This window comes from Rattus norvegicus, chromosome 8 (genome assembly GCF_036323735.1).
Source record: "Rattus norvegicus strain BN/NHsdMcwi chromosome 8, GRCr8, whole genome shotgun sequence".
Classification (NCBI taxonomy): Eukaryota; Metazoa; Chordata; class Mammalia; order Rodentia; family Muridae; genus Rattus; species Rattus norvegicus.
Window position 1 is genome coordinate 99,576,398 of NC_086026.1, and position 143,034 is coordinate 99,719,431.

The following is a 143,034-nucleotide window of genomic DNA, read 5'->3' on the forward strand; positions in this document are numbered from 1 at the left end:
GTCTCTCTCTCTCTGTATGTATGTATGTATGTATGTATGTATGTATGTATGTATGTATGTGTATGTGTGTGTGTGTGTGTGTGTGTATGTATGTATGTATGTATGTGTGTGTATGCATTTTTTTTCTTTTTTTCGGAGCTGGGGACTGAACTCAGGGCCTTGCGCTTGCTAATCAAGCGCTCTACCACTGAGCTAAATCCCCAACCCTGTGTGTATGTATTTTGAGACAGAGTTCCATGTAGCCCAGTCTGGTCTCAACCTTGTTATGTATCTAAGGGTGGCTTTGAACTCCTGATCTTATTATTTCTCTCTCTGAGTGCTGGATTATAGGCCTGTGCCACTGTATAGGTTACTTCCCTACTGCACTGATGAGGGTTCATTTTGGGTTTTGGTTCCTGAAGGGTAAGAGTCTATTACCATCATGGCAGTAAAACATGGCAGCAAGCAAGTACCAGGCCTCTTCAACTGTAAGCAGGAAACAGACAGTGAACTTGAAAGGGTGTGAAACTTCAAAGCCTGTCCAGCGACACCCTTCCTCCATCAAGGTCTTACTTCTTTAAGCCCTCCCACCAGAGTCACAAACCAGGGGCCACAGATCCAAATGCCCAGACTGTGAGGGACATCTTATTGAACTATCTCACCCATGATGGTCAGCTAATCATACCTGGGGCTTGAACATAACCACAACTTAAGTTGTCCATGCATTACATCATAACATGGAGTTCATGTGAGAAAAATATAGATCTATCATAAGGTCTTCCTGATGGCTCCTGCTGAACCCTGTATGGACTCTTCTATATACATCGAATAATCACTGTCTTTCATTTTTGATCCCCACCCCACAGCCCAGATCTCTGATTTACTGTTCTAATCTGCACTTGTGGCTCTCTTAGCTCACTCAACAGCCATAATTCTTGAATTTGCCTTGAGTATTACTATTCTGGAAATTCCTTTTTTCCTTCCTTCCTTCCTTCCTTCCTTCCTTCCTTCCTTCCTTCCTCCCTCCCTCCCTTCCTTCCTTCCTTCCTTCCTTCCTTCCTTCCTTCCTTCCTTCCTTCCTTTTCTTTCTCTCTTTTCTTTGTTTCAAGACAAGATTTCTCTGTGTAGCCCCGGTTATCCTAGAACTAGCTCAGGCTGGCCTCGAACTCACAGAAATGTGAAGGCCTTTGACTCTGGAGTACTGGGTGTTCACCTCACTGAATTGTCCTCTCCTTAGTTCCTTGGTTTTTCACTTTTCTGTCTTATTTCTTCATTTTGGTAGAGTTTGTCATCCCTTAGCTTTCTGAGAATGGATGTAAGAAAAAAAATACTTTGAGTTTTTCCATGCCTTAAAATCTCCTCATGCTATATTCTCACATTTGACCGAGAACCTCGAGCTGGAAAACCACTTCTCCCTGAATTTTGAAGGCTTCGTTGCTGTTGCTGTTGTTGTTGTTGCTGTTGTTGTTGCTGTTGTTGTTGACTTTGCATCTGTAAAACGTATGGAGAGAATTTTAGGGTCTTCTAGTCATATTTTTTGTCTTTCTCTGAAAACAATTTTCTCTAATAGTGAAAAAAAAAATCCATGAGCTTCCCTCTACAAATTTTACTGTTTATTTCGTCTTTGATATACTCTTCCCTTCCACAGACCATAAAAGCAACTCCATTTTAAATGCTGGAAAGAGTAATTTCATAAGTAGTTTCATGCTATGTTTGTTCACTTAAGCCTCACTGCAGGCAGTACAAATGAGTATTTGTTGGATAAACGATGGAGTGAAATGACTTAGTGATTAAAAGAAAGGAAAAGAAAAATGGCCTACGCAACTCATTTCTCCAATCCCTTCTTATGAGGAAGGACCATGGCTTTTAAATGTCAAAATGAACACTTTCATTATAAAAGTTAGTACAGTCCATGAAACAGTTGTTTCTGGGCTCTTTCGACTCATTCTTTATCCTTAACATTCAACAGTACAACAGAGAAGCATAAAAATGCCTCCAAATTATTTCCAGACATGAGCCCATGGAGCTTCGTCCACTGTTGAAACAATGGCATGGAAATGAAGAAATTAGCTTAAGAAGAAAAATAGAGCCAAGGCAAGAACTATACTAGTAGGAGCAGACGAAGTCTCAAAGGCGGTTGGTTATGGCTGTACTGGCGTAAGGCTCTGCTGCTGTCAGGGTGTGTGGCTTCCCATCTGAGGTCTAGTTGTTCTCTCAGATAACAGTTTACAGAGATCCTACCCAGTGGTGCACCAGATACAGATGAGAGTTTGAGGGCAAAAGGCAAGGACAATATGTGACTTCAGGTAATAACGCAGTGGCCATTACTATAGATCCTCTTGAAAACCAGCGTGGCTCTTGACTATTGGCACTTATACAATGTACCAGGACATCAAGGGGTCGCTAGTGAAGAGGAAGTGATCCACCTCCCACACACCTTACTGTCTGAAAGTGAAAGGCTTTAAAGGGTGAACCTTCAAGAAGCAGATCTCTAAGTTGCAAGTCAGTAGTGGAAACCGGAAGACTCTTCAAGACTATCAAAGATGGGGCATGAGACAAATCACCCACTCTCCAAGCCTCTAAGGAGGAGATAATATTTACTTTTTGTTGAGAGGAATATTACCCAGAAAATGTCCGTGTGTACACACACGCACATGCACACATCTCCTCCTCCTCCTCTTCTTTTTCCTCCTCCTCCTCTTTTTCCTCCTCCTCCTCCTCTTCTTTTTCCTCCTTCTCCTCCTCTTCTTTTTCCTCCTCCTCCTCCTCTTCTTTTTCCTCCTCCTCCTCCTCTTTCTGGTCTTTCAAGACAGGGTTTCTCTGTGTAGCCTTGACTGCCCTTGAACTCACTCTGTAGACCAGGCTGGCCTCCAATTTAAGAGATCCTTCTGCCTCTACCTCTGCCTCTTGATTTCTGGGATCAAAGGCACCACTACCACCCAGTGGCCACCCATCATTCTTGAGGCTTAAACAGCAACTGAAAAGACAGAAGCCAGTCTAGGGAACATTTCTTTTCTCATTCAACTGATGGCTTCAACATCTCAGTGTGGATAGGAAGACAAGGCTGTTTCTATGGCATTATCCTTCACAGTATGGGATTGCACCCTTAGCCTTGTAAGGCTGTAGCCATTTACAGAGTGGGAATAGATTGAGAATTCCTGTGCCTCTAGGGCTTCCAAAACAATGGCCAGTTAGGCCCACAGAGACAGCTCACATCCTGTTCCTGGCTAAGTCATCTCAAGCGATTTCAAGGTCATCTCTTACTCAGCCTCTTTCCTGTCCTGTAGGGGCCTTTTTTTTTGGACATTTTTTGTTCAGCAATTGGAACTGAATGAGCATTTCCAATTTCTTTGCAATTTTCTGGGGTGGAAGAGATTCAACAAAAACAATATCTTTAATTTATCAATACCGGTCTATCAATGTTAGAAATGCATAGAACCAGGACTGGAGAAATAATCCAGCAGTTAAGAATATTGGGGGCTCTTTGATTCCCAGCATCCTCATAGTGGCTCAAATCAATCCTTAACTCCAATCCTGGGGAATCAAATGTCCTTCCTATTCTGGCTTTGACAGACACTGTGAATGTGTTTCAGAGACACGCACGCAGGTAAAGAACTATCCATATATATGCGTGTGTGTGTTTAATATATGTGTTTAATATGTATTTAATACATATGTTTAATATATAATAAAAATAAATTTGATAAAAGGACAAAGAATGCTTATGATCTATCTGACCATGATGAAATATGTCTGTAACCCTAATATTCAGGAAGTGGAGGTACAGGGGTTTGAGATCATCAAGCTAGCCTGATGTCTCAGTGTTTCCATTGTTGTGAAGACACATCACAAACATGGAAACTCTTCTAAAAGATACCATTTAATTGGGGCTGGCTTACAGTTTCAGAGGCTTGAGTCTATTATCTTCCTGATGGGAAACATGGCAGCATGCAGGCCAACATGGTGCTCAGGGTTCTACCTCCGATCCACAGGCAGCGGAAGGAGACTGTCTTCCACATCGGGCAGAGCTTGAGCATGTATGAGACCTCAAAGCCCACCTTCACAGTGACACAGTTCCTCCAACAAGGCCACACCTCCTAATAATGCCACTCCTGATGGATCAACCATTCAAACACTTGAGTCTATCTATGATGGCCATTCCTATTCAAACCATCATGCTTGGGTTACACGCAATTCCGTCTCAAAACACTAAACAAAAACACACATCCTCTTACCAGCAATTCTCGACCAAGCTTTTCATCTACACATGAACTCATGTGAAGTGCACAGTCACAGCAGGAGATGGAAAACAACCCAAGGAGTCTCCTTAGGAGGTAGGAGTGAGGGCGGACACCCATAATGGAATGCCAATCATGCAACGTCTATCTGCATATTGAAAATATCTAATTGAAAATATAGTTAGCATGAGACCAAGAGAGCAATTCAGAAACCAAGAGGGAGACACCAGATTGAATCAGTCAGCTTGGTGAGAAGTTTAATCCAGAACAGCTGACTTGAACTAGATACTCAGAGATCAGAAAGAACTAGGAAGGAGTGAGCTTATTCAGACAAAAGTCTCAGAGGCAGAAAACACTCTAAGCCTAGATTAGATTGTACCTAGGCCAGAGGATTCCAGGACTAGGCCTAGGTTAGCAGACAGAGGCAGTAACCCTGGGAGACAACAATTACTTCAGGTGAATAAAAGTTACTTTTGTTTCTGTCACCAAACTTGGCGCATGAAACCATGACCCTAAAAGTCCTGTGTTCTATTGACTCTTTCTTATGTATGGGGAGAGGGGTTGAAAAGAAAAAGGGGGGGAATATAGTAATATTAAAGGAATAATAGAAAAGGGGGTAGATTATTGAATTGAATCTACTCTTAAACCAAAAAAGTTTTATAGCCAATAATGAACATTGGTATAGATCTTGTATATTGATACATATTAAGTTATATTTGGTTACAGTGGTATAGAGCTTTGTATATTGATACAAATTTAATATTATATTTTGCTACAACATACTATAGTCTTGTAATTATGCAATTCATTTGAAAATGTAATGTTAAGTTCTAGTTCTTGATAGCTGATATAACTATTATGATTATTATGAAATGCAAATTATCATCAGACTATCAAACTCGTGGTCATGTTAGATACTAGTTTAGTTAATTACAAAAATATGTTTCCTAGATTGAGCAGAGAGTAAATAGCTAGAAACAAACAATTCAGACATATTATAGATAGATGGTCTTTAAAAACATTAAAGATCTACGGAATATGATATTTAAAATATTTTATTAAGGGGGCTGGAGAGATGGCTCAGTGGTTAAGAGTACTGACTGCTCTTCCAGAGGTCCTGAGTTCAATTCCCAGCAACCACATGGTGGCTCACAACCATCTGTAATGAGATCTGATGCCCTCTTCTGGTATATCTGAAGACAGCTATAGTGTACTTAAATATAATAAATATATAAATCTTTTTAAAAAAAACATTTTGTTAAATTAAAGCCTTTTTTGGCAAGGAGACAGGTCTGCTCCTGGCAACACCTCCATTCCATTTCAATGATGAGAATCTAAGAACCTCCATATAGAGTTTGCTTCATATATAGCTGTGCAAGAAAATGCCCTTACCTCAACTGCATACAAAATGCTGTCCAAACTGGACACAGGAAAGTCGGCTGCTGACTTTTGCAAGGACAAGGTAGGCAACTGCTTCCTAATTCCTACTTCACAGAAAGGTCTGTCAGATATTCTGGGCCAGAAGGTTGAAGATCATGCTCCAGTGTTGTTCAGGCAGCTAACTGTCTCTGTCCTTTCTGTAGCTTTGGAAACCACTTGCCTGCACTTCCCGCATACTCGGGGAATATTTATTCCTTCTTAGGTCTTTGATGGGGTTGAAGACTAGATAGTTGTAGTCTCACAATTAAGCTTAAGTTTGGGATTTAAAAAGATGTTTTTAGATCTAATAAGATGTTTTTAGGTTTGTAATACAAGTTGTTGGGTATATCAGTTATTAACCTATATATTAATAAGTTATTAACCTATATATTAATATATATTAACCTATATATTAATAACTATATTTTAATTAGTAATACAAGTTGTTAGTTATATAGTTATATATGTATCAGCTATATATAGGTATATAGTAATATCCAAGTTATATATAGAAAATTATTTAGGCACAGAACTCAAAACTCAACAAGACAGGATAGATATTACAGTACTTTACTAAAAACTTACCAAACAGACTGGACATTGTAAATTTAATTCCTACTTAATAGTTTTCACAATTGTTTTATATTTGTTATATGTCATTTTTTATTGTAAGAGAAAGAATCTTTTTATTTAGATAAAAATGGGGAAGTGTTTGGGGTTTGTCTGGTGCTATTTATACAAATGCTAAATTCTGAACCCCCAAATCTGGTTGTCCCCAGGCAAGCAAATTCTCATTTACACCGGCCTTTGTTATGTAAACCTCGCTCCCAGTTTAAAACTATTGGTTGAAAAAAAAAACTATTGGTTGAATAAAAGTGGCTACATTCAGTTTCTGGGGAGAATAGAAGTAGGCAGGGCCTCCAGTTACTGGGCTGGTGTTGAAGGTAGGGACCATGGGGAGAGAGGGTCCTGGAGATGCCTTGATAAAACAGCTCCAGTAGAGAAAGCCATAAAATGCAAGTATCTCTGGAAGGAAGGCAGATTATCTTAGAGGATTAAGATAGAGTAATACTGCTCAGTTGTTGTGCCTTTAAAGCGTGTTAAATAAATGTAGTGGTTCAGTCTCAATTGTCTGATAGCTAGCAGGTTAAGAGGAAAATTGTAACACAATTCTTCCTTTTTTTTTGGAGCTGGGGACCAAACCCAGGGCCTTGTGCTTGCTAGGCAAGCGCTCTACCACTGAGCTAAATCCCCAACCCTGTAACACAATTCTTAAAAAGCCACTAACACCACTGTTTTCGGTGTAGTTCCCAAAGAGGTTTACAATGAGGGTACTTAGCAAGATGTGGACAGAATATAAACTAAGACCTGGGACACGATGGAAACAGGACAGAGATGTTGATAGCTGTGGATTTGAAAATATAAACTTGGGGGCTGGGGATAAAAAAAAAAAAAAAAAAAAAATATAAACTTTAGGAACTGGATAAATGATTTAGGGGTTAAGAGCCCTGGCTGAGGTCACAGATTCAGTTCCCAGCAACCACATGGTGGCTCATAATCATCTGTAACTCCAGTTCCAGGGGATCTGACTCTCTTCTGGCCTTTCTGCGCACCAGGCACCAGCACACACATACATGCAGACAAAACATCCAGACAAATAAATAATAAATAAAAAGAAAATACAAATGTCAATGTGGCATTTCCCTCAAACCTCTAATCTATTGTTTGGCTTTGGAGACTGGCTAAAGAAATAAGGGAAACAGGTTATGTTGGCCTGGAAAGGCTATGCTGGGTGTGAGGTTCATGAAGACCAATAAAAGCCAGCCTTAGTCGTTCACAGTGGTGGGACTGGCAGACCCATTCCAGGCAATGGCTGGTTAGTGTAATTAGTGCCATGGTATGGTGTTCTGGAACCCTGAAAAGGGATTACAAAGGCTTCCTGAAAGAAGTAACATAAAGGTTAGGCCTGAGAGTTCGACAAGCATTTGCCCATCTTTTTCTCTTTCATGCAATTGTTACTACCTGGTCATTGTGGATATGTAATCATGACAGCATTCTGTGACTAGCACACAGAAAATAGATCTCTGTTTTCTTGCAGTTTATTTTCTTCAGTGTGCTTCTCAGTGGCTGGTTCCATTTCTACGTTTTCCTACGTGCTCGTTGGGTGACCTCCTTCAGAGTCTGGATTCATTGATTTTTTTTTTTTAAACAGATGTATCCCTTGGTCCTACAGTGAAGCCTACCACTTGTGGAGTGAACAGCTTGCTAAGAAGAGAACATGTCCAATATGCAGTGGCCAATCAGTGTAAAGGTTTCTGGCTTTGAGATTTGTATGAGGGTAGATGAGGGGCTGAGCAGAAGGACAACTGATAGGAACAACCCTCTGGAGAAGGTTGAGAAGAGGGCAGAGCCAGTAGGAGTTACAAGGGACAGTTATCCTCAGAAGGGTGCATCAGTGTCTACTAGGAATAGACTGTTTTATACTCATGGAAACCATGGCAGAAGAGGATATTGGGACTGAATCCTTTGGGGAAGAGGGAGAGAGAGGGCCCCAGAGTCCTGATGAAATCATTTTCCAGCAGTGCAAAATGTTTGCTCTACATATTCAGAGGAAGAGAAAGCAGTTAGGTGCCAGTTTTTGGCACCTTTGCACTGGGAGATGTTCGGGAAGATGGGGTAGTCTTAGTTGTTCCTGCCACTGTCAGAGATGTCAGAGGTGGAGGGAGAGAGAGGATGGAACCAGAAGAAGCCAAGGACAGAGAGAGAAGAAAGATGACAAGGGACTAGAGAAACCAAAACGAAAGGTGCAGAAGGTGAGTGGACAGCAGTCACAGCCTCGGGTGGTTCCAAGACGTAAAGGAACTAAGACGGAGTCACTGAGGATGCCTGTGAAGAGAGCAGATGGGCATGCATTATACAAGTCTCCCCAGAGGTAAGGGAGCCGGACAGCAGAGAGGTAGAAGAAGTGAGCTCCTAGGTATGAGAGAGACTATGAGACTGACAAGGAGCTGTATGGGTCCCCGTGTACCTTGGTGGGGGACACAAAGAATGGCCAAGGGGAGAAATTGGGCTGTGCGAGTACATCACTCTCAGGGTATAACCAGGCTTAGTGAAGGTGGGGTGTGTGTATGTGTGTGTTGTGTGTGTGTGTGGTGTGTGTGTGTGGTGTGTTGTGTGTGTGTTGTGTGTGTGGTGTGTGTATGTGGTGTGTGTGTGTATGTGTGTGGTGTGTGTGTATGGTGTGTGTGTGGTGTGTGTTGTGTGTGTGTTGTGTGTGTGTGTGGTGTGTGGTGTGTGTGTGTGATGTGTGTGTGTGTGGTGTGTGGTGTGTGGTGTGTGTGTGTGATGTGTGTGTGTGTGGTGTGTGGTGTGTGGTGTGTGGTGTGTGGCATGTGTGTGGTGTGTATGTGTATGTGTGTGGTGTGTGGCGTGTGTGTGGTGTGTGGTGTGTGTGTGTGGTGTGTGGTATGTGGTGTGTGTGTGTGGTGTGTGTGTGTGGTGTGTGTGTGTGTGGTGTGTGGTGTGGTGTGTGTGTGTGGTGTGTGGTGTGGTGTGTGGTGTGGTGTGTGTGTGTGTGTGTGTGTGTGGTGTGTGTGTGGTGTGTGTGTGTGGTGTGTTGTGTGTGTGTGTGGTGTGTGGTGTGTGTGTGTGGTGTGTGGCGTGTGTGTGGTGTGTGTGTGGTGTGTGGTGTGTGTGTGTGTGGTGTGTGGTATGTGGTGTGTGTGTGTGGTGTGTGTGTATGGTGTGTGTGTGGGTTGTGTGTGTGTGTGGGTGGTGTGTGTGCGTGGGGGGGACTGAGGGGTGTGTGTGGTGTGTGTGTGTGTGCATGGTGTGGTGTGTGTGTGGGGGTTGTGTGTGTGTGTGTGTGGTGTGTGGTGTGTGTGTGTGGGGTGTGTGTGTGTGTGTGTGTGTGTGTGTGGTGTGTTCTCCTGAGTCTGCTCCTGGAAGTATAGGCTAAAGGGGAGTAGAAGCCAGACACAGGTTAGGGCCACCAAGGACAGAAGGGTTTTGGGAATATGAGGCAAGGTTGGCCGGCCACCAGGCTGCCAGTGTCCCTTCTCGACTCAGCAGAGTCTCCAGGCTGTTGGCAGAACTCTGTACTGATTCCAGGGGAAACAGATGCAGAAAGCATCTGGAGACAAGGAATCAGAGAACTCTATCTCCAGGAAGAAACCGCTGCCCAGTCTAGAAGGGCCTAGGCCTCTTTCCTGGGTTGACTTTGGACACAAATCTAGAAGCCCCCCAAGGAGATCCTGCCTCCTCTCTGTGCCATCTCGGTCTCTTGCGGGTTTCCAGGTTTCCTTCTCTGAAGGGCAGGCATTCTTTGCCTGGGACCCCGAAACATCTGAAACACAGATTGGTGACAAGAAACTGCAGAACTCCAGATCTTTTGGGGGGACCTCAGAGGGTACAGATGGCCTGGGCCTGCTCCACCGCCAGGGGACGTCTGTAGCCCTGCAGGCGGTCCAGAGCCTGAGTTGTAGGGTGGGGACCGTGCTCCGTAAGGGGTGGCCCGCCCGCGGGGCTCTGAGGCCTGGCGGGGGCGGGGCGAGGCCGGTGGGGGCGGGGGCAGGAGCCCGCCGGGCGGGGCGGGGGTGGGCGCCCTGTTCCCCCTCCCGCCCTCCCTCCCTCCTTCCTTTTCTTTCTTTCTTTCTTTCTTTTTTTTTTTCCCCCCTAGGCTTCTCGCTCTCTTTCTTTGCCTGGGCAGCTGGCTGAGGGGGCGGGCCTTGCAGTCTTTGTTGCCGGAGGAGCGAGTGCAGCTGCCCGGCGGCTAGAGTCAGGACCTGGACCTTGGGAAGAGTTTAAAACCAGCCATGTCCTGAGTCGGACCCAGGCCCGGCTAGGGCGCAAAGGCGCAGACTAAGGCGTGCACAAGGGGTCGTCCTGCGGCCACCCCATTCTGGCCATGCACCGTGGTCTGAATCTCCTCCTGATCCTGTGCGCTCTGGCGCCCCACGTCCTCGGACCTGCATCAGGTGGGTAGATGAGCCTCTGGGACCCTTCTGACCCTGCCATCCTTTCGGCAATCCCAGCCGCTTCTCTGGGCACCCCGCGCCGGGACCGGTTTACCCTGGGATTAGGGATCAGCCGGGGTCGGATTGGCAGCTGAGAAAAGCTGCACTCACCGGGAGCCATCCTTCAGTTGTCCACTCAGCTGGCGTCCGGGACTTGCCCTTGGAGTGAGCTTGTGCTCTTTGGGCTTCGGCTTCCCCACCGCGCGTGCTGTGCTGAGTGCATCTCTCCCGGGACAGCGTTCCTCCGAGTGGGCTGAACGATTTGCGAGAGACACGGCTTCTCACACTCTCCTTTTGGTGACTCTCCTGGAAAGCAAACTAGCCAGGACACTGTTGGGGACCGCGCCAGGTCGCAGGTCTACCAGGGTCCGCCGCCGTTCCTCTCTGCTTGCCCGGCGCGGGGGTCCGGGTCCCCATCGTCTTTGCATTTCCTGCCTCCCCCTCCCCCAAGTGTTCAAGGGAGGGGAGTGGGTAGCCGGAGCTTCTTCCTCCGCCCTGGGTTAACTCTCCCAGCCCCGCCCGGCCGGCCCGGCCTCCGACGAGCCTCTGGCCAGCGTCCAGGCTCTTGTTTGGCCGCGACCTGGGTTGCAGCGCGCTTCTGGCGAGCCTGGAGCAGCGGGTTTGGGACTGTGAGAGTCAGGGATGTGGGAGACCCCAGAGCCTGTGTTTAGGAAGCTCCAGGCTAAATGGGGGCTGGTCAAGTGTCAGCAGGTGAGGAATTCAAGGGTATGACAGGGATGAAGGGACTGGAGAGATAGATGAACTCTTGAGTTGGACCAATATGGATGGGGCAAGGGGGACCTCAAGGAAGATCTGCCCTAGGCCGGATTAGACCATTTGCCTTCCTGGTGAAGATACTGTAGCTATGGGTCTGATGTCAGGAACATTTAAACCACTGAGGGGTGTGGTGGAGGAGAGCAGCATTTTGGGATTCACCTAACAGTAGCATAGAAGAAGGTTGGGTATGTGCGTATGTGAGTAGCTGCTAGGAGCCAGCCTTACTCTTATTTCTCATCATGTGTTACCGGGACCGCAAGGCAGCCGGCATGTATAAAAAGTTCTTCTATGGGTATAGAGACCGGTTAAAAAACTAGTGCGAACTGTCAGAGAGGGCAGTGGAAAGAGAGAGAAGAAACAGCCCCGGGGCCTGGGTCCTTGGAAGGTGTGTGTGGTCGGGAGAGGCCCACCTTTTAGGATTTTATGAGGTCCGAAATACTGAAGATCAGTTGCTTATTACTGGGTAGTAACTGTCATGTAGGGGCCATTGTCTTTATTACCCTGTTAGACAGACACCATAGGATTACTGGTCTTCAATGAGCCCCGCTATTTGGATTTGTTGCCAGGGTGCCAGCAGGCCAGCCACCCTCCCGTCACTAACCTAGGCACCAGGGTGGAGTGTGTGTCTTTGGAATCCCTCCAGATATGTAGTGTGAGGTCCTCCTGTTTCTGGTCTCAGGATTTCTGACTCTGAGGCTGTGGACCTCTTTGTCTTTTTTTTTTTTTTTCTAAGTGTGGACTCTTGCCACTAAATAGAAGATCAAGGAGCATGTTCTAGGCTCAGGTTTTAGGGACATTCATATTAATTTTTTTCTCAAGGTCTCTGGGGTTGCCCAGTGGGTTATGACTGCCCCCTCCCTTCACACCCGTTATATTTTCTTCTGCAAGCCCTGTGTGTATGTACTTCTGCAGGTCATTTGAAGGGCTGGATGGTAATTTAGGCTCTTGATAGTGAGGTGAGGGTTGGTACAATGTTGGCATTTCTCTGGCAAGAAGCTCTGGGGTGAGATTTGTCACCTAGGAGTGATATGCAGAGTCTTTATCACAGGAGTGCTTTATCACAGGAGTGTGTGTCGTGGGGCAGGAGCTCAGTCACTTCAAGGCAGACCTGAGCTGGCAGAACACTTTGCCATGAGCCCCTGGCGCCCTACTGGGTGGTGCCAGCTGCTATGCCATGGGAATTTCAGCCCCTGTGAATGTATTTGAACCTGCAATTATCCTTTACGACCACTAGGTGCTGATGGTTTCAGCCACCCAAGTCTCTCCCAGGGTCTTCTGGTAGGTGACTGAGAATTACTCATCTTTTAATTCATTGTGCTTATCTTTTGACGTGGTTTCAGGCTAAGGAGGTGACTCAGTTCACATGGCACATGCCGAGCAAGTCTGAGGACCCGTGGTTTACAGTGAGCTGTCTCTGATGAAGAGATCTTCATCCCAGTACAGTCTAAGCAAGGGGCATCTCCTTCCTTTGCGTGGACTTTCTCTATGTTGCACCAGGGTGAGAGGCTGTGGATGCCTTGCGCCAACCTCTCTATTTAATGAGGGTAGGGCAGTGTCTTTTGCATTTTCCTGGACTTTGGAACACCGAATGCTCCCAGTTAGGATCCAGGGCATACACCAGGTGCCGTGAACCCAGCATTTCATAACAGAAATGAGCAAACAAGGCTGGTGGAAAGACAGATTTGTTTAGAATAAAGGGGTCTTGGCCTGTTTATTGCTCTTTCCACTTTGGTTAGAGATGAAGTTTCTGACTGAATGAAAGAAAATACGTGCGTGGAACTGAACAGGCAACCTGTCTCCACTCAGCCTCAGTGCTGGCCACAATAGTAAGTACTGAGGACAGAGACAGATGGGGAACACAGGTTTTGAAGGAGGACTCACTGCTTTTCTCCAGCTATTTTTTAAAAAAAGATTTCTTTATTATATATGAGCATACTGTAGCTGTCTTCAGACACACCAGAAGAGGGAATCGGATCCCATTACAGATGGTTGTAAGCCACCATGTGGTTGCTGGGATTTGAACTCAGGACCTCTGGGAGAGCAGTCAGTGCTCTTAACCACTGAGCCATCTTTCCAGCCCTCTCCAGCCACTTTTGACAGGTAGGAGTTTAGATCGGATGTGTGTAGATAACAAGACTTCAAAGAAGACTTGGAATTGATTTTTTTTTTTGGTAAAGGTCATATAATTGTTTTAAAAAATTATTTTATTTACTTTATGTATATGAGCACACTGTCGCTGTCTTCAGACACACCAGAAGAAGGCATTGGATTCCATTACGGATGGTTGTGAACCACCATGTGGTTGCTGGGAATTAAACTCAGGACCTCTGGAAGAGCAGTCAGTGCTCTTAACCGATAAGCCATCTCTCCAGCCCAGATCATATAATTTTTAAACATTAGAAGCTGGCTAATTTTTTCAACATATTTGCCAAAAAGTAGAACAGGTCTCCAGGTCATGGGGTAGTAGTCTCAATCACTCTTCTCAGGATGCCAGGACAGCAAGCATGCTAGCCTCTGAAAGGACCTAGCTAGAACCCCTGGGAAGGTATGATCACCCAGCAATACGTCTTGGGACCCTAGAACCCCAAACCTACAGAATAGCAGCCTTTGGCCAAGGTCTTATGTGCCTGGAGCTTTTCAAAGCTCTGACTGAGGTCAGTCAGTCAAGTTCACTCCCAGTGGGAGATTTCTATCCTTACTCACAGTCCAGTTCGTTCCCTGAGGTTTTTGCTTTAAAAAAAAAAAAGGAAGCTTCCTCATCCTCTTTTGTGGAGATGCTGATTCAGTGAGTCTGGGATGGGGCCTGGGAATTTGTTTTTAAGAAATTCTTGTCCAGGAAGTCTGGGAACTCTTTGCACTTCCCCCACCCCGTGAAGTTCATTGATTGGAAAGACTTGCTCAGAGCCACACGGCATTTCTTCCCAGCTCACTCGTCCTGTGACTCTGAGGGAGGTCAGGGCAGCCGTGGGCAGAGGGCCATGTCTTGAGTAGGAGTGCGCCATTGGCATGTGAGAGGCACCCTGTGTGAGTTTTGGCAGCAGGTGAAGGGAAGGTTTGGTTCTGTAACGTGGCCATAGTTGAGCCTCTGAGTAGGCTCAGCCTCCCAGCTTGGCAGGTGGTAGCCAAGAGTTCAGGATATGTCTGCAGGACACTTGGACCAGAACATTTCTCTGGCCCTGAGGGGTCAGACATCTGGCTGACAACCTCAGTGAATCAGAGCAGCGAGTTTCCTAGCTGTTCCCCGGAGTCTACAAACTTTGGAGAGGGAAAGGGCTAGGGGACAATGGAAGAGCAGGGGCTCCCAGCACCACTGTAGGTAGGTGTGCAGAAAAATTAACTGTTTTTGAGGGTCTTAAATAACTCAGTCTGAACTCACACGCTGTATGCAGCTAAGGATAACCTTAGATCTCTGGTTCTCATTTCTCCCGTCCCAAATGCTGGGATTACAGGTGCGTGCCATCAGTTTTGCAACTGTGGTTACACACTCAGGCTCATATACTCGTGTTATGCTACCCATCACTCCACCATCCGAGCCACATCTCTGAGATCCCTTCTGAATCTAGCTATGGACTTCTAGGAAACATGTCTCATCAAATTTCTTCATCTTGATGATGAGAAAGGACAGACGTGTGAGAGTATAGACGGATATTACTGAAGAGAAGCCGTCTGGGAAACAGGGTCGAGTCGTCATTCTCTCACTCTCAGAGTGTGGCGCTAGCTTACTCTACCTCTCATTTGCTCTCTTACCTGGAAGGCAGTCTGATAATACCGTATTCTTGGTGCCCTAACCTAGAGTCCAGCCCGAGGGAACCACAAATCCCAGGAAGTGATGAACCTGGATTGGAAAATATTACACCTACAACTTTTACAACCTCAAAAGACATGTAGCATTTTTCTTTAATTATGCATAAGACTGACACACTAAATTTATGAAATATGAATACTTAATTATGAACATTCTCAATGAATCCTAATATTAACACATACATGTGGAAGTCAGAAGACAACATTGGTATCATCTTTATGAAAGACATTCACCTCCACTGAGACAGTGGCTATCATTGACCTGGAGCTAGCCAATTTAGCTAGACTGGCTGGCCATGGAGTCCCTGGATGCCCAGCCTCCATCTCCCTAGTGCTGGGATCACCTAGTGTGTATCACCTGGCCTGGATGTTTATGTGGTTCTGGGGATCGAACTTACACTTGAAGGCAAGCACTTTACTGACTGACCTATCTTTCCCAGCTCTGCAAGTACATTTTTTCTTAACCTAAAAGATTTATTGGGGCTGGAGAGATGATTCAGTGGTTAAGAACACTGACTGCTCTTCCAGAGGTCCTGAGTTCAATTCCTAGCAATCATATGGTGGCTCACAACCATCTCTAATGGGATCTGATGCCCTCTTCTGGTGTGTCTGAACACAGAGGCAGGGTACCCACATACATTAAATAAATAAATAAATAAATGAATACATCTTTAAAAAATTTATTTTATGTTGTGTATGCTAAGTGTATGCATGTGTACCACATGTGTACAAAGGACAGAGGAGGGCAGAAGAGAATATGAAGTCCCCTGAAACTGAAGGTACAGTTGTTTGTGACCTGCCATGGGTGTGCTAGAAGCTGGACCCAGGTCCGCTGCAAGAGAAGCATGTGTCTTAACTGCCATCCCTTCTCTCCAGCCCAAATTTTCTTGTCCCACTGATGCAGAAACTTTGAAGTAAGCTTTACTGCTCATCACGACTTCAAAATAACCATCGTTGCTCATGTCGTCCTTAGACCTTGCTTAGTGACTCAGTGACCACACAATTCTGCACTCCACCTTCAAGGTTATATTAAGAACTATAATTCCGTATGGTGGACCTCTTTTTGATCTTCCTTGTGTCTAAGGCATTTGCAAATGCTTCTCTTAGAAGGGATGAGTGGGAAACAAACCAAGAGACAAATAGACAATGTGAAGAATGTTTTTCCTTTCTGGACAGTTCTAAACCTTAAGGGCTTAAGCTGAGGTCTTCAGACTTTCTCCAGCTCATGAGCTCTTTCTTCACAAGGACTCTTTGAAAGGAAGAAGTCATGAGCCAGCTAGAAAGGCAGCAGAGGGCCCCCTCTGGATGGTCCTCCTCCCTAACCCAGGAGGGCAACAGATATGTGCATATCCCACAGGCATCTGCAGACACACCCCACCAGGCTAACAATCCCAACCATGTCTGCAGAGTCTAGTGGGCCAGGCACCACTGTGTGTAGAGTGGCTTAGTATGCTCAGTCCTCAGAGAAGCCCCTGAAATGTAAGTTCTACTGTTATTCCATCCTACATATTCATTCAACAGACATTTCCTGAAAAACAGCTGTGTTCCAAACACTTGTAGCACTTAAATTCTTCAACAAACAACATGAAGATCTTTGCCTTTCTAGAAATGACATTGTGAGGAGAGAGGGAGCTAAGGGACACATGACAAAAGACGTTAAGTGACAGGGTGTGTCATTGCTGTAGGGGAGAAACAAAACAGGGAAGGGGGATAGAGAAAGCCGGTGAGTCAAAATATTAAAATAAAACAGCCAGGAGAGGCTTCACAGAGATGTGTTTGAGCAAGGGCTTTGAGGAGGTTACGCATGAACCATGGGAGAAACAGGCACAAGGCAAGAAGTTACATGGAATTTGTTGGCTGTAATTCACTGAGTATTCCTAGCTTAAATCAACTGGTACTCATAGTCATCAGCAAACAGGTATCCCCCTGCCCCACCTCTCTCTGTGCGTTTACTGGGTAGTGTATATGCCTGGGCATTTCCATGTACTCATGCACGTGGAGGTCACAGGTAGACGTTGTCTTTCCTCAATTACTCTCACTTTAACTTCTGAGGAAGAGTTTTTCACTGATCGTGAAACTTGTTGATTCTGGCTAATGACCTTCAGAGACCTGCCTGTCTTCCTACTCCCTTCCTCAGAGTTGGGGTTCCAGGTAGGTACTACTGCACCTAGCTTTTTCTGGGGATCCAAACTCTTCACACTCTTGTGCAGTGGTCTTCTTACCAAGTGAGCCTTCTCTCCAGCCCTCAGTAAACAGGTTATTTCATTATTGTTTTTCTGAAGTGTGTGTGTGTGTGTGTGTGTGTGTGTGTGTGTGTGTGTGATGTGTGTACGTTGTAGAAGTCAGGGAGGACAACTTTGGGCATCCTCTTCAGGACTTCTTGTCCACCTCCTTTGAGAGAGGGTCTTACCGATTTGGTGAGAATGGCTGGTTTGTCAGGAGGCCTATGGATTTTCCTGTCTGCCTGCCCCAGTTCTGGGATTACGGATACATGCCAATACACCTGGTTTTTAAACCTTGGTTGTGGGGATTGAGCTCGGGTCCTTGTGCTAGAGTTGTAAGCACTTCACCCACTGAACCATCCATCCTAGTCCCCTAGTCTCATCTTAGTTACTAATATTAACTCTCGCTGGCACATCATCCATCACACAATTCTATATAAATGTTACAGAATGTGATAAAGAGGCAGCCAGCTTCAAAGCAGGACCAAGTAAGTTTCATGAACGGTGAGCCACAGAGCTGTTGGGGCTCAGAATTAGCAAATGCAGGTCCAGGTGGCAGCAGTTTTGAGTGTCAGTTTGTTTTTTTCTTTTTTTCGGAGCTGGGGACCAAACCCAGGGCCTTGCGCTTGCTAGGCAAGCGCTCTACCACTGAGCTAAATCCCCAACCCCTTGAGTGTCAGTTTTAAGCGGGCCATATGTCCCTGACAGAAAAAACTGCTTGAACGGAATCCCCAGGACAGATGAAGTTTCCTCACGGTGACAGCTTTTCTGGATAAGGCTCATGATGGTAGGTCAGTGTGCCTGCCATGTTCAATCTTGGGGCTCCTTTAAAAGTGCAAAGTGAGAAGATTCTATCTGGTGTGACAAACTCCCACACCTGGTGATTCTGGTATTATTTTGATGTATTCACATGGGTCTTTCCTTAGCGGCACAAATAAGTTAGTTACCAGTTAGTCCTCGAAATGCTGGCAATAGGAGTTGTTCACGTGTATGAACAGGAGGTAGAGTCATTCCACCCTGACCCCTGTACTCAGAATGGTGTGACTCTTGGTGAAGACGGTTTCTAACTGAGGACCGGGGTTTGGCTTGAAAGCTGCTGTTCTGACATCATGTCTCAGAGCAGAGGTGAAGGAAGACGGTGGAAGACAGAGGGGAGGTTGTTCAGACACAGGGAGTAACAATCCTGAGGTGGGGAGACATTTGGTTTGCTGAGGAACATCACGAGACTGGGAGGTTGAGCAGAGGGAAGGAGGGGTTGGAGATAAGATTGGAGAAGCCTCCTTGCCTAGCGCCTCGTGCGACACTGCTGTAACGCTGAGCTGCGCTTTAAGTGGGATGGTTTCGTTTTTCTGATATGGGGTATTGTTATTTAGTGGGGGGTGCCCTCGATATAGGGTCTCAATGAACCCCCAGAGTGCTGGAATTACAAGCTTTCCACACTCTGCTTAGCCACCGTAGGAATTTGCATCTAGGTATCCTGCCATCTCTTAGCTGCCCTTTCTCTAGTTCCTGGTGATCGGCTAGACCCCTGAGTCTGCCTTGGACCTAAATGTTGCTTTCTCTCTGCAGGTCTCCCAACTGAGGGCCGGGCGGGTTTGGACATCGTGCACCCTGTGCGAGTGGATGCTGGAGGCTCCTTCCTGTCCTATGAGCTGTGGCCACGGGTGCTGCGTAAGCGGGATGTGTCTGCTGCGCAGGCCTCATCCGCGTTCTACCAGCTGCAGTACCAAGGGCGGGAGCTGCTTTTCAACCTGACCACCAACCCTTATCTCCTGGCTCCCGGCTTTGTGAGTGAGATCCGACGTCGCAGCAACCTAAGCAACGTGCACATCCAAACCAGTGTCCCAACCTGCCATTTGCTTGGCGATGTCCAAGACCCAGAGCTGGAAGGTGGCTTTGCAGCCATCAGCGCCTGTGATGGCCTAGTGAGTTCTCTGGGATGCATGTGGGGAGGGCTGGGGTTGGCGCGACATGAACTCTGGCTGGTGGCTTTGCTCAGTATAACCTTCCTCTGTCAGCTCGGAGCTTATGAGGGAAACAGAAACGGCAGTGCAGACTTCCTTGTTCTGAAGGACAGAAAGCCTGAAAGTTTTATGTGTGCCAGAATCCTTGTTTGCCTTGGTTGGGCAACTCACTCTGTAGACCATTCTGTCCTTGAACTCTGAGATCCTGCCTCTGCCTCCCGAGTGCTAGGATTGAAGGTGTGTACCACTATGGCCTGGCTTTGTTTGTTTGTTATGGGATCCAATTCTTGGAGTTCTGAAATGTCCTGGGTCGCAAGGAAGCTACTACCCCAGAGACCCCAGAGTTTGTAGAGGCTAAGTAAGCAGTTGGCCCCCTTTCCCCTGGGGTTCCAGTTATGAGCGTTTCTCTGCAAACTCACGAGCCAAACCCTTTGTCTTTTAGCCTTGCAGCCCAGCCTAGAGATCCTAGAAACCCCTCTTTTCCTTCTTCTGCTAGCCTCTAAGACAGTTCCTAATTGCCTGTGGGATTCCATTTCCCAAAGGCTAAACTATTCATTTGCTTTCTGTACCATCAACCCCCCGAGGGGTGTAGCTGGAATGGGGGTACACAGACACAACCATCCACTGCTTCCAAGGTCTCTCACCAAGATGGCTCAGGTGAAAACCATGAGACCAGAAACAAAAGGCATGCACCGTGAGCTGCACAGTGCCCAGGCCTGAGAGGCCCGTCTGTGCAGTGATCTGTTCTGGTTTAGAAGCCTGTGCCTGCTTCTTAGGTGCAGCTCCTCTCATTGAGCCTGTATGGAGGCTAAGCAGAGGACTTCTTCCCGTTCCACACAGAAAGGGAACAGTTTCAAGCAGACCTTGCCTAAGGGACGGAGCCTGATTCAAAGCCCCTTCTGTAGTCCCTACAGCAGGTGTACTTTCTGGTACTCTGGGTTTCTTGGCTCTGTGGGGTCTAATTGGCTCTGTGGGGGAAGTCTAAAGGGGGTGACCCCTTCCTCTCTATTGGAGTCTCCAGCTTGCTAGGGACGTGGTGGCCTGCCTGAATGTGTCTCACAACCTTCCATTCTCTGAACTCTATGCCAGGCAGATGCGTCCAAAGTGCTTCTGCCACTTTTCCTTTTCTGGCCATCTGTGGACTCAGGAAGCAGAATATCTTGGTGGCCATGGCAACTGGGTGGCTTGGGTGTGACAGAGCTGCTTTTGAAGTGATTCATTGCCTCAGGGAGACTGAAGAGGTCAAGAGAAGCAATGGCCAGCTGGGAGGGGGCATGGTGACTGGAGAAGACTGGCAGGCACAGGAAGCACAAAACATCCTGGGGACATGGATGTGGGCCATCCGACTCAGGAGGGCCTTCTGAGAATGTGTAAAACATCATCTTGTCAGATTCCAATGCAGTCCACTTTCTCCCTCCTAATGGTGTGTGTGTCAGGGATGGGACAAAGCCTTGGGGATGTTTCAAGAGGCTTCTAGTAAGAGCCTTAAGTTTTTCTTTGAAGCCCTTGGCTGTGCAGAATGGCAAGGAAAGAATTAGCAACAGCCCAGAAGGAGGGAGTTGCCCTATCTATCTATTGTGGGTCCAGATTGTGGAGGTGGGGCCCAACTAGGCAGGGCAGGGGTATGTGGAAAGGCAATTGTGCCAACCTGTGTCCCTGGTAAATTTTTCCCAGAGAGGTGTGTTCCAGCTCTCCAATGAGGACTACTTCATTGAGCCTCTGGATGAAGTTCCAGCTCAGCCTGGACATGCCCAGCCCCATATGGTGTACAAGCACAAACGCTCTGGGCAGCAGGATGACTCAAGGACTTCAGGCACCTGTGGGGTGCAAGGTATGTATCTCCCTGTGGAGTTGTGGTTAGGGACTACCTGGAGACTCATATCCTTTCTAGAAACTTCTCTGAACACCCTCATGCCAGGCTCTCTTGGACTGGAGCAGTGCTTCTCAACCGGTGGGTCAAGACCCTTGAGTAGGTTAAATGATCCTTTCACAGGGGTTGCATATCAGGTATCCTGAATATCTGATATTTACATTATGATTCATAACAGTAGTAAAAATTATAGTTATGAAGTAGCAACAAAAATAATTAACAAAAATAATTTTATGGTTGGGGGTCACCACATATGAGGTGCTTTATTAAAGGGTCACAGCAGTAGGTAGGTTGAGAACCATTGGACTAGTTAAACAGACCTACCACCCTAGCCTTTGATGTTCTATTAACCTGTGGCATGGGCATGGTGGTTCCCCTGGACTGTCCCTCCTATTGCTATTCATCTCCCTTGTCCATGTTGATAATTCATCTTCCTCTGCTCTCTCCACATGTTGCTTATGGTGTCTCTGGCTCCATCAATCATTCTTTCTCAAGTGGCTGGGCTGCCCTGCCCATAGCCAGTTCCAGCAGGGATACTGGTGAGCAGTCTTCTGCTGCTCTCTCCTGCTTCTGGACCAACCAACCTGTATTGTTGGGGCCTTACAGCTCAGTAGTACTGGGGGGAATCTATCGACTTCATCTCTGTCCTCCAGGGTCCCCAGAGCTGAAGCACCAGCGAGAACATTGGGAACAGCGGCAGCAGAAGCGGAGGCAGCAGCGATCAATCAGCAAAGAGAAGTGGGTGGAGACCCTGGTAGTGGCTGATTCCAAGATGGTGGAGTACCACGGGCAGCCGCAAGTGGAGAGCTATGTGCTGACGATCATGAACATGGTGAGATTGCTACAGTTTTTAAAGGGGTGGACAGAGTGACAGAGGAGGGAACATTGCAATGGGACATAGAGGGGTGATATGGATAGGTATACTGACAGGTGGCTTCCAGGGGGGGACTAGGCTGCTAGCATGAAGGAGGAGGTCTCCAGGCTCCAGTGTAGAGAGAAGCAGGGCCCTGACAGGATCCCCAGAAGGGGGATGTATTATAGAACACAGTCATGGGGCTTCTTGGATATTGAGTTGCACTGTGCATGCCCCTCCCTTGCCTCAGACCACAGAGAGTGCTGAGCCACCCGGCTGGGGTGAGTGAATGAAGGTTGGGGTCACCCAGCTCTGTGCCTGTTCATGGTCTGGTTGGTTCATATGTTATGCCCTGAACAAATCCCTCTTGCTTTATGTCAGGATCTGTGCTGAGCTAGGGACAGGTACATGTAATTAGACTAGCCCTACCTGAGATATCTACAAGCTTTCGAGCTGGAACTATCTGCTCAGTTTTGGGGTCTCCTAGCTGATGACCTTGGGCAGGTCTCTGAGCTGGGGTGGACGGTAACACTTTGTGAGCTGGGCACATTGTTCTAGATTCCACCTGACAGTTGAGATGACAGGGGGTTGGGGAGGTGTGGACTTAACAAGTTGTCTTAGGGTTTTATTGCTGTGAAAAGACGCCATGACCATGGCAATTCTTATAAAGGAAAACATTTCACTGAGACTGGCTTGCCGTTCACGGCTTCAGCCCATTACTGTCATGGTGGAGAGCATGGTAGCAGGCAGGCAGGCACATATGGTGCTGGAGAAGGAGAGGAGAGTTCTGCATCTGGATCAGAAGGCAGCAGGAAGAGACTGAGCCACTGGGTGTGGCTTGAACATTTGAGACCTCAAAGCCTGCCCACAGTGGCCACTTCCTCTGACAAGTCTATACTTTCTAATAGTGTCACTCCCTATGGGACTACGGTGGCCATTTTCATTCAAGCTACCATACAAGTCAAAGGGGCAAGGCAGAGCCAGGCAAGGCAATCTGGGTCTCCAAAGACTCACCCAGTAGGGACTGTGACTGATCTATCCCCACCCCGCCCTGTGCTGACTGTGTTGTCAAGGCCTTCTTCCCAGACCCCTCCTTGAGGGGCAGGAAGGAACCTGCAGGCCAGCAGGCTCATCCTTGTAAGCCTCCTGGGAGAAAAGATCTCTGTACTGCTCTGTCCCCAAGGCCAGGGTTCGCTTGCTGCCACCTTAAAAGAAGTGTCTCTGTGATCAACTAGGATGTATGGCTGGGAATCCAGGGCTCTAAAAGGAGCTGTATCCATGGCTGATGTTTACCAGCTAACATCACAGTCCCCCTGCCCGAGTCCTCATGAGGAAGTGCAGTTCTGAGGTAGTCCTCCGATTGGATGCCATTGCGGGTTCCTTGCTCTTTAGGGAGCAAAAGACCTCTGAGGCCTTCTGCCTCAGGGGTCTCACTCAAGTCTCTTTGCTTGAGTGAAGAAGAGCAGGGCAGGGTTCTCACCCTCAGGTCCTGTTCTTCCCAGTGTCCCCGCTTAAGGGCTCAGATTGAAAGAGGTTGCAGCTTGGCCAGGACCACCTATAGTTAGCAGGATTCACCTCACCTCTTCTGAGTCCCAGGGGATAGAAGTGGGTGTGTGTCAAGACTTGCTCACAGTGAGACCTACTACCCAGTCTTTTTGCTCCAGGGCTCAGCAGTTTCTATTGGGTAGAGGCAGGCTGGTTTTTTTAATTCCCCTGTAGGTGATTAAGGGACCGTCATCCAGCCTGAATGTGGGGCGATGGTAGCCCCTGGCATCACTTTATTTCCACGTCTGACCTCAAGCGGATATGTACCCTGGACATTTCTCCTTTCACTGGGAAGAACAGGACTCTAGGGCTAAGAACCCTGCCTCACCTGTTTAGAGGTCAAAAGAACATCTAGGGCCCAAGGGATAGCACAATTGGCAAAGTTCTTACCAGGGGCTCCATCCCCAAACCCACATTAAAAAAACAGATAAGGTGACACATGCTTGTTTGTAATCGTTGTGCTGGGGAGGCTGAGAGAGGTAAATCCCAAGAACTCACTAGCTGGCCAGCAGAGACTAATCAGCAAGCTTCAGGTCAAAGAAGAAGCTGTCTCAAACAAGATGGGGGCTGGAGAGAGAGCTTAGCAGGTAAAGGCATTTGCCTGCAGTGCCTGGGCATCTGAGGTTGATGTCCAGAACTGATGGTGGAGGGAGAGAACGGATGAACCCTTGAAGGTTGGCCTCTGACCTCCTCATATGTATGCACCAAGTGAATGTCCACATTCACATATTGTATAGAGGTGTGCATAAATAAATAAATAATTTAATAAATCAAATTAAACAAACAAGATAGTTTCCAAGGCATGACATCCAAGGTCAACCCTCTGCCTTGGCTCTTAGGATCCATTCATGTCTACTCCTTGGGAAGGCTGGTCTTGGCTTCCCCAGGAGAGAAAGAGAAGAGCCAGAGCTGCATGATAAGCAACTATCGTTCAGAGATCTGGGCTGCTGTTGGCTTTGTGGAGGGGTTGATAGGGTCAGTATTTGCAAGTAGATGTCAACTATTTCCCAGAAAAGGCCAGAATCCTAGGAAGTGACCTGGAAGGATTTTGTGGGTGATCTGTCACTGTTGGGTTGGGGCAGTGTGAGTGCAGGTATAGAGGCAGGCACTAGTTCATACATGACCACAGTAATGTGTGCAGCTGGTAGGCCCCCCCCCCCGAGTGATCGTGTATGTGATCAGATGTGCATGCTCCTGGGTGGCTGGGGTGGGCACCGGGTTCCATTTCCTGTATGCTAGTTGTAACCTGATTCCCCTCCCCGTCCTTCTCGGGTAGGTGGCTGGACTGTATCATGATCCAAGCATTGGGAATCCCATTCACATCACCGTTGTGCGCCTTATTATACTGGAAGACGAGGAGGTGAGAGGCCACATAGTCCCAAGCTGTCCCCAACAGTAAGCTATTCCTGCCCTGTGCCTTGAGTGCTCTAGGAAGGACAGCCTCTTTGGCCTTGACAGTATCTTCTGACGCTTCTTGTCCTTGAGACAGTCTCTGGCTAGTTACAGCCAAAGGGGTGGAGACTGGGAGGTCTGGTCAATCTGCCCTTTGAATCTCTGACTCCTGACTTGGTGTGGGGGCAAATTGAGCTCAGTATGAGTCCTGAGCCACACTCTCCCCACTGACCCCCAACCCTTACAGAAGGACTTAAAGATCACACACCATGCTGATGACACTCTGAAGAACTTCTGTAGGTGGCAGAAGAATGTCAACATGAAGGGGGATGACCACCCACAGCACCATGACACTGCCATCCTGCTTACCAGGTACCTCGCCAAGAAGGGTGGGAGTGCCTTAGAATAGAGGATTCTCCTGTTATTGTCAGAAGCAATGCACAAACACCTTGCAGCCATCCAAGCTCTCTATGGTCATGCCTTGTCCAATGGAGTTTACATGACTCAAGCAGGAAGTGGACAGAGGTGTAACCCAAAGGCCTGTTTAAGACTCCCTGGTTCTGTGTGTCTATGAGTGTGAGTGTATATGTGTGCACATGTGTGTGTATGTAGTGTGTGTGGTGTGTGAGTATGTATGTGTGTGTATGTGCGTGTGGTGTGTGTGTGTGTATGTGTGAGTGTGTGTGGTGTGTATGTAGTGTGTGTGGTGTGAGTGTGTGTGTATGTGTACATGCATTTGTGTGCATGCATGTGTGTGTAGTGTGTGTGTGTGTGTGTGTGACAGACGAATTGAGTGTGGTCTATGTGCTGTATGTTTGTGGACTGTATATGTGTGATGTGTGTGGCATATGTGTGGTGTGTATGGTATGTGTAGAGTGTGTAGTCACAGTGTTGTGATATTTAGTGTAGGTTGGTGACCAAGAGTCCATTCCTGAGCAGTGGCCTTCAAATCACTCTCATGTCACTTGTTTTCGATGGCACTTTTCTCCCTCTCTCCTACCTTCTGGGGCTCTATTTTATTTTTCTTCAACTTTTAAATGTTTTATTTATGTATTTCTGTGTGTCTGTCTGTATGTGTGCACATATGCATGCCACAGCACATATATGGAGGTCAGAGGATAACTTGCAGGCATTGTTTCTGGCCTCTGATCATGTAGTTTCCAGGGATCTAACTCAGGATGGCCACAGTGCCTTTACCGTTGAGTTATTTCTGACTCAGAGTTTGTTCTTTAGTTCCACCTGAAGTTATTTTCCCTCTCCTGGGCTGCGGCAGCTAGACGGGCACAAAAATAGTTTGTTCTAGGCACATAGTCCTTTTTCAGGTCCCAGTGAGTGTAGGGGAGGTTGTATGTGAACAAAGGCACCTGCTTCAAATGGCCATATGTGGGTCTGATAACAGTGAGGAGAAATGATGCCCTAGCTGCCCGATCTGGGGTAGCCTGGCCTTCTCCCTGCCCTCTTGGCATTGGGCTAAGCCAGCCTGTGACTACTTCTTTCTTTGCAGGAAGGATTTGTGTGCAACCATGAACCACCCCTGTGAAACCTTGGGCCTGTCTCACGTGGCTGGCTTGTGCCACCCTCAGCTCAGCTGTAGTGTCAGTGAGGATACTGGCCTGCCTCTGGCCTTCACTGTGGCCCATGAGCTAGGACACAGGTAACTATCCTCACTGCCAGTTAGCAACCTGACTCTACCTTGGGCACCAGCCAGCAGGGCTCCGGGGTCACAAAACCTGAGGGAGTAAAACAGCTTGAGATGGCAGTTTCAACCACAAAACCCCAGCATTGTCTCAGTTCCCCAACAAGACTGCTCCCCTATGAGCAGGAGAGAGGCCTGCTGGGGTATCCCTGAGACCCATCTGTAGTGTGTCCCGTGGGAGGAGTGGGGATGGTCAGTCAATGGGAGCCTTGGCCACCTTTCTTGCCCTTGGTGCTGGCTCCTTTTCCTCTTGTCATTCGCTTCCATTCCCGCTTGCTCTGTGGCCCTGGGCAAGGGTCAAGTCCTTCATGGGCCTCTGTGGGCTCCACATAGACAGAGGAGGCTAGACTCAGTAGTGAGTCCTTGGCTGCCAGTTGCTGGGGTTGGCGAGTTGGTGGATTGAATTGTGCCAAAGCTTCATTGGCTGGCTCCCAGAGAGCTCTGTGGGCCAGAGGGCTTGGAGTGAGTGACAGCCATGTTTGTGTTGGTGACTCCAGTCCTCCTGGCTGTGTTACTCTGGCAGGTTCTACAGCCTCTCTGAGGTGATGAGTGAGTGAGTTAGTAGTAGGCATGATTCCTGGTTCATAGTTGGTGCTCAGGAACATTTTCTTGAGCCAAGGATGACATCTTGAGACTTTTGGGGACATGGTGGCTCAGACCTCTTAACTCAAGTTCAAAACCTGAGGTCATCTTGGGGCCAGTGAGGTTGTAGGGTCGAAATAGACTTTCAGCAATAGACTCCCATCCGTGTCTCCTGGATTGCCATCTGGGTACAGGGATGTGTCTGTGAGGGTCTCAAAACAGGTTCATTTGAAGCTAGCCTAGTACATGTAGATGGGAAACCCAGGGAATACCGCTGTCATCCCCACAGTCTGTATTAGGGAAACTGAGGCTCAGAGACAGCGTGTGGCTTTCTCAAGGCCATGCAGACATTAGGTGACAGAGCTAGCTCTGGGAATTGGGACTGTACCCCTTGAAGGCCTCCATGGAAAGGGGGCCTGGGGGCCTCCTGCTGCTCACCTGCCCCTGGGGCCTGTGCTCTCACGCAGTTTTGGCATTCAGCATGACGGCACCGGCAATGACTGTGAATCCATTGGGAAACGGCCTTTCATCATGTCTCCACAGCTCCTGTATGACAGAGGCATTCCACTCACCTGGTCCCGCTGCAGCCGCGAGTACATCACCAGGTTCCTCGAGTAAGTCCTGGGCTTGGTGGGCAGGTCCTGTATCTGTTGTCATTGACCCACAGCAGGGTGCAATGCCAGGGAGTGTGATGTGGGGGGCACCTGGGAGATGTGGTGCCTCAAGGGTCCTCTTGGAAAGTGTACCTACGCTGTGCCTTGGAGGATGGGCAGGAGCTCATGGGGGAGAGCTAGCAGTATATAGACGATGTAGAGCAACATTGGAGAATAGGTGACTAGCTTCCCAGGCCCAGTGAGAACAAGCAAAGAGAGCAGCAAAAGTGGGCTTTTCCTTCCTTTCTTACTTTGTTGAGCCATTTTTAAAACTTTACTTTTGTGTACATTGGTATTTTGCCGCCATGTATGTTTGTGTGCGGGCACGAAAGCCCCTGGAACTGGAGTCGTAGACAGTTGGGAGCTGCCATGTGGGTGCTGGGAACTGAACCTGGGTCTTCTGAAAGAGTTGTCAGTGCTTTTGACTGCTGAGACACTTCTTCGTCCTCCCTTGTTGAGCTATTCTAAATAAGAAAAGAGTTTAAATCTAAATTTTTTACATTCATTCATTCATTCATTTATTTATTTATTTATTTATTTATTTATTTATTTATTTATTTATTTATTTATTTATTGTGGTGCATGTGTGGACGTCAGAGGACAACTTATGGGCATTGGTTTTCTAGATCCAATCTAGGTGTGTTCTGGGGCTCTAATTCAGGTTGTCATGCAAGGGTTTTTATCTATGGAGTCATCTCCCTGGTCTGAAATTCCTTCCCCCACAACTCCTCTTCCTCCTCTTGGTTTTTTTTTTTTTTTTTTTTTTTTGGTTCTTTTTTTCGGAGCTGGGGACCGAACCCAGGGCCTTGCGCTTCCTAGGTAAGTGCTCTACCACTGAGCTAAATCCCCAGCCCAGTCCTCTTGTTTTTTAACGTTAAGATGCTTCGTACTCTCTCCCTTTAAACTGTATCAGAGAGAGAGAGAGAGAGAGAGAGAGAGAGAGAGAGAGAGAGAGAGAGAGATATGTATGGGGGACGGAGGACAACTGTGTGCAGTTGGATAGGAGGCCACTTAACCACTGAGCCAGCTCCGTGGGCACCTAACCAACTTCTTAGCACACAGTCTACCATTCACTTTGTTTTCATACAGACCAGGCATGAGATACTGCTGTTCAAACCCAGGGCCTCAAACATGGCCAGGCACGATCTTGGAAACTTTGCTACATGTCCATTCCCTGGTGCCAGTTTTATTTGAGATGCCAAAGTCAGCTTTTCACATACAGAATCTACAGAGGAGAAACAACTGCCTATTGGGAGATCTATAGCTTTGGCTATGACTCTCTGGGTCACTGTTGAATAGCCTCTCGGAATGCAGCTTTTTTGTTAAGCATCCTTAAAAGCTAGAAACTGACTTCTTCATGTTTCTGAGTGACTCGGGATACCCAGAGAAGATGCTACTCTCCTGGGAGAGTGCCACATCTGTCTGCTGTTGTCTGTCATAGCCAATAGGGCAGGGCTTGCTGGTGTCCTGGCCTTCACTATATAGATTATTAGTGTCCCTTTCTCTGTAGGACTCTCTACTGTGGGCCTTTGCCTGTGGCTGGAATCCCTAGGCCAGATCCTCCTGGGTCTTTGGAGTAGAAACCTTCAGATTAGCTGGCTTCAGCTCTGCTGGCCCCAGATAGCTAAGGCGCTCCGAGATCCCGAGTCTTCCAGTGTTCTGCCTCTCCACCATTTCTTCTCACAGGCTTTAGCTCTCAGCTTCTGTCATTTTCCCAACTCAGCTACCGGTTGGCCATCTGCTTTCCAGCTTCCAGAATTCCGTCGACATCTCTCATCTGCTGTCATCACTTCCTTCTTACCCTCTGCCCGGGTCGAGTTATGCTTTGTTTATCCTTCAAATGTCAGGGCAGAAAAGCTTCAGCAGAGAGCAGAGACAGGCCTGCTCAGTGTGCTGTGGTTCTCTGGAAGCCCACTCCCCACGGGGTAGCCTGATGCATGCCTAGGGCCTCTGGGCCAGTGAGAGCATGGACTCCGGTCTCCCCTGGAAGAGGGTTTGTGTGAGGGGTGACAACTGGAAACTGAAGAGTTCAGTTTGGTGACTAAAACTTGGATACTGGCCCAGTCACCTCGTGTTAGCGGATGAGTTACATTAGCCCTTAAGCTTCCAAAAATAGATATTATGATGGACAACCTCAGTGTTTGCTGTGAGGATTAACCAAGAAAGCACGAGGCACGCTTAGCACAGTGCCTACCTCACAGTACATGAGTGCATGGCCACAGTTGCTATTATTTCTGCAGTTACCAAATGGTTGATCCCATGAACTTCAACCAGAGAAGTAGCCTGGGGTTGGGGAGGAGGTGAGCCTCCCCCCAGAGAGGGGCAGGGAATGAGATTGCTTGGGAAATCAGAATAGTGAGGACCCCGAAACACCCGCAGGGCTTGTTCCCGGCTGCCCCACCCAGAGTGCCACCCAGCACCCTGGCTCTGGGACAGACAGCTGAACAGGCAAGTCAGTGTTCTTTTAGCTGCTGGAATGTGTGAGAACCTTGGCTGGGGGCCTGGGCCGAGGGTAGGAGGAGAGCCTGACGCCCTCATTGCAGATGGAAATGGAACCACCTGAAGGTGCTTGAGAGAGAGTCGAGCACCCCAGGTCAGGGTGCACTTCTCTGCTCTATCTGTGAGTGACAGGCAAGGAGAGCGAAGTCCAGGAGGAGGAAAAATCAGGAGACCCTCCACAACAGGAAGAGCGGCTGTTCTATCTCCCCTGCACTAGCTCCTTGCTGGGGTGGGACAGGAGATAGTTTCTGCCCAAATAGGGCGGGAATCTGAGGGAGTGGGTGCTGAATGGGTGGTGCAGCAGTGTTTCCACAGCTTGGGGGAACTCTCAGCATAATGTACAGACCACCCACTCTCCCTATGTGACCACACCCCTCGGTTCCCAGCAAATATCTGCTTTTTGTGCCAGTAGACTGAGAGACTTGGCTTGTCCTTGTGGGCCACATGTAGAGCCTGTCTGCAGGCTCTCACTATACGAAGAGGAAACACAGTAACTCAAGGCGAAGAGCGCACAGCATCAGTTGGGAGGGGGTCATATAGGTAGGTATAGAGGGACAGAGACTCTCTTAGAGTCAGGGACACACTCTGAGGGCTTTTAGAGCTAACACTGAAGCTGGGTAGGAGAGGAAGCTGGGCATGGGGGAAGCTGGGTGGAGGTAGGACTAGGGAAGCCGACAGGGTGAAGGATCAGGGTGTGGTAATGGGGTGACAGGGAGCCTGCTAGTCTAAGACAGCTGACTTGAAGAACCCCAGGAACCTCTCTGGGCTGAGTAGTGCTTGGGGACAGTGGAAAGGCTGCAGCACCCATGAGCCTCCACTGTTCAGTCCTCGGTGACCCTGCTTGTGCCTGATCTTAAAGTTAGGGTTTTGCAGAGTGGGAGGTAGGCCTAAGGGAGTGTGGAATCCTTTGCTTCACCTCCAACAGCCTATTGAGTTGCTCCATGACGAAAGACTAGAGCTCAGAAGGGAAACTGGCACACAGGCAGTAGACAGCTCTTTGCAATATCCAGGTAACAGTAAGGCTTCCTACGGGGCATCCCTTGTCTACTTCAACCCTATGTGGGGTGCCCTGCCATAATTAGCATAAGGAAGAGCCCTGAAGGGACAGTTGATGGGTGTGGGGACCTTGGTGTGTGTCTGGCTGGGTGAGGATCCTGGCAGTGAGCCAGCCAGAGGAAGGAACGGCCGCCTCCCTGACTTTTCCCAAACCGACACTGTTGTGGGTACTTTTATAGCTTGAGATCAGCCCCTTAGACATGAGGATGTGATGATTCAGAGAGGCTGTGGGGTAAACCGAGGCCACATGATACCCTCAGCCAATTAGAGAGGTAGGCTACGATCTCTCTAGCTGTCCAGCATCAAGCCCATCAGTGCCCTCTCTGTAGAAGTTGGCACACTGTCACAAGGGACTAGTGTCCCCTCTCATTCCCTCTGACAGATTCTGCTTCTGTATTTCTTCCTGGGACATTTCTCTCTTCCTGCTCCAACCAGCACCATGTTCATCCTGGCTCCCTGGTCTGCTTCCTTCTGTCCTCAAGACTACCTGGCCTGGGGTTGTCCTTATCTTCCTCTGTGTCCCACAGATCTTGCCCCTATTATTTCTAACCAAGTCCTTTCTGCCGGGGTGACCCAGGTGCATATATATTTATTTATTGGATTTTTATTTACATTTCAAATGTTATCCCCTTTCCCAGTTTCCCATCCATTAACCCCCTAACCCTTCCTCTCCTCCTTCTTCTATGAGGGTTTTTCCCCCATTCATCCACCTACCCCTTCCCTGACTTGACTTCCCCTACACTGGGGCAGCGAGCCTTGGCAAGACCCAGTGCTTCTCCTTCCACTGGTGTGCAACAAGGCCATCCTCTGCTACATATGCAGCTGGAGCCATGGGTCTGTCCATGTGTACTCATTGGATGGTTTAGTTCCTGGGAGCTCTGGTTGGTTGATATTGTTGTTCTTATGGGGTTGCAAACCCCTTCAGCTCCTAGGTGTCTAATTTGTGGCTCAATTCTCTTTAGGCTCTGGGCCTTGAACTCTTCTCCCATTCCCGAAGGACCAAAAGAGCCCCAGGAGGCTGGCAGCTCCCACCCTCCTGTTTCAAGCAACCTCACAGAACGTATAGTCAGGGTAGAGGTGGTTGGTGAGACTTGGGAGGCCATCCTCAAGAGTCCTGTTGCCTCTTTGCTCCTTGTCTGCTCAGTGGGGCTGCATGGCCACCTTTCTCGTAGAGAGTATGTGAAGGTTGTGGGCTGTACCTGTTCATACTGGCCCATTCTCTTGTCACTGCCCTGGAATGGTGACTAGAGGAAGGCAGGAAGGAATGGGCCGTAAGAAGCAGAGGGCTGATCCCTCAGGTCAGGGTGGGAGGTGGTGGGTAGCCTTCTCCCCCACCCCCGAGGTCTTTTGTTGTGTCAGCTGTGGTGTGGCCATTTCCAGAGTCTGACGCAGCCCAGCCTGGCCTTAGGGTCTCAGCATCCCAGCAGGTGCTGCAGAAGCTAAGAACATAACCACTTGAGGACTTGGTGGACCAGGCCTTTGGAAGAAGGATGCCAGAGTCTCTGTGGTGGGGGTGGGATATTTGTCAGCTGACTGGAGCTCCAGAGAGATGAGAGAGGTCTTCAGGGCTGCTTTGATAGGCTGGGGTCACATAACCTGCTGACCTATCAGGCCCACAAGTCCCACCTGCTCTGTTCTTCTACCCAGGTTTCTCCCATGGCTCTCAGGCTGCACTGCTGCCCTAGTTATCCTCCCTTCCGTTTTGTTTTTCAGCCGTGGGTGGGGCCTGTGCTTAGATGACCGTCCATCCAAGGGTGTCATTAACTTCCCCTCGGTGCTGCCCGGTGTCCTGTACGATGTGAACCATCAGTGCCGCCTTCAGTATGGGCCTTCTTCAGCCTACTGTGAGGACGTGGATGTGAGTGTGGGTATGGGAGGCACAGGTGGGTGGCCCTCCCCAGCCTGACAATGCCAGGCTCAGAGAAACTGCCTGGCTTGGGGTGTGCCCTCAGGGGGCATGGTAATACCTAATGTGACTTGTGATAGAGGCCTGGGTTTGGGTGGGCACAGGTCCAGGTCTGGATTCTATATCAAGCCTTAAGGGACAAGTCCCTCAGCTCTCTGGATTTGGCGAAGAAGGGGGAAAAGTCAGCTCTTTAGGGTCCCAGAAACCATCTCATAAAGACATGACACGAACTTCTATATTGACTGTTTCAGGAGGTTTAGCCTGGGGCTGGAAGAGGTGACCAGCTGCAGACAGCTGTCAGCACCAACTCAGCCTGGAGGTTAGCCCCTCTCTAAGGCCCCATGATATCACGTGACTGAGGGAGAGGGGCCAGAGGATCCTTACACTTGCACACTCACACAATAGGCTGTCCCTATGGAAATGTGTCCAGGGGATTCTTGGGGGACAGTAGAGACAGAATGGGTGGTATTGCTGGGGAGAGTGTCTTAATGAACATGCCTCATTGCAGAATGTCTGCTACACTCTGTGGTGCTCGGTGGGGACCACCTGTCACTCCAAGATGGATGCTGCTGTGGATGGTACGAGCTGTGGGAAGAACAAGGTGAGTGAGAAACCTCAGCCTGGATGAATCTGGGGTCGGGGAGGCCCATGCCTAGCTAGGGGTCAGCTTTGGCTTACCATCTGGAACTGTTCGTTTTTTTTTTTTAAAGATTTATTTTTATTTTATTTATATGAGTACTCTGTAGCGTCTTCAGACACACCAGAAGAGGGCATCAGATCCCATTACAGATGGCTGTGAGTCACCAGGTGGTTGCTGGGAATTGAACTCAGGACCTCTGGAAGAGCAGTCAGTGCTCTTAACCTCTGAGCCATCTCTCCAGCCCTCTTGAGCCCTTCTTAATTGCTGTTACAATTCTCTGGCCCAGTCAACATAGGCTTTATTTTGTTTTTACCATGGTGTCTGCATTGTGAGTGACCATAAAGTCTATCTTACAGCTCCTCTCCTCCTCTGTCTTTGATACTGTCTTGCCCACTTTGATCTCAATGGGGTGAGGTTGATTGACAGGTGTCGGGGTCTGCCCCCATATGTCTCAGTAGTGGTGTCTCAATGGAGAGTGCGTCCCTGAGGGCTTCCAGCCCGAGACGGTGGACGGTGGCTGGTCCGGTTGGAGTGCCTGGTCTGTCTGCTCGCGGAGCTGTGGCGTGGGCGTACGGAGTTCTGAACGACAGTGCACACAGCCTGTGTGAGTGTGGGGCCCAGGCTGGGAGAAAGGATCTGAATGGAGCCAGCTGATAGCAGAGACTACCTCTGTTTCAGCCTCCATCTCTCAGAAGTGTCCCTAGAATGGCCAAGTCCAGTGTCTAAGTCACCAGAGGACACTTCCAGGGAGTGTTCTGCAAGTGTATCCCAGAGCTTACACAGTAGCCAAGAGGGGAGGGATCTCCAAGAGCTTGGAGAGAGGCATAGAGACCTTGCTGCAAGGCAGTGGCTGCAGAGAGGAGGGTGCAGAGGAGAATGCTCACAGCCAGGGCCCTGGGATGTTCAGCCTCTAGGTCCTCCATCCTCACACCAGGGCCTTCCTTCTCCACTGCTCCTCCGGGCCTCAGTTTCGGTGCTAATGGGTGCTAGCAGAGCCTTTCTAGTCAAGCTGCCATTGGGTAAAGTCAGGCAATATGGGTAAGGCACTGAACCTTCCTCATGCTGTGGGAAACACCCAGTACAAGCTGCTTCAGGTATCTGAGGTTGGCTGCAGCTGAGAGAACAGGGCAGTACTGAGGGGGTGGCTATAGCTTCGGGTGAGCTTTCTCATCTAAACGGGGCTTTGGGAGACTTAATGAAACAAGGGGTTGCCTGGCCCCACGGGACAAACTTCTTTGCTTGGCTGGACGGCAGGTGGACTCACAGCCAATTCCATCTCAGGGATGGCGCTTCACCAGGCCTCTGGTCCTTACTCCTCTGCATGTCCTGCTTCCAGCTCAGCCAGTGTAGGGCTGACCTGGCTTAGATGAGGTACAGGTTAGATGACAAGCCAAGGTAGCTTCTCACCTGGGTGGGCCTGGAGGCTTCCTTTGACCCAGCCCAGGCATGCTGCCCCCAGAAACACTCTAACAACACACTACTAGCCCATCAGCCCACTACATGTTCCAGCCTCTCGGTACCCGTCTTAGAGGCAGTCCGACTCCATTTTAGAGACAAGGAGACTGAGGTCCAGAACATGGCAGTGCATTTGTTCTTGGTCATTCAGCAGTTCTGGGCTAAGGGGCCTAGGCATCTTGCTGCCACTTTTCCTTAGATCCATGGAAATGGGGGTTGGGGTGGGGGAGGGGTGTATGTGGCAGCCCTTGAGGGTAGAGCAGCATGGTGAGGGGAGGATAGCCAGGGGAATCTGGGTGCAGAAGATGTAGATGTTGTTTGGCACTGGGCACTAATAGCATGCTCACAGCCCCCATGGCTTTCCTTACAGGCCTAAGAACAAAGGCAAGTACTGTGTGGGGGAGCGGAAGCGGTACCGGCTCTGCAACCTGCAGGCCTGCCCACCAGACCGTCCCTCTTTCCGCCACACCCAGTGTAGCCAGTTTGATAGCATGCTGTACAAGGGGAAACTACACAAATGGGTGCCTGTGCTCAACGACGGTAAGTTATGCTACCCACACGGATACTGAGGCCCAGAGGTGGGGGATATATGGAGTGCAGTGATATAGGACCCTCTGTCCTTGGCGGTTCCCTGATGATGTTTGAGACGACTGTTGGTTCCCAGCTCCTCAGTCTTCAGCTCGGCAGATGCCCTGACAGCTTGTGTCCCTTGGGAGCCCTTGGCCTACCACTGATGTGTGTCATGGAGGATGCAGGGGTCTTCCTAGTGTCCTCTGTGACACCTGCTCTTGGCTTTGGCCCATGAGTCCTCCACTTGTCCCATCAGAGAACCCATGTGAGCTGCACTGCCGGCCCTTCAACTACTCCAACAGAGAGAAGCTGAGGGATGCTGTGATGGATGGCACCCCTTGCTACCAAGGCCGCATCAGCCGTGACATCTGCATCGATGGCATTTGCAAGGTGTGTGGGATAGCAAGAGGTTCTCCCAGCCCTGCTGGCAGGCACCAGACGCACCTCTAGGGCTTACCTGGCTTTCTCCAGGCTGCATCCTAGCCCAACTGTCTCTGGCAATGGAGACCCCACAGTTAGCACCTTCCTGTCACTACCACCTTATCACTTTGTCTCCAGTAGCTTCCTACTGCTCATCCCACTGTGCTTACCTATACAGCTCCAGTCATGAAAGCCTAGGCAACTGCCTCCTCTCTCACCAGAAGGGGATGGCAAGTTGGTACTGGTGGTATGCTGGGCTCTGAGCCTACAGATGGCACTGTGCTTGGTAATGGTTCTTCTGATTTCTAGTGCTTGCTGTTCTTCCATGCCCAGGGCCCCAGCCACCTTCCTCACCCTGCTTCTTGCCTTTAAAGCCACTGCACTAAAGGCCCGGGTTTAGAGGAGGCTTAAGAAGGAGGTGCTAACCCAGTGTCTTTGATAGTGAATCCTATTTCTAGAAAATTCCACAGTAGGCCAGACAGAGTCCATGCTTAGCTGTAGCCTTATGTGAGAGACACTTCCTGCCTCCTGTCTCCCGGGATGCTCTTAACACTCTTTTTAAGGGATGAATGATGTTCCCCCCTTTCTCATCTGGGGAAACTGAGGCTCAGGGGGAAAAGAACTCAGTCATCAGGTGGGATGACAGTGAAGGGATTGAACCCAAGCAAAGGCTTTTGACCTCCTCCTAGGGTCTCTCCCCTGAGCCCTGGCAGATACTCATGGGGGCAGGCAGCCAGAACAAAGGACCTTCTCTCTGTTGCAGAAAGTGGGCTGTGACTTTGAGCTTGACTCTGGTGCTGAGGAGGACCGCTGTGGGGTGTGCCGGGGGGATGGTTCTACTTGCCATACCGTGAGCAGGACCTTCAAGGAGGCTGAAGGCATGGGTATGTTGGGGCTGCTGGGCTGTGAATGTATGCCTGTAATCCTCCTCCCTGCCCCTGTGCTCCTCGTCTAGACTAGATGTGGCGACAGGGCCCTCCGTGTTTGGCCAGGGTCCTTATCCTTGCAGCAGTCAGTGAGTCCTTGTTCCAAGTGAGACCTGTCCTCCTAGGGGTCCTTCCAAGTGACTGTGAATGGTGTGTACGTTTCAGAGGGCTGTTGTCTTCTGAAGTTTCAGAGACATCCCCAGAACCATGTCTCACACATACTGCTTTAGTGCCAACTTCGGGCTTTAACTGTGGGGGACACTGAGGTGAAGAGCTGACAGGGGACGGAATCTTCACTGTGACAAAGGCAGTGGGCTATGTACTTCAGGGAGAGAGGGAAACACCAAGCTAGGAAGTCAGGGAAATCAGGGAAGACTTCTCATAGGAGGTGGAGAATGAGCCCCATGATGAATGACTCTGGAGATTGGGTGAGGAGAATCCCAGCTAGAGGCAAGCTTGTGGTAGAACCTGCTCCTGTAAGGCAGAAGGGCTGTGAGGCTATAATGCTGGCTCCACAGCTTGTGTTTCTTCCCAGGGCTGCCTTGTATCTCCGTAGGAGCCCTGTGCAGAGCTCCTAACCTCAGTGTTTCATCTCGTCATCTGTAGAGTGGGGCTAACGACAGTGTCTTATGTTATGGAGTAGTGCTGGGCACACCTCAGAGCACTGCTGCTTAATGGAAAGAGAAAAGTCAGGCTGCCTGGGGAGAGGAAAGACCCGAGTGGCTTTCCAGGACGGGAGAGATGATGGGCCAGGCTGAACTAATGAAGATCAGTTCCGTTTCCCAGTTTCCCAGACAGTGGTGTTGGGGCATGAACCGTAGGGGAAGGATCCGTGGACCCTTTCTGAGACCTGACGTGGATACAATACCTATATTTTTTGGGAGGGGACTCAGAATAATGAGCTGATGGTAGAGTCATTGACTTCAGCAGAAGAAGCAAGTGCAAGCAAGAAGGAGGGGGACAACTGACTGATTAACCCCGGGGACCAAACTCTGTATACCCCCTGCCCACAGGGTATGTGGATGTAGGGCTGATCCCAGCTGGAGCCCGAGAGATTCTCATTGAGGAGGTGGCCGAGGCTGCCAACTTCCTGGCCCTGCGGAGTGAGGACCCAGACAAGTACTTCCTCAATGGCGGCTGGACCATCCAGTGGAATGGGGACTACCAGGTGGCAGGCACTACCTTCACCTATACACGCAAGGGCAACTGGGAGACCCTCACATCCCCAGGCCCCACCACTGAGCCTGTCTGGATCCAGGTGCTTGCCTCTCAGGGCCAGGATGGGAGGAATAAATGCGGCGGTCCCAAGGCAGGATACAAAGGGGGAAACCTTAGGGCTTCCATAGGGTCTGATTCTGGGCTAAGCTGAGCCACTGGGGTCTCTGAGTCTTGGTCTCAGTTTTATCATCTCTAGTGTAGGTCTCCAGTCCAGCTCAGTTCCCAGAGGTGGCTGGAGATGATCCTAGGGGTAGGTGCTGGGCGGATGGAGAAGAGCCCTTGTGCTCATAGGCCTTCATTTGTCTGCCCCAGCTGCTATTCCAGGAGAGAAACCCTGGGGTACACTACAAGTATACCATCCAGAGGGCCAGCCACAGTGAAGCCCAGCCACCTGAGTTCTCCTGGCACTATGGGCCCTGGAGCAAGTGCCCAGTCACCTGTGGGACAGGTGAGACTCAACACTTGCCAAGCCCTTTGCTGAGCCTGCTCCTGTGTGATCACATGTAACGGTCACCGCGGGGCTTTGAAGTGGTCTCGTTATTTGTTTCCATTTCAAGCTGCCACTGAGAAGCAGCAGGGTGGGCCAACTCGCTTACAGTACAGGGTGCCCTGGGTGTGTGTGTGGGGGTGGGGGAAGCTGGGAGGACAGTGAGGGGAGGCAGTGGAACCCTGCTTTGTGAGGTCTCTGTAGAGAGGCTGTGTGCATGTCTCTTGGGACATCCTGGTGCCAGGCCCAGGCTGAGTTCCCCATGGCTTCCAGGTGTGCAGAGGCAGAGTTTGTACTGCATGGAGAAGCAGGCAGGAATTGTAGATGAGGGACACTGTGACCATCTGAGTCGGCCCCGTGACCGCAAGAGGAAATGCAATGAGGAGCCCTGTCCTGCCAGGTGAGCTTACTGTTCCCTGCCAGACTTCCGATTCCTAGGTGTCCCGCTCCTGCCTCTGCAGACCCTGGTAGCTCAGAAGAGGGGGTGGCTTCTTGGCTGGCTTCCGTGGACCCAGCTTGGCCCTGGAGTGCACTGGGCAGCCCGTGCCAGCCTAGATGCTCTTGATAACTCTTCTTTAGATTTCTGGATACCTTATCCAGGTCCCAGGGTACCTGGGTGATGGGAACGAAGAGGGCTTTGCCACTGGGCTTTGGGGGCAGGGCACCAACTTGGGACTTGGCTTGCTGGGGTTTAATCCTCCATTCAGGTTTGTCTGCACTCCAGTGGCTGGGAGCCATGTACGCCATGGCCATCTTTGCTCATGATAGGTGTTAATGTCACTGTCACCACTGTGTTGCCCCTTATCAGGTGGTGGGTAGGGGACTGGCAGCCGTGTTCCCGATCCTGTGGGCCTGGAGGTTTCTTTCGCCGGGCTGTGTTCTGCACACGTAGTGTAGGGCTGGATGAGCAGCGTGCCCTTGAGCCATCTGCTTGTGGACATCTTCCCCGTCCCTTGGCTGAAATCCCGTGCTACCATTATGTTGCCTGTCCTTCCTCCTGGGGTGTGGGGAACTGGTCTCAGGTAAGTGTAGAAGGGGACCTGCCTCTGGTACTGCCTGCCATTGCCTGGATTCCTTTACCGTTTGGTTCCTGAAGTGGGAGGGAGCCTGGGGGCATTCCTGGGTCAACACTGTTCTCAGAGCCTTGGAGGTCAGGGATTCTCTGGCATGCTGTGACTTACTCTGTTATCTTGAGCTGAGCATGGCCAGAGAGGGCTGTCTGAGACTTCTGTCCCTATGACACCAGCATCGGGCAGGTTCTGCCACCATGCCCCAGTTTTCCAAGAAGCCCCCCTCCTGGCCTGAGCTCTGACCTCCTTTGCAGTGCTCTGTGACATGTGGAGCTGGCATTCGGCAACGAAGTGTCCTCTGCATCAACAATACTGGTGTCCCCTGTGATGGAGCTGAGCGACCAATAACTGAGACCTTTTGTTTTCTGCAACCCTGCCAGTATTCCACGTACATAGTGGACACAGGTGCCTCTGGGAGCGGCTCCTCCAGTCCCGAGCTCTTCAATGAGGTTGACTTCGACCCGCACCAGCCGGTCCCACGCCCTTCCCCAGCATCCTCACCCAAGCCAGTCAGCATCAGCAACGCTATTGATGAGGAAGACCCGGAACTGGATCCGCCAGGGCCTGTGTTTGTGGATGATTTCTATTATGACTACAATTTCATTAACTTCCACGAAGACCTGTCCTATGGGTCCTTTGAAGAATCCCATTCAGACCTGGTTGATATTGGGGGTCAGACAGTACCACCTCACATCAGACCCACTGAACCCCCCTCAGATTCTCCAGTGCCTACTGCAGGAGCTCCTGGAGCTGAGGAAGAGGGCATTCAGGGATCTTGGTCTCCTAGCCCTTTACTCAGTGAGGCTAGCCATTCCCCACCAGTATTATTAGAGAATACCCCTGTGAACCCCTTGGCCAATTTCTTGACCGAGGAAGAGAGTCCCATAGGGGCCCCTGAACTTGGGCTCCCCAGCGTGTCCTGGCCCCCTGCTTCAGTTGATGGAATGGTGACATCTGTTGCCCCTGGAAACCCTGATGAGTTGCTAGTGAGAGAAGATACGCAGAGCCAGCCATCCACTCCATGGTCTGACAGGAACAAGCTTTCTAAAGATGGTAACCCCTTGGGTCCTACATCACCTGCCCTTCCCAAGAGCCCTTTCCCCACCCAGCCCTCATCACCCTCCAACAGTACTACCCAAGCTTCTCTGAGTCCTGATGCAGTAGAGGTGTCGACAGGATGGAATGTGGCCTTGGACCCTGTGCTAGAGGCTGACCTGAAGCCTGTACACGGTGAGCTGCGACCCACTGTGGAGATGGCTTCTCCTCCACTTCCTTCCATGGCCACTGTGCCAGGTGTCTGGGGCAGGGAGAGCCCTCTTGAACCAGGGACTTCCACCTCTTCAACCCCAGGACTGAGCTCACAGAACCTAAAAACTCTGACAGTGCCGGGGACCTTCCTTTTGACAGCACCAACTGATCCAGGACTACTGGACCAGATACAGACCCCTCACACCGAGGGGACCCAGAGTCCTGGGTTGTTACCTAGACCAGCTCAGGAGACTCAAACTAACAGTAGCAAGGACCCTGCAGTCCAGCCTTTGCAGCCCAGCCTAGTGGAGGACGGCGCCCCTACAGATCTGCTGCCTGCCAAGAATGCCAGTTGGCAAGTAGGAAACTGGAGCCAGGTGAGTTGTGCAGCACCAGGATGGTGGGAAAGTCTGAGCAAGACCCTGGGACTGAGCTTTGAGCAGAGCGAGACAGCCCTGTTCATCCTGCCTTCCTTGGAGAACAGTGTAACTGTTCCTGGGGTGAGCTGACTGCCAGCCATGGTGGGTTGAGGTTCCACAAAACAAGAAGAGTATTACAGCCTTGAGCCTCAGTTGATCAACTTTGAAGTAGAAGTAAAGTGAGGGTTCTCATCTGCTTGAGTCTTGAGTTCCTAAAGGGCCATTCCTAAGCCACATGGAATGGTTTCAGAAAACAGTAGCAGCTACAAATGAAATGCCTCTGGGAGGAGCATCCTCACACTGGCCTGCGTGCCCCAGAAATGGGAATCATACCTTGGCTAGCTATATGGGTCAGGAAGGCCTCTTTCTATGGCTCCCAGACCCAGTGCTGCCTGGAAGGTCTGGCAGATTTAGCTGAGGCCCAGCATGACTCCTCTAGATGTTTCAACCATTGTCACCCTTCAAAGTTCCCTCTTTTAGTTAGGGATCACATAATAGCCTGAGTTGTATGGGAAAAAGATGGCCAGTTCCCCTCTAGATTGTTATTATAAGAGATTCATAATCTGTGGGGAGAGAGGCAGATTGAAATACCTACCCATTTAACTGCATGAATTAGGGCCAGGCTTCCCTGATGAGAAGTCACAGGATGGCAGCCTAGGTAGGTGGGCCTGCTGGGCCCTCGGGAGCCGGGATAGTTAACTGCTGGTGACATTTGACTTTTCTTTCATAGAGGTCTTCTTGGGAGGTGGGTGGAGGAGTCTATCTCGCAGATAAAGATATGGTAGGTTCGAGGTGCTGGCGGGTGAGCGGCTGCTGGGCTTACAGTATCTGTGTCCCACAGTGTTCCACTACCTGTGGCCTGGGTGCCATTTGGAGGCTTGTGCGCTGCAGCTCTGGCAATGATGAAGACTGCACCCTTTCAAGCCGTCCCCAGCCAGCCCGCCATTGTCATCTGAGGCCCTGTGCTGCCTGGCGTGCAGGCAACTGGAGTAAGGTAAACTGGGAGCCCCGGGTCCCATGACTGTGGTTTGAAGACCAGCAGGGCAGGGCGAATGTCGTGCCACAGTCTGTACTCTAATCCCGTCCTGTCCTTATCCCTCTTGGAGCTCTTCATTCAGAATGACCTGGCCCTGCTCACATGGCTGTCTTTCCTCTGTATTCGCGACACCCGCTCTCTCTTACAGCTCACCCTAATTCCCTCTGCCTCATCCCCTGGGGCTGCTACCTAGTGTCGGAAGTCTTCTGGGACTCTTTGGTCTAGCCTGGAAGGTTTAACCCTGCTGTACAATAAACCTCAATGGGTCATGTTGCATGCGTGTGCATAGAACGTCTCTATGTATCTATTCTTGGTTCTCCAGTGCTCTCGCAACTGTGGTGGCGGTTCCGCTACCAGGGATGTACAGTGTGTGGACACACGGGATCTCCGGCCATTGCGGCCCTTTCACTGCCAGCCCGGGCCTACCAAGCCACCCACCCGTCAGCTTTGTGGGACCCAACCTTGCCTCCCCTGGTACACCTCCTCCTGGAGAGAGGTGAGGTCTGGGTCTGGGGGAAGTGGGAACTGAGGACACCCTCAGACCCTGGCTATACTTGATGCCTCCCTGTTCTTCCAGTGCTCTGAGGCTTGTGGTGGTGGCGAACAGCAGCGTCTGGTGACTTGTCCAGAGCCAGGCCTCTGTGAGGAGTCGCTGAGACCCAACAACACCAGGCCCTGCAACACCCACCCCTGCACACAGTGGGTGGTAGGGCCCTGGGGTCAGGTGAGCAGGGTTGCTCGTGGGGAGGAATTGGCAGCAATCCTTGACAGGTAGGCCCCTGGGCTTTGAAGGATGAGTTGGTGAGATGTGCTGTGTTCTGGTCTCCCTGTGGCCACTAAATATACAGTAGTGCCCTGATTGGGTCCTTGGACTTTGCCAGGGAAGATCAGATAAGAGGAAAAATGGCCATCTGGGGAAAGTCCTCTGAGGAGGGGACGTTGGGTTGACACCTAAAGGAGTCAGTGATGCTAAAGAGAGGGCTTAAGAGAACAGCAAGTACTGAGCCCTGAAGCAGGAACGATGGGGAGTTTGGGGAATGGGGCAAAGACCCCTGGGCAGAAAGGAAGTAGAGAGAGACCCCCATAGGGAGGGATAGTTTGCTGCCGAGTCTGTTGTGTGCTCATTGGTTCAAGAACTTTAGTGAGTCCTTGACCCACTGGCTGCTGAGTGACTCTGGGCAGGTGCTTTGCCTTGCTGGGCTGTGTTTTTCCCCTTCATCTTTAAGTTGGGGGCAGCAGAGAGGGGGAGTGGAAAATTGGAATGAAGTGAAGAGCCTGGATCGTGTCAGCACAGATTAAACCTGAGAACAGGCTGACTCACGGTGGGGACCACAGCTGAGACACTCTGTCTTCCTCCCTCTGCTTGGACCACAGCTTCTGTGTCTCGTGGGCACCACGGTATCTCATCCCCAGCGTCTGCCTTCTCTGTGCAGGCCTCTTGGGTGTGTTTTACAGTTTTCTTGTTTGCATCTTGCACTCGTTGAAAGAACAGATGCTCTCCAGGGACAGTGGGGGTCAGCACTAGGCTCTAGTCAGAGATAGCTTCCTGGAGAGGGTGGTGCTGTCCGGTGATGGCCAGTCCCTGACTGTGACGGCTGATCCTGGACTCATTCTCTCTTCTCTTCTGTGCAGTGCTCAGCCCCCTGTGGTGGTGGTGTTCAGCGGCGTCTGGTCAAGTGTGTGAACACTCAGACAGGCTTGGCAGAGGAAGACAGTGACCTGTGTAGCCATGAGGCCTGGCCTGAGAGCTCACGGCCATGTGCCACTGAGGACTGTGAACTGGTTGAACCCTCACGTGAGTGTCTCCTTACTCTGGGAGATGGTGGGATGAGGGGAGAAGGATGGCTGGGAACTAGAGAATCATCTAAATGTCGGTTCCAGAACAGCTGCTGTTCTGTTTACAGTTTGGCTCAAACCACATGGTCACTGTAACTGGGAGACCACAGGGTGCCAAGGTCCAAAACTGGGACTCAGCCAAGGGGAATCCCAGCTACTTTGGCATCCTACAGGCAGCTTTGGTAGCCTTGGGATGTGGAAGGAACCTCCTGACCTTAGTTGTGGGTCTTAGTCCCCATAGTGAAGGGAAGATGTCCTCAGGCTGTGGGCATTCCCTAATCCTAGGAGGATAGCTGCCTGGAGGTGGCAGTGGGGCCACAGGAAGGACTCCTTCCCAGTATGCTGCTGCTGCTGCTGCTGCTGCTGCTGATTGTGGGCTTCCTGACCAGCTGGGCCATTATGGAGTAAAGGTCTGAGCCAGTGGTGGTTCTGGAAATCACCTCCTTCCTGAAGCCCCAGCTGTCCCCAGCAGTGTTGAACACAGGAATCAGCGTGGCCCTTGAGTCACATCTGGGTACCTGTTCACCAGCTCTGTAGTCTTGGGCTCTATTTGTTGATCTGGATGGCCATTTCCTCATGCATAAAGGGGCTGTCAATCCTCATTCTTGTATTAGTGGGGCCTGCAGGTAAAGGACTCAGTATTACCAGGGCCCTTCCCTGGAAGGCTGGGCCACTTTACCCCCTCCCTCCCATTTTTGTCAGCCATTATTGTCCTCTATCGCAAAGGCATGGGGAGTTGACACCCGAGGGAACCCAACAGCTTGGCATTTACCTACTGGTCTGACGCACCTGTCCCTAGGACAGTCTATGGGTGTCCGTCTTGCTTTGCTTCTCCCTGCTCTGCACAGCCTTCAATACCAGCAGCTAGTTCCTAGTGGTACTGGCTCAGGACCAGAGCAGCTACTGTTCTGCTACTCTGCCCTGAATCCCATTGCCTCAAGGTGCCAGGGAGATGGCAGCCTGGGTTTGTTAAGCCATCCCAACTTGTTTCTCTCTCATCATCTCCTTCCATTTATCCCAGACTTATAAGACACTCAGCACAGTGCTGGCCTTCGGGGCTGATAGTGCCTACAGCTCTTCTGTTTCTCACACCAAGCTCTGGGTTGGCAGGGAACACAGCATCTATGGCCCCGGGTGTTACAGAGAGGGAGAGGGCAGGAACTGAGGCTCTACCAGAAACAGCCTGGCTCAGGAGGCTGTGGGTTTGCAAGATCTCCAGGGGGAATGAGAAGGGTGGGCTTAGGAGGGACTCCTGGAAGTGGCTAGGCTCCTACCCAATGCCCATCCATGTGAAGAGTCCCCTCCCCCCCATCTCTCATCACCACCCAAGTAAAGGGAGCTAATCAGGGAAGACTCTCGGACCACAAGCTCCTGGAGCTTCCAGGATGTTTGGATGGTCTGTGGGATTGTTCAACAGGACATTTGGAAATCCTGGAAGCTCCAGGCTGTGTGATCACCATGGCAAGGCAGCTCACGTGCCTGGTCATGTGTCCTTCCCCATGGAGGTGGAGGACAGTTATCAAGAGGAAACCTTCACTCAGTGCTTAGGCCTGCCAGAAGTCACCCTCGGGGAACTAGTTTAACAGTTTGGAGTTGCTGCCTAAACGATAGGGTAGAGGGGCTTGTCTGCTGCCTTGTGCCCTCTGTTGCACTTAGGGATGTCCCAGACCAGGGCCCACAGCTGCGCCCTCCTGTGCTTCCTCCCCAGGGAATCTGCACAAGCAAGCAGGGGTCTGGGCAGCTGTGGCTTCAGTGGCAGCAAAAGCAAAATAGTAGCACTGGGAGGAAGGCCAAGGACTGGAAGCAAGCCACTTTCCAAAATAGCTCTCCCAGGAGAGCCAGCTGGGCCTCAGCTCCTGACAACTAGGGCTTAAGAATCTCCCTACCCTGTGCCCTGTCACTAGGGGCCTGCACCCAGTCTTTGGTCCCTAGCTGATGATCTTTGTGGCCTTGGCCAAATTCAACTTTCTGGGCTTCACCACCCAATGAAACAGGCTGTCTTGCCACACAAAAGTTCAGGGTGAACATGACCCACACGAGACTAGGAGGGTGTGTGTGTGTGTGTGTGTGTGTGTGTGTGTGTGTGTGTGTGTGTATGTGTGTCACAGTGATGACAGCAAAGGCATGTGGGACTAAGAGAGGTGGCAGAGTGTAGAGTGGATGCATATTGACCCAGTGCCTGAGATGAAGTGGTGGGCCTGGTACCACCAGGGATAAAGCAGGGATAAAGATGGGGTTCAAGAACTACATGACTGACCAGTAGGCTCTTGGGTATCTCCTGAGGTGGTAAAGGATGGAGTCATTGAACCTTTTTTCCAAAGGTGTCCCAAAGGTGTCAGTGGTACAAGGGCAGGTGAGGCAGGGACAAGAGATAGGGACCTGGGGTTCTGGGGATATCCTTCAGAAAGTGGGTTTCTTATTGGCTGCTAGGCTTCTTAAGGCAATACAGTGAGGGGCTTTTCAACTGAATCACGGGGTGACCAAGTGTGGTTCTGGAGGCCATGCTCACCCTTTCTAACCACGCCACTGCACCTCCTCTCCTCTCTTCCCTTTCTAGGTTGTGAGCGGGATCGCCTGCCCTTCAATTTCTGTGAGACGCTGCGTCTGTTGGGCCGCTGCCAGCTGCCCACCATCCGCGCTCAGTGCTGCCGCTCATGTCCCCCACTCAGCCGCGGTGTCCCTTCCCGAGGCCATCAACGGGTGGCCAGACGATAAACCCACGCACCATCAGGATGCACAGACCGACCCATGACACACAGACCTCAGTGCCCCACCACAGGCTGCGGTGGAGCCCCTGCTCCTCGTGTCCTAATGGTGCTAACCTCATCCCTGCACAATGGCAGGCTGGGGACCCCCTTTCCTTTCAGAAAAAGGTATTTTTTTATTCTAACAGTTTGCACATTTGTTATTGTTTTACATAAATGAGTATCTACCATTTTGGAGTGGTTTGGCCTTCCTTGTCTTGGATTTGGAGACTCTCCAATATGACCCCTACCTACCTCTCTTGTCTACCTACCCTGTCTCTTGTTGGAGCCACAGCAAACGGCAGCTTCTCTGTTCCTTTGGGGGCAAGTCAGCATGGCCAGCACAGAAACCATGCAAAGATGCCTAATATAGACATGGAGGTGGTTTCTAGGGAAGACATATCTCTGGAGGGTTACATGGTGTGAGCAGGAAGGTCCTCTTTGCAGGGGGTACAGGTTGGCAGAGGTCCAGGGAGTCCTATTCACTGTCCCCAATCATTCTTCACCCCTGCCTGCTGTCTTCCATGAAGGTCCTCAGAGACCTGGGTACTCATACAATAGGCTGTCTTGTCTCCCACAGGGACTACTTGTGGCATGACAGTGGGTACAGCTCAGCTGTGCTACTCGAGAGCAGCTGGGCATGCAGGTACTTAGAAGATGATCCTGGTTAGTGACGGATAACTAAGCCTTCCTTCCGGGCTTGGCCCATCTACCCCTTCCTTCTGGCTGAGAGCCATACTCTGGAGTCTTCTGGAAGGCATAAAGGCCCTCCTCCAAGTTTGAGGCTCTTGAGATTCTGAGGGAGGGCACCCGCCCCATTTTATTTGCCAAAGTGCGGAGCACGAGGGAGCACGGAGGCACCTGGCCACTGAGAATGTGGGCACACTGGAAGTCGCTCCCTGAGGCTAGGAAAGGGCATCAGAAGGAGGACCCAGTCAATGCTTGTCCCTTGACTTGCTCTATCTAGGAGTAGGGAAGGGTGGAACAGGGATTGGTGCTCTTAGGAGTAAAGGTGTTTACCCAGCTCTGGGTTCCATATGCTCCTGCCATCTCATCCTGAAGTTGAAAGGTGAGAAGGTCATAGTAGAGGGAAGGGACTGGTCCAGGAGTGCAAGCCTAGGAGGTAAAGGCCCACTATAGCTCGAACCCCTACCTCCTACTCTGGGCTCCAGGTACACCCATACAATGGCTTGGTCAAAGTCAGGCAGTCTACCAGGTCATTCAGGAAAGCAAGTCACTGGTGGCTTGTGTGCATCCAAGTACTACCAGGATGAGGGTGGAGAAGCTTCTTACTGGGTTTCCTTCTTGTTTGTGTCTGCAGCTGCCCTGTAGGCCCAAAGAGGCCCTAGGGACCCACAGTCTGAGTAATGGCTTCCTATAACTTTGCCTAATTCACTTCCCATAGCAACTCCTCACAAAGATGGGAGCAGAGCCATTTCTTTGCTCCAGACCCATACACGGCAGGCGCTGGCACAGTAGCACAGCCCTAAAGTCCCTGACCCAGCTCTGGCCTCTGCCATTACTATAGTGCTATGTGGCCTCAGGAGTTCCCCCAGCCTTGCTGAATAAACTTACGTCTCCCAAAGAACAGCAGCTGTGTAGGTCCAGGCCTACACTGACTGACGAGCCCTGGTCAAACTCCCCTCCCCCTTGTTGGAAAGACATTTGGTCCTAATCATTCTTGTTTTTTTCCAGAGGTGGTTGGGGGAGTCCCTAGTGGCAGCTGGGTCTGAGCTGGCCACAGAGACAGGAGGCAAACAAGCCATGAGTCAGGCTGGGCATGCACAGCTGGTGCAAAAGGGTACCTATCTCCCGAGGGGTGAGGTGTGTGGTGGGTAAACTGTTCCTGATACAGGCAGCATTTCACTCTGGCTTCAGCCTCTGCCCAGGGTTCAGCCGTGGTACTCAGGACAACTAAGGCCTACCCGTGCTGAGAAGGGCAGCTCGTCTGTCTCTCCTATCCCGATGGAACCAAGGAAGGAGACATAAGAATCACAGGCTGGCAAATTGGAGAGGCCCCTCATGCACACCCTGTACCACAAGACCATGTAGAGGCTTCTGTCACAAATGACTACAACTACCTTTCGAGGCAGAATGTAATACAAATTAGTTTATTTCTTCCTTTAAAAGTCTAACATTTAACTCAAGGGTGAGCACAGAAGCTGCTAGGATATAAAAGGACAGTCACTTGGCAGTGTGCCCTCAAGTCCTCCAGTTGCCCACAGAAGGACCTCAGACACTGGGCTTTCATCTAGCCTCTGTCTTCAAGGACTTTCGTGATGGGTCCAGCCACCCGCCCACAGGTGGCTGCACCAGGACATCACTGCACTAAGCGAGAAGGGCTTGTGCAGTAACATAGCTACTGGGTTACTGCCCAGAGTACTTCCTGTATCAACAGACCACAGCTGACAAACACCAGTTCCTGCTGTCTGGCTGTCATGGTGGCTAGAAGTAGCCCCCGAGGCTACCTCGGTGAGCAGAAGAGAGTGACAGTCAAGGCTAAGGGGAAAAGGTGGCACAAGAGGGACCTGGAATTTGAGAGGCTTGGGTTGCTATAAATACATACAGGGGAGATGTGCACACAAAATAGAACTTGTTATATAAAAGTTGTACAGAATCTAGAAAAAACCTTAATATAAAATAGTCTATAAAAATATAAAATGTAGTGAAAATATAAAAGTATCAACAGTTGAAATACTGGCAAGTCCCACCATATGGGGTGCTGAGGGCAGGGTGCTCCCCTACTGTGGCACACGCATTTGGACCCACGCGCTGGAGGCTGTGCTTTGGGTTTCTCAGCCCACAAGGCTCACCAGGCAGGAGCCATGGGTTGCATGCTGGGTAAAGGTTTAGATGAAAAGCAGCCTGAGGCAGCCACTGACCTTAGGGGTACCTGCCATGGTGTCTGGTAGAAGTCTGGAGTCTCAGGAGTACTGGAGGGTAAAGACAATCTCAGTGACGAGGGCATGAGAGACGATGGCTCAACCACTGGGGCTGTGCCTCTGGGATGAATCTCTGTTATTCTGTCCCCAAACTGGAAAGAGGGCAACCGTCCCTTCTCCGCTCTGCAGACATCGAGTCATTTATTCCAGGGAGGAGAGTCCCTTTGGGACCTCTTGAGACTTTTACCTGGGCACTGATACTAACTGCCTGAGAAACTAATGCTGTCTCTCAGGGGATGGCAGAACAGCGCCTCCCCACAATCCCCACATACTGAAGATTTTTTTTCATCACTGGGATGGAACCCAGGGCCCCGCATGCCAGGAACATGGTCCTGTCCTCAGCATCACCAAGTACTTAAAGATGCCTCCACTGGTGCCAGGGCGAAAGCAACCCACCACTGAGAGCATCCACACCAAATGCTCCACTGAGAGCATCCACACCAAATACTTATTTGGACTGGATCTTCTGGTAGGAAATTGACATGACAACCGAAATCAGAGCGGCTGGAGCTAAGCCATGGGGCTCCAACTCTAACCTCCTAACAGCTGTCCCCAAGGCTGACAGCCGGCATCTTACAGGGGGTGGGGCATCTTCCAGCATTTGGTCTCAGGGAGGCCTAGGAACAGTGGTGAGATAGATCACTGTCCAGCTCCAGACAGCTTCTTCAAGAAGCCGGGCCTCAAACCATCATCTCAAAGACACAAGGATGACATTTCTGATACCTGAAAAGAGACGGGCTATTGGCTAAATATAGAGACCAGCTCCTTTTACATGGTAATATATGAAGCAACTTTAGAGAAGTGAAGCAAATTTAGATGCTGAAAATGGACTCAGCCATTCAAGTGCTAGAAAGCAGACAGCAAAAACAGGAAAACGGGTCATGGAAAAAGCGTTTCTCGAAACTGTCTTGCTCCACTCCTCAGTCTGAGTGTGTTTACACTAAGGATTGTTTCTAATTTCTTTTCCCTAGGTAGTGTAAAGTAGTCCACTTGAGGCTGTTTCCCTTGTGTTCCCATAATACTGTGTAAGAAGATGTTTTCTCATAACAGCCACCATTAGGGATGCTCTGGGACTGAGCAAAAATAACCTTTTTTGTTCAGACCCTCTCTGGGCTTCAAGAAGGAAGTGTTCCAAGTCCCCAGAGTCTGCTATACCAGAGGCCACAGTGTCCTCAGATCCCTGTTAAGGACAAGGATGATCCAGGCAACACAGAGACTAGGAGAACTCATTACTCTTGTTCCCAAGCAAAGGTGCTTCCAGATGTAGGAAGCTGGCAGTCAGCTCTACTCCCCACCCAGCTGTTGGGCAGAAGAGATTCTAGAGCCCTGGCCACTGCCATCCAGGAGCCCACAAGCCACAGATAGGAGTTTCCTGTGTTCCTTTATGCAGGGGTGGGTTACTGTAAGGTTCCTTTGGAACGCCAATCTAGCCACAGTTGGAGAATGTTGTCTATAAGTCACCTCCCAGATGCGCTAGCCCCACTGTAAGCTGGGACAGACATCTGGCAGAATAGCTGGCAATGAGAAGTGTGGGGCTGGCTGCAGAGCAGCGTGAGTGCTACAATCTGAAAAGGCTGTATAGGAGGGCAAAGGTTAGTCCAGAAGGGATAGTGGCTGGCAGTGCGAAGCCACCAGCAGAGGGCTCCCACGCTCTCTAGGGAGGCCAGTTCTGTGCTCGCTTTTTTTTAAAGAGGTCCCTCTTCTTATGGTGACCTTTTACCCCTGGATGCAGCCACGCTGCAGCTCCATGTGCACTCCTCCACAGAGTTGCCCTTGGATAAAAAGAAAGCGCACAGGGAAATGTCAAACAGTTTCTGTAGGTGAAACATACAACTGGCAGATGATGTAAACAGGCCCTTGGAAACAGTCGCCTGGTGACTCACCCATCAGGCAGCAAGCATATGACGCATATGACTGAATGCCACGGCATGGAAATGGCTGTAAAGCCATCAGACCCCTGCCCTCATGGCAGACGAGAAAGTGCAGCTTAGCTTTGGACATCTGCCCCGCAGGTGCCCAGAGGCTGTAGATGTTTCATTCTGACAGCTGATGTGCAGATGCGCCTTTGCTACTTTTGGTTATGAAGGAAGGCAAGAAGGAAGGCAGCATCCTGGGGTGGGGATTCATTCAAGTGTCTTCCTCCTCATCGCTAACCAGCTCGCCTTTGTCAGGGCTAGTGTCCCGCTCACGCAGGAAGTCCTCTCGAATGGCCTCCAGCTCTGTCAGCTCCAGCCGGACCTTCTCCAAGTGGTAGGCTCTCCGGTTCCGGATCTGGCGCAGGGGGAAGGGGTTCAGATCCCCAAAGGAGATGCTGGTCAGCTTCCTGGTGGGACAAAGGGCAGCAGACAGACGTCAGCAGAGCTCATGCGAGTGCTCAGAGCACTGCCTAGACACAGAGAAGGGGGGAGGGATGTGTGCCGGGTGATGGGGGAACGCCATCCCGGGAGCCGAGGCCCATCTTATGCAGAGGCGGAAGGCTCAGTGAGCTCAGAACCCATTTTGGTCTGATTCTTCATCTGCACGCTGGAAGCAACAGCGGCGTACTCTAGATGGTTCCTACATGAGGGCTCTGAGAGCCTGTGCTCACTTAGTGACAGCAGGTGCCAACGAGTACGAGTCTTCAGGAAAACTGTCCTGGACTAGGACTAGGCGTGGTGGTGACATCAGATCCTATCTGCAGTGTGACCTGTGCCCAGATACACTCTACAGTGGGACACTCAGCTTTCAATGCACCAAATGACAACAATGTCTCAAGTTTGTAATACTTGAGCCACTGGACAGTCTTTAATAAAAATAGTGCTAAGGACTGTCTGAATGACTGGCTTTGTTCTCTAGCACTCATGGGTCAGTTACACTGGTTCCTGTATCCACCCTGCAGAACTGCCTCTCCTCAGACAGCTAGTATGGGCAGCTCCTTACAATACTGGAGCTCCAGAGTCGGGGTGGGACCAAGGCACCAGCAGCCCCAGCAACTTCTCAGGAGGTAGGAGGGAGGGTGCAGGAAAGGGGGAATGGGAACTGGAACTCATGTTGGGAGCTCTTGGTGAAGCAAAGGGGAAACTGCACCACGAGCCACTCACAAGGTGGCGCTGTAGGATCAGGCAAGATGGGAGCTGCCCCATCCTGTCCAATGGTGACAGGAAGTAGAGGAGGAGGACTTATCTCCAGGCAGCCCTGACATCTCCCTTAAGACTGTCATGGTGAGGCAAAATCCATCTCTGGAACCAAAATTCTCTCAAGAGTATCAACTGCCATGTGGGAATTCAGTTATTCTTAATAATCTTGACCAATGCGGTATGAACAAAGTCCTCATCCTAAACCTTCCATTAGTCTTACCCAGCAAACACTCAGATACCCTTTCTCACCGTGCATGAATCCCGTGAGTTTTACTGTTAGCACTAAGCCTAAAACCATCTTGAAAATGTACTCCCCAAGAGAAAGAGCCTAAAAACAGTGACAGCCTCCCTTGAGACCTGGTATAGCTTCTGCCAACCAATGTCTACCCCAGCTGCCAGAAGCAGAGCAACCACCAATTGTGGCCTAGGGAAAATGGCGGCCCAGACAAGAAACAGCCATGTGGCTTGAGGTGTGTGTATGTATACATGTGTGTGTGTGTACATGTGTACATGTGGGGAAATGATTCATGACTATTCCAGAGGTTCAAGCTGGAAATCTCAGGTTCTTCTAAGTTCAAAATCTCCAATCTCTTCAATCTGTTCCACTTTTCTCCAACTCTCAGGACACCCCCTCCAGGACACCACCTTTCCTCCCTGGCGCCTTCTAACAGCCACTGTCTACTCTCCCAGTGGCTGGTCCTGCCCCAATCCTTTTATCCTTTAGTGGCTTTCCATCATGTTTAGAATTAAGCTAAAATTCCTGAGCACAGTCCAAGGAGCCAGGTGAGGATGTAGCCAAGGGCCTCAGCACCCTGGCGAGAGCTTGGCCCCTCCCACTGTCCCCAAACACCTCTGTGCCCGAGGCATCCCTGTCAAGCACAGCTTAGGCACACATCTTCATTACTACGTGGATCAGGAGAGGCTTGCTCTCTCAGGAAACCTCGAGCTCAGGGCTGAGTTTTTGTCTACCATCTCCTACAGGCTCTGGCCTATCAGAGGCAGAGAAAGCTTTAGGTAAGAACCACTGCTTTCAGTTACTGGGAGTTATTCACTGAATAAAGGACAAAACCCACTTCATCTCTGGTGTCCAGTCACTGGAAGGCCGCAGCCTTTCCCATTTCTCTCTCCAGGTAGGAGCCCCACAGCGCCCTGGACAGCTGAGTCTGGGCCCCTCTGGACTCACCTGGCATCAAGGATAGTGCGAGTGAAGTATCGGAGATACTTGAAAATGGACATCGAATCCTGCAGCTTCAGGATCTCCTCTTCCTTGTATTTAAAAAGTGCCAGGGCAAAACGGAAAATAACCTGCAGGAAGACCGTGGAACTGTCACCGAAGCTGAGTGCCTTCCTGGAACTGCTAGAGGAGTATCCTGAGGGCCCTGCCCGTGGGCACACACCTGCCCTGAAGGCTGACTTCCAGGACTGGGCAAGGCCCTTAGGTACAGGAAAAGCAATGCTGTGGTTCCCGACTGTTCAGCCCAAATCAGAAATGTTCCCACGAACGAAGGTGACTCATGGAATCTCTTCACATTGGGCTAACTAATCTTTGTATTTAACAAAGAATGCACACCTAGACACAGTCTCACATAAGATCAAAACCCGGGCTTTTGTGACTGAAAATGGGAAGCCACCAACTCCAGAGTCAGGTACAGCTGGTGAACAGGGGTCTGACCAACTTTTCAATATGGTGAAATAATTAGTGGATTTCGCTGATTTGTTTTTGGGGTACCCCGGGCAAGGCTAGGGGGGAATCTTACTAGTTCAGGCAGCTTTGGAACAAACTGTTTTCTCTACATCTAAGAGCCCTGAATAGCCTTCTCTAGCCTACACTGTATCATACTTAGAAAGTGTTATTTACAGGGTTAAATTGTTCATGGTTCTCCTCACATACTCAGCTATGGCCCAATAGAAACAGTGTTGATGATGCTAGCTGAGAAATCTTTGTACTAACGGTAAGTTAGACAACAAAAGCGGTAACGCCTTGTGTTGGACACTGGATCTGCATACGGGGTGACATATACACTCAACTGCAGAAAGCCCTTTGGAGGGGCAATCTGATGTAACGCCAATGCTACCCATGGACCAACCTTCGATCCTGAAATTCTAGGCTAAATCTATAATGCACTTGCATAAGTGTAGAGAGATGAAAGTCGCACGAGAGCTGGGTGCAGCTCGTTCTGAAGCAGCAAGAGATTGAAAACAACCAAGATGGCCAAAATGTTGGGGGCTGCTGGGTACAAGGAAACTCTAGCACATTACGAAACAGGCCCTGTATGTGCTGACACAGAACCAGCTCCAAGATGCAGTCAAGTTAAAAGCTACGCCTAAGAAACGTGGAAGGCAACATATAAATCGAGAGAGACTGTGTTCCTATTATATATCCTTAGTTATATTTAGTTTTTATTTTTACTAAACTTCTTTATTTGGTCTGTTTATATGCTTATGTGTAGAGGTCAGAGGAAAACTTGCAGAAGTTGGTTCTTTCCTGCCGACATGTAATCACAGAGATTTAGACTCGGGCTGTGAGGCTTGTTGTGCTGTCCCACCAGCCTTTTGTTTATTATTTCTTATGTGCTGTGCTACGGTGTAGCGCAGTAGCAGGAGGCAGCAGGAGGACAGGGACTGAACCTAGAGGCCTCCCATGAGCAAGGCAAGTGCTGGAGCATGAAGCCACTGAGTGTTATGCTAGTTTACTCTAGGACAGGATAGCTTCACAGTGAGGTCCTTCATGGATGAGTAACTGCTGCTCCCCAAGGCCTGCGGGGCACATCACAGGGAGGCAGATCTGATGCTGGGGTAACCTCACAAGTTCCAGGTGAGTTGGCTACTCTGCCAGTACTGACACATCTGACAAGTGTCTATATCTGCAGAGTCTCCTCACCTTTGGTCCCTCATAAAGGAAAGAGTCCCATATCTTAAAGAGGATGTCGCTGACAACGCTGTCCACGAATACCACCAGAAACCAGTTGAAGGTGATGAGGGTGTAGTCCACTTTGTACTGCTCAAAATGGGTGTGCAGTCGAGGCAGCTTCTCACTCAGGAGGTCTCTGAACACCCGCTGGTCCACCTGGAGAGGGAACAAAGCGGAGAAAGGACTGGGGTCTGCCAGGGCACGAAGCAGGCAAACCAGAACAGCTGTGTCACCTGAGAACAGAGGGTGGCGCCCATGGGGACACGCAGCAACACCGCTCTTTTGGATGTCCATGTGGGGCACATCACAGAGCCAGACTGCTCTGTGACCCAGGAGCAGCCGACCTCAAATGCTGCAGGGCCACTAAGTGTCACTCTCCCTAGGGCATGGGGAGAAGTGAACGGTCTCCAGTCTGAAAGCAGCCTCCACTCAGCATCTCACGTGGGAGCAGGCTATTGAAGAGCGCAGGTTGGTGTCAGCCTGCCAACGCTCCTATGAATACAGGCAGTCTTAGATACATGAGCACCGAACAAGAATATAACATTACCGCTCACACCATGCAATGGACAGGGTTGACAGGGCAAGGTCAGAGAACACTAGAGTCAGAGGATGCCAGGTGGATCTCACTCGGTTCCAGTTTATTAGCTGCGTCTACCCACCTACAAGGGATGCTCGGAACAGCTCTGTACTCGTCTGGAGGACAGGAAGAGATAGCTGACTTACCCACTGTGCTGCTGTGGGCATTAAAAGAGACGTGTATACTACTATACGACAGACAAGTCACAGGTGGCTACAGACACTGCATGTTATGTTAGGCGACTGGTGAGTGCTGCCTGTGTTGGGTAGAAGGCTAAATAAGGTTCAAGGATGACTGAGAGGATTGAAGAGATAAATGGGGCAGCTAGAAAAATGGATTAGCATAACTGTGGCAAGGGCTGAGAGGCCACACCAAGGAGCTTTCCCTACTTTGTGTGTGACCCTCCCCCCACCCCCCGTGAGTGTGTGTGTGCACGTGCATGTAGGTAGCAGAAACAAGATTCACAGAACAATGCTCAGGTAGCACAGTGGGACTCAGATGCATTTTTTTCCAGTCTAATCAATTTTGCTTGACACATGAAAAGATGAATACCAGCTTCCCTACCCCCAGTCTGCAAACATCCGAGAAGAAAAGAGAATGTTTTACAGCTTTCAGGAGGACGCCGGGAGAGTGAAACCTGTTCTCTAGGTCCATCCTTCCAGCTGCAACAGGGAGACTAGAAGGGATGGCCGAGGTCCCTGGCCAAACTGATGAAAACAGAGGTCGGTGCAAGGAACTCAAAACTACTGAAGGTAACTGCCAAAGGTAACTCTCCTTTGTGTGTGTGGGAAGAAAGGGTGCTCAGAACACCCCACTTCTGAGCCTGCCACGGAGACGGCAAAGATGTGGCATCTGAGACCACTACAGTGAGAGGTACAAGTGCAAGAAGGGGGTGACGATGGGCTGGAGAGATGGCTCAGTGGTTAAGAGCACCCGACTGCTCTTCCAGAGGTCATGAGTTCAATTCCCAGCAACCACATGGTGGCTCACAACCATCTGTAAAGAGATCCGATTCCCTCTTCTGGTGTATCTGAAGACAGCTACAGTGTACTTATATATAATAAATGAATAAATCTTTTTTAAAAAAAAAAAAGAAGGGGGTGACGAGGAGCACAAAGCCAGGCCCTGGAGGATCAGGCTCTGGTCTGCTCGTGCTGAGACCATGGGGTAGGACACCCTCTCTAGGGAAGCTGACTAGGAAATCAGCTGGATAGCCACTTTGGAGAACAGTATGGCAGCATGTAGGTACTGAAGGTGCTTCTATGGAGTCTGCCCTGGAGGACACCTCAGGCTAATCTGCAAAGCTGTTAACTGTATCCCTGTGCTGGTTAGTTTTATGTCAACTGGACATGAGCTAGAGTCACCTGCAAGGACGGAACCTTGATTGAGAAAATGCCTCCATAAGATCAGGCTGTAGGCAAGCCTGTAGAGCGGTGTTCTCAACCTTCCTAATGTTGTGACCCTTTAATGCAGTTCCCCATGTTATGGTGACACCCTCCTCCCCCATAAAATTATGTTTGTTGCTACTTCATAACTGTAATTTTGTTATTTGTATAAATCATAATGTAAATATCTGCTTTTCTGATGGTTTTAGGTGACCTCTGTGAAAGAACTGTTTGACAACCCCCCCAGGGGTCATTGACCCACAGGTTGGGAATCACTGCTGTATCGCTCCTTCTTAATTAGTGACTAACAGGGGAGGGCCCAACCAGTTGTGGGTGGTGCCATCCCCAGGCTGGTGGTCCTGGGTTCTGTAGGAAAGCAGGGTGAACAAGCCATGAAGAGCAAGCCAGTAACTGCACTCCTCCATGGCCTCTGCATCAGTTCCTGACTTTAGGTTCCCACCTTGCTTGAGTTCCTGTCCTGACCTCTTTGGTAATGAACAGTAATACAGAGGTGCAAGCCAAATAAACCTTTTGTCTTCGAGTTGCTTTGGTCATGGCGTTTCATCCCTAGTAAGGGTCCCTAGTAGCCCTTACTAGGACCACCCCAGTTAATTAGGACTACAGGTGTGTACACTACTGGGATTTCTGGAATACTAACACAGCTACAGTCTAATCAAATGGTAACACTTTAAGAACATTATTCTAACGGACAGCCCAAAACTTTGATAATGGCAACACTTGTTGGAAGTTGTGTGTGTGTGTGTGTGTGTGTGTGTGTGTGTGTGTGTGTGTGTGTGTGTTTTAATAATCTCTATTTGAATTTTAACTTTTTAAAGGGCAAAGCTAAAAACCAGCAGGCATGGTGAACACCTTTATTCTTTCCACTTGGGAGGCTGAGGCAGAATGATACAGAGTTCTAGGCCAGCAAAACCCTTTCAAAAACACAAAAACAAATAAGTAAATAAATAGCTAAAAACTGTGTTTTAGAACTAATTCTATACCTTACAAATATACCCTAGGGTCGACGAAGAACAGCATTAAAATGCACATTTGCTTTTTAACAAGAACAAGAGACAGGCTCAGAGGTACAAACTGCTGAAATGAATATCATTTTCTTGAATACTTAAGAAACAAAAGTGCCCAGAAAAGGCTATAGCGCCCGTCTCACCTCTCACCCATGTCTACCTGTCCCTGACAAACTCAGGTTAGATGTAAAATGCTGAAAATATTTTAAAAGCTGTCAGACCATCCCATGGTGCCCAGAAGTTGCCTATGAGGTCAAGCATTTGCCAGGAAGCCTTGTCCCCTCCCCTGAGGAGTGCCGTCCTGACAGTCAGATCACACACTTGTTGCTCATTTCATCCCTCAGCACTCAAACAATGACACATCCGGCAACACTTCAAGTCTCTGGCAATGGGGACGGGTGCTGCATTGGAGTAGCTGGAAAGAAACAGAGATGGGCATCTGAGCATGAGACCAAGTGATGACACAGGATCTATTCTATCCAGATGAGGGCCAGCCAACACATCTGCAAGGACAGGGTATCCATCTGGCTTCCATGCGGGAGAACATCTGTGTACACATCTCTTCCCCCAAGTAGGTGGCAGACGGTGCCCCACATGAGGCTGTCCAGGGGTTGGCAGAGGGCTGGGCATGGAGCAGGCTGCCAAGGAATGCCTGCTCAGGCCTGCTTCACCCCTCCTTCCCTGAACACTGGAGGACATGGGATAAGTGTGTCATTCATTGGTGTCTGAAATGCCTGGTGAGGTCCTGGCACACGACGCGCACTTCAAGGATGGCAAGATGGGAATCCTGGCCAGCAGCTGGGTCACAGTAACAGCAGGCAGCAGGCTTGGGGCTCCGGGAGCTGGCAAAGCCAGAGCTGGGGCTGAGGGCACGCTTGCTTTAGGGGCAGCCTTACACACACGGCACACAGAGATACTGAAGATAACTTAATGTGTTATAGATGTCTCAGAGAAGAAGCTGGCACCGACCTCAGGCTGAAAAGGTACCAGATGACCCCGAGTGCTCAGGGACAGCAACGCTTTGTTTTGTTTTGTTGTTTCATTACAAAGCCCCAGGTCATCTGAGACTTTGAGTTGGTGCCTGAAGGGCTACCCTCAGGTGCAAGCATTAGCCACTGGCTTTTAAAATCCCAGCTGACCGAGAGCAGTGCCTCACCCCCTGTTGTCCATGTCCTAGCTTACAAACTCATCCTGACAGGGAAGTACCTCACAGGTAGTTAGAAAGTGAAGAGAACCCAAAGAGACTGGGCCAGCTTCTCTCAGTGTCCATGGACATATGAGCAGCTTGCACAGGGACCAGGACCTGGCAGCTGTGGGAAGCCATGGCTCAGCTTCTCACCACCTTCCAGTGACACTGTGGAAAGGGGCAAAAGCTTAGGCATGGGGACTCAAGGGCTGAGTCCAATTCCCAGCTCAGCCCCATAGCAACTGCATCATCTTTCGGCATGCATGTACCATGGTGTGGAGATGAAAACTTGCAGGAGTCAAGTCTCTCCTTCCACTATGTGGGTGCTAGAGATTAAACTTTGGCCATCAAAACTGGTGCAAGTGTCTTTACCTAGTGAGCCACCTTGCTGGGCCTAGGCAACTAACTAGCCTTAGCTCATTATCTTCAGCCTTCCTATTCTCCAGAGTCCAATGAGGGACCGGAAGTTGCTACTCGGTATGTTCCGAGAGTGGATCTGGCTGTATGGGGCCAGCCTCACTAAATACTGGCTCCCTTTTCTGGCCAAACAGGAGCTCCTGCAGTGCTGACATTTCTCTGGAATGTGCTGGACGTCCTAAGATAATAGAGCTGCGACTCAGATGATACCAGCAATTAGCTGGAGGATAAGAGGCAGGAAAGGGTTAATCCAGCCAGGTAATATTCATCACAGGTAAGGGTGGCAGGAACTGAGGAGCCCCTCACAGCTGTCCTGGGAACACAGTGAGGCAGTTTGGAGGGGAGGGTGTACTCTGGACCTGACCTGGAACTTTCTAGATGAGCAGGGGATGGTGTTCTGGGAGAGAACTCCCACAAACAGGGACAGTGCCCTGTCACTAGAAGGTGAACGGTATCCAGCAGCTTTATGGGTGGGTGGAAGCTGTCCATGAGCCCATGGGACTAGCCTAAGAGGAGCAGAAAGCAAGGACAGGCTGCGTAAGGAGGCAAGGTTGGCTGTGGACCAGGGGAGGCAGCTGCAGCAGAGCTGTGGTTGAGAGACAAGAAGAGCCGGAGAGCAAGACAGTCAGGAAACAGAAAAGGGTCAGGACAGCAGAGAAAGCAGGTAAGAATACTAGGGCAGCCCCAGGCCCTGAGAGAGGTGAGTGCCCAAGGCAAGACCAAATGTAGACGATGATCTGGCCTCTTCCAGCCCATACCACCCTGCTCAGGCCCCTGATGTCAATGGTGTGAATGGAAATGCACCACTCAGATCCTCTGAGCTAATCCTACAGCTGCTTTCAGGATCCATCATTATTTTTTCTCAGAAACTAGAGAAAGGCAAGGTAGGGCACCAAGGAAGCTGATCCTGTGGTACCTCTAATGGCTGAGAGTCTGTTTCAACTCACTTCTTCTCCAGGATGGAGTCCCACCCAGCCTCCTCAGCAGCCCATTGTCATCCTACAGGCACATCTCCAGGTGGAGCCTGCATTCTGGGAGGCCTGAGGTAACAGAATAGGCTCCCCCCGCATCTTTGCTCTGTGACAGATTGCCATCAGGAGGGCTGTCTCTCTGTGGTACGCAGTGAGCTGAAGGAGCTGACAGAGTCCACACGGAGATCAGTCACTGCAGTCATGTATGCAAGCTGTCCCCCAACCCCCATCCCCAACCCCGGGTTAATTAGGTCACTATGGTTTTATGCCAGTGACTAAGACAAAGTGTTTTTAGAAGTACCTGGGATCCTAATAGAGTCTTTGTGTAATAGTCTCGAGGCATGAAGACTTCCACAATGGTAACGAGACACCAGAAAGCATCCTCTTGTTCCAGGTAAAGGAGCGCCACTGCCACCAACCTACAGGCAGACAGGATTAGGTCAGTGCTGGCACCCGCTCCTGCTTTCACCAGGACACCTGCTCAAGCCATTTTCTCGAGTAGCCAGTGTGATTTCCACTTCTCTAATGAAGAAAGGTAAGCACATCTGGGCAAGTGACAGATCCTCTAAGACCTGAAGAGAAAGGCCACATTCCTCTGATTCTTCATTTGATTTTCGTTCAAAATTGAAATTATTCCCCAGTGAAATCACCTCCCTGTGATACATTAGCCTTGTTTAAAAAAATGTTTTGCTCTTACATTTTGCTAATGCAGCTAATTCTTTGAGCTCATTGCTTAGAATGTTTTAATTAATCCTTTAATGTCTGGAAAACCGGGAAAGGGGATAACATTTGAAATGTAAATAAAAATATAGCCAATAAAAAAATAAAAAAAATCTTTTAATGTCTAAAAAACAAGGTGAATGTGAGGGTATGAGGAGGTTTACGAATCTGACTTCACCCACTACCCAGCTGCCTCACTGCAGGGAGGACACAGGATCGCACAGGATCCCATGAGAGGCCTTCGGAACTTCCTGAGGTGGGCACATGAGGCAGGAGAGGCTCACAACACATCAACTGCTGTGTTGCTCACAGTGGAAACCTGGCTCCAAATTTGAACACTGTCACAATCAAGAGGTTGTTGGTAATGACTAATCCCAGTTTTGGAGTAGTCTTGAGCACAATTGAGGCTCATGCCTGGGCAAGTTGGCAAGGCCCGTCTCAGAGTTTGGAATAGAGGTGAGTGTGAGGAGGTGTGTGTACTGGGGATGCAGCTCAGTGTACAACACTTGCCTAGGAGTATGCCTCAGGCCTTGGGTCCAGTTCTCAGCATCACAAAACAGGGGTGGGGATGAGGCTGACTTAGGGCAGAGAGCTGGTCTGACATGCGTGAGGCCCTGAGGTCAGTTCTCAGAAATGGAGCAGAGTTGAGGAAAAGTCCCTTTGTACTTCGCTGAAATCCAAGAACTTCTGCTCTAATTAAAGCTTATCTGCTTGAGTCATAGGGAAAACATCCTTGCTTGGAATTTGCTCTCTCCTTTTTCTTTGATAAAAATGAAAGAAATCAGCAAACCTCAAATTAAAAAGCAGGGCCTGGGTAGGAAGCAAGGGGGTGACCTCAGCTTCCTAAAAGGGATGGGGAGTCGGGAAAGTGGGGGGCAGTTACACAGACAAAAATCAAATAATCAAAGGTGTACCCTGAGGACACCAGGAGTGGGGTGAGACATCCAGAACTGAGACTGTCAGACGTCATTTAAACCGAGGCTGGAGATGATATGCACAAATCCAGAAAGAGATGGCTCTTACACTGAAGAACAAGGCTCTCGGAAGACAGGGAAATATCTCCCCGACCCCAACTTTTAAAACTCAGAAGTGTTAATAGCACAGGAGCAGAGCCAGTCAGAGCTCTCAGTACTCTAAGGTTCACAGACCTGTTGGGGGCAGGGTGGGTGCCCAGTTAGTCTTCACTGTGGTGTCCTGGACTTGGTTTTCAGCTTCTAGTATGTTTTAGTAAATACAGTGTGAGCTGTGGCTTTAAGTAAAACCAAGACCGCTTTAGGCTGGTTTTGGTTTTTAAATGTAGACTATCTAAGAGATCCTGAAGTCCCTTTTAAGCTTCCAAGAGCAGAGAGAACTACCCCATCCTTGATGACAGAGGAGTCATGGTTTCCCAGGTAAAGAGAACAACTCTGTCCTCGCTGACAACGACATCATGGCTCCCTGGTAGCCATTAGGCTTCATCTGCTTTTTAAGTAAGTGGCAGTCCAGCTTTAAACCTTCCCTCTCATAGCTCTCCCACTGCAGACACACAGCTTACTGAGGGTGGGGTCATAAGCTGACATGGGTCAGGAGCCTCTGAGCAGCCAGACTTAACGCCAGCATTTGAAACTCATACACACACACTGCTTATGGGAGATCTGCTCAAGTACCCACAAATATCCACCCCCCAACTCCTTTTTGAGGTGGGGTCTCATCATCTAGCTCTGACTGCCCTAAAACTCACTATATAGACCCAGGCTGGCCTCGAACTAACAGAGACCCATTTACTTCAGCCTCCCAAGTTCTGGGATTAAGTGACCATGCCCAGTTTATCTCTCTGACAAGCTACTTACTACCCCTATCTGGAAAGGAATACGAACACATAGACTGAAGTGAGAACAGAAAGCAGAGAGAGATGAAGCAGGGTAAGAGGAGACTCATGGTGAGAAGCCGTTTCCGGCACTCAGAGTGTGGCACTGAGAGGAGCTGGGTAGGGAGCGGACTCTGGTTACTCCCAAAGCCTTATCCTGGTCCAGCACACAGAGCTCAGGATGGCAAGCCTGGGGCACCAAAACGGTGAGAGGCCCTAAGTGGTTTTTGCTTATGAAAAATATTCAAGACCTGTAAGGGAGTCTACTCAAACTGGCTACAAAACTGAACAGATACGAATGAGAAAAATTTATGGGGAGGAGGGGGTAGATGGGGATGCATATATATATGCAAGAAAGTTTAGATCCTTCAAGGGCTGAGTTTTAATCAGCAGAAGAAAACAAAAACCCAAACACTTGAGGAGCCTGCATAGGCAAAGGGCACAAGCTTTTGCTCCATCAACTGTCAAGCAGAGTGGTCAGATTCTTACGATTCAAACCCAAGTGTGAAGAGAAGAGCAAGGAGGGAAAAAATGAGACTCCAAGATCTTCAAGTGAGCTGACGTCTGTGCTGACTCATCCCGGTGCTGGGGTCTAGCCGAGTGCCACTTGTGCCACTGAGCCACAGCCCACACCCCTCTGTAGTCCTTATGCTTTCTGAAGCAGAATCTGCCTGCCTTATTCTGGAACTGAGGTACCACATCATGAAAACTATCTTGCTGCTATCCCTCCTTTCCCCCAGGATACAAGCATTTCTCAGTCAGCTGGGAGGAGAGGGAGCTGCCGGGTACTGCCTGGTACCCGGAGTTTTTCTAAACCACAGACAGGAATAGTTTGACACCCACCTGTTTAGGCCTTGGCAGTAGCCAATATCCGGATTCCTCCATGAGAAGGCAAGCAGGACATTGCGAAGCTTCTGTATGCCCTCTGACGTGGGGCTGGAGTAATGTTTGTTATTGGGCAGAGTCCGAAGCAGGTCCAGCTCAATCTGCTTGGAGGCCGGGTTCTGTTTCTCTAGAGCCTTCTGGAGTAAGGCCTGGAAGTAGCCTGGCTCCATGCTGTCCTTGAACTTCCTGGTGTGACGGTCAACACACCACTTCCACACCTTGGAGCGGTGCTCATGGGGAATGCCTGCTCGGATCAGGTTTTTCAGCTCAGGAGAGCACACCATCTCCCTGTTCATTGTGCTTGCAAAATAGTTTTCCCACTTGACCCCAGTGGAAACTTCCTGGTTTTCTGTGAGGTACAGAGTCTTCAGGTCCAATGCTCGGACCTTGGCGACCAATTTCTCTTCCTCATCATCGTCAGGGACAGTCCTAAACCCGTAGATATCGAACTCACTGTGGACAAACAACAAGAGGGTCTTGGCAAAGGGTGCAGAGAAACAGGACCCTTTCAGATCATGAAGCACATACACTTCGCAACTGAGCAGGGTCAAACAAGATCGATTCTCAATAGTGCACAGGGAAATTCACTTTCAGATGGGTTAAAACTCTGCATATAAAGTCAGGAGGAAATACAGACACCATTATCATACAAGATTGATCTAAGCTGGGCACAATGGTGTACACCTCTATTCTCAGTATTCAAGAGGCTGAAGAGGGAAGACTGTAAGGTTGGAGCAAGTCTGAGTGTAGCTAGAAAGACACTGTCTCCAAAGGAGAGGGTGTGGGGATGGGACAAAAAAGAAAGAAAAAAGAGACCTCTTCATGTGGCTATGCCACCGTACATGTCCATGCCTTGATATATTACATTTATATACAGAATGGTTTCTTGCTTCAAAGGATATTATTTTAATAAAAAATAGTATCTTACTATGTTTACCAGCCTAGTCTCAAATGCCCAGGCTCAAGGGATCCTTCTGCCTCAGCCTTCTAAGTAGCTGGGATTGCAGGTGTGTGTCACTATACCTGTTCAGAAGGCATCATTTTAAAAGGTGAAGGACAAAGAAGAGGGTATTGGTAAGATGCTGGGTATGAATATTAATCAAGGCTTTGGTGGACAGGATATGGCCCCACAGATGTCAACATCCTACCCCTGAAATCTGTGACTAAATACAGGGAGAGGACAGTGGCAGTGATACTAAGGTTACAGAATTAACACAAGGAGACTGAGTTACCAAGGAACCCGATGTCCACATGAACCCTTCAAAGAGAAGGGAAGGCTGAAGAACAGATCAGAGGAAGATGACAGAGGTCGAGAAGAGGCAGGAGAGACAAAAGGCACAGTGTGTGTGTGTGTGTGTGTGTGTGGTACTGAGTGTGTGGTGTAGGTGTGAGTGTGAGTATGTGTGAGAGTGCACACTAGACCAGCTGCTGATGCTTGTGACGATGGAAGAGGTCATGAGCTCTAGAATGCAAGTGGTCCCTAGAGGCTGGGACACAGGGTCTTGCTTTATCTGCCAGGAACTGTGTCTACCAACATTTTCAATGATGGAAATGAACTGTTCCCCAGAAACTCCAGAAAGGAGCCCGGTCCTTGATCGAACTGAGATTTTGGTCCAATCAGACATTATGTTGCCTTCTGACCTAGGAACTCTGACAGCAAACCTGCTGCTGAGTCCCTGGTTAGTCATGGCAGTATCAGAATCCAGTACACATCTGACACTGAATACACTAAAGTCTCAGGAACTCTGGAAATTTAGCAGAGTTGAAGGCATGCACTTCCTTCACATCGGGAATCTCCTTTCTCTTCTACATCCTGGAGAAATTCTTGCCTGGGTACACAGAACATATACCATGGTGTTTGTAACTAAGAAAACTGGAAAAGTCCTATCTGCTTTTCATGAGGGGGAACAATAATGCCACTGTGGTCTATTTACCTAACGGAGTTCTGCAAAGCGGTAAGAATGTACGGGAAAGGGGTTGGGGATTTAGCTCAGTGGTAGAGCGCTTGCCTAGGAAGCGCAAGGCCCTGGGTTCGGTCCTCAGCTCCGAAAAAAAGAAGCAAAAAAAAAAAAAAAAAAAAAAAAAAAAAAAAAAAAAGAATGTACGGGGAAAAAAGGTAACACTTCAGAACAGCGCCCAGAGGTCACCAGTGACTATGAACAAAGCAACCATATATGATGTGGGTAGCACTCTTGAACTTGAGACTCTGGCTGCCTGGGCTGGGCCTTATTCATGTGCCATAGGATGTGTAACCCAGAATATGCTACAGCACTTCCTAACGTAGCCACCTCACTTAAGAGTGAGAGCAGATCCACCTGTAATGAGCATTTAACACGATTCTACATGGGAACCACTTAATGGTCCCTGCATCCAGAACACTGTTCACAATATGTGTTTTGCAACAATGGTGTCGGTTATATTCTGAAAGTTCATTTCTGTCATTTGACAAGCACAGTCAATGCTGGAAGGGAGGATCTGTCAGCCCGGGGAGGCTGTGTCAAAGGCCTTTGTCTGAGGCTGGAGGAAAGGCAGAGAGGAGACTGCAAAGAGCAAGGCCCAGAGACAGTGCTATATCCGAGTGACAGAGACAGAAGAGGCTGCACCAGGTAACCTGCAGATTTCTCCTAGCCCTGACACGTTGAGACTGGTCAGAAATTATTTGAGTCTCTAGTACAAGATCCAGTCGAGGTTCTATGACCCCCTCCCATAAAAAAAGACACTGTATTTTACAGGTTATATGTCCAAGTGCATCTTGGAGGTGGGTCCATGGTTTGTCTCAGATGGAGTGGTCTTAGGCTACTCAATCAGGTTCCAGAAACCACCTTCCCACACAAAGAAAAGCCAGCTTCTCTCCACGGCCTGTTTGCTTTCAATTCCCCCCACAGACAGGATGCAGTGGTGTCATGAAAGGCACCAATTCTTTGGAAAACTGGCCCCTGTAGAAGGAGGTATATATTGGAGGTGAGGTTACTTTGACATGGTCTTGGAATCAATAGGCCTAGCCTGATTCCAGCTCCATCACTTGACTTCTGTGGTAGAATGACGATGCCTGCTTTGCTGGCCTGACAGCACTTGCCACGGGCATCAAAAGAGACATACAGTGTTAAGTGCCCTAGGAATGTCTACTGCTGTGGAAGGGAACTTAGGATACGGGCAGACTGCCCCAACAGACTGAAGCGTATTTACCTGACCAGATGAGGCTTGACAAACGCTTGCTCTGGCTGCTCTTGGCTCTCAACCTGCAGAGCGTCCTCCAACAACTGGGCTATGACATCCCTGGCAGGGCCCTGTTCTTCTGAGCAAACTGGTGTCTTCATTTCTTGGAGCAGTATCAAGTATTTACTTTCAACCTGGCAGAGCTTGGCTTCCAGGCTAGAGTACTACAGAGAGCGTAAGGTGTTACCTCCATCCAGAGACAAATACTGGCAAAGCAAGCCTTAGATATCACAGGCAACCAATCAGCCCAAACCAGCATGCTCAAGTGAGCCTGCTGCAAACTGTAACCCAGGCAAAAAAAGGTAACTCATGCCTGAGACCCTTTCAGGGTTAAAAGAGCCTGCTATGGCTCCCCTTTTGTCTAAGCACAGAAAGGGTGCCAATAAGCAGAGAACCACCCTTCAGCATGGTTAGAATGGGCAACAGAAACTGGGTCACAAGCCAATGACTGAGGTCGAGCCTACCCTGACTTGGTTACATGGGTTGTGAATGCATTGACCCATGCATACCAACTTTGTTAGGACATTATGTCCTGGCAGGATCCGTCCCCATCTGCCTCCTGACCAGAAAAATCAACTTTACCCAGCAAATATGCAGGAATAAGGCTTTAGAAATGTGCTTGGGAGGCTGCTCAAAATAGTACATGCACACAACAGCTGTGGACACACGCCAGGCACTTATAACTCATAAACTGGACTGCTTGTGGCCCCTTACCCTTTCCAAAGCCCTCTGCAGCCATAATCTTAAACCGGCCCTGCTAAACCTATGGGAAGGTAATATTCTCACCACTCTTGTCTCACATGTGTGAACCTAAACGTCAACAGTATAAACAACGATCTAAACAACGATCTAAACAAAGATCTAGGTTACTTTAATCTGGAGCAACCCTACGATTGCACTTTGCTTTCATTCACGACTAAAACTGCGTACCAAAGGCCACGTGTGAAAGCATTTCTTTGTCATTAACAGGGAAAGGTACTAGACGTTCTTTACACGTTCTGATACCAGTAGCCATGTGTCTCCCATCATGGTGGCTGGGTAGGTTTGAAAGCACATCTGCTCAAGCATGGTTTCCACCCTCCCTTCGAGCGGTACGATGTGTCTGTCCTGACTTACCTTCGCCATCAGATCCCTCTCTCTCCTTTCTGCATTTCTTCGTAGAGCTGAGAGTTCCAAAATTTCCTTGTTTAGAAATTTATTTTGGCTTTTGTACCCTTGTAGACTGTCCTGTTGGGAAATTTTTTTTTTATCAATTCATGTGGGTTGCATGTTGGCTAATTAGCCTATGTAATTAGCATCTTTAAGCTAGTGCAAGTTCTAAAACAAATGGAAGGCGTTAGTAGGCGCTCTCTGGTGAATCTTTTTGGCCTCTTGAGGCAGCAGCAGGAGGTGGGAGAACATTTACTCATCAGTGGTGCTTTCTTCTCAGCTGACAGCAGAAGAGGATGCACTTCCTAACTCCAGCCACACCGATGAGTTGGTGACGAGAGAAAGCAGTCACTTGATATCCTTTTAAACCAGAGACGGACTGTATTCTATGTAGGTTCTTATTTTTACTTACGTAGTTCTATATTTTTAAAAGGCTATAAAAATATACAAACGCCCTTAATTAAGAAAGGCACGTAACAATGACCACCACTGCGACCTGTGGTGCATCAGGCACTCTGGAGGGAACACTCTTCATTCTGTACAGTGCAGTTTCAAACTGTGGAAAAGTTGGAGGAGGACATTAGGCAGAGGGTAGAGTTCAGTGGTAAAGTATCTGACTATCAGACACAAGGCCCTGGGTCCAGTCCCCAGCACCACCTCCCAAATTACCAAGAACACAGTCAGCCCTTCACTGAGCTGGCCAACTGTTCACTTCTGCAACATTTATTTGTATTTAGAGAATACAAAGATGGAGACAGAGGTTTCTTTTTCCTTTTTGTAAAGACAGGATTTATTATGTAACCTTGGCTGCCTGGGAACTCACTATGTGGGCCTGTCTGGCCTTGAACTCAGAGATCTGGCTTGCCTCAGCCTCCTGTGGTTACGAAGTTTGCCCTACTCTACCTGAAGGAAGGTGTAACTGAGTAGGGAAGAGTTTTCATGAAAATGATCTGAAAATAAGTTTAGAGACTCCTTTAGATCATCTGCGTGGTAATTCAAGATGGCTTCTAAATAAAGATGAATTAGAACCATCTTTAAGGCTGTGGTTGGTGAAAACACCTCATAAATTCCATCTTTTGTAACTGTGTCCTTGCTCTGGCCCTGACCATTTCTACATATTTCTCCAGACACTCTCCGGTGTCCAGACTGAACTTCCTTGAGGCTGTAGTCTGTCCAGATGAGATGCTGAAGAACTAGAAAGTCTCCCTGGTACCCCTGACTTGCTGGCACTCATGGAGCATGTGCCACAGGTCATAAGTACTCTGGGCAAGGCACTTAGACCTCCCAGTCCCAGGAGCCATCTCGTCCTTATTTCCCAGACAGCCCCGCTGCTGTGCATCCATTAAATGCTGCACCAAGAAGCCAGCTTCTGAGTTCGGAGGCCGAGGCTGAGTGATTGAGTCTCCCCACCTGCACCCCAACCCCTGCACTGGACCAACTTAGCCTCAGCAACTCAAGTTGTAAAAATGTCTGACCTAAAAGAGGACTAAAGCATTCTTTCCTGGTCCACATCATGGTTTTCCTCCTCTCTCCCAGCATCTTTAAAACACTGTGTTTGGAAACAAGGAACAAATGCATCATTGTAGGGCAGCTCAGTTAGAGGAAGGCTGGCTGGAGAGAAACTAAACATACTCAACAGCGAGGGAAAGATTAAGACTACAGGAGCTTGGTCCTCACTGGCTGTTTGGATTTGTCTTTAGTGTAAAATTTGCGCCCCAGGCTAAGTATTTGCTATAAGTACACTTTCTGATCTAACAATTAACATCTGGCAGTAAAGACTCCACAAGGTGCCAGGCCCAGATGTGGAGTACTTCTTCAACCTTCACAGCACCCTGTGGGGGTGGGGGAGTACTGCTTCACAGATGACCTCAGGTCTCTGAGAGCTCACCACATAAAGCTGGCTGAGCTCCGTGCAAGCTGTCCACACTCTTCTACATCTCCTTTCTTCACAACAGCAGCTCCTGACCTTGTGGGAGAAGTGGATCTCACTGAGGTAACAGGCCCAGGCAAAGCAATGCCAAAAACATGAGGTCTTGACATAGGAACACACCTGATAATCACCCGCCACTCAGGACACACCCCTGAGTAAGCCTCACCGTGCAGACTTTAGAGTCACGGCTTTAAAGGTTGAGGGCTGTTGAAGATTCAAAACTATCCCAGCTACCCAAGGAAACGGGAGGAGATGGCCCACTTACATGAGGTAAGTTAGCAGTCTACCAAGGTTCAGTGGTCACAGCAGCCACTCGGCCCATTCTCACACCCTGGCTCAGATCCCTGGGAAATACTTTTTTCCTGTACCAAACAAAAACTGCTGTCTGGAAAACCCATGCTACAAATGGCGACACTAAGCGTACAACTACTTTGGACAGAACATTAAGTTGGGCATATAAACTAAACTGCCTTCTACAGGCAACACTAGCCTTGTATAAAAAGAAAATGAAACAAAACCAAACAAGCAATCAGACATGGACACTCACACCCGGGACTCTCAGCCCCTGGGACACAGAGACAAAGGATTACCTTGAGTTTGAGGCCAACCTGGGCTACAGTGATTTCTGGGTCAGCCTGAACTACAACACGAAACTTTGTCTCAAAATGTAAATAAGTAAAATAAAGGCTGTTTTATAGCAGATATAAATATGAAACAGTGAGAGGTGCTTTGGTTTCTCATTAATAAATCCCACTGGGAGCTACGGAGAGGGCTTAGGCAGTAAAGAATATGCTACACAAGATGAGGACCTGAGTCTGAATTTCCATCACCTATGGAAAAGCCACGTGGGATGGCACTTCTCTAACTCTGGTGCAGGGAGTGTGGAGACAGGAGGCTACATGGGGCTTCCATGGCCAACTAGTAAGCTCTAAATTAAGACTTTGTCTCAAAAAATATTGTGGAGAGGTATGAAGGAAGAGTATCAATGCACGAGTATACCTGTGCATGTGCAAGTTCACATGCATGTGCACCCACAATACATACATACTGGCTTTGTGCTGTCACTAAAACAGACCACCTACATATCACAGCACTGCAGCCGCTGCTCCAGTGTTCGCAACTCCGAAGTCCCTGGCTAGCGGAGCACTCACTCGGCTCATTGCTGGCAAATGCAAGGTGCTGGACGCCATGAAGCACATGATCTAGAATGATCTCAACGGCAACACACTTGGATCCTTCAAGGATAAACTCCATTCGGAACTCAAACACCTAGAACCAACAGCTGTGTGGGAATACTGAGGGTAGCAGGCATATTGGGGTCTGCTGGAGTCAGTTGGGCTCTACCTAATGTCCAGTGTCCCAGAGGATGCTTGTTTACCTAAAACTTCTCTGGTAAAGTCTCAGGAGCTGCGGAGAGCAAAGGCACGCTGGTCCTCTCTACAGCCTTCCTCAGCGCAGCCCAAACGGTTCAGCTCTCTGCTCTGGACCAGCAGGATGCTCTACAGGCATAAGGGACAGGCTGCCCCTGCTTCCCACAGGGAGCGTGCTCCCTCTCCCTCATATGCTGCTTCTCAGTCCAGTTCCTTTCTCTTCAGGAGCCAGCCGCTCAGCCCTGGGCTACCTGAGAGAGGGGCACTGGAAAGACAGCTCTGACCTTCCCTGAGTGCAGGACTTCTCACGTTGGGCAGGTTCTGACTGAGCAGGCTTCTCTTCCTGTCTGCCTGGAGCTGGGTCCACTTTCCCAGCTGGCCCTCCATTGACTACTGGGACAATACGCTTACCCAGGCCTGTGGGAGGCTGTACAAACTAAGTCTGTGTTTGTATTTATGTACACAAAGGGGAAACTGACAACCTCCTTGGTATCATGAAGTGCTTCAGCTATTTCCAAACCAGGGACAGGAAGAGCTGAAAGTGTCCCAGGCAATGGCAGCAATGGCAGCAGTGGCAGCAATGGCAGCAGTGCTCGAAGTACTTCTGAGGCAGCTCTTGGGATCTGACCGTGAAGTCTCTTTCTATACCTCACCCCTGCTCTGCTCTTACCAGAACTTGCTCCTGACAACCTCTAGGGGTCAATGCAGATGGAGCTAACTGAGTTTGCAGTGTCGGCCTAGAAAGCCAGCCCACACCCTGCCCTTACTTTTAGCCTGTCCAGCTCCAGCTGGTCCCGGCTGGCTGGGGTGGCCAAAGGAGAGCTGGGTCCCATGGTGGGCGAAGACACGCTGCCCTCACATTCGCTGAGCTTGATGATGACCTCGTCCTTGGCCTGGATGGTCTCCATTAGCATCCCCAGCCGCTCATTGAGCTCTCCCACCTTGCTCTTCAGAGTCCTCACTTCCTGCTGGAGACTTTCCTTCTCCAGGCCGAACCGCTCCAGCTGGCCGCTGAGGCCCAAGATCTGCTCGTCCTTTTGGTGGAGGAGCTCCAGTGTGTCCCTTGGGACCCCCTGGCTGATCTGGTGGCTCATAAAATACTTGTCATATTGTGAGGATCGGACCGTCTGTTGGAGCAGTTGAACGAGCTCCTAGAAGCCAAGACAATGAAGTGAAGAATAAGAAAGCTGGGGTGTGGGGGAGAAAAGCAGAAATCATAACAGTGTTATATAAGTAGTCACTGGAATTTGAGAAAATGCAGGAAGAAACTCCACTGGAAACATTTTAATATTGAACTTCCTCTTGAAAGACCTCAAAAATAGAGAGGGAAAAAATGCAGTCCACAAATACAGCCTGAAGAGAACAATAATAGGAAACGGGAAGTAATGGACGTGCATGCTGTAATTAGCAATGGCTCCTGGCACAGGCTTATCAGTGCTAAGGGATCTGTGAAGAGCTGTGTGGTGGCACATGCCTGTAATCCAGTGGGGAAGCAGGCGGACCAACTGCTCCAGGCTGGCCTCGGTGACACAGTGAGATGCAGTCTCAAAAATAAATGAATAAATAGAAGAGTGCGTGCGTGCGTGTGTGTGTGTGTGTGTGTGAGTGTATGTGTATGACAGCGTGTGTGTGTGAGAGCGAGAGAGTGTGTGTGTGAGTGTGTTTGTGAGAGAGTGTGTGTGTGTTTGTGTGTGAGAGCGAGAGAGTGTGTGTGTGAGTGTGTTTGTGAGAGAGTATGTATGCGTGTGTGTGAGTGTGTTTGTGCGTGTGTGAGAGTGTATGTGTGAGAGTGTGTGAGTAAGAGTGTGTATGTGAGAGAGTGTGTGTGTATGACAGCGTGTGTGTGAGAGCGAGAGAGTGTGTGTGTGAGTGTGTTTGTGAGAGAGTATGTATGCGTGTGTGTGAGTGTGTTTGTGTGTGTGTAAGAGTGTGTGTGAGAGTGTGTGTGTTTGTGCGTGTGTGAGAGTGTATGTGTGAGAGTGTGTGTGTGAGAGAATGCGTGTGTGTGTGTGTGAGAGAGAGTGTGTGTGTGTGTGTGAGAGAGAGTGTGTGTGTGTGAGAGAGAGTGTGTGTGTGAGAGAGAGTGTGTGTGTGAGAGAGAGTGTGTGTGTGAGAGAGTGTGTGTGTGTGTGTGAGAGAGAGAGAGAGAGAGTGTGTGTGTGTGTGTGTGTAGATGGCTCAGCCGTTCAGAGTACATACTGCTCTTGCAGAGGATCTGAGTTTGATTCCCAGAACCCACATTAGGAGGCTCACTGAACCTGACATTGGTTTCTGGCCTCCGAGGATGCCTACACTTACAAACTCATACATATAATTAAAAGTAAAATAGAAGAGGGAGTGATCTAGGCTCTAAGGTTCACTGAGGTGTCCAGCGATTAGGTAGAAGAAATTCTTAACAGTTTAGAAAAATGTTATTGTCTAACAGGACGTGGAAACTTGAGAACTGAACGCTGAGGAACTGGGCATGGCCGTAGAGAGGAGCACCTGTTACCTGCCCGTGGTCTAGGGTCTTTCAATAAACGTGAGCATAGCTCAGGGCACAGGATGGTAGCCCCAGCAGCTTCAGGGAAGGGCTTCCGGGGAGCAAGAGCTTTACTCCTCAGTCTTTGGCCCACTGAAAGTACACAGACATGGAGAGATAGTTACCTTCTGACTGGATAGGTCCTTCTTGAGTTGCTCCAGCTCCTCCTGCTGGCTTTGAATCTGCAGCTGCATTTCAGGGACTGGCTTAGCGAGACCCCCACTGCTGCCTGATGATGTTCCCTCGATCAAAGGGTCACTACTGCTGTGGCGGTTTTTGTATGACCCAATTATGTCTTTCAAGGGGCGCTTTCCTTTGTAAGGATTCCGTCCAAACTCAAAGGGGAATCCTGAACTAGTGACTCCTGTATTGAAAAAAAAAAGTTTTTTTTTTTTGAGCCAGTCAAACCTTCTGGTATTTTTACAAATCATACCCTGGGGTATGTGGACTCATCAACCCATGAAGAAAGCAGGACAGCCAGATGTCTCTTTGTCCCGTCTCATTGTAGAGAATGCCCAATAGGCCTAAAGCCAGCAGAGAGTCTTTGCTGGACCACTCTTTATATCAGACTACAGCAGCATGAGCACTGTGAGGAAAACTGAGGTGCACCAGGCAATCCCTGGCTTCTTACTTTTACTCATTTGTTTTTGGTTAAGAACAAAATGAATGTTTTTTAAAAAGTATAAATACACTGTTTGAAGTGCGACTTTACATATTAAATAATCCAAATAATAGTTAGTGTGGACGGCTTCAAATGTACACTCAAAAATACAAACTGGAGACACAAAAGTTCTATGGTCTCTTGATTATTTAAAGCTAGGAGAGACAAAGGCACCCATCAGTGCTGTTAGAGGAGCACAGTGGCCCCTGGGGTCAGACAGAGACTGGAGGACAGGGTGGGCAGGAGCACCTGACACTGGATGCCTGGTGTGCTTGCTTCATGACAGCTCAGAGGCACACGTCTGACTTGGGGCCTTGCTTGGATCTAGTACGTCTCCAAAAGGCCCATGTGTTAACGACTTAGGCCAGCAGCTTGCTGGTACTGATGAAAACTGGGGGCTTAATGTAAAGTCTTCTAGATAGTGTACCCCAGGCTCCTTCTTTCTTTTGCTTTACGGCCACAGGTTCCCGCAGTGATACACCTCTACAGGCACAAAGCGATGGACTCAGTTGGTCACAGACAAAATAAATCCTTTCCCTACATAAGATAGCTTCCCTCGGGGCTGGAGAGATGGCTCAGTGGTTAAGAGCACCGACTGCTCTTCCTGAGGTCCTGAGTTCAAATCCCAGCAACCACATGGTGGCTCACAACCATCTGTAATGAGATCTGATGCCCTCTTCTGGTGTGTCTGAAGGCAGCTATAGTGTACTCATACAATAAAATAAAAATCTTAAAAAAAAAAGATAGCTTCCCTCAGGTACTGGTTATAGTAACAGGAATAGGATTAATGTCACCAGTTCTCCAGGGTCTGTGATACTATGTTTTCTTCTTTTTGATACATCTCAACTTTCTGTAAATAAAGATGGTGTGTGTGTGTGTGTGTGTGTGTGTGTGTGTGTGTGTGTGTGTGTGTGTTTCTGAGACAGAGTCTTGATATACAGCTCAGGCTCCTCTGAAATGAGCAATCCTCCTGCTTTGACCTCCCTGGCCCTAAACTACAGTTATATGACACAATGCCTGGCTTAATAAGTACAAAGTCTCTTCAGTCAGCATCTCTGTGATGTACAGAGGCATGGCAGGTATTAAATTTCCCGGAAGAAGTTTGCAGCAACCAGGCTACACGGACATTTACTCCTTGTAGCATTTTATAAACATGTATGAATTACTGCCCCGCCCCCACCTGTATCCCCACTCCTATAATGCACGGCCCCACCACTTCTCGCTTCCAGGGACTCGGCAAGCCGGTGTCGCCTCTGTCCCTGGAGGTAACAAATGCAGCACAGGTGCAGCAGGGCACAGGTGCAGCAGGGCACAGGTGCAGCAGGGCACAGGTGCACACGCACCTTTACTCCCCTCAGGCACTGGCTTTTTCCTGTCTTCCTGTGCGAGGGACTCCTCCAGGTCCTTAGGAGGCGGGTCTAGAAGTTCCCACTCTTCATTGGTGTAAAACACAGTCCTGCGACTCTCACTGTGCCCTCTCCCAGGACGGAATGACGACATTGAATTTCTATTTAAAAACAAGAAAGGGCAAAGCAAAACACAGCTGTATATAGGACTGATAAAAATGAAGATTTGATCATACCAAATGTTGGTGAGAATATAGAAAATGAAAAAACAGACATTGCTAGTAGGTTATTAGAAGCTCAGAAAGCAGCAATGCAAAGTTAAATTGAAGAATTTCTTAAAAAACAAAACCCCCAAAACACCTTATTTAAAAATCGCACATCATGATTAACTGGACCCAAAGTCTTCGCATCTCAGAGGACTTCTGTACAGTTAGATGAGCTATTCTGACGCTGGGAGCTTCACACTGGACTATGCGCTTTCACCAGTGAATATATTCTTATGAGGACTGCCTTTCTCAAGAGGCCAGCATTTCCTAAGAGACACCAGAACATAGACTACATTATCCATGCTAACCACTCCTTACACTGATGGTCACCTGATCGTCAGCAAGAACATTAAGAGATTCAAGTAGGGAAATATAAGAACTGGTTATATGTAGGAAAAAAATAAACTCGAGCTTTACCTCATACGACACATACAAACTAATTCATAATATACTATAGAGGCAGGTCGCTGTGGCATACCCCTGTGATCTCAGCACTTAGGAAGCTGGAGCAGAAGGATCCTATGTTCCAGGCCAGCCTGGGCTATCCAGTGAAATCCTATTTCAAAATAAAAACAAAACATGCCCCACCAAAGCTTCTAGAAGAAAACAAAGGGGAAAGTGCTTTTTACATTAAGTTACACTTTCTTCCCTTTTTGTATGTATGTGCACACATCTGTATGTGTGCACACATGCATGTGTAGGCCAAAGGTCAACTTAAGGTGTCTGCCTCAATCACTTTCCAGCTTAGTTTTTGAGACAGGGTTAGGCTCACCTACTTTGCTAGTCTAGGCAACAAACTGCAAAGATCAGCCTCTCCCCAGCCCCCTGCTACAGACACACATCTAGCTTTTTACATGGGTCCCTGGGGTCCAAACTCAAGTCAACTTTATTTCCTTACTAAGCCATCTCCATAACCCCACGTGAGACAGATTTTCTAAAGAGGACTCTAAAAGCAGTCTACAAGACAAAATGAGCAAAATTGAGCTTATTAAAACTTTTCTCCTTTGAAAAGTATTTGCGAAATATATACCTGACAAAAGGCTCATATTCAGAATATTTAAGAATGTTTAAAGTTCAATAAAATGAATAAACAACTCAATTTAAAAATGATCAAGAGATGAGAAAAATAAATTTAAAATAAAGAAAGAAAAAGGAAAAATATATGCAGTTTCTTAACTAGTAAAGTTGGGCTTAAAAAACTTTAAAAAACTCTTTTAAAAAACTTTATGGCGATTCCACAGCAATGCACATTCACTGCACATCACACTCTGAAGCTGAATTTTTCCTGGGCTTGTGATATGCAGAAAGACACAGAGCTGGGAGTGACTTCCAGTGAGCCCCACCGTATCACGGGTGACCTGAACAACTGGTCCTCTACAGAGTTCATGAGGCTAAGCCACGGTTTTTGTGGGGTCAGGTATATAAAATGCCCATTTGCCTTTCTGTATTTTCAACTTACGTTTGTGTTTGCTAGGACAGGATCCTACCATGTAACCCATTCTAAGCTGAGGGGCGGCTGTCTAGGAATGGTTAGGAAGATAACATCAAGGTTGGAGAGGTGGCTCAGTGAATAAGGTCACCTGCTGCTCTTGCAGAAGACCCCGGTTTGGTTCCCAGCACACACATGGCAACCTGCCACCATTTTTAACTCTTAGTTCCAGGGCATCCAACCACTTCTGGCCTCCATAGGCACTAGACATGCATGTGGTACACTGACATACATACATGTAGGCAAAACAGACATAAAATAATATAAAAATACTTTAAAAAGTATCGCTAGTTATCACATATTAGTTAAAAAATGCATCATACCTCCAACAGCTAAAATTATAAACCACAGCAAGCCCCAGTGTTTGGGAGGATGTGGGGCAACTGGAACTGGCCGGTAGTGTTGGTGGGAACGTGAAAAGGAGCAGTCACCTTGAAGAGTTATGTCAAGTAAATGATGAATATAACTGGCCACAGGCCACAAGGGCTCATTTATTTTAAATTCTTACCAAAACACCGCTACAGTTAAAGAAAGCAGCTTGGAGGATGCCCGAGGTCAGGGATAAAGGGAGGGCCCATGAGGGAATACACACACGTATCCTCTCTCCCTCCCGTCCCACCATCTGAAACCGTCTCACTATGCATATAGCCCTTGCTGGCCCAGAATGGACAGACAGACCAAGCTGGCTTCAAGCTTTCTGAGATTTGCGTGCTTCTGCCTCCCAACTGCTAGGATTACAGGCATGTGCTCTGACATGTGCAGTACATGTGGGGTGTAATTTTCTAACATTTCTCAGCCTGTACACCTAAAATAAGTGAGTCTAACAGGCAAGCCACACCTCAGTATGGCTGCTAAACCAGGAGAGAAACCCATGCATCACTGATGTTTGCTGAGGCAGATTGAAGGTGAGCAGGAAAACTAGAGAGTCTCTAGTCTGAACTAGTCAGATGGCACCGTTGTATGAAGTAGTTATAGCTCAGTACTTTATTTCTTTCTAGTGTTCATTGCTATGTGTGTGTGCACATTATGTGCAGTTGTGGTTTCCTGTGCATGCATCGGTGAAGACCAGGTGTCAGGATCAAGTATCTTTCTCCAATTCAATTCAATTCAATTCAATTCAATTCAATTCAATTCAATTTTTTTTTTTTTTTTTTTTTTTTTGGCTAGAGAGATGGCTCAGTGGTTATGAGCACCTGCTCTTGCAGAGGACCTGGGTGTGATTCCCAACAAACTCCACTGGCTGCTTCCAACTGCCTGTAACTTCAGTTCTAGGAGTTATGATGCCTGTTCTCTGTGGCACCAGGCATACATGCACTACACAAGTATACATACACACAAATAAGTCGTACTCATTAAATAAGCATTTTGCTTATTTACTGGGAGGAGGGGGCAGGAGGGATGTGCACCACGGTGCATGCGTGGAGGAAGCCAGAGGACAGGTTTCCAGGTCTCCGGTAATCAGTCTTGGTGGTGGGCACATCTGTCTGCTCGGCAGTAATCTCATTAGCCCTTTCCACGTTATTTTTGATAAAAGGTCTTGCTGAGCCTGGCACTCACTGTGTTAGCTAGATTGGCTGGCCAGAAAGCTTTTAGGAGCTCCTCCCCAGGACTGGGGTTACAGATGGTACCCTAATGCTTGGCTTTTACATGGGTACTGGGGATCCACAATCAGGGCCTCATGCTTATTCATTGAGTCATCAAGTTCCTTAACATTTGTGCTTTATATAGCTTTGGTTATCCTGGAACTCCTTTGTAGGCCAGGCTGGCTTCAAACTCAGAGACCTGCCTGCTTCTACCTCCCAATACTTGTGTTTTTAAAAGCATGGTTTACTCCCTTGTATATGAATTATACTAAAGTTATAGAAGGTTTTAGGGGAACAAAAAGAAACTATATAGCACACATAGGTTCTCATCCTGCTGGCAAACTATGTGAAGGCATTGCTTTGCGTGCACACACGCATGCAAGCACACACACATGTAGCTTTAACGTTGAGTTCCTAGAACTCGGTGATTACACTTGTCTGAGTCCTGGCAGCTGGTTTCTTACTAAGTACTGAAACCACCGGCGGTAAACAGAGTAAGCGCTCCATGTTACTCACAGCCTAATCTCTTCTGCTGCCTGGCTCTGTGCGGAGTGGCTCTGTCAACATCCGGGGAAACCTAAAAGAGCACGCTATAGTGTCTTAGTGAATTCTGGTTTCACAACATCTCAAAACTGTGGAGAATATGATTTCAAAATAGTTGCTCTGGAAGAGAAGGAAGTCTCACAAGTGCTTCATCTGCCCCTGCACATTCCCAGCCCCTGTGAACCTGCCCCCAACAGTTCGAGGGACATTTTCCAGGCCTGAACTCCTTGTGTCCTGCTCTCCTATGACATGTTTCAGGCGTTAGAATCTCCTTGCCACTTGGCATGGCTCCAGAATGTGCTCTTGTGCCCTCCCTCCTTGGGAACGGTTGTGGAACACACTGCCAGTGAGGAGCGTGCTCGGAAGGAGTGAGCTCTGCCTACCGCTCCTGCTCTTAGAGTCAACAAAAAAAGGAGAAACCAGAGAAGACCCGAACTCAGCCCAGGCGGGAAGAAAGGCAGTTTCAATAACTAACTTCCCTGTCATCTGCTTCCCCAGCAGGGCTTGTTTCCAGGCTGTTGCAAACCCCTGCAGCTGAAGGACAGCTGAGGGACAGCCTAGGGTGCTGTGTCAACTGCCAAGGCTTGGGCAATGGAGAAATGAGATTGGTTTCAAAGTGAACCCTCTTTCAGTTGAAGTATATTTAATCAAGCCCTGGGTGAGTGTGTTCTTGGCAGAACCCAATTCTTCATTGTGCAACACACTGTGCCACACTTTCCAAAATAAATAAATATAATTTAAATTAACTCAAACTGTATTTTTTTTTCTTTTTTTCGGAGCTGGGGACCGAACCCAGGGCCTTGCGCTTGCTAGGCAAGCGCTCTACCACTGAGCTAAATCCCCAACCCCCAAACCGTATTTTTATACTCAAATACTCACTGTAAGCATGAGCAAGTGGACACTGGAAGTTGAGGGAAGTGTTTAGAAAGGTCCCATCAAGTCTCTCCAGAGCCTTTAACTTCTCAAGCTGCCTGTACAGCCACACTGTGGCCAGCACCTGAACTCCTCAGTGGTGAGAGGCTGGGCTAATGTGAGCTTGGACTTACAGAAGGCTGGAGGCAGCAGGGGAGCAGGCGATCCCAGAGGCAGTACTCAGCTCCCTTCCCTTAGACCGAGGTCAGAAAAACAAAGCAAGGTGTAGCCTCTCACTGATGCCTTCCTCCCCGAGACAGAGTGACTAGCAATGCCTCCTCTGAAGTGATGAGCAGATACCACAGTTGGGGAACAGATGGAATAAACTAGGGCCAGCCATGCAGATGAACTCTGTGGACCAGCCCCAACAGAGCTACCGAGTTAGGTCGCTCCAGGCTATACAGTGTCTCAGCTCTAGGAATCATGAAGCTGTCATCCACACCCCGTTGCTGCCGAGCCTCTCACTGCAGCTGAGAGCACAGTCCTGGTGAAAGTGGGCCTCATGACTTGGTGGACAGAGAAGCACATCCAGGGGAAAGTCAGGCAAGCGCTAAGGCACGAGACAGTGGGTAATGTAGGGTCTTTAACAGGCAAAGAGAATTCCGGGGTGCTTACATATACAATTCCATTTCTAGAAGCTACCTCTTGAATAGGGACTTAAAAAGGCTTCTTTTTTTTTCTTTCTGTTTAAGCCCTTGAGAAGGAGCAGGCTTCTCTCTTTACAAGCACGCCTGCCTTTCACCATCAAGTAGAAACACATGACTAGGAAAAAGGACAGACTGAGTGAAGCTAGTGGGTGGCAGCACTCAAGCCAGGTGAGCGTGCTAGCTAAGGGAAAGCTCACCGCGGTGGGATAAACAATGCCCACTGCCCATGATGTGCATATCTGAATCCCAGGAATGGAACTCTGCTGTTGGGATTACACGACGAATCTTGAGTTGGGGAGGTCATGCTGGGTTATCTGAGGCAATGAGAAAGGCTATCTTTCTTGTCATCAGAAAGGCTAAGAGAGCAGAATGAGCTGATCCAGGACACGGAGAACTTGGCTCCTGCAACAAGTAGACCCAGCAGCACCAACAGAAGAGGACGACTGCTCTCCCTGCCATAGCTCCCAGCTCTAAAGAGAATGTGAGACTTGGATTAGTGAATTCCTGATGGCCTTGGGTAAGGGCAGAGATGGACACTCTTTGGGGCTCGGTTTCCTATACTGAGTCAGATGCCATCCTAGCCATGGTTAAGGTCTTCCAGTCTGCAAGCCACAGCCATGATTTCTTTTTTTTTTTTTTTTTTTTTTTTTTGGTTCTTTTTTTCGGAGCTGGGGACCGAACCCAGGGCCTTGCGCTTCCTAGGTAAGCGCTCTACCACTGAGCTAAATCCCCAGCCCCAGCCATGATTTCTTTAAAGCTAAAGAAGTCCTGATAGTGACCAGGTCCTTGGAAGTGCATGGTTCCAACCATGATGGAAAGACTAGACATCAACAGCAACACATACAGCCTGGCCAACTTCTTCCACCACCTTCCCTGTGGTTCCCCTCTAGAAGATCTGGCTCTGAAAACACCAACGTGACTACAAGCCTCAAATGTCTTGGCACAGGCTGAGCTATGCCTTAAAATGAGGAAAATATAAACAAGTACCACCCAGCCACACACATGAATGACTTCCCCAAATGAACCAGATATCTGGGTACTGGTTAGGGCTGAGGTTGCCTTTTCCTTGAAATGGGGCTCTGAAAGAATTGAGTCACCACCAGGCATAGGCCTAGATGACAAAACCAGTAGATTCTTGGGAATCTCAGTCACGCATACAAGTGACGTTGCTACCAGGCTTGAGGGGTCATGAGGAGAGCAGAAATGAAGGGCTAGGAAATAGTCAGCAATAGAAAAAGGTTTCTAGCAAGTTCAGCCTTCCCATTCATCTGGGAGGCAGAGTGTGTGTGTGTGTGTGTGTGTGTGTGTGTGTGTGTGTGTGTGTGTGTGTGTGTTCACCTGACATGAAGGGAAAACTCACTATATTTATGGCCTCAAAGAGTCAGAGCAATGCCAAGAGCAGCAATGTCTGTAGCACTGCATCCTCTAGGCACCGTGGCCGAGCACTGACCATCAGTCAGACCCTGTGAGGCAGTGGTTATTCAGAATGCCACCTGGAATGCCATACGAGGTCTAGCTCCTGTACCTGGCGTGGTCTGAATGGTGGGTGGGTTAAACGACAAAGTCATCAAAGCAGGAAACCAAGTAAAAGTAACTACAGCTGCAACAGGGGTGCCTAAGCACGAGTGTAGAAGTGGGCCTGCCTGCCAGGGCTACGGGCTACCGTCTGCTTGCCAGGATAAACCACACTTGTGCGATGCCACCCGACTTCTCTAATCCTGTTCTGCTGCTGCTGCTCTTAAGGAAGTAAGGACACACACTTACAATATAAGACGAGAATCTTAAAGGCTTTCAACAAGTCTTCTTCTAATTCCTCATAACCATGTCACCTACTGTCCCTCAACAATATTTTAGTGGCATGGCCACCTTTATCAGTTTTCCCCTAAGCATCTAACTCATTTTTAGTGGAAAGTAAATCTCCTATATCTTAAGGAATTACTAAACGATTCAATCGTATAATGCAAGAACAGTTACAATGGGCATCTGCGGCTGTGTGGAGGAGAATGTTCCCCGTATATCTGAGTACTTGTTACCCAACTGGTGGAACTCTTTGCGAAGGCTTAGGAGGTGTCCCCTTGTTGGAAGAGGTTTCAAGAGCCCAAGTCATTCCCAGTTATCTCTCTCTACCTCCTGCGTGTGGATAAGGATGTACGCCTCAGCTACTGCACCAGCGCCATGGGGGCTCTAACCATTTCTAACTGTGAGCCCCAAGTCAAGCATCTTCTTTTACAAGTTGCCTTGGTCATGGTGTTCTGCCATGACCACTGAACGAAGTCACTACGACAGCCATCAGTCATTAGACTCCTGCAAGTTTCTACTCGGCTGTAGGAGCAGGGCCCTCAAGTCTTGAACAACAGTGTGAAACTGAAACTCAGTTCATCAGGGAGTCTCACAGAGGACCCTAACTGTACTGGTGGATATAATGTGCACACAGACACATGGTTATCCTCAACCCTGACCACAATCAATTTAGTACTAGCTCAAATCCATTACAAAAATTTAACACTTGAGCCGTTGTTCCTTTTAGGGAAAAACAGCTTTACTACTTCTAAAGTCATAAAGTCCTCTCTGTGTTAGGGTTGTACTCAGAAGGCACAAGCCTGCTTAGCATGTTGCAATCCTTGGAACCATTAAAAAAAAAGTTCTCCTTTCCCTCAGATCGTTTTGTTTTAACCTTCCTAACACGTGCCTACGAGTAAAAAGAAAAAAAAAAAATAACCGCCTGAGATCTGTCTGAGCAGCCTACTTCTTCAGAGCGTGGACCCATGGAATGTCACAGGAAGTCACTTGTCACAAGACATTCTCTCTCCTAAAACCGGAGTCCCATGTTGCTCCACGTGGCTTGTTCATAGTAACCTTTTCCCATCTGGCCCATCTCACAGGGCATGCACGGTTACTTACAGATGAGACACGAAGGCACAGAATGGCGACTTGCTTGGGACAGCTGCCTATGAACTGGCACAGCTGAGAATCCTCTAGGGGAGTCTGCATCTTACGCCATGACAGCACAGCTGGCGCTGCTCCTGCTGACGTCACCTCCAAACTTGCTTGCGAGTTTTCTCGAACACAGCTGACACGTGCTCTCTTTTCCAGGTGGAGACAGTCTGAGCTCTGGGAAATGGGAGCCTAGCACTGTAGGCTCATTCCACCTCACTCCACTGTCTCCTCTTGGGGCAGAGGGGGCCGCACAACTACACCCCTGGCTAACCAAGAGCCCTCCACACACATTCTTGTTGTTTTACTGAGACTCTGTCTGGCCATTGGAGGAATCATGCCCAGTTCTGGTAGGCTCTTATGTTGAAGAATGAAAGGATATGAAGTCCTCATTGGAGGGACTGGGACGGGCCTTTCAGTTCCGCCACACACTTCTGTAATGCAGCCTTGAGCAAGTCGCTTTAATTCTCTAAGCCTCAGCTTTTTAACATGAAAAATGAAGCAAGAGTCTCTGTGGTTTCCTGACATTTTTAGGAGCACAGAGCCCTTTCTTTACTAAGAAGCACGATATGGTGCTGGGTCAGGGGAGGCAGACTTCCCCTTGCCTCCTTCCCTGGGGACTGGGAGATACTGAGTGGGGCCTCCATCAGAATAGTCAGACGTTCACAGGCAACTGGGGCTCCACGAGATAGGAGAGAGAGGGCCTCTGCCGATGGGTAGTGAGGCGGAGGCTTGCAGATGAAGAGGAAAGAAGCACGTGGCCAGAATGCAGAGGCTCAGAGATGGAGAATTTTGGAAAACAGATACTCAAGGGACAGACTAGAATCACACTGCTGACACTTAAGTGACAAAGGAGGAGGCTTGGAACAGTTGCCCCCATGACTCTTTGATGCAGGATGAGCATGTGGTCAGTGGAAAGAAGGGTGGAACATGGATAAAATAGAGCAGAGCCAGACCAGGGGTGAGGGCGAGACCACTGCCCAGGCAGAGGCAGAGTGGACAGGCCTCTTAGTAATCTCTTTCATTGAGGCCTTCTGAGGTCTGGAGACCCCTGTAACATTCTACTTGGTCAATACAAAGTTAATGTCTGAAGAACTGAAAACACACGAAAACGAATTTATTATATGCAACCAAGAAGTATGGGGAAGTATGGCGAAGACACTTGCTAAAACAGTGTATTTTTAGGTGGTGGCTTCTACAACATTCTGGGCACCCAGGGAGATTGCTGAAGCACAGCTGTCTGACAGGGCACTGGTCATGACGTGGGTTCTACAGTAAACCAGAAAGCTTTCACGTGTCCCCAAAATGTGGAGTACAAACCTTCCTACTAACTCCCATGTCCAACTTAAGCCAAATTTTCTAAGATTCTGTGGCCACCAAGTGTATTGCTGTGAACATCGATGAATCACCTCCATTTAAGTAATACATATGACTCAACAATAAAAATCAATGCGATTTTAAACAGGCAAAGACTCTGAACAGACCCAACGTAACACTGCCCCAAGGAAGATACACAAACGACCATGTGAGGAAAGACGCTCAATGTTGATATCGTCAAGGAAATTCACATCAATCCTACAATAAGACAGCAGCCGATTCACACTAGCAGGATGCCTAAGATAAGAAAGGTGACAACAAGGGCTGGGGAGATGGATCAGTTGGCAAGAATGCTTGCAAGGCAAGCATGAGTCCTTGAGAATTCACATTGAAAAAAAAAAAAAAGGCAGGTGTGCTCCTGCACACCCCTGTAATCGAAACACTGTGCGTGTGAATGCAGGAGGCTCATGAGGACTGTTTGTATTTATGTAAATCCAGGAAGATCACGAGGACTCATGTGTGTGTGTGTGTGTGTGTGTGAGAGAGAGAGAGAGAGAGAATCCAGGAGGACCATGAGGACTTGTTGGATCCCATCCTAGTTGTGGGTCCAGAGATCTATCTCAGGAGAATAGGAAAAGGATATAGTAGGGGCTCTGATGTTCATATAGGTGGAGAGATGTACACACATGTGGGCACATGCTACACACGGACAGAGAATCTCATACGCTGCGTGTCAGACCGAACAACTGGGTCAGCCTGGCAGTTCCTCAAAGGGTTAGACACACTCACTATGGATCTAGCAACTGTGGGTACTTAGCCAACAGAAACAAAACTGTGTGTCCATGCAAAACCTTGCACATAGGGTTTATATTACCACTAATTCCAACAGTGAACACGTAGAGGAGCTGGGGAGATGGTTAGGAGCATCTATATGCTCTTGCAAAGGACCGGGGTCTGGCTCCCACCTCCCACATGTCAGTTTATAACCACCTGTGACTCTAAGTTCCAGGGAACGGGATGCCCTTTCTGGCTTCCGAGGGTTTTTTCATGTGGTACCCATTAAACTCACACAAGCACACAGGCACATATACACATTTAAAAAAATGAGAGATTTGAAATCAACTCATGCTCCCCAACTAATGAACAATACCAAGCAAAATACCAAAACATGGTTTATTCATGCATAGTTTCAGCTGTCAATCGAGAAGAGACTGACCATCTGGAAAGAGTGCTTTTATGAGGGAAATGTCAAGATGAGGTCGGACTTGGACAAGACTGAGGGGGCTGTCTTGATTACATTAGTTGATGCTGGAAGAGCTGGTTGAGTCTTGGGCTATACATAAGAGAAAGTAAGCCATGGACAACACACGAGCTTTCCTTCTGTGCGCTCGTCTGAGGATTTGCCTCAGACAATTTCAGGTTCCGGACACCCTGCCTTCCCCACAGTTATGGTGTATAACCTGGAATTGTAAGCCTAATAAAGAAAGTTGCTTTTGTTAGATTGCTTTATCATGGCAGCAGGAAACAGAACCAGGATACACTTAGCCATCAAAGGGAACGATGAGTCTATGTACAGCCACCTTGATAAACCTTGAAAACATCATGCAAAGCGAAGAAGGCCACATAGTATGTTATGCGATTCCACTTACATGAAGGTTCAGAACAGACAGATCCACACAGACAGGAAGCAGATCGGCCTAGGACTGAGGTGGGGAGAGAGGGAAGAAGGGAAGAGAGGCAGGAAAGGACTGTATAAAAGCTGTCTTTTGGGGATGACAAAAATGTTCTAAAATTGAGCCAGGCTCACATATGTCTGTAGTACCAGACTCAGGAGGCTGAGGAAGGAGTATAGCTGCAAGTTCAAGACTAGCCTTGCGTATTTAGCAAGACCATAGCTAAGAAAGAAAAAAGCAAGCAAACACAACAAAATGTTCTGAAATTGACTGTACAACTCTTGAGTATATGAAAACCAGCCAAATACTAAATGGTAAATGGATGAATTATATCACAAAAAGGCCATTCTTAAAAACTAATAGGGCAAAACACATAAAGCAGACAAAAACCTACCTCCATTCTCACTGGTGCACACACAGCCAGAGAACAGAACCCCACAGCAGAGACTCTGCACCAGCCCTGAGATTTAGGAAGAGGGTGAAGCTGGAAGGACAAGCCCAGCCCTCATCGGGAAGCCTCGGCATCCCACACACACTCCTCCCTCCAGTTTCAGTCTCTGTAGAGGGCCAGCCATCTGATCTAGCGAGTAGAGTCAGGCAAGCAGATGAAACCACGTGATGACCAGAAACAGAGCAGGCACACTGTCTACAGCTTCAGACACATGGCCTCTGCCAACCTGTGCTGCAGAGCACAGAGGCCCTTCATAAGTGTAAAGTGCCTCTCTGACGTCACATATAAACACATAGCCTGCATTATAACTCATTGTCAGAGAGACTCCATCTCCAACAGCACACGCGACTTCCCAAAGACTCACTTGATCTCATTTCCCCACTGCTTCAGAGAGTAAAAGTTAATGGAATTCGGGTGCCCGGGGGCTGGATGATGAGCAGCCCGGTCCCCCACCAGCTCTCCAGGGGCAGCTTCCACGGCGAGCACAGTTCTGGCTTTTTCTGCAGAAGGATTTGGGTGCTGGGAAATTATATCTGGAAGAAAGGTAGATAATTGTTAGTTAACCCAAACTTTCACAGGAAACCTACCATCCCAGATAAAACGCTGTCTTCCTACATACACTACCTAACAGTATCAACCACACGTGTAATCGTACATTTTGATGTATGAGTAGCTTTTGTGCTCGTGAGTTCTCTTCATCTAAAGCAGAGCCATGCTTCTCAGAGTAGGGTTATGATGTGCTTTAAGGCCACCGACAACTGACAGCATTGGTCCAGGCAGAGAGAAAAGGCTAAGATTTTCCTCTAGTCTTGTAGGTCAGTAACTGTGGTAAGGACTCTTTTTCAGGCTTAAACTGCTATTTGAAAACAGCACAGCAAGGACCAGCTTTGTATACCCTATTTATTTCATTTCTCCTCGGAAACAGAAAGATTAGATATAAGCATGTTTTCTAGCATCTGTAAACTGTGACAGTGAGAAAATATGGTTTCTCACAGTACAGGAGCTCAGCAAACTGGGAGGCAAAGGCACGATGCCCCAAACTTTTCTTTAAAATGTAAGATTTGGGGACTGGAGTGTTGGTTCAGTGGTGAAGAGCACTGGATGCTCTTATAAAGGATCCAAGTTCAGTTCTCACCACCTACATGGCAGCTCATCGCCATCTAGAACTCCAGTTCCAAGGGACATGACGCCCTCTTCTGGCCTCCAAGGGTACTGCAGTCATGTGGAACACATCAATATAGCCACACACAGCCAAATACTCATACACATAAATAAAATGAATTTTTTTAATGTAACCTCTGGGGATATTCCAGCTAATAATAACATCCATATTATTATATGATGTCCAAGATTTACTTGAGGGTAACAATATTTATACCTTAAATAATATTTGTTTCAAATAACATGCTAAATTGTTTCAAAATTAGAAAGGCAGGTAGGGGTAGGAAATAAAAATGTCATAATAAAAATAGAAATTAATGAAGCCATCTAATAAACATGAAGATAATACTGTTACTCATTTTGCATCACGTTTAAAGCAACAATTCTAACAATCCAAACATTTTGTATTTTTTCCCAGTTGGCAATGTTCTGAAAATAAGCAATGTTTGTAAACAGAACTTCATGTTATTGGATAATAATCAACTTAATCTACATGTCTTTTAAATAAAGTATTAACAATATCAGTGTGAAAACACAATTAGAATGTAACTGCTAACTCCTGACAGCCAAGAAGAAAATTAATTTCTAACAGGACAGGCATACCACAGGGCTGCTTAGGACTGGTTTCCACAAAAGACTAGTCAAGACAGCAGGGCCCAAGTATCCTAGCAGCAGTGATTCCTGGAGACAGATGTCCTAGTTGGGAATGCCTTCTTACAGGCTCTCACTTTGCAGGCAGCTCACAGACTTGAGTACCGTGTCAGTGGGAAAGACTCCAAGAATGCCCTGTGACAGTACCCTGATCGTGACAGGAATGAGGGGCTGCTGTTCTTATGCACTAGGCGCTGAGGGAATAGCACTAATGACATAGGGCTGTTACCCTAAAGGAGAATTCTTTAAGGAAGGTCAATGTGGCCAGCTCCTAGTCACCACAGAACGCAGGAAGTCCTGGTAGCCAGACCCTTGCTCTGGGTTTATGGGCTCCAGGAGAAGCCTGGGAGCCACTGACTGCAGAGAAAGAAAAGCACAGTGGTTGCTCTCTTCACTGAGATGTCGGGGTCCCCTTTAAGATCTTATAAGCAAAAGGGGGATCTCGTAAGCAAAAGTAAAAAAATTCTGACACCACTAATTCGGCCCAATCGCTAGCTACTGTGTTAGGACACTGAGTCCCTGAGCCAGGGATAAGTGTCACCTGCCTTGGCAGGGCCTCATGTGGAAGCAGGGAAGACATCGCTAGACAAAACGCAGCCAGCGCTCATCACCTGAGAATGCTTGGGCCAGGCCCAGGCGCACTGAGACCTACTCTTTACTTCCGAGAAAGACAGAGCTGCTCCACACACTTCCTGAAGGCTGGTCTCTTACAGACCCAACTTGAGTAAGGGAAGGCAGTTGTAAGCCAGGCCAGGAGACAAGACTGACAGGAGCCATTGCTATGGTCTGTCGGTGCAGTGCCCTTTCCTGTGTGGGCTGGCAGGAGGCCAGGAGGCCATGAAAGAGCAGGGGTTGTCACTCTCAGATGTGGCAAGCTACCTATCACCACAAAAACCCACAGTGCACCCAGGAAAGACTTTAGAGGTGCTGGAGGGGGTGGGACAGAAAGGGTCTTCAGGGAGACCATGGGAGACCACATAGCAGAGATGATTTCTATTGGGGTCTTGTATAGAAATGATCTTTAAAACTTGCTTGCCCCACCCCTCTCTGTCTCTCTCTCCATCCATCCATCCATCCATCCATCATCCATCCATCTGTCCATTCGTCCGTCCATCCATCCATCCATCCATCCATCCATCCATCCATCCATCCATCCATCCATCCATCCATGGTTGAGTATGTTCCTGCACATGTACGCTTACTACGTACATGCCTGAATTTCAGTTCAGGTCCCTTGGAACTGAAATTACGGATGGCCGTGAACCATCATGTGGGTACTGGGAATTGAACTCAGGTTCTCTGGAAGAGCAGCAAGCGTCCTTAACCACTGAACCATCTCTCTGGCCCTGAGTATATTTTTATGGTTATTGAAGTTTCAGTTTGGTTTTGCCAGAAACCTCTGCATGCAGCAAAGTGTGTGCATGTTCCAGGAAAATCCCAAGGTTAGGTCACTGGGTGACTGCCCCACTCCAGTGTTGGAGAGCAAGGAACTGGTGTCAGAATAGTGGTGGGGGAGGATCAGATATGCTGTATGTGGATTAGGTTCCTGTGCTTGCTAGGCTAGTACTCCACCACAGAGCCACAATCCCAGCCTCCAAAAGGCTTTTTACCTCAATCTAGTTTCAATCTAGATTGTGAAGGAGTGAGTGGTCAGAAGGAACTGGGCTATCTTCATGAGGCTATAGTTTCCACAGAGAGCCCCTAGGGTGGACCAGCGTATGTACCTAAATTTGTCCATGATCTCCAGCAATGACAGCCTGAGACCTGATTCACTAATAGCATAACTAATACCTCACTGCAGAAAAGCTCACCTCAAACAGGAGCATGGCTGGCTGAATGGCTAACTGTAGGGATTGCTATGAGGCAAGGATGGCTTCCTGTGGGTTGAGGAAATGATGTAGGAGGTGGCCGAGGCCTCCACAGTTCTCAATGGGTTCACACTCATGACTCCTCCTGACTTTCCTCTTCCTGCCACTTCCTGGTAAGTTACGTGAGTTAGCAGAGGTACATCAGACTCATCTCTCTCCTCTCTCCCATTCCTCCCTGCTCTTCTGCAATCTCAGCCCCAGCTGCCATCCATAGTTACAGCAGCCCCTGCTTTCACCTGTACAGATGCAGGATGCCTCCGTGGGCCAAACCTTGGCCAGTTCTGGGCAGTTTCCTTTCAGAGGCTCCTGCACACATCTCTGTTATGTCCTCTCTCCTACAGCCTGATGTCCACAGAACCTGATTCTGAGAACATCTTGTTTCCTAAAGAGGATGCTAAGATGTGGTGAGTCACGGTGATACAAGCCTCTCAGAGTCAACGCTGCTGACTACCACAGCGCATATATAAAATACTACACAGTATCGTAGCATTTCACAAATGGTAACACAGACACACAAGTGTGATCACTGCACAGAACCGTGGCATCAAAGAGTGACAGGTGACTGTGCTGCTACAGCCAGCTCTGTGCGCCACCACATGCCTCCAGGCAGCCCAAAGGCCTAGGGAAGTGGGTCTTGACCTGTGGGTTGAAACCCCTTTGGCAGGGGGGGCGGAGGGTGGTGGGGTGGGGGTATGGAGTAGGGGAGGTGGGGGTGATGTCGATTGACCCTTTCATAGGGGCTGCATATCAGAGACCCTGTATATTAGATATTTATATTATGATTTAGAATAGCAGCAAATCAGAGTTATAAAATAGCTAAGAAAAATAACTTTAGGGCTGGGTCACCACAACACACAGAACTGTAGTAAAGGGTCACGCCATTAGGAAGGTTGAGGACCACTGGCCTAGAGGGACCTCTGCCTATGCTACTGAATCCCCATGCTCACACGGAACTGCAGAAGGTGTGACAGTTATGCGCTTCTGCAGAGGAAATGTGTGGTCACCGCCAGCTGTTTTCACAATACCGCTTTCTTAAGAAATACCATCCACATACAGACAATCAGCCCACTACCACCCGAGCTTGAGGTAAAGCATCTCCTGCCCCTGGACTATCCCACGCAGCAGGAAGCAGAGGACAGGGTCACATGCCTGACTCTCAGGAAGCCTCACCAACAGAAAGCCCCTACTATCTCTGCTCTTTCTCTAAAGGTCTTGTGGGGAATGAAGTAAACAAGTGGACTGGACATCCACCTTGGGTCCATTTTCAGTGTGTGGATTCTCAAATTCTATGAAAACCTGCAGGCATGCCCTTGTTTCTTAGTGGATACGAAGGTCTATATGTCGGCAGTTGATTTGTATCTTTCCAAAGTCATAACCTGAAGGTGGGACCCTACCCAACCAAATCCAGCAGACAATGGGGAATGAGGTTTGAGGCACCTCAGAAGCCGGGCTGTGAAGGGATAACGGACGGAACACATAAAGAGACACGGAGTCACCTCACGCTCTAATGCCTGACCGAGAAACCACACAGGTACCAGTCTCTTACTCTGAAGGTGTGACATACAGACACATGTCAGTTGTGACAGTGACAGTCCCCTAGCAGCTACTCATCCCAGCTTCTCAAGAGTAAGATTTCACAGCCATGTGCTCAGCTCCCCAGATTCCCTCCCAGGTATCTGCTGTGGCATAAGGAATTGCCACGTGAGAGTCACTGCTAACGAGAAGCTGAAGGTGTCTGTGAAAGCATCCTCTTGTGACACGAGGGCCAGCCCAGAGACAGTGAGTGTGATAAGAATGGGACAATGGAAGTGGCTGAGGTCAGTGCTCCAGCTTTGACCTTCCCTCGAGTGAGAAAAAGAATGTTCGTGTTAATCCAGCTTCCTATCAACTGTAGTGACATATAATCCTCACCCGTTCAAAACCACACTGTCAGGAAAGTGTGCGTGTGTGTGTGTGTGTGCGTGTGTGTGTCTGTGTGTGTGCATGTGTGTGTGTGTGCGTGTGCGTGCGTGTGTGTGTCTGTGTGTGTGCATGTGTGTGTGTGTGCGTGTGCGTGTCTGTGTGTGTGTGCGTGTCTGTGTGTGCGTGTGTGTGTCTGTGTGTGCGTGTGTGTGTCTGTGTGTGTGCACGTGTGTGCGTGTGTGTGCGCACGTGTGTGCGCGTGTGCACGTGTGTGCGTGTGTGTGCGCGCACGTGTGTGCGTGTGTGCGCGCACGTGTGCGTGTGTGTGCGTGTGTGCGCGCGCGTGTGTGTGTCTGTGTGTGTGTGCGTGTGTGTGCGTGTGTGTGCGTGTCTGTGTGTGTGTGTGTGTGTGTGTGTGTGTGTGTGTGATCTCTACTTTAGCAACGGGCTTTCCCTTTTGATCCTTGTGATGTGGAGGGTGGGCACACTTGGTTTTCATGGCACAGCGTGCACTCTTGTAGTACTGGATAAGTAACCTGCTCAGAGCCAATGACCAGTAATACCAGAGTCACAACTCTGAGCCAGGCCCACAAGCCTCCAGATAGACTCGCCTTCCGGTAAGCACTTGGCTTTCCATGCACATGTCTTTCTCTTTCTTTCTCCACACTGACTTCAGGTGCCTGGAGGGTCATGAATGGGTGGACACTCAGGCTACAAAGGTTCGGCTGGGAGAGGCGATAGGTGCCTAGGAGGCAGCAGGACACGTCTTATTTTTCATGCAAACCAGTGCTATAAAAAACGGTCCTCTTTCAATCAAGCTAGACTGAGCCAAGTTAGGCCAAAGTGGGCCGGTAACCACAGCACAACTACAGAAAATTACAGGACATGGCTACAGAACCACAAAAGTTATCTTTTAACCAATTTTTCCCCACTGAGGATGAAATGAAAGGGTCTGAAATGCAGTCCTCTCTTTAACAAAATTTATGTGTGTATCCACTGTGTATCTGCTATGTGTACGCTGCTGCTCCCAGAGACCAGAAGTGAGCATGGATCTCATGGAACTGGATTACAGGCAGTTGTGATCCTTGGGTGCTGGGAACCACACTGAGGTCCTCTGAAAGAGGAACAAGCATTCTTCATTTCTGAGCCATCTCCACCCATTTTCTTGACGTTTTACTTTAGAATTTTTCACTTTCTGGCTTTAGATAAAAATCTCCAATTTTAAGGCCAGCCAGCAGGTTCTCCTAGTTCATTCTAGGATTGGCTTGGCTGGCCCTGACCATGGTGTCCTTAGCGAGGTCCCCAACGAGGCCAACGCTGAGCTCAGCCCATGCAAGGGCCTACGCTGCCCTGCAGTTCCCCTGACACTTCTTGCTTTTCTCTGCACAAACATTCTGTCTGACAGGAACACTTGTTGAGGGGAGAAACTGGGGACAACTTGCTGAATAGGCAAACAGCATGGCACAAACTTGAAGCTCCCACAGCTGGAATTCCCAAACCAGAGAAAGGGAAGATGACGCCTCTGGCTCCTCTCCTAACCTCTGGTTTGTAAGGAGGCAGGACAGACATGACAGAGGGACTCCAAGACCATGTGCTACCTCTTTGCTCTCCTTTCAGCAGCACACCCAGAGTCCTTGCTGGGAGGAGTGATCTGTGTCCTCACAGTGAAGGCAAATGGATCTTAAAGCCATTAGCACTGAGGCTGGCCAGGCCCTATGGCTTCTTCCCCGTGTTCTGAATGACCTTGAGTAGAACTTCTTGTCACTGAACGAATGCTAATGGTGCCTTCTGGATACCTCAGTCTATGGTCTGGGAGCAGAGGCAGGAGGATTAGGAATTCAAGTATTTCCTCAGCTACAAAGTGAGCCTGGGCTACATAAGACTCTGTCTCAAAAAACAATAAAACAAGTTAAAAAAAAAGTCACAGCTCAACTGCTGGAGCACTTGCCTACTACACCCCAGCACCTCACAGACCATCCCAGCACCCCAGAAACCATCCCAGCACCCCATAGACCATCCCAGCACCCCATAGACCATCCCAGCACCCCATAGACCATCCCAGTACCCCATAGACCATCCCAGCACCCCAGAAACCATCCCAGCACCCCATAGACCATCCCAGCACCCCAGAAACCAATATGGGGGTGCAGACATGTAACCTAGCAAGGGGAGGTTAAGGCAGGATGATCAGGAGTTCAAGGTTAGCCTAGAATAATGAAAAGAAAAATTAATTAGTAAACAAACCCAAACCAAACTAAGCCTTAGACAACAGAAGCCACATGCACCGGAATATAAAGACTTCCTTCCACTCTCAGAAGAATCAGAATGCTGACTCCATGACAAGGACTCATAGAAAAACATTCACATGTACAAGTATATGGAGTTATCTTCTCACTGACTAGATAGACAGTCTGCTAAAACCAAACCAAACAAAAACAAAACCACCATCACCACCACCACCAACGAAAACCCCACACACAACCAGGAAAGCAAGGCTGGCAATGGTGAGTGATTCCAGAAGAAAGCAGCAGCCGTGTACTCAGCGCTCAGACAGCACTGCTCTTGCTCTTGAGCAGAGGGTCCACATGCTCTATGGAGTGTAGACCACAGCTCCTCACAGAAGTGCTAGAACAAACCTTGTACTGGTTTCGATTTTAATGTGCACACCTTTGTAGGTTAGCATAGGCCAGGCCTGGTGTCACACAGCTTTAACCCCAGCACCACAGAGGCAGCGGTAGGTGGAGCTCTATGAGTTTAAGGTCAGCTTGGTCTACATAGTTGAGTTCTAGGCTAACCAAGGCTGCAGAGTGAGACGCTATCTCAAACAAATGTAGCTAAGAATGCTAATACCAGGCTGGCAAATGTCAGTGGGCAAATGTCCTTGTTGCTGAGGCTGATGACATCTTCGGGACCCATAGGGTAGAAAGAGAAAAGTGACACCTCAAAGTTGTTCTCCGACCCCCACATGTTCACTGTAGTACATACGGGGCATACACACACAGGCACAAGCATGCATGCACTGCGCAAATGCAAATATAGTTTTTAAAAAATATTTATTTATTTTACTGAGTACACTGTAGCTGTCTTCAGGCACACTCGACGAGGCATCAGATCCCATGGTTGTGAGACACCATGTGGTTGCGCTGGGAATTGAACTTGGGACCTCTGAAAGAGTAGTTAGTACTCTTAACCACTGAGCCATCTCTCAAATATAATTTTAAAGTAATTTTTAAATTGCTCATAAAATGCCCTGGTCATTTTAGAGTTCATTTCAGGGCTTAGGGGCTTCAGGCTTGTTCTAACAAGCTATCAGGAAGGAGACACAAAAAACCAGTCTCACCTTCCTTTGGAGGGGGGAGAGGTAGGTCAGAAAGATGGTTTACACATAACTGACTCATTCTTTCTAGAGGGTTCAATAAGATCAACAATCATGAGAAGATCTTGGGGTTTAAAGTCTGCTTTTCAAGTACAAAAGCGAATTCTCTTGGATGTAAACGGTTGGGACTTACTAGGACTATAACATGGCCATGGACCTGCAGTAAACCAGAACCAGGGCTTGGCTGTTCAGCTTCCTAAGAGTACTAGAGGATAACCAGTGGGATGCCGTGAGATTCTTCTCCTGGCACATCCAAGATGCAAGCCTTCAGGAAGTTGGCCCGAGCACGAATGCATAGCAGAGGTGAGCGTGCCTCATCTTTAATTTTGGCAGAAAGTGGACTAACCTCATAGCCCTCACAGCCTTGCCTGACTGCACCCAGGCCACTCAGTATTAGCTTGGAAGCGGCTCTGTCCCTGAGCTCTTGGCACTGTGGAATACAGACTGTCATTCTTTTCATTCTTAATTCATTTTCACTCACTGCCGACTTGAGTCGCTGCGTCAAACGGCTACCCAGAAGGAGCAGATATGGCACCCTCCACCTGTGCCTTACCTGTGTTATCTCGGGCCACGAGGCCCTTGGGGAAGTCCCCTGGCGTTGGGGACGTCCTGCTGTCCCACTTGACCATGTCAAGGCTGTTGCAGTATTCCCATCTTTTCTGCTGAAGCTCCTGTAGCCAGTAAGTCATGAGCTCCCGATTAGGAGCCTAGAAGGAGGGAGGGAAAACCGTATTAGAACCACCATAACATTAAGAGCTAAAAACCTCCCTGCATAAACTGTTCATGGGAGAGCAGCATTAAGGAGAGAGCAGCTTGGTGGCCCAGGAGAACACAATTGTAAGACTCTTCTGCTGAGAAACCAGCCATGTACTTCAGATACAGAACAAAGAAACGAAGTGGAACAGAGCTGAAGCATTCTTCCTGCTATCTAAACTTTATTCTGCTGAGCCAGTCTGCTGGGGAGAAAAGCCATCACCAGTGTTGCCCAGATGTGAACCCTACTGGTACAACACCACGATAAGGCACAATATTCTGGCTGGTGCAATGCTGGTATGGTTAGTCACCTATTTTTTGTTAGGATTTGAGGCCTGCTCCACGGGGTTGGGGAAACCCACGCCTAGTACTGTAAACCTAGTCAAGAGTCCCTGGCCGAGGCACTCATAGGCCCCAGAAAGGAACCTACTACTATTGTTTTGCTAAATGCACATGTGTTAAACTGCCTTCCAAACACTCATATGCATATCTGCAGATAGTGCTGTTCTCAGTTTGGTCAGAGAACCTTCCCACAGCTGTGGGTGGCAGTTAGTGAGGGAGCATAACTGGTCAGAATACCAAGAATTAATGATGGAAGAGTTATCAGCCCTAAACTAGACATCTGTGTCACCCTCTGGCTCAGACAGCATCCTATGTTGAAGAGGGAGTGGAAAGATTAGATCGGTGCTAGTCTCAGAATGGTTAATATTTCATTTGTAGCACTGAGTATCAGCAAAGGTTTAAAGCAACGACCACTTTCATAAACTGTAGTGGACACACACAGTGATCCAGCTACTTTAAGAACAGCTTGGCAGTTCTATATGAAGCTAAATGTACAACCATCAAATGTCAGCAAAGCCTCCCTTCTCACACGTGCCCAAGAGGAATGAAAACTGTGCACAAGAAAGCTCATATGCGAACATTTATAGAGGCTTTGTTCTCAGCTGCCAAAAACTGCCACCAACCCAAAATACACACCATCTGGTGGGTGGGTAAACACACTGGCAATCTGCACAGAGAAAGGAGTGGAGTACGGATTCACAGAACACATGACTGTTATTGCATAGTGCTCAGTGAAGGAGGTCAGGTCACAAAGGTCACATCGTATAATCTTCAAACAACCAAAAGTGACTAACACACAAGGACAGCAACAATGTGGGGTTTCCAGGCTTGAGATTGAAAGAGGAACTGACAACCAGGGGCAAACGCAGAGAAAGAGGGATCATGGAATTATCCTGTATCACAGCTACTGTGGTCGTCATGATTCTACACACTGGTCCAAATCCACCGACCTGCCTAAAGAATGAATTTCACTCTGTAACATAAGTACATTTAAAAACGAAATCAACCAAGGGCTGAGGGGATGGTTTAGTGGCGAGAGTTCTTGTTGCATTAACATGACAATCCGATCTCATGTGAAAAGACAGGCATGGTCACTTACGACTGCCTGTATCGAGAACCCTGTGAGGGTGGGGGCGGGATAATCAGGAGGGCTTGCCGGCTACCGGTCTAGTCAGTAAGAGACCTATCTTCTTAAGTGAATAATGCAGCATGTGGTAGAGCAGGACATTTAGTGTCCCCCTGCAGTAATCACAAGCCCGGGAGCCCACAAACACCAGAAGTGTGCACATACCACACACATCACACATATGCATACACACATCACACATATGCATGCGCACATACAATCAACCCAGATACAAGGGAACCAAATGATGAGCAAAGCTCCAAATAAGACAGTGTTGGTCACACAGCCAGCCACCCCATGCAAAAGAAAAATGCGAACCGTGGGAATTTTGTCAATGCTGGCACGTGGAGTACAGATGGCAGACACAGTGCTTCCCCGGTCATGCACATCTGACAGCAGGTAACAGGCCTAGATGCCAAGGGGCCACTCTCTAGGAGAACCTCCAGGCACTCTGACTCTAGCCTGGGCTCCTTTGCACTCCTGCCTGAGGTAAAGAAAACCGTGTATTTTAGGATCTGTGACATTTAGGGGCAGTTCTTTCCACTATCAGCCAAGCATTCCTTCCACTCACTCATTCCACAACTTCACTGAGCACCTGTCAGCTCCTGGGAACTGGAGTCCGGCCTACTAGTGGGCGCCAGGAGGAAGGGCGGGTGAGGTAATAGCTCTGAAGAAGGAGCCCTACACATGCAGCCTAGGGGTTAGGACCGACCACCGAAGGCTTGAAAGCTTCTGAATACAGTGTCTTAGACCAAGGCAACTTGGGAGACTCTGACTTCAGCTCACAAGTGCTGATCACAGTCCGTCATGGAGGAAAGTCAGGGCAGGAAACTGGAGGCAGGGACGAAGCAGAGGCCCCGGGAGGACGCTACTTACAAGCCTGCTCCCCATGGCTGGCTCAGCCTGCTTTCTTATAGAACCAAGGACTGCCAGCCTAGGGATGGTCTATCAGGCGTGAAAAACTGAGTTTGAGTTTCAAAAAGAAATCTAGAAATCAGGGCCAGGGAGATGGTTCAGGGGTGAAACACTTGCTGCATAAGTAAGAGGGCCACAGTTTGACTCTCCGGAACCTGCGTGAGGCCCATGTAGAAAGTATGGCAGCTGCTTGTAATCCCAGTACTCAGAAGACAGAGACAGGACCCCTTCCCAGAGAAAGCTGGGTCACGAGGCTGTGTGGGATCTGTGCGCTCAGGTTACTGTGCCTCAGTACACAAGAGGGATCAAGAAAGGAGGTCCGGTTCAATCTGGAGTCTCCACATGCTCACACGTGTGAACCTTCACATGTCTGTTAATGTCCACAGGGCTGCTGTCGCCTGTGGTCAGAGAAGGTTCTTTTCTGCAGCACACAGCAGTAACCTTACCCCTTCCCAGGCTCAGGGAATGATGTAAAGAAGAGCAGAATGGATATAGGAGCTGGGAGAAGGGATGAAGGAAGGGTTAGTTACTCTTCTATGTTCTCTAAGACGAGCCAAACGAGCTGCTTTCACTGGATCAAAGAATTTGGTGCCTTGAACACAGATGAGAGGCAAACACATGTCTGGTTTCTAATGTTCTGTTGCTGCTGCTGTCTCAAGAATGCTCAAATTCTCAAATTCAACTGGGCAGTCCTGTCCAAACCAAACATCCTGGGTAACCAACCACCTGATTGTCTCCTCTACAGTTGCATGGATGTGAGAGGGTCAGGCGGATGAGGGCTTTGTGGGTACAACTGCGGCATGGTAGCCATATAAAGCCTCTAGGAGCCATGATATCAGAGAATGGAGCCTGGCATGCCTCTCTGGGTTGAGGAGGAACTGTCCTTGACAGCCGCCTAAGAAGTTCCATGTGATGCTTCAGCTGCTGCCCCAAGTTCTTATGCCGAGGCTGCCACAGCATCGAATTAAGAAACCCACTCACCCATAGATGACTCAGGCCCTGGCTTTCTGTTCCTTCTTGAGGACTCCAGGGACTGCCCTTCTTCCAACCCAGACAGCTTTCACCTCGGTGCTCAAAATAATACTGCATTAAATCATTTAATCCCAAGGGTTGTTGATTTCAGCAGAAATTTTCTTTTTTTAAAATAAAAAAATTAGAAGTGACAAAAGGATTTACTGGCCATTTTCTACATTGACAGTCCAGATATGATGTGTATTGTATAACACTTACTAGCACCTTTGCCTGACTTAGACTTCTATGTCTAACCATGCAAACCTTTTCAGCAGACCTCTCACCACAGTAGGACATATCACTGGGGACCTGGCTGAGGACTTAGCAGCAAAGCCAGGGAGCTGGGCTTCACCTGTTAGCAGTCTCTGCTTCTGACTGCCCTACCTCAGCTGTTCTCCTCCTGGGACTCCAGTCCTCCCTTGGTTGAGAATGTTCACCTATGGACACTCTATAATTGGGAGGGCTGGGTTGGGGGCGTGCTTGCCTTGGAAGTACGAAGGCCTGAGTTTGATCCCCAAACCTTTATTATAAAAATGAGGAGAGGAAAGAAAAAGGGAAAGTAGCAGCATCAGTAACATGTTTGTAATTCCCTCAGGGGCTTGCTGGTTAGACACCTAAGCTACTTCAGGCCAAGGAGAAATATTGTTTCAAAAACAAATAAACAAACACAAGAGAAAGGGGGGTGGTGTAGAAAGCACTCAAGGATAACAGCTGATATTGTCCTCTGGCCTCTGTATGAATATACACATATATGCACACACCCTGAACCTGTGGTGCATGTCTGTCTCCTACCTTCAAACTCAGTCCATACACTTAGAAACCATAATAATTCTCTGACCCGTGGCCCCATTCCTAGGAACTGATCCCAAGACCTCCTAAAGATGAAAAGGGGACAGTGGTACATACATTACAGAGAAGTCAGCACTGCACCCTAGCAGTTAGCCTTAGGGACACAGATCTCAAGAAGACCCAATTGATTCCTGTTGCTAAGGCACTTGGAAAGCAAATGTTTTCTTCTACCCAGCAGCAAACAACTAGACACATACTCATCACGACATACTCGACATAAAATGCCGAGCTGGTTGGAGGTTAGACGAAAGACAGATCTTTTTAGCATGCTAATCTACACTGTCTCTTCAGACTGGCTGCTTTCTGAATAAAGCAGTTTTAAAGATTAATAACACACACACACACACACACACACACACACACACACACACACACACACACACACACACACTTTCCTGTTATGAATTTGGAAAACAAAGAAGAAAATAAAGTGACCACAACCACATCACCAGAAATGGTCCCTCCCAAAACTTTGGTGTACGTCTTTCTGAACATTTTTTCTACAAATACGTACACCAATTTCCTTTAAGAAAACCAAACCATAATGAAGTACAGGCTTTCCAGCCATCTCCATTTGCATGTTAGTAATGTAACATTGTTAATAAAACAATTGCCAGGCACTGAGATTTTGCTGTACACAGTCATCTAACCCTCACAACAATCTCCCCAAACAGCGCCACCAACCTGCCTACCCATGGAGCTTAAGCATCACCACATCCCTGCCTGAGAGCTGGGCGAGGCTCATTTACCCAAGCCCTGGATGCCTCCCTGATGAATGGGGCTCACACAAGGATCCTGGGTGATGTTCTGATGTGACAGGAGCTACACTCACCTGGGCATTGTGCTTCCCCAGCTCCCACAGCCAGTGTCCGCCAATCTCAAACTCAGAGTCTGCACGCATGCCCCACTCTGGAGGAGGATGAGAGTCTGCCTAAGACAAACTCTCTGTACTTGAGCAGGAAACAGAAGTTCCTCTACAGCATTTCTCAAATGCTGAAAGGCTGGTGACCTTGAACAGCACTGAAGTTTAGTTTAAAACCCTATGGCGGTGCTGGTTTTAGGGGTGCACCAGAGGTCACACACTCATTCAAGCACTGGGCCTCTCAGTTCTGGAGCACAGGCATGGTATCCTGAGGCTGAGAGAGCAAGTGCGACAGTCCATAGGGTGCTTTCACTGGATGCTTGCAACCACAGTTCCACTCTAAGGACATGGTTTAAAAACAGAAAGCAGCAGGGCTGTGGCTAAGAGCACTTGTTGTTCTTGTAGAGGATATGGGTTCAATTCCCAGCAACCACAAGGCAGCACACAACCATTCATATTTCTAGTTCCGGGGAATTCAGCACTGCGTTCTGACATCTGAGGGTACCAGGCAGGTGTGTGGTGTACAGATACACAAGTGGGCAAAAAACAGAAAAACAACCTCTCATACACACGAAGTAAACAAATGTCTAAAACCAAGATAAAAAGAAACGAAAAGTAGCAAGCAGTCCTTGCACACATTTAAACAGACGTACAAAAGACAGCAACAGCCTCTGCACAGAGCAGGCCCACCAGGTCTGCAGGTGCCCTGACCAAGCTCTCAAACTATCCAGGCCTCTGTGGCAGGTCCTCCAACTGGATGGCTGTTCCTAGTTTTCCCTTTCCAAACCCTCTCTATGTCTAAAACCCTTGGATGTTTTCAAAGGCCAACTGATCTGGCCGGGGACAGGGCCTATACTGCCCACCTCCACAGGACCACAGCCCTCCTACACAGTGGATGAGCAGGCCAGTTCTGCTTCCACTACGCCACCTCCCACCTAACGACCTCAACGTCCCACGGCCTCTGCAGAGCCAATCTTTCATTTCTCCAGTGAGCCATTTGTGACTATGGCTTCGACTCTGCCTTAGAGACTGCACTCTGGCTTCCTCCTCAGGGACCAGGTCCTTTGTAAGCTGTAACAGCAGAGTCGACAGTAAGGCAGAAGAACACACATACAGATGGGTTAAGTCTGCATCCTAGGAAGCTGCACAAATCACAGGAAAGCTTTTACCCACAGTTCTTAAGGGCTGTAAGAGCTGCTAATGGGAAGGAACTCAATCTTAAACTTAAGAAAGGGCATACTAATTTCTAAGGAATGTCCAAGGTGCTTTCCCCATAAGCAATAAAGATTGCAAGCCTGATAATGCAGAACAAAGTTAGGGTAGACGGCAGACAACACCCCAAATCTAACAAACTTTAGCTTCCAAGTTTTTCTTTTGGGTGCTTCAAAGTCACACATGAGCCTAGAAACAATCTCAAGGCATCCTGCTCCAGACTAATGGAAAAATACTGTTTCCCTTGGAAGGTTTTTGAAATTGTCTGTTTGAACCCAAGCGAGAGGCCAAGGCAGCTAATGCTGGGCCACTCCTGCTCCTCAGAAGACAAGATATATTTTACAAACTCCACACTTCTGGGGAAAACAAGAAAGTCTCATTTGTTAAGTCTTTAAATCACTCACAAAAATTAGCATTTTCAGATATCTTATGAAAATAACCACTTGAACTCTAGCCCAACTCCCTTCTTGAAGGCTGGATGCTTTCCGTGCTTCTGACTTACTCTGCTGGGTGTCCAGCTGGAGAGTGCTGCCCTCTCTAGCACCCAAAGCAAGTGCTTGTGCTAGCATGGGCCGCACATATGCTAACACTGGGCCAACGGAGAACATTAGTAATGGTCCCATGAAGGAATGGCAAGTCAATCTGTGAGACATGCCAAATTAAAAAAAAAATCTTGGAGAGAAAAGCAGTTTCTTAAAGGACCTTTAACTTAACACCATAGTAGATGGCGGCCAGGTACAGTGACTCACACCTGTAATTCCAACATTCACCTGCTGAGAGGCTAAGGCCAACATGGGCTGCCTGGTGAGTTTCAGGCCAGCCTGGGCTGTGCTGGGACCTGCTGTGGGGGGACGGGGCAAGTGCTGGTAATGGACTCAGAAGAAAGTCCACTAGACAATCAGAAAAGAGGCAGAAAGTATGAAGGCATGGGTGTAGCAGACATGGCCAGCTTGCAAGGGGCTGGCCGAACCACATCTCATCTCGGGCTGCCCACACAGGCAACGTTCATCAGGATGCAAGCATGGGCCAAGGCCACTCCCTGGGCCTGCTCTTCCTCTCAGGAAATGGCAAAGCCTGTCAAATGCTTTCAGTTCCAGAGAAAGGGAACACGGGAAGCTTCCAAGTGACCAGAGAGCTAGATTCCGGTGGCTCTGCTGCTGCAAAGTCAGCGAGGGCCAAGACAAGTAAGAACTCCTGTGGCTTCAGCCAGGGGCCTGCTGGACAGCCCAGCTCCAATACTGCCTCCTCCCAGAGCATAGAAACCCAGCATGCAAAGACGATTGCAGCTATAAACCACAGACTGCTAACCGAAGAGTAAAGGGCTCACACTTCACTGGTTTCCACCCACGTGGTTCTGTTATATTTACTTTACCATCAAAGGCCAGAGAGAAGGTAACCTAAGTCCATCCCCGGAACTCATGTAATGGAAGGAGAATAACGGCTCTCCCAAGTTGTCCTGTGATGTCTACACATGCATCATGGCCACCATCAAACAGTACCCCAAAGAACAGTCACCCATGGCCCACAATGCAGAGAGGGGAGGCCAGAGATCTACAGCAGAAGGGCAGGGATGTCCACTGGCAATGCAGGCTGTTGAGGCCTACACTGGCCTAGCGAGCACAGCAGGACCCCACTGCACTCCCACAGCTGGAGACCTGCTCTACACGGTCACTTCCAAGACTCCTGGTCTGAGGAAGGACAGGAAGTCTTACTAGCATGTTCCCTCTGAACGGCACACGCGAGGGCCTGGGAAACTGCTGAGTTCCCTTCTTACGGTTAGAGGACTTGCTCTAGCCAAAAGCCTGCTTCCTCTGGTAAACACTTTATCATGAAGGCGCCAGAGAGGGATGGGCACAGACCCATCACTGCTTCTGTTTGGCCACTGGAAGTTTATATAATCTCTACCGTCCATTTCCAAGCTCCATGCAGTTAAGCTTCTTCGATTTATGTCCAACATAAATAGTTAAATGAATAATTGTGAGTATGTATAAAACTGATTTCCTAATAATGCATTCACTGTGGATCAGGTAATCTCTAACAATGTGGACCCTGTGTCTGGAGGAGAGTTTAGCCCTAAGACTAAGTCACAGTGGGAATCAGTTTCCTCAATGTGTTATATGCATGGGAAGGGCAGGCTAATCTCAGGGGACCTCTCTAGTTCTGACTCTGGGGCAACCGGCAGAGCCATTTAACGACAGTGCCCTGATCACATCCCAGTGTACACAAGGATAAGCACTCCCTGAGGCCAGAGGCATAGTTGACTCCGGCTGCAGATCCATCAGGACCTTGCCCTATGAACCCTGCCAGGTAAATGGCTGGCTGCAATCACATTTAGAAAAATCAGGCCACCTTCCCTACAGTCTTCCCTAACATCGGAGAGTTGCAAAGGGAAATAAAACTGGGCTGGCTGCCTAGAAATAATTCCTTTAATCCAAGATCAACATCCTGATAACACTGGCCGGCCCTCCTCCAGGCAGGAACTCAGGCCTGGCTTAAGGCACTCTGCTGGAAGAAAGTCCCGGTGAAAGCAGAGGAGGCAGCCAAGGGATCCACATCCTAAAGCCCCCTAACTCCTGTTCCACACAACCTCTGCAGAAGTTGAGCCAAACACAGGATAAAACCTCATTCGGTGGTCTAAACTCTCATCTTCCTGAGGCCTTTTCTGCAGACCCAAGAGGCACTAAGTTATTGTGCAGCTCCACCATTGTATCAAAGCCTAACCCCCCCCCCCCCCATTATCTTCTCTAGGGACTTTCTTGATGACAATCGACAGCGGCTAGGGGAAAAGGTTCAGGTTAGGTAAGTGCTTGCTGTGCAAGCATAAGGATTCAAGCTTGGGTCCCTAGCACAGAAGTAAACATCCAGGTGACAGTCTCCCTGGGCCCTCAGCTTCTTGTTCACAGAAGTGCCCAAAACTTACCAGTCCCAGGGCATTAATCTGAACCAAGTGATTTTGGTAGAGAGAATTTACAGAAAACTATTTAGAAGTATCACCACTTCCTAACTCCCGATGCCCACACTGCAGGCACTCGTGAAAGCAAACCAAACCCAGCAGAGCCCTGACCTGTGAGGACGTAGGGAAAATCCCACACATACGTCTCTGGACATCAGAACTCCAGATTCTTAATCAAAACTTCTTTCCCTTTCCCAGTCCGAGAATCATTTCTACATCAGCAGGGTCCTTCCTTCCTTTTGTGAGGAGGAGGGCTACTGTTTGCATTCTGTTCTAACTAGGGACGGGAAGGCAGCAACCAGTGGCTGATTGTTAAATGGTTCAACCAAGAGACCGGTCTTCCTCCTCAGATCCTGTGTTCAGGTGGAAATCAGTATCAAGTACACTTGGTACTTCTTTTAGTTAATTTTCTATTGCTGTGACAAAATATCAAGACAAAGGAAACTTACAAAAGAAAGCATTTACTTTGGGGCTCAGGGTTCAAAAGGGTAATAGAGTTCATGACTGTCATGGAGGGGAGCAGCAGGCAGGTAGGAGTTGAGATCCTACATGTGGCGATGGCAACCTCGAGGCAGGGAGAGCTAAAGCCCACTCCCAGTGACACACCTCTTCCAACAAGGAAGGGCACACCTCCTAATCCTCCCCCAAAATTTCCACCAACTGGGGGCCAAGCATTAAAACATGAGCCTATGGGGACCACTCTCATCCAAACCACCATAGTGACCCCTCTATTTCTCAGGAATCAGTTATCCTGGAAGGGGAAATAAACTGGCAGTGTACATAGGAGGGAAAAAATGTGAATCACCCAGTTAGTGAAGATGGCCATCAGGAGGAGGAGGATCTGGCAGGGCAGGGCAGGGCCTCCCAAACTATCACCTCAGGTATCAGCACCCTTAGCCCTGACAAAGCAAAGATACTTCAGAAATCTCCAACGCTACACTTATCTACTTTTTAGATAAATTCGCATATATTCATTGTATAACACAAATCAATAGGCTTCATTATGACTCTTGTATGTGTTTACAATGCATTTCCATCATCCCCATTACTCTTTTCAGTCCCCTCCCAGGATGTTCCCTTCTACTTTCATGTTTCATGTTCCCTCATTCACATGTGCATATTTCATATATAAATGTATATGAATATATATTCATATATATATAGTCTTGTATGCACACATAATCTTTTTAATTCTAGATTCCACATGAACATGCAACATTTTTCTTCCTGAGTCTGGGTTATTTTGCATAGCATGGTATTCTACTCTTCAACCCATTTTCCTGCGAATGGCACCATTTAACTCTTCATGACTGAACAAAACCTCACGGTCTGTGACACATTTTCTTTATCCATTTATACACTTAGCATTTTGTTTTATAATGATGTGAGTAATGTCCTAGGTCCTGTCCAAACACTTCCCAAAATTAACTGACCGTCAATGACTGCTAATGAAGTAGAAACCATCACTAGCCAGAGTCTCTTGCTCAACAGCACGGCAGGCAGGCGAGGCAGGAACTCACCCACAGGAAGCCTGACTCCCTTATCTTTGGAGACTCTCCCAACAACAACAACAACTGAATCCCAGTGTTCCGTGGCTAGCAGTTGTCATTTATCCTACGTGTGGAAAGAAGGCATGGCTTTCTTCCAGTGATCCTAGGGAAGGAAAGAGCAAACTAAATGGAGCCTGGAACATGGGTTTCCTTTTATTTATTTTTTAAGATTTAACTTATTTATTTTATGTATGTGAGTACACTGTTGTTGTCTTCAGACACACCAGAAGAGGGCATCAGATCTCATTATAGATGGTTGTGAGCCACCATGTGGGTGCTGGGATTTGAACTCAGGACCTCTGGAAGAACAGTCAGAGCTCTTAACCACTGAGCCATCCCTCTAGCCCGGAACACAGGTTTCCTAACACTTGATCTACTATGCTCTCACCTCTGCAACAAGACTGGTTAGGAAGGCCAGTGGGCAGATGGACTACAGCACGTGTAAGTCATCAGAAAAGACCCCGAATCAGGCCACTGGCAACAGAAGAGAAACACTCAGATTTCTGTTGGTAGTACTGTCATCTTCCTGGTTTGAGAGGTGTTTGGGAGTTTACACAAGGCTACCTTATTCCTTAGAGGCAGCCTTCCCCACCCCCCCTTACCTCCATGGTCCACCTCTGTTTATGCATTGTGGCAGAGGAATCGAAAGAATGAGCTTCACACATGAATGCCATCTCACTGGCACAAAAATGCAACTCTGGCCCCCCAAGTACTAGGATGTGCAGGCTCCATCTCCAATTGGTGTTTCTCAGGGACTCAAGAATTACTTTTGTTTTTGCTGTATTATACCTGTGGGCATAGACTCGTGTCTGCCTTTGCAGAATAAAAAATTCCTTCAAAGGAAGCTCCATGTTGGAAAAGGTGCAACCAAGCTGAAGGATTCTGTGTACACACACACACACACACACACACACACACACACACACACACACCACAAAATCATCAGGCCAAGCTGAAGGATTCTGTGTACACACACACGCACACACACACACACAAAAATCATCAGGCTAAGCTGAAGGATTCTGTGTACACACACACACAAGACACACACATGATCATCAGGCCAAGCTGAAGGATTCTGTGTACACACACACACACACACACACACACACACACACACACACACACACACAATCATCAGGCTAAGCTGAAGGATTCTGTGTACACACACACACACACAGACACACACATGATCATCAGGCCAAGCTGAAGGATTCTGTACACACACACACACACACACACGATCATCAGGCAGGCTTTGACGAATCCAATTCCTTTGTCTTTAAAAGAAAGTACAAGGCTGGGGATGTGCCTCAGTTGGTAGAAGGCTTACCTGGTATGCATGAAGCCTGGGCTTCTCCCTAGCATTACATAAACCAGATGTAGCCTGGGCTACATGAAACCCTATGCCGAGGGAAAAGCAGAAGGAGTAAGGTGGGCTAAATAGAATTGTTTTGAAGTGGTGTAGGGGGTTAGTGAGTTCTACCACCTGAGGGCCCAGCCAGAGGGCATCATCTGTGAGGCAGAGTGAGCTCTCAGCAGGCCCAGGCTCGGACTTCCCGGGCTCTAGAACTGCAGCACATTTCAGGTATTATAAGCTACTTAGTCTGCAGCACGTTGCAGCAGTCCAGCTGGAGGAGACAGCCATTGGGGGAAACAGTCATCAGTCTCTGCTTAACCTTCACGGATTCCTTCAGCTCTCAGAAGCAGAGACCCAAATCCTGCTGTAAGTCCACAGAAGCCAAGGGAACAAGGCTGCCTCTAAATATGAGCCTTCCTGTGTGAGTCCTTCTACCTCAGGGCCAGCTGCTGCTCACTTCTGTGTTGCCCAACAGCCATAGATTTTTAAAAATGAACATTTGTAAATGGTTGGGGAAAAAATCAGAAGAAAAATCTTTTGTGGCATATGAATATTACATGAATTCTGTGAAATTCAAATGTTGGGAACCCAGCTATACTCAGCATAGACTGCATCTGAACTACAACAGGACAGAGATGGCATGGGCTGTGCAACCTTAACTATTTACCATGTGCCCCTTTCTGTAAAAAGTTTGCCCTTGCTACAACAGTGTCCCCAGAGTCTAAACTGTGGGCAAGAAAGACACCACAAACTCCCACATACAGGACCGAATGCCCTCTGGGGAGGGCTGAATCAGAACCTTCTTTTGGCTTGTTACTGCCTGTGACATTTCCTGGCTTCTTACTGAGTGGCAGTCACTCTCATGACATGTGGCAAACAGGTTCTTAAAACATCTGCACATTTGAGAGTTCTAGATGATCACATCTAAAGGGCCAGAGGTCCCATTAATATCTGTGCTTACTGGCCATGGTGCCTTTCCTTCAGGTAACAAAGGTCGGCTTGAGGCTCCTTGTTTTAGTTTAGTACTGGGAAAAAAGAAAAGGAAAGAAAAGAAAAGGAAAGGAAAGAAAAGAAAAGAAAAGAAAAGAAAAGAAAAGAAAAGAAAATCTCCAGTGGGATTGTGGAGATGGCTCAGCTTGCTATGCAACCATGAGGACCTGAGTTTGAATTCCCAGCACCCATGTAAAAATGTTGGGCATGGCAGTGTATGACACTTACCCTAGTACTCTGTGACTCTGTGTGCATGTCCATGTATGTGTGTAAGTATGTACTGGGGTGGAGGTGGCACAAAAGGCAGATCCCAGGAACTTACTGACTGGCTTCAGTGAGCAACTCTGTCTCAAGGGATAGGCAGACAGCAATAAAAGAAGATGCCCAAAATGGCCTCTGGCTTCTGTTTGCATAAGAACTCATATGTATGTGCCATGCATACATATACATCACACATGCAAATGATGGTGGTAATGATGATGAGGATGATAATACTTCTGCCACAGGCTGAGTGGCTTAAACAGAAATTTATTCTTCATAGTTTCGAATGCCAAGACATCAGTCCCTGACAAGGACATGTGACCCTGTGTTCTGCCACTGTCTGCGTCTAACACACAACCAGTCTTCATTAAATGTTTTGAAGGAGGCAAAAAAGAGTTACGAAGGCTCCACAATCCAAATCCATACCACTCTTGAGATTGGGCTTCTTCATATACACTTTGAAAAAGGAAATAAATATTCACTCAGTCTATAGCACAGTTACTTTATGAAAAGAGCTAGACTAGACGTGGCACGGTAGAGACCCCCTACAACAAGGAGTGTGTGAGAGGCAGGGGGAGACAGAAAGCTACGATCTTAGGAACTTGAACAGGTAGTTATGCCTACTTTTAAGGAACTGACGCCCTGAGAAACCCTAACAAGTCTGTGAAAAGCCAAGTTCCCACATCTTAGGATTTAAATAATGCTTCAAGAGCTTACACAGATGCCTGAATGCAGAACAGCTTAGCAGAGCCATTCAGCAAGGAAGACTGGCTTACCACATCTACTCTGCACCGAGCGCACTATGATTACCCACACTAACAAATGTTTGTCATTAAGCTAAGAGCTGTTCCACACGAGGGAATGGGCACTTCTCCCACAGAATGGGGCCGAAGTAGGGATGCGTAGCTGTTCAGTTACGTGTGATTCGGAAACCAACATGCAACACACACACACACACACACACACACACACACACACGTCCACGTGAGCACCAAATGCTTACAAGAAAGGGAGAGCAGGGAGGGGGATTCATTTGTGACCAGTCTGATGATGTATCTTGCTCCAAGGACTGCAGAGTTCAGCTGGAGCGGGGTGGTCCACATTCAGTCACATGCTTTCTTATCTTAAATACCAGTTTAACCCTAGAAAGATCTTTATGCCTCTGGTCCCAGGAAAGTTGGAGAAGAAGCCTCTTGCACCCTGTTTAGGAAGCATCTGCCTCTTCCAGGCCTCTGAAGCAGCTTCTACTTAAAGCTACAGTACCTCTGGCTAGCAGAACTAGACGGGACAAGGTTCTAGTACTCGCTGCACTCCAAGGACCGAGGGAAGGTGGAAGCCACTACACTTTACCTAATCCAGAACAAGACAGAACCAACCCAAAGTCTGGAGAGAGATTTGCCAAAACAGATAACGGGGCTTGGATACACCCTGTTCCCAGAGACTCTGCTTACAGATGATCTGAGTCTAGTCTTCTGATCTCAGGCAGATCCTAGCCCCTTTCTGGGCCTCTTGTCCCTCATCTGTAAAATAGGGCTCTGGACCAGATCCCTGACGTCAAGAATAGAGGAGTTTACCAAGAAATTCCAGTCTCAGTTTTCATTAAGACTTAAGCGGTCAGGCATTTTGAAAAAGCCCAACAAAGCCACAGCTTTTCCTGAGAAGGCTGCAAGATGCTTAAAATAAGAAACACATGATGATAAAATAAGCAAATCACCGATTTTCTTCTCTTTTTACTCATCCTTTGCAGAAGAAATGGCGTGTGCAGTTATCGGCAGACTTGAATTGGGGCAGGGGTTAAGTCCTCACCAGAAGACCTCTTTGGAAACCAAACCTCTTTGGTCTCCCCTGGCCTTTGTGTTAAATCTCCACACTCATGGGATTCAGATCACATGAGAAGGAGGATGACTGGTCTTTTCCGGCTTTTCCAATGAAACATTTTTACTCCAGCAGCTCAAAAGGAACTACTGTGCCCTGAAGTTCTCTGTGTGATGTGTGTGTGTGTGTGTGTGTGTGTGTGTGTGTGTGTGTGTGTGTGTGTGTGTGTGTATGATCAATGTTAGGTGTCTTCCTCAGCCACTCTCCACCTTCCGTTTTGAGATAAGGTCTCTCTCACTGTGCCTGGATCTCACCAGTGACTGGATTGGTCAGCCAGGGAGCTCCAGGGATCCAACTGTTTCTCTCCAGCAGGATTATAGGTATGGTAATACCATGCCCAGCTTTTACTAGGGTGCTGGGAATCAAATTTAGGTCCTTTTAAGCACTTCTTTCCAGTCTCTTAAAGCCACCCTGACTCTGACTTCTACATCTCAGCTACCCTTCTCGTTTAGAAAGCCCTGGCTTTTTCCATTTCTACCATTTCTGTCAGGCCAACACTCCAATTTTACATATGAAACTGTCTTGCATGAGGGCCGGAGAGATGGTTCAGTGGTTAAGAGCACTGGCTGCTCTTCCAGAGGACCAGGGTTCAGTTCCCAGTAACCACCTGGTGCTTCTTCCCAAACGTCTGTAACTCTGCTTCCAGGAGATCTGATTAAGTCTTCTGGTTTACACGGGAACAGCACACATGACACACTTCCATAAATGTAGGTATAAAATAAAAATAAGTTTTTTAAAAAAGTTCTGCATGAATATTCATGAAGCCTGTGAAATTCTGAATGAAAATCAGGTAAGTCAGTAACCATGTGACCGTGTCTCCCTTCCCCTCTTAAAAAGGCAAAACAAAACAGTATCAGGGGCCAGAGAGATGGCTAATACCTAAAGAACACTTGCCTTTACAAAGGACCCAGGTTCAGTTCCCACCCACTCCACAGCTCACAACTGCAAGTAACTCCAGGTTTCAGGTATCCTCTCTGGCCCCTGCAGGAACCAGGACAAATACATACACTCATATATATAAAATAAAAAAAAGTTTAAATCTAAACCGGTGGTGGTGGCACACACCCTTAATCTGAGCTCTCAGGGGACAGAGGTACTTAAGCTGCCAGTTTAAGGCTGGCCAGAGCTACAAAAGGATGCGTTGAAAAGCACAACCAACCCTGGTACAGCTATGACCCGGCCTAAGGTGAGAAGCCTTGCAGAACCAGAGTTAGAAGCCCAAGGGTATCCATCCCCTTCCATAATCCTATCCTATCAGAGATATCTACCACCCTGAAACCAGAGCTTGTCACTGTGACATAGCTTCCCAACTGCCTGCAGGGCACAGCACAGATCCAGGTGTATGGATGTCACTCCAGACAAACTTCTTAGTCCTCACCTAAACGGTATCATCCTGAAACTAATTTCTTGCTCAGTTTTACATTTGTGACAAGCATACAGATTGACACATGCAGTTCAGTTTCCTGTTTACTACCCATACCATTCCGCTATAGGACTGCAATGACTGTTGTAGTAGTACCCAATTCATATTTAATTCAACAGACTATACAATATATTTGGCCAAAGACAGTGCCTGATGTTTTAAATGTCTGCCAGGTAGTGCTTACAATGTACCAGCCATTTTCCATAATGTTTTCTAGAGCCCTGGCAGCCATCCAAGAATGTTTTCTATTCTCACTGCCATTCAAGGAGGAAGGTAAAGTTCACATTAGACCAAAGCAGGAACTAGACAGAGAAGTGATAAAATGTGTCCAATACACATGATCCATGACTCAGGCTGCAAGTTCAAATCCATCCAAGTCCAAAGCCACACTCATTAAACACTGTAACTCCTCTTAGGCAGATACTGCCATTGTTTAGATGTTTTAAAAATGAAAGAACTGGTAGGGAGAGAGTTCTAAAGTTATCTGAGAAAATCTGAAACAGGAAGCTCAGTTTTCTTTTTTAACAAGCAATTCCACCGGAAATTCACCACTGTTCACATGTACACAGAGGACAAGCATCTGCTTCTGACAAAACTCCCTGTGGACACTCTGGGAGCCAGTCCCAAGTTTACACAGACACTGAGTTACCTCAAGTTGAACTGCAGGCCTGCTTAGCTTCCTTTAAAGAAACATTTTATGCATCTGCTCAGAGAGCAGGCGGAGAGAGGGGCCCAAACCACCATGTCTCCCCGTCTCCCCCTCCCCGACCCCATTCAGACTCTGCTGAGTAAGACAAAGCTCCAAGAAATGGCTTGAGGGAATGGCCCCAGCTGCTGCACATTGTGCAGATCTCAGGAACAGTTGCATGCTCACAAGGCCACGCTGCTCTCTACTTGGCTAGCTCTGAGAGGGCTGATACTTCAAGCCCAGCCCTGGAGAAAGCCCAGCTTGCAATACGGAAGAGAAGCCAGAAAAAGAGAGGGTGGAGACTCAGGGAACCAAGCAGGGAGCAAGGCCTAGAGTGAGAGGCAGCCCAGCTCTAGGCCAGGGCCCAGACCCTTGGGTGCTCCAAACACAATAATTCCTAGGAGATGTCAAGGTCCAGGCCTTTAGAACTCCCAGCAACCGGGAAATGCTGTCTCAGGGCTGGTGACAACTGCCAAGTCTCTAAGACTCAGTCTCTCTGGGGAAACCTAAGGAAGCCTCCCATAAGCTGAAGCAACCCCTCCCATCTTTCCCAAGAAGCAAGAAAACAGCCAGAATGGGTACTGCTGGAGCATCCCTGACCTCTCTAGAGGGGAGCCGTGGTAAATTGTTTCCAGGGGCCCTGCTATCACTTGCCTCTGGGTATAGCACTAAACGGGCCACATTTACTGAACACTTTAGAGTGTTAACCACTTAATCCCAACACCCTTATATTATTGTTGTTCCCACTTCACAGTGCGGGTAGCTGAAGCACAGAGGGGTCAGTCAAAGGGCATATCCAAGGTCACAGAAGGAGTTAAAAAGTCAGGGATGGAGGGTGGAAGCCTGCTACTGTGGGAGGGACTCGCAGAGCATCTAAGAGATGGTGAGCATGGACGCGAGAGCGATCCAAGGAAAGGTGCACTGGGAGGCAATGGGTCAAAGTGTCAAAGATTAGCCTAGTAACTCCCAAACCTGCCTGAGCCTCATAGTCCAAGCACAGGTAAAGGGCAAAAGATAAGAATGAGGAAGGAATCAGAGTTGGCAGTGGCGAAGAGAGGCTTGGGCAGGATAAGAGGAGGCCTTTGGGGCAAGGAAGGAAGGTAGAGGGGGAAAATCTGCAGGCGGGATACAAGTGGGCACCGGGGCGCGATCGCCCTACCTTGAGCACCGTGACCACACCGGCGCTGTGCACCTGGAAGTGCGTGGGCGGATCGGCTCCTGGCTCCGCAGCCTCATCGCGGCCCTGGTAGCTGAAGCAGGCGTCGGCGATGTCTAGGTGGCCGAGCGGTAGAGCGTCCTGCGGGCTCTTGAAGTAGTAGAGGTAGCAGCGGCGCGAGTCAAACACGAACCAGCGGCTGCGGTAGCCGCGCAGCGGGCCCTTACCCGAGAGCTTCTGCAAGTAGCCGCACAGCCGCGAGGGCTCCCGTCCCGCCACCGCTCCAGCCTCCGAGCCTGTTCCCGGCACCACTCCCTCTCCACCACTGCAGCTCTCCTCCGCGCCAGCCCCGGCCCCTGGCATGGCCCGCCGCCGGCGCCCGCGCCCGCGTTCGCGCCCCGCGCCTCCGGGCCGCCGCCGCAGCGCCCACCTCCCCGCGCCGCGCCCTCCGCAGGGCCGTATCGCGCTGAGCAGCCTGGGACTTGTAGTCCCGCCCCCGCCGCGCCCCCACAGCGTGGGAAGCCTGGATTTTTTAATGATCCAGGCTTGCTCCAACTGGCCTCTACTAATTTTTTTTGGGGGGGTGGAGTGGGATGGGGGGTATGGGGGGCGTTCAAGCTCCGCCCTAGCCCGGGAAGCTACGTTCTGTTTCTTTATGTGAGCGTGGATTCCACGAAAGGGTTTCTCAAAAACTATGGAAAGTCTACTTAACACTGCCCTGAACTCCGAATAAGCTTTGATTTTAAAAATCTATGTCCAGCCGGTCATAGGCTGATACTACGAAAATGAGAGCGCCAGTTGCCTGGTACAGAACGGGTGGGTGTTCGGTAAATATTTGTTGAGTTTGTGGATGGAAGCCAAAGTATTTACTGCCTCTCTGCATCCTGGTTTGTTCATTGAATGAAAACAAATATTTATGGAAGGCGTTCTGTGTAGGATTCAATCACTGGATACTTGGCAGTGACTTTCTGGCCTCATGGAGAATATACTCGAATAAAGAGGAACAATAATGCACACATTTTAAAAGGCAAAGAAACAAAACAGTTGTTTGCTGCACAGATGCTCTTATTACCGGCAAAGAAGGATTTGCTGCTTAAAATATTACCACTGTACTGATAGTATTTTGTCATCTTGACCCAAGCTACAGTCCTTTGGAAAGAAGGAATTTTAATTGGAAAAAAATGCCTCCATAGGATTGGCCTGTAGGCAAGTCTACTGGACATTTTCTTGATTGATGATTGGTGTGGGAGGGTCAGGCCCACTGTGGGCGGTGCCACCCCTGGGCAGTTGGTGCTGGATGAAGAAAGAAAACAGGCTTGGGCAACTGAAGGGAAAGTCATGAAAGACAAACAGTGAGGAGCTCGTTCTCCATGGTTCCTGCTTCCAGGTTCCTGACTCGAGTTTCTGCCCTGACTTCCCTCAGAGATGTACTATAATTTGTGAAGTGAAAAAACAAACAAACAAACAAATCCCAACAACAACAAAACCTTTTCTTCCTAAAATGCTTTTGGTCATGGTTCTGTATCACAGCAATAGAGCCCTAACTAAGATATCACTTACCAGTGATTACCTGAGGGTGTTGGGAGTGTAGGATTGAGACGATTTCTGTGTAGCCTCGGCTGGTAATGAGCCTTGGCTATCTTCCTGTCTCCACCTCCAAAGTGCTAGGATTACAGGAATGTGCTAGCCCCACCCAGCTTCCCGGTATTTCCTGTATTAATTTATTGGAATCCCCAGAACAACAACCTCACAAGATGTTTTTCAGTGCTTTAAAAAAACAAACAGAACAAAGTATGAGGATGGAGTTTGCCAAGGAAGATGGATCCCTACACGATGGGAGGGGGGAGGTAACTAGAGACTGATGAGGGGGACAGCAGTCCAGGCTGAAGGCACAATGAGTATGAAGCTCACCTTTCCCATAGAGAGATAGACATTCTAGTTATGTTTGTGAGGACATATCAAAAACACCACTAGAAGAAGTGCCTGATCCCATAGATCGGGAGTTACAGATAGTCGCGTGTTAACGTGGGTGCTGAAAACCAAACCCAAAGCCATTTCAAGAGGGACTAGTGCTTCTAACTGCAAAGCCATCTATCTCTCCAGCCCTTTGCACCCCTCTTGCATATTTTAAATGCACAGGTGCCCGCCACACACACACACACACACACACACACACACACACACACACACTGGAAAAAGACAAGGTCACCAAAGTAGACTGCCCAGTTGGATCTTAGGTCAGGCTATTTAACCTCCCTTTGCTGTAGTCCTTTATTTACTGCCATTGTTATTATGACTGCATTTGGATGGGGCCCTTAGTGTTGCTTCTTCCCTGGTAAGCAGATTCTGAGAGGGGAATCTATCGGTCCTACTGGTCTACATGCATGTTAGGCTAAAGACCTCCGTGCTTCGTGCCAGCTGAGTTGCCCCAGGGAGTGAGGGGAACTAAGTTCAAATTTGAGCCTCCCTCGGTGGATACAAGGCCTATGACTAATTGGCTTGTGGAGAAGGCTGTCAAGATGGGGTGTGACTTTGAAATACTATGGAAAGGGGAAGAGCTGGGTGACTGAGATGTGAGGGGCAGGATACAGCCCATCGCAGCTCAGTCAGCGAGTGGTTTGTGAGAAGGTGGGGCTACCACTGAATTACGGTCCTAGAGGACAGATTCAAGCTTTGTAGATGGTACTTGGAGTTAGATTTCCAGCAAATATAGAGATAACATCCTTCTTGGGCAGACAGATGGGGAACCTGGGGGGCTGTCTGGGCTGGCAGGCTGGAGCTGGTAGACATTGCTGGGCAAGGGATTCTGAGCTGGTCCTAGCCTCACTCTGCTGCACCTGAATTCCCTGCACATTCACATTCACATTGGTTGTCCCTGGGACACCACTTCAGTGCTGCAGGACCCTGCCTTCTTCCTTTTGGAGACTACATCCTATATCATATTAAACACCCTGGAATGCTCTCATGTCGCAGAGAAAATATCAACACAATTTGACTATAATAAATGTTCAAAGATTAGACTGGAGAGATGGCTTAGTGCAATGGTTCTCAACATTCAGGACCCATATGAAAAGGCCATCTGACCTCCAAAGGGGTCATGGCCCACAGGTTGAGATCCAATGGCTTAATGGTTAAAAGCATTTGCTGCTTTTACAGGAGTCCCAGATGTGATTCCCCGCACCTACATGGCTCACAACCAGCTGTAATTCCAATTCCAGGGGATCTGATCCTCCTCGGTGAGCACTGCAAGCGTTCACATACTTTCATCGAGGAGAACACTCATACACACCAATATGAAATTAAAAGGTTCTATGATACATCCATAAATTTTTGATATTACATAATGACGAATTGCTCATTTTAATGTCCCTTTTGGTTTTTAAAGCAGAGCTTTGCTTATGTTATTTCATGTGTGTGAGGGTTCTGCCTGCATGCACATGTGTGCATCACATGTGTGCCTGGTGCTGGAAGATGTCAGAAGAGGGTACTGCAGGAGTTGCAGATGGGCGTGATCCACCACATGGGTGCTGGGAACAGAATCCTGGTCTTTGGCAAGAGCATCAAGCAGTCTTAACTGTTGGTCTCTTTCCCCAGCCCCTGGCTATGATTTCCTGAGCATTACTGTGTCTCCATGGCAATTCTGGCCAACTGAAAAAAGAAAAATCTACAGGATCTTTTGGAGGGTAAAGGCATAGACATAATGCTGCACTTTATGCGCAACATATTTACAGAAATGTTTAATTTTGATTTTGGTCCTCTTTGTGGATTTTTGAGGTCAATATATTCCTGTTTTCTTTCTGTCTTTTGCTGGGCAGGGCCCCTTCTCTCTATGAAGCCCAGGCTGGTCTAGAACTTATGCTTTTGCCTCTGCCTCCCAAGTGTTGCAATTACTGGCATTTATCAACACAACTGCTATTTTTCTTATACAATAGATATTTCACAAGTCCCTCAAAAACTCTGGCTAGGCCAAAATGTGGCTTTTTCAGGAGGCTGAAACCACAGGCCTGAGATCCCCAGTGGCAATGTAAAGTACCTTCAGGGGTCCAGGGAAAGTTTGGATTCCCATGAGTGACTGGGAATGCCCAAGCCTTTGCAATCAACTCAAATTTAACTTGATCCTGCCCATTCCTCTACCCCACCCATTCTCTAAGGTCACTCTAGACTGCCGTTCGGTTCATGTTATTTATTTATTTATTTATTTCTCATCTAGGACTCTAGGTTTATTTCATCTCTGCACCTCTTTTTACATTCAATTTGGATACTTTTTAGTTTATGTAAAGTGAAAACCAAACAAACATAGCTTCAGTTTTTCTCATTTTAAACGTGGAGTCAGAGGGCTTGTCATCTGTGACATGTGAGTCCTTGCCTGGCCAGCTTCTTGAAACCCAGTGACCAGGAGGAAGTAGCCACACAGAAGGAAGTAGCCACTGTTTACCAAAAAGAGGAAATTTGGGAAATGAACTTACTTACACAAGGCCAGTCCCTGGGCAAACCCCAGGGAACATACATCTAGGGGTTCATCTCTAGCCAGTTTCTCCTATGCCCAGAGGATGTAGAGAAGCCTCAAACTACATGCTACTCAGTTCCTACCAGTATAGAAAATCCTCTGCCCAGGACCCCAGTTTCCACCTATACAGCAAGTCCCCTGAGTAGGACCTCAGTTCTCACCAGGAAATGGTGGGATGAGAACTCTTCCAGGACCTACTCCACCCGCTCTGCAACCTAACATCAACGGAAGGCCTAGCTGGGGCTGGGGCTGGGGGCTGGGGGCTGGGGGCTGGGGGCTGGGGGCTGGGGGCTGGGGGCTGGGGGCTGGGGGCTGGGGGAGCTGTGGTTGGTCTACTGCAGCTTCCCAAGTCATTCAAGCCTTTGTGCTTTCAGTCCTCTTGGTTTCCTGTGCATGACTACTTTGGGGTAACACTCTGGCATCATCCCTGTTCCCTGCTTGGGAAGTCATACTTATTCTCGAGCCACTGAGATACAATTAAGGCCTCTGTTCTTAAAGCAGAGAGAGAGAGAGAGAGAGAGAGAGAGAGAGAGAGAGAGAGAGAGAGAGAGACAGAGAGAGAAAGGCATACAGAGGGAGATAGAGAGACAGAAACGGTCAGAGAGACAGAGAGAGACAGAGGCAGAGAGAGAGACAGAGAGAGAGAGACAGAGAGAGAGACACACAGAGAGACAGAGAGAGACAGACACAGAGAGAAAGAGACAGAGGCAGAGACAGAGACAGAGACAGAGACAGAGATGGGTTAATTTCTTGAGGACTGGGGCACAGTATAAAGAAGCTGGCCCGATGGTAGGAGATCAGTGATAGAGGAGGAAACTCGTAGATTGGAAGGGTGGGGAGGGGAAGAATGAGACCATTCTCAGTGTAATGGCTGTCTGCATTATTTTGGAGGTGCATTCTGCAACAAGCTTGAAGCCCAACCAGGAGGGTTCCGGGAGAAACTGGAAAAGATGGGGGTTGGGGGTTGGGTAATGTGCTAAAATAAGCCCCCTGTTTCAGCTTCCTCACCTGTGCAATGGAGCAGAGTTGAGTACAGTGCTCTCCTGGAGCTGTCCTGAAGTCACCTGACTTAGTGAATGTAAACATGGGCAGGTCCCTGACATCCAGTGAAATGTCAACAGTGGCTAAGATATTCCACAAACCTCTCCAGTTCTTGTTCTGTGCCTCTGGCTGGGGTGAGGCAGATCCTGTGTGGGCTCTGGGCTTGGTCCCTGTTGTAAGACACTTGGACTGGTAGGAAATTTCTGGGAAACACCCTCTCAAGTCACTTCACTCTGCTGTCCAAGGGGCCTTATTTTCCTAGCAAACCAGTAGGCAAATCTATCTACCTCAGGTTCTCCTTCTGAGGGGGATGACTTCCTAGTTCCTAGGGTCAGGGGAACCAAGCTGTCGACAGGCAGAGGCCTGGATGTCCTTGGAGCTGATGAGTGTAGAAGATTACCAGGAGCCCTAAGCCTAGTGCACAAGGCTCTCACAGAAGGTATGAAGAGCCAAGCTGGCCAGAGAGCAGGGAAGACCTGGACCCTAGGGGAGGCAATGGGATGGAAGTGGCAGGGGCCCTAGGTCCATCTTGTTTATCATTTAATCCCTAGAGCATGGCATGGTGTCCAGGCCACTGTTGTCCCCTCTGCCTTCACCACACCCATCCCCACCACAGCACCACTCAGCCAACCCTGACCTCAATTCTCTAGGTTCAAACCCAGGGCCTCACACAAGCTCAGCAAGCGCTAGGCACTGAGCTCATTTGCAGCCCCTTCCTTCCTTCTCATACAGAATGGAGGACCGAGCACCTTCTGCTCCATGAGGGAGGAAGGAACATGGAACCGAAAGCCTGAAGAGACCTGCTGTTCTGCGAGTAGAAGGTCAGGCATCTCTGGGTTCAGAAATGTGCTTATGTAGTAAGTAAAGTGACGTGGCAAGACCCCAGAAGACCAGATAATGGAAACGGGGCTCAGAAAAGACCTTGAAGAAGCCTTTGCTAGAGTGGAGGGGAAAATGATTCTCTTTTTAATTATTTTATTTATAATTCAAATGTTGTCCTCCTTCCCGGCCTCCCCTCTGAACCCCCCATCCCTTCAACCCTCCCATTTGCCTCTAAGAGGGTGCTCCCCCCACCCACTACTCCCACCTCAACCTTCTAGCATCTCCCTTTGCTGGGGCAACAAGACTCCACAGGACCAAGGGCCTCCCCTCCCATTGATGCCAGATAAGGCCATCCTCTGCTACATCTGTAGCCGGAGCCATGATCCCACCCAGTATATACTCTTTGGTTCGTGGTTTAGTCCCTGGGAGCTCTGAGGGGTCCAGTTAATTGATATTGTCGTTCTTCCTATGGGGAATCCCCTTCGACTCCTTCAGTCCTCCCCTAGCTCTTCCACTGGGGTCCCTAGTTTCAGTCCATTGTTTGGCTGTGTCTGCATCTGTTTTAGTCAGGTGCTGTCAGAGCCTCTTGGAGGGCAGCCCTACTGGGCCCCTGTCTGCAAGCAGTTCTTGGCATCAGCAATAGTGTTGGGGTTTGGTGTCTGGATAGAATGGATCCCGAGGTGGTGGTGGTGGTGGTGGTGGTGGTGGTGGTGGTGGTGGTGTCGTCTCTGGATGGTCTTTCCTTAAGTCTCTGCTCTTTTTTTGTTTTTGTTTTTTGTTGTTGTTTTTGTTCCTATGTTTCGTTTAGACAGGAACAATTCTGGGTTAAAAAGTTTGAGCTGAGTGAGTGGTCCCTTTCCTCAACTGGGGCCATGCCTATCTACTGGGGGTGGTCTGAGGTTCTTCTATCTCCCCTCTGTTGGGTATTTCGGCTAATGTCATCCCCATTGGGTCCTGGGAGCCTCTCGAATACCTGGAATCTGGGACATTTTAGTGGCTCGGGGAAAATGTTTTAAACTCAATTAATTGGAATAAATGTTAATTGGATTATTACATTTTAAAAGTGGTTCTATCCAGGTATAGGAGGAGTACATGCCTTTAATTCTAGCACTCAGGTGGCAGAGACAGGCAGATCTCTGTAAGTTCGAGGCCAGCCTAATCAACATAGAGAGGTCAAGGTCATCTGTGGCTATGCAGTGATACCCAAACTCAACACAATAGCAACAGATAAATAAATATGTAGATGATGATACTTCAGAATCTCCTGTTAGGCCAAAGGGGTCACGGTCATGAGAGGTTATGTGTCATGAGTAGGGGAAGGGTCTGGGATTCTTCTATGTCTTGAGCAGATGATTTGTGTCCTGAGTCCCAGTTTACCTGTTTTCCTATGAGAACTAATGAACACTGATAGTAAACGTACTCCTGCTATAAAGACAACAGAAATCTTGTGTTGCTATTTCACATTCTTGACCCTTGACAGGAGCCTAAAACTCTGTAATGCCAGCTGATCACAAAGCAGTGAGTCCAAGAGAAGCCTGGGCTATGTAGTGAAACTCCCACCTCTAGAAAAAAAAACCCAGACAAATAAAACTAATCAGAGGTATACCATGGGCCTCAATTTTCTCAGCAGTAGGTGAAGGGAGGAGTGTCAGGGCCAGTTTGAGACAACAGGCAGCTCCTGGGCCCCAGCCCTGCAATCGACCAGATGGACCAGCCTACCTACCTGGGCCCCTTGGCAGCTACGGGGCCTCCAAGAAGCTGTAGAACAGGTTTTCTTCAAGGTCTGATCCTTGGCCGTGATTTTCCTAATGGGCTCTAAATGGATCCTAACTGCTCATCCTTTCTTTAGCTTTGGGGAGCAGGCAGCTGTGTAGAAGTTTACTATTTCCTTCTTTCATGTGACCGAGGGAAGCTGGGGTCTCAATAGAGACACTCATTTGTGTGCATTGTCAGAGAAGTTGACGAGTCTCACTCTGAGGGAGGGTTCCGTTTCTCTAGGTTGTCAGGAACCTTAAGAACCAGAGCATACAGGAAGATAGTTTCATGGGTCAAATGGGGCTGGCGGTTGTATCGTGCAGTTTTGGCTACCCAGCTTTGAGCTCCCAGTGGGTCGCGTTATGCACTCGCCCAGGAGCTACCTGGGATCTGCAGATGAAACACACACACATTAGTTCATTTTTAACCTGTCTTATTGTCTCAGTGGCTGGGCTTTTCTAAGCCTTCTATGACTAGCGTGCCCTTATCTTTATTCCGAGCTCAACACCTCTAAATCTACTCTCAACTTAGTTTCCTGGTTACCTTCTGTGAAGTCCGTTGGTCTTACTGTCCAAGACACTTTCAGGCTGCCCTTCCGTGGGATGCTTTCCTTTTCTGCCTTCATTTCGGAAGATCTCCCCTACAGCTCTGAGTCTGTTCCGTCTCTCTCCCCCAAATATCTCGAATGGCAGCTCATAACCATCTGTAACTCTAGTTACAGGGAATCTGATATTCTCTTCTGGCCTCCTTGTAAACCAGGCATGCACATGGTGCACAGACATGCATGCAAACACTTATACATAAAAATTCACATCGAATGCAAATAAATATTTTAAAAGTATGGGAGAGCTACAGAGATGGCTCAGTCCTAGGAGCATGAAGACCTGAATTTTGAACCTCCAGGATGACATGCATCTCTGTAACCTCAGCTTTGGCAGGGATGGTGTTGGCAGGGACTGGCTGAAGCCAGGAGCTTAATGGCCATTCATCAAAGTCAAACCAACGACCTTCAAGTTCAGTGAGAGACTGAATGATAAAGAATGAGGACAATGGTAAAGAAAAAAGATGCCAAATGAGGACTATGGTCTTTACAGGCACAAAGAAGGATGAGCAAACTGTCACACCCACAAGTTTGTCCACTCATATGCACCCCCACACAACTGTGGTTCCTTTAATTGCTTGTTTTAAATTTTTTGAAGGGGTTATTTTTATGATTTTGCTTTTGGAATGATTTGGCTTTTAGGTATTCATAGAATTTGCAATCTACAAGGATTATTCTGGCTATCTTCCCCCACATTTGAGGATTCCTATGAGGCAAGACAATCTGGTTTCAAACCATTTCCCATGTGAGGAAGCTTATATAACCGTTCTCTGTCTTGATGTTGACTTACATATTTACTCTTGTGATTTTTACACAAAATATCTGCCTAAGGCTAAACTGAAGAGTTTGGATTAAGGACACTGGCAGCAGAGGTTTCAAGACAGCCTTGTATTGACTGTTGTGGGCCGTTAGTAGTGACTCCTATACAGATCTATGATGAAAACAAAAAAATACTACATTGGGCAAGGAATAGTACAAAGTGTACAATTTGAGGAGAAAGGGAGCATCAGGAAGAATGATAGACAACTCCTTCTCTCAAAGAGTTGAAAAGTTTAAAGAAAAAGCCTGATGCTAAATGGAATAAAGGGAGTGGTCACCTCAGGGGTAAGCTTCCAATTTGTGGAAAGGAATCTAAGAAAAGCTTAAGCAGTGATGGAAACCCTCGATAACAGAAAGCTGGTGAATATTTATTTGATTGAGGGGTTCCAGACCCGGTTTCAGACCCGGTTGGCAATAGATTTTTAATCAATAAATACAAACAGATCCTGAGCTACTTGGCACCCTAGGTTTTTTGCAGTTAATGTTAGTCATTTGTATACCAGTGGTCCCAAGACCCGTTCCTGCTGTTCCTAACCCTAAGCTTATTATGAAGGTTATGAGGATGGAAATTTCATCCCCCGCACCTGAACATGGAGTCTGAAAGAGCCTGTGTGTCCTTGCATGCTTGTATTTTCTCCCTACTGGACCATCATAAATATACATCCAGGGGAACAAGGACACCAAGATACAGAATTTCAGAGTTTGATACACCTGCCAAACAGGCAAGCAAGGAGCTATCTGCCAGCACTTGTAAACCAATCAGTTTGTTCCAGGAAGTGAAGGAAGAAATGTCCACCTGACAAAGTGGCGGTTGGGAGCTGTGAGACATTTATGGCAAGTTTGCATTTGTTCTTAAAGGGAGATCTAGTCAAATCTTCCATAAAAGAGCAGGAAGAGAACTTAGTTAGACAAAACAAAATTATGAGTCAACCACTCACATCAGTCTTTAGTGGGTCTTCTCAGGTCTTGGTGATGGTCCATTTTCTGAAGTCAGCTTATAATCCCATGATGTGTTTGACTTGGGAGTGATATATCCAGGTGTGAATACAGTCCACCTTTGATAGCAGTTTGGGTAGTCAGGATGACAAGGTGTGGTCCCTTTTAGTGGGGTCCCAGTTTCTTTTAGACCTAATATTTCAGCCTTTTGTTGAGGATGCGTGGTGACATAGTTTCTTCTGTAGCTGCTTCTGAGCTGATATTAGGGACCATGGAGGCTACAATGCTAACCAAAGACCAAAGGTTAGGATTCAGGCAGTGGGGGCACTCAGCAGAGGCATCTGGTTTGCTGGCCCAGCTGAAGAGATACGGAACAAACTCATTGACTGGTCTGGTTTATATCAGCTTTCAGCAAGTCCAGGGTTTGCAGCTGTCTGGAGCAGTTTGTCATTTGCAGCTGATTCATGGATGGCATCTGTAAGGCAAGTGGAAATCTCCCGGAACAAATATAGACTAGTGACAGAAGTTAAAGTTTAAGAACTTAAAGGAAAATGTTACATTTAGATCTTCCCTCTCCAAAATAAGCAGTAGGTAAGGAAGCTTTTACTGTTGATGGACAGAGGTACTTATTTATGAAAAGTGAATTCAAGTCACAACTTCCTGAAGCTTACATGAATTTAAAGTTTACAAAAGGAGACAAAAGTTTTAGATACACTAGGATTACCACTGTTTGTAATCTGTACAGAAATCCACATTGTAAAAAAGCAGTAGACCTTTGAGTCATAGTAAAAGCTTTTGGTTCCCAAAATGATTTTGAGGTAAAAGGATTAATATATATATATATGTGTGAATATAATATATATGATATTTTTAGCATGATGGGAATCACCTTTTGGTCTATATTTAGGGAAAGAATGGAAATTTAAAAACCAAAGGGAATTAATAGCATATCAGAACTCTGTTGATTAACATGATAAAACCCTTGGGGTCTTAACATAATAAATTGTCTTTAAGTTTTATTATAATTTTATGAGATCCTTATAACTAGCATAAACCTCAGACATTTCTCCTTTGTCTATTCAGTCATTTACTATAAGACAGTGGTTGAAAGCATAGAAAAACAAGTTCTTTTAAATAAAGGAATAGTATAAAGTTACATGGAAACCTATTTTGTGAGTTTGCCCTTAGTACCAGGAGACCTAATAGCTGCATAAAAAGCAAGGCCTGATTTACATATATGAGAATGCATTGACAAGGCAGCTGCTGCTAAACTGATAAACCTATAGTGTAAAAGTAACTTATGTTTGTTTGATGTAATCATTGTCTCTAAAGCTTACTGTCTCCATCTGCTAACCTAGGCCTAGTGCTAGAACTTTCTAGCCTACATATAATCTAATCTAGGCTTAGAATGTTTTCAACTTCTGAGATTTACTGCTGAATGAGCTCATCCTTTCTTGTTCTTTCTGAACCCTGGATGGCTGGTTCAACTCAGCTGTTCTGGCTTAAACTCCTCTCTAAGCTGACTGATTTCTCTGGCTTCTCTTGGCCTCTGACTGAATTGCTCTGCTTGGCCACATATTAACTTTGGCAATATAGTCTACTCTTCTGGTTCCTTCTCATTCTCTTGTTCATTCTGTCTTCACCTGTGCCTAGTTTGTTTTTTCTTCAATTTATCTCTTAAAACTCTTCCAGGAAAACTGCCTCCTCTTTCCACACTGCTCTCTTTTAAGTAGCCTCTCTTTTCTCTCTGCTCTTGAGACCGTTGGGTTTATCCTATTCTGTCAAATCTTTCTCTGACTTGTCATTTTGTCTGCAACTCAATTAGACATTATTTTCAAACATGAATGCTTCCTTCTACATACTACCTTTACCTTTATTGTTTGGGATTAAAAATGTGTACTAAGGGCATGTCTGTATTACAGCCAGTGGGATTAAAGGTGTGTGCTAAGGCTAAGCTACACCACAACAAGAAAGAGGTATTTCTAGTAAAAAAGATAATCTCCAGGTTCACACTGTGATTAAATATTCTGTAACATCTTCCCCCTTTGGTCATCAATACCACCAGAGATCTGAGGAAGATAAATTTGAGCAGGTTGTATAAACCAAGTGGCCGCTGTCAATAAACCGATAAATACCAGCTACCTGGATGATTACTACAGGCTCCTCTTCAGGAATTTCCATGGAGGCAGAGTGACTTCAGTCCCCTGGAGTCACACACGACCCATCCCCCTGCAGGATCCCACTAAGACTGTGGACAACAGAACAGTGAAGAATTGAATGTTTCAAGTTCCTCACAGAATTTCCACAGGAAATTCTCTCAGATCTTTTGTGTCTGGCTACCAAAGGCTAATGCTGCCCTATGTAGTAATCAGAGAGTTAATGCTGTCTTGTGTAAGGAGAGACATTCCATGGGTTCTTGCCAAACTGTTAGGCCATTGTCCTACCATGTCACAAGATAGAAATACCTCAGTTTTGGGTGCTAATCACTGTAGCTCCAACTTAGCTTCCCATTTTTTTTTTTACATACATTTAGTTTTTCTTTTATCGCTTTTCATCCTAGTTTACACTGTCTCTTGAGCCCCTGTTATTATTCATCTAGAATAATACAGTTTTCTCTCTGCCATCCTAGTCGTCCAAAACCCTGGTAAGATCTTATCTCATGACATAAAACCTCTGTTAGTCTTTTTTTTTAAGGTCATATTTTTAATCAGAAAATCAAACTAGGGATGCTGGAGAGTGACTGTTAGGTTAGCATCAAAACCTGGCCAGAGGCAAGGAGCCCTTTACCAGGAGGTGATTTGACCAGATTATTTTTTGGGACAGCTTCCTTTCTGGAGCTTTTCAACTTGGTTCTGCTTCTGGCAGTGTTTCCTGTCTTGAATGTTTTAATTGGATTTCTTGGGCCTAGTCCTCTGGGTCCTGAGCTGGTGTATTCTATTAGCTCAGGTATGTATTTGGCTGTAGTCCTGTATTTCAAGTGAAATGAGAATTGGCAAAATTACTAGAAGATTCAAACCACTGATGATTACAGGCTCGATGAATTTTGAGAACATCAAGGACAAACATTTTCATTTAATCCATGACTTTATTCTGAAATAAAGCTGACATCCAGAAGACCTGTTACTTAGCCATTTTTAAAAAGATCAAGGAATTGTTGAACATGGGAAACAATCCTCATGTATGTTGCCTTGATTGAGGAATAGAAAATATTACATTTTAATGATCATAGCCTTTTCAGTGTTATCTCCCAGTTAATCTTCTTAAACCATTTAAAAAAAATCATTTTGTCCTTATTCGTTAGTCTTATTAGCACATGAATCACCACATAGCTTCATCCTAGTTCAAAAAATCTAGGAGTCCCACTGTTATTTATAAGTACCCATTCTTTCAGAACATGAATACTGTCCAAGTAACACATACAATGCACCATAGGAATGAAGATTACCTATGTGTAGACTTCCAACCATTGACTCTCTTACTATAGATTTTAAGTTAACTTTTGTTATAAATTTTACAGATCTTAAACCACACCCAACAAACATACAAATCCTGAGCTACAGGAAGTTTATGTAATAGTCTTACAAATTTTGAGATAAGATTCATACTTGATCTTATAGCAAAGGTTCATAGCAAAAGTTTTAGAGAATTAGGGCTGGAGAGGTGGCTCAGCAGTTAAGAGCACTGACTGCTCTCCCAGAGGTCCTGAGTTCAATTCCCAGCAACCACATGGTGGTTCACAACCGTCTGTAATGGGATCCAATGTCCTCTTCTGGTATGTCTGAAGACAGCTATAGTGTACTCATATAAATAAAAATAAAATAAATATTTAAAAAAAGAAAAAAAAAGAAAAAAGTTTTAGAGAATTAAATGAAACCAAAGAGTACAAAGCATTAGGCAACAATCCCCATTAGAAATGGTTCTCAGTCTCCCCACCCCACATAAAACTTCATCTCTCTTTCTTCTTCTCTCTGTCACATAGTCAGGTGGCCCATCTGACACAGAACAGGATTTTGGAGAAAACTTTTAAATAGGCATGTTAGGATCTAGAGGAGGAACAGCCATAACTCAACCTCGGGGCCTGCTCTTACTCAAGTAGAACAGCATAAAACAACATTTTAATACTATCCACTCCTAAAAGAATCCTGAATTCCTGTAAAACTGGCCAGAGTAAGCTGATAACAAATAAAGCTTACAGATACGATTTTTTAAAAAGATTTATTTATTTATTTATTTATTAATTATTATACTGTAGCTGTCTTCAGACACACCAGAAGAGGACATCAGATCTCATTACAGATGGTTGTGAGCCACCATGTGGTTGCTAGGATTTGAATTCAGGACCTCTGGAAGAGCAGTCAGTGCTCTTAACCACTGAGCCATCTCTCCAGCCCCAGATAAGGTTTTCTTTTGAACCCTCACTGTCCACAGAGGACAGGGGTCAGCAGCATACCCTTTCTGTCGGTCCTTCCCACTTGAGAATTAATGCTGTGTCCAGCTTTTCCAGGGGTCCTACAAATTGAGACAAACAAAAGGACCTTTACTTATACCAGAGCTTTTCTGAAGTCTCTTTTCTTACAATTGAGATATTGAGAACCTGCCAGTGACTTCTTCCAAATGCTGGGCCTCCATGATTTCTCTGTTCCCAGTACTCCAGAAGCCTCTAGGGTCCTGAGCCTAGCCAGAAAAAGAAGGTGGATCTCGATGAGCATCCAAATCCTGGATGAACACCCAAATGTTATAAATTGGGGTTTGTCTTAATTAGGATTTATTTTGCTATGAAGAGACACCATGACCATAGCAATTCTTATAAAGGAAGATATTTAATTGGGCCTGGCTTACAGGTCAGAAGTTTAGTCTGTTATTGTTATGGTAGGTTTAGTAGTTTGAATAGGTTTGGCCTCCATAGACTCATGTGTTTGAATGCTTGGCCCATAGGCTGTATCATTATTAGGAAGCAAGGCCTTGTTGGAGGAAGTGTGCCATTGTGGGGGCAGGCTTTGAGGTCCCATTTGCTCAAGCTGTCCCCAGTGTGAGCCAGTCCCCTTCAGCTGCCTTTAGGTCAAGATGTAGACCTCTCTGCTTCTCCAGCATCACATCTGCCTGCATTCTGCCATGCATCCCACAAAGAGCATAGTGGATTGAAACTCTGAAACTGTAAGCCAGCCCTAATTAAATGTTTTCCTTTATAAGAGTTGCTTTGGTCATGGTTTCTCTTCACAGCAATGAAACCCTAACTGACACCCTTCACATTAGTCCCAAATAATATAAAATATCTTGGTGTGATTTTAACCAAGCAAGTAAAAGATCTGTATGACAAGAACTTCAATTCTTTGAAGAAAGAAATTGAGGAAGATCTCAGAAGATGGAAAGATCTTCCATGCTTATGGATTGGCAGGATTAATATAGTAAAGATGGCAATTTTGCCAAAAGCAATCTACAGATTCAATGCAATCCCCATCAAAATTCCTACTCAATTCTTTATAGAGATAGAAAGAACAATCTGCCAATTCATTTGGAAACAAAAAACCCAGGATAGCGAAAACTATTCTCAAAAATAAAAGAACTTCTTGGGGAATCACCATCCCTGACTTCAAGCAGTACTGCAGAGCAATAGTGATAAAAACTGTGTGATATTGGTACAGAGACCGACAGATAGATCTGTGGAGCAGAATTGAAGACTCAGAAATGAACCCACATACCTATGGTCACTTGATCTATGACAAAGGAGCTAAAACCATCCAATGGAAGAAAGATAGAATTTTCAACAAATGGTGCTGGTTCAACTGGAGGTCACCATGTAGAAGACTGCAAATTGATCCATTCTTTTCACTCTGTACAAAGCTTAAGTCCAAGTGGATCAAGGACCTCCACATCAAACCAGATACACTCAAACTAATAGAAGAAAGAGTGGGGAAGCATCTCGAACACATGGGCACTGGGGAAAATTTCCTGAACACAACGCCAATGGCTTATGTACTAAGATCAAGAATCGACAAATGGGACCTCATAAAACTGCAAAGCTTCTGTAAGGCAAAAGATACTGTCATTAGGACAAAACGGCAGCCAACAGATTGGGAAAAGATCTTTACCAATCCTACATCTGATAGAGGGCTAATATAAAAAATATACAAAGAACTCAAGAAGTTAGACTTCAGAGAGCCAAATAACCCTATTAAAAATGGGTAGGTTACAGAGCTAAATAAAACGTTCTCAGCTGAAGATTATCAGGGAAATGCAAATCAAAACATCCCTGAGATTTCACCTCACACCAGTGAGAATGGCTAAGATAAAAAACTCAGGTGACAGCAGATGCTGGCGAGGATGTGGAGAAAGGAACACTTCTCCATTGTTGGTGGGATTGCAGACTGGTACAACCACTCTGGAAATCAGTCCGGAGGTTCCTCAGAAAATTGGACATAGTACTACTACTTGAGGACCCAGGTATACCTCTCTTGGGCACATACCCAAAAGATGCCCCAACATACAACAAAGACACATGCTTCACTATGTTCATAGCAGCCTTATTTATAATAGCCAGAAGCTGGAAAGAACCCAGATGCCTTTCAACAGAGGAATGGATTAAAAAATGTGGTACATCTGCACAATGGAGTACTATTCAGCTATCAAAAACAATGACTTCATGAAAATCATAGGCAAATGCAATGAACTAGAAAATATCATCTTGAGTGAGGTTATTCAATCACAGAAAAACACACTTGGTATGTACTCACTGATAAGTGGATATTAGCCCAAAAGCTGGAACTACCCAAGATGCAATCCACAGACCATGGGAAGCTCAAGAAGAAGGATGACCAAAATGCGGATGCTCCCACTCCTTCTCAAAAGGGGAAAAATATCCACAGGAGGGGATATGGAAGCAAAGTTTAAAGCAGCAACTGAAGGAACAGCCATTCAGAGTTTGCCCCACATGTGGCCCATATATATACAGCCACCAAAAGTAGATAAGATTGATGAAGCTAAAAAATGCATGCTGAAAGGGACCAGATATAGATGTCTCCTGAGAGACACATCCAGAGCATGTCCAATACAGAGGGCAATGCTAGCAGCAAACCACCGAACTGAGAACAGGATTCCCTTTGGGGGAATTAGAAGAAGTATTGAAAGAGTTGCAGGAGCTTGCAACCCCATAAGAACAACAATGCCAACCAACTAGAGCTCCCAGGGACTAAACCACTACCGAAAGACTGTACATGGACTGACTTGAGGCTCCAACTGCATATGTAGCAGAGAATAGCCTTGTTGGGGCACCAGTGGAAGGGGAAGCCCTTGGTCCTGCCAAGGTTGGACCCCCAGTGCAGTGGAATATGGGGGGCCACTAAAGGGGTGTATGGGAGAAATACCCATATGGGGAGGGGGAGGGAATGGGAGGGTTTATGGACAGGAAACTGGGAAAGGGAAAAATTTGAAATGTAAGTAAAGAAATATATCTAATAAAAAAAAAGACAGTGGGTAACTAAGTATTCTGTACTAATGTATTCTACTAAGAACTTTCTGTAGTGTTGGCTTGGTTGTCAAGAATTGCCTTAATTTGCATTGTCTCGAAATATGCCCTTTCTGTTTAAAAGTTTAAAATCACTTTGCTTAAGAGAAATATAAAGCAAAAATAAACTTCAAATGTTAAGGGATGTTAAGAGCTACTATATGTGATTGCCTGGTTCTTGTGCAATTTTGACAAAACTGCTGTTTCTGCTTCTGTAAACAAAAACTTGCTTTGCATGAGGTAACCTTTCTACTTGCATATAGGCAAAATGTAACTGTATTCTCTGATCTTAAAAGCTCATGACAAGGTGTCTGTGTGCTGCACTTTTGGAATCCAGAGTCCCAGGTATAGACCTGGCACTGGTATGTGAATTAAAGTTTCTTCTTTTTTTAAAGTTTATTAATAGTGAATCTTTGACAACATTTGGTAATTTAAATAGCAATGGCCCCCGTAGACTCATGTGTTTGAAGACTTGGCTCATAAGGAGTCACTATTAGGAGGGGTAGACTTTTTGGAGAAGGTGTAGCTTTATTGGAGGAAGTGTGTCTACTTAGTAGAGAGGAAGATGAATACATGACAGGGCATATTTTATCAAAACTATAGATAAATAAATCACATTTGGGAAATAAACAACCATGTCCAGCACAGCAACTTAGCAAAATGTAAAAATTAATATGGGAGAGAAAAAATAAATACTAATAATCTATTAAAATAAAACATTACCTAAAAAATTTGTAGAAAATAGCAAACCCCATTCTATATTAACCTTAAATATAAATAGTGTCAACTCACCCGCTATAATGATACAAAGTAATGGACTGTATTGAAAAAATAAGAACCAACTCTATGTTGTCTCCAAGAAACACATTTAGCCCCCAAAGATAGCCCAAAACTTAATGTCAAAGACAATGAGAACAAGCTATCAAGCAAATAGAAAATGAACAGAATCAGGAAGAGCTATCCTTATGTTAACAAAGCAAATATTACACCAAAACTAATTATGAGAGATAAGAAGGGAAGTTACACATTCATAAAAATTAATTAAGAAGTTATAACATTTGTAAACCTTTACAATTTCATAAAACTAACACCAAAAGACATAGAAGACCACATAGGTCTTGACACAATGACAGTGGGGAAATTTAAAACTCCACTCTTGTATTTAAATAGGTTTCCTAAACTAAAACCAAATTAAAAAAAAAACCCTCAGAAATAAAATGTAGTATGGATGAACTAGATTTGAGAACTAGATACAGAAAATTCCACCAAAGAAGTAAAACCTCCACAATCAAAGCTTCAGTATATTAAAAAGGAAAATTACAGAGGATTATCGATGATAGAAAGATACCACATATTCTTGGACTATCAGAATTAATATTATGAGATGGCTATACTACCAAAAGTAATTTACAGAGTAGTGAGATACCTATCAGATTCCAGTGTCATATTTCATAGGTTTAGAAAGCAACAGTACAAAATTTCAAATGGAACCACAAGAGATCAGGAACAGCTACAGCAATTCTCTGGAGTAAGAAACTGCTGTAGGTATTACTATGTACGACCTCAAATTATACTATAGCACTATGGTGACAAAGCCTGCTTGTTACTGGCATAAAAATAGACAGGAAGTCCCATGGGATAGAATAGGGACCTGGAAATAAGATGACAAAGCTATGGCTACTTAATTTTTAACAAAGAAGGCAAAGACATATTGCAAAGAGGCTACATAACAAGTGGTTAGCAGAACGTTCTCTACATGAAGAAATATGAAAGTAGATTTATGTATTTCACTTTGTAAAAAAAATCTATTCACAATCAAAGACCTAAGACCTGAAACAAACTTCTACAAGGAAGCACAGAAGCTACCCTTCAAGACATTGAGAACTTCTAAAGAGAATCAACCCCAATTATTAATATATGGGACTACATGGGAAAAATTTCCTGTACATCAAAAAAAGTAATCAGCAGAACAGATATCCCAGAGCAAGGAGACTATCTGTAGCTCTCCTTTCAAAGTACTCATATCCAGAATTTAAAAAAAGGAATTTCAAAAATTAGACACAAAGAAATGAAACTGCTAATCAACAAATGGGCAAATGAATTTCAGTAGTCTCTGTATGGAAAACAACTTTTTTCTGCATATAAAGAATCAGTGCTTATGTTAAGAGATTAAGGATAACCTAATAAAACCATAAAGACTGCATGTAATTTTGACTTTTGAACTGAGGTTTATAGACTTTTGAGCACCTTGCTTATTTTGTCTCAATTATAACCATCCCCATCTTGTTTGCATCAGTATAGAATGTTGCTGTAGAACTCAGAAGTCGGTGTTCTTTTTAGGATATATGGAAAAAACAATTAGTTCATTTCATAAACTGTATATGTTTGCTTTTCTGGATGTTTGTTATTAATTTTGCCAAAGTAATTACTACAAGTTCTTTGCCAATATTAATTAATCATCTATGATAACGTAATCGCAGCATTTGTTAAGTATTACAATTTCAGCAGATCTCTTCCTGACAGGTGACATAATCTTATTCTACCTTTCATAGTTAACTCAGAAATCTTTTCTATATATGCCTTCAATATTTTACTCTATAAGCTAAGAAAATCCATCCCATAATATTATCTTCTCTTTGCATAATGAGCCCAGTAGGAGAATGAATTGAAGGGAAAACACAAGCACATTTAGGGTCAATGTGATCCACATCTGCCTCTCGCAGTCTTTGTTTTCCAAGAATTAACTCTTTTTCTGCTTTAGCTGTTAGACATCTTGGACTGTTTACATTTGAATCTCTTTGTAATGTTTGAAACAAATTAATTAACTCTTATATATTAATCCGATTGTAGGCCTCAGTCAGTTAATATCTCCCTTTATTTTTGAAAATTGTTAAGTGTTTGCAATTGGTCCCTGTGGATCTGTACCTTTGTGGTTGAAATTTTTGTTGATTGATTTTACAATCACAATAACTAAGTGAATCTTCTCTTTGCATTTTTTTTCTGGAGCAATCTGTAGCCCCTAGATTGGCAGAACTCTTTGTGTTACCTTAACATATTCTTTAAAACATCTTTGTCAGAATCAGCCAACAGAATGTCATCTATATAATGATAAATGGTAGATTGAGGGAATTGCTTATGAGTTATTTCTAATGGTCATTGTATAGAATACTGAGGTGTTAACCTCCAGTGGGAGGAAAAGCACTTCCCAGTGGTATCTCTTTAGTGGATAATTATTATTCAAAGCATGTACTGGGAAAGCAAGCCTTTCCCTATCCTACTTATGCAACGGTATTGTGAAAAGGAATCTTTCAAGTCAATTATTATTTTAGGTCATAATCCTGGCAACAAAGATGGTAAAAGAAGTCCAGGCTGTGAAGGACCCACTGGTTGAACTATCTTTTTATTAACTGCTCTTAAATCTGTTAGCATCCTCCATTTTTCTGATTTAATTTTTTACAACAAACACAGGGGAATTCCATGGGCTGGTAGACTCTTCTAGATTTTGAGCCTCTAGCTGATCCTTTACCAGTTGTTCAAGCCTACATCCTGAGCTAATGGACCCCCACCCCATGTTGGGCGCAGGGTGGGGGTGTGCACTCTTACTCCCTGCAGTTCCCAGTGGCATCTGGGTGCCCAGGGAGTTTGAGAACCAACCTTGGCCCTAGCCTGCAGCCAGGAGCCTGGTGCCCCAAAGGTGGAGAGGAAGGAATATAGCAAAGTACCCCTGTGTTTTGTCTCCCAGAATGGCATCCCAGCCTTCCAGTGGCGAGACGGAATGCACACCCATATTTATGAATCTAGGATTTGTTGATGGAAGAAAATGTAACTTTTGTCTTTCTGAATCTGACTTAATTTACATGAATGATAATCTTCAGTTGGTTCAATTTACTTAAATGATAATGTTCCATTGCATCTATTTTCCTACACACAAAATAATTTCATTCTATGGCTGAATAAAATTCCATTGTATATTTACACTACATTTTTATTAGCCATTGGTCTGTTGATGAATACCAATGTTGTTTCCATAATTTTCGTATTGTGACTAGTGCCACAGTGAATGCTATGCAAATGATATCTCTGTGACATACTGACTTAAGACCCTTTAGGTAAATCTCTAGGTATGGTGTGGTCCTGTGCTCTGCCTCTCCTCTGGCTGTGTTCAGGCTGCTAATACACTGGCAGGGAGGATAGGGCAAAGTCTGGGATGGAAGTCTACAGTCCAAGTCTCCCTTTAGGCATCAGAGCACCACTGTATGTCAGGCCAGAAGGGGACTGTGGGGCATGGTATGAGCAGGATCCCAATCTTGCTTCGAGAGAGGGCTGAGTGCCAGATGGGCTAGCGAAGAGAGAAGGCCTTCTTCAGAAGTCTTAGTGCTGTGGCTTATTTAGGCGAAGGCCTTCCCTGTAAAGCAGCTCTCTGAGCCTATCTTAGCTTGTTCATGTTTCTTTATCGCGGATGTATGTGAACACATATGCTTTATTTGGGGGTGAATCAGAGATTATATAATTTTGGGGAAGGGCATGAGAATATCCAGGAAAGGAAGGTCACTGAGTGAAGGCTAAGCTATTGAGATGCCTCGTTAGCATGAAGAGGCGTTCCAGGTGCTGTGCTACGTCTCTGACTGCCTATGGTCATCTTAGCTGAGGGTCATGGTTACATGATCCAGAGAAGGCATGTATGCAGGGAGGGAGCAGCCCCACTCTTGTCTCAAATCTTTGAGACTCCTCAGGTTTGAACATGCTCCACCTCACCAGTCCAGTGCCCATTTGGTGGCACAGTCCGTGCACCGTACAGTGCGGCATAGCTCAAAATGTTTCACCTGGTTTTCTCTAGCAGTTTTAGACTTAAATGAAGACCTTTGATCCATGTTGAATTTATTTTTGTACAGGGTGAGAGATAGGGATCTAGTTTCATTCTGTACATAAATAGTTTTCTGGTGTTATCAGTTGAAGAGGATCTTCTCTTCAATGTTTTTTGACTTATTTAAAAATAGAAACCAGGAAGAACAAAGGATGCCTAATGTCTTCATACCTATTCAATATAGTACTTGGAGTTTTAGCCAGAGCAGTAAGAAGCTGAAGGAGATCAAGAGGACACAAATAAGAAAGGAAGACGCTCAAGCATCCTTATTTGCACATATTATGTTTCCATACATAAAAGATTCAAAAGATTCTACCAGGAAACTTCTACAGCTGATAAAGACTTGGAGCAGAGCAGCAGGACGCAAACTTAGTACACAAAAATCAGTAACTTTCCTACATGAAAAAAAAAACATACTGAAAAAGAAATCATGGAAATGATGCTTTTCATAGTAGTCTATAAAAATATCTTGATATAATTCCAATCAAGTGAAAGCCATGTATAATAAAAACTTTATGACATTAGAAGATGGAAATTTCTCCCATGCTTATGGATTGGTAGGATTAATACTGTAAAAACAGCCATTCTACTAAACACGATCTATAGATTTAATGCATTCCCAATCAAAATTCCTACACAACTCTCAGAAGTTAAAAAAAAACCTTAAAATCATATGAAAATATTGAAGACCCAGAATAGCTAAAATAATCCCAAATAATAAAAGAGTTGCTGGAAATATCACCATCCCAGACTTCAACTTGACTTAATAAAGCTGTAGTAATAAAACCAGCATGGGACCAGCATAAAAGCAGACACACGGGTCGATGGAATAGAACAGCACATAACCTCACACACCTACAGACACCTGAGAGTTGACAAATGAGCCAAAACGCACACTGAAGAGAAGGCAGCGTCTTCAACCAACATTTCTGTCAAACTGGATACCTGCATGTAAAAGAATGAAAGTAGAAATGTATCTATCATTTCACACAAAACTCAACTCTAAACAGATAATAAAGAATATTAATGCAAGTCTAGACCCTAAACCGTATAGAAGAGAAGAGGGGGATAAGTTTAGGCTTATTGGTACCAGAAAGGACATTCTAAACAAGACTCATGGTTAGGGTTCAGGGTTAGGGTTAATATCACAGGCCTTAAGACCAACAATTATTAAATGGGACCTCATGTATTTAAGTAGCTTCTGCATAGACAAGGACATCATCACGTGAGAAAAGTGGAAGCCTCCAGAATGGGCAAAGTATTTACTAATTATGCATTCAATAGAGGGTTAGTGTCTGGAGTATATAAAAACTGAAAAAAAAAAAACCTCTGAACTTCAAGAAAACAAATAAGCCAATTAAAAAAATTAGGCTAGCAAGCTAAACAGTTCCCCAAAGATGAAAGGCAAATGACTGAGAAATATTCACAATGTTCAAGATCTTAAGATATCAGTGAAATGAAAACTAAAACTCCTTTGAGATTTTATTTTACATCCGTCTGCATGGCCAAAATCAGTCAAACAAAGGACAGTATATGCTGGTAAGGGTGTGGGACATGCAGACATTTATTCGTTGTTGGAGTGTAAACTGGTACAGCTGCCACAGAAATCAATCCCTCAGAAAGTTAAAAGTCGATCTATCACACAATCTAGCTAAACCGCTCTTGTGCAAACACCCCAAGGGTCCTACATCTTATTACAGAGATGCTTGACCCTCCAAGTTCATCGCTGCTGCTCTGTTCACAATAGCCTGAAGTTGGAAATAACCTACATGTTCATTAACTGTTGTGTCATTGATGATGAAAATAGAATATCATTCAACTTATAAAAAATAAAATTAGAAATTTGCAGGTAAATGGATGGAGCTAGAAACAACTATCCTTAGAGAGGTAACCCAGATGTCAAAAGGCAAATATTGAAATTTTCTTCTATAAGAGGGTGTTAGCTTTTAGGCTTGAGGTAGATGGGCTTCAGTCACAATAACCACAGAGGTTGGGTAGCTAGTAAAGGACCGGGATGCAGAAGGGGCTCTACCGAGGAAGAGGAAATAGAGCACAGTGTTACATAAGACAAAGAGGAAACTAGAATAGGAAGAAGTTAAACAGAAAGGAAACAAAACTGCTAGTCAACAAGTGGACAAATAAATTGTATAGACACTTTAAAAAACCCTCCCCAAATACCCCATAACCGCTTTTAAAAAGTCCTCCATCTACCTCTCCACCAGAGAAATGCAAAGTAAACTATTGTATGTTATTTTCTCATGTTGGTCTGAATACCTGCCTTTTCACCGTATAGTACAAATGCATGTGCATATATGATCATAGCTGGTACAGTTGTGTTCTGCTGTACCAAGTCCATGGAGAAAAATGTTAGGAGTT

At 47.4% G+C, this 143,034-nt stretch overlaps 2 protein-coding genes across 10 annotated transcripts; one reads left to right on the plus strand and one right to left on the minus strand.

Annotated features, from left to right (window-relative positions):
- Positions 1-8,131: 8,131 nt before the first annotated feature.
- Adamts7 (ADAM metallopeptidase with thrombospondin type 1 motif, 7) lies at positions 8,132-47,735 on the plus strand. Of its 6 annotated transcripts, NM_001047101.2 has the most exons (26): positions 8,132-8,449; positions 9,747-10,137; positions 19,024-19,379; positions 21,093-21,249; positions 21,942-22,120; positions 24,963-25,046; positions 25,326-25,450; positions 26,583-26,732; positions 27,824-27,970; positions 33,278-33,422; positions 33,979-34,071; positions 34,569-34,714; positions 35,936-36,105; positions 36,392-36,525; positions 37,319-37,439; positions 38,495-38,739; positions 39,012-39,147; positions 39,460-39,586; positions 39,995-40,208; positions 40,511-41,486; positions 41,664-41,881; positions 42,765-42,917; positions 43,282-43,455; positions 43,537-43,683; positions 44,592-44,754; positions 47,353-47,735. In NM_001047101.2, the coding sequence occupies exons 1-26, from the start codon at positions 8,132-8,134 to the stop codon at positions 47,508-47,510; spliced, it is 5,427 nt and encodes a 1,808-aa protein (NP_001040566.1). In that variant the 3' UTR covers positions 47,511-47,735. The 6 variants fall into 6 exon arrangements, with proteins under 6 accessions (NP_001040566.1, NP_001380769.1, NP_001380768.1 ...); NM_001393840.1 differs by lacking the exons at positions 8,132-8,449; positions 9,747-10,137 and adding an exon at positions 10,234-10,612; XM_006243526.3 differs by lacking the exons at positions 8,132-8,449; positions 9,747-10,137 and adding an exon at positions 10,251-10,612 and having other exon boundaries at positions 40,637-41,486; positions 47,353-47,730.
- Positions 47,736-49,621: 1,886 nt separating this feature from the next.
- Tbc1d2b (TBC1 domain family, member 2B) lies at positions 49,622-118,272 on the minus strand. Of its 4 annotated transcripts, XM_063265567.1 has the most exons (14): positions 117,816-118,272; positions 99,040-99,193; positions 89,893-90,061; positions 77,711-77,874; positions 75,832-76,070; positions 73,953-74,336; positions 69,853-69,963; positions 68,707-68,900; positions 65,479-65,973; positions 62,371-62,488; positions 56,479-56,664; positions 54,781-54,902; positions 52,644-52,804; positions 49,622-49,704 (listed from the first exon to the last, which is right to left on the minus strand). In XM_063265567.1, the coding sequence occupies exons 1-14, from the start codon at positions 118,173-118,175 to the stop codon at positions 49,646-49,648; spliced, it is 2,916 nt and encodes a 971-aa protein (XP_063121637.1). In that variant the 5' UTR covers positions 118,176-118,272; the 3' UTR covers positions 49,622-49,645. The 4 variants fall into 4 exon arrangements, with proteins under 4 accessions (XP_063121637.1, NP_001400723.1, XP_038937467.1 ...); NM_001413794.1 differs by having other exon boundaries at positions 49,622-52,804; positions 117,816-118,240; XM_039081539.2 differs by lacking the exons at positions 89,893-90,061; positions 99,040-99,193; positions 117,816-118,272 and adding an exon at positions 86,055-88,440 and having other exon boundaries at positions 49,622-52,804.
- Positions 118,273-143,034: the final 24,762 nt, after the last annotated feature.

Excerpts from the sequence above, each read along its gene's own strand:
- Tbc1d2b (XM_063265567.1), bottom strand. The coding sequence starts at position 118,175 with ATGCCAGGGGCCGGGGCTGGCGCGGAGGAGAGCTGCAGTGGTGGAGAG. Across the intron at positions 76,071-77,710 it reads AGTGCCTGAGGGGAGTAAAG|GAGTCACTAGTTCAGGATTC; the intron begins GTGCGTGTGCAC and ends TTTTCAATACAG. Across the intron at positions 49,705-52,643 it reads GGACACTAGCCCTGACAAAG|CAGCTTCTGTGCTCACCCTT; the intron begins GCGAGCTGGTTA and ends TTTATATCCTAG.
- Adamts7 (NM_001047101.2), top strand. The coding sequence starts at position 8,132 with ATGGCAGAAGAGGATATTGGGACTGAATCCTTTGGGGAAGAGGGAGAG. Across the intron at positions 21,250-21,941 it reads AGGCACCTGTGGGGTGCAAG|GGTCCCCAGAGCTGAAGCAC; the intron begins GTATGTATCTCC and ends TCTGTCCTCCAG. Across the intron at positions 26,733-27,823 it reads GCCCATGAGCTAGGACACAG|TTTTGGCATTCAGCATGACG; the intron begins GTAACTATCCTC and ends GCTCTCACGCAG.